Source organism: Pollicipes pollicipes, unplaced genomic scaffold (genome assembly GCF_011947565.3).
Source record: "Pollicipes pollicipes isolate AB1234 unplaced genomic scaffold, Ppol_2.1 Scaffold_7261;HRSCAF=8764_pilon_pilon_pilon, whole genome shotgun sequence".
NCBI classification, from domain to species: Eukaryota; Metazoa; Arthropoda; class Thecostraca; order Pollicipedomorpha; family Pollicipedidae; genus Pollicipes; species Pollicipes pollicipes.
This window is the reverse complement of record NW_023597054.1, coordinates 59,275,839-59,408,204: the sequence shown is the minus strand read 5'-3', so window position 1 is coordinate 59,408,204 and position 132,366 is coordinate 59,275,839. Positions and strand designations below refer to the sequence as shown.

Genomic DNA, 132,366 nt, shown 5'->3' with positions numbered 1-132,366 from the left:
CTCTATATATATATATATATATATATATATATATCTATATATATATAGATATATATAGATATATATATATATATAGATAGATAGATAGATAGATCGATATATATATATATATATATATATATATATATATATATATATATATATATATATATATCTCTCTCTCTCTCTCTCTCTCTCTCTCTCTCTCTCTCTATATATATATATATATATATTATATATATATATATATATATATATATATATATATATATATATATATATACATGCACTGGCACTGCGGACACTCCTCCCAAAACCATTTCTTGAACCGCGCCAACTAACAGCCACAACAAGTGCATTATTCTTCCGGCAAATGTTAAATTATTTGGCCGCGTTTTTTTACCCCATTGTTTCCGTGATGTTTCAGCTGGCGAATGTGGTATATGGATGCACAACAAACTTTCTGATCTATCCACCGTACATGAAGCACAATTCCCATCGCAGTCTGAAGTTAGAACTTCTTGAAGCGTGCACGAAACGTGATGACGAAAACAAAGATCCCAAGTGGCGATATTTTGAACTTGATGTCTTGTTTCCTTACAGCCTAAAACTTTGCTGCAATCTGCTCACCAGGGACTACATGCATGGACATGACATGCTCACCAGGGGCCACATGTAGGGACATGCCATGCGCGACAACACATGCATGCTCATGCTATGCATACGCATTGCATGCACACAAGTGCCATACATACGCACATCAAATTTACGGAGAAAGGAGCGAGGAAAATAAATGAAGAGGGAAAAGAGGGATGTGAGATCTGCTAAGCAGCGCTACGACCCGCTGGCGTCGTCTCCCGATGGAGCGTCTCGACGCTGAGCAGTGCGTGTGAGTGTAGCCCCAGGAGAGCCGACAGTCATCAGTCGCCGCGTGGGGCGGCCGACGGCGCGGCGGTAGACCGGTCGCGGCACAAAAAGAGGCCCTCGCCGGCCTTTCCAACAGACAGTCAAACGGGTGTAACCAGTTCTTGTATTCGGCCCGGGGCCCTAACCGTCGGTAAATTATGTGATAGTAGGCACCATTGGGCGCAGAAACGGCAACGGATCACAATCGGGAATGTTGAACGCGATGCATTTGGTAACGATCCTTCATTTTTTTTTTTGCCCCCAGTGTTCCCGATGGCCATGTTCAAATCCTGTTCGTGTAGGTCGGCTGTTTTCTTGAAAGAGGCTGTAGCAAATGATTTGCCCTCATCCCTCACTTTGGCACTTGCACGTAAATTTTACGCATGATGCAGGTCGGATTGCAGATGAATTCAGGCACCAGGTTGTTTTCAGCATCATGCCAGGTGCTTACCTTCCTTTCCATTGGGTGGGGGTAGGGGTGAGGTTTGCTCCAGCACCAGGCCCCCAACGGAAGAAAGTGGGTAAAATCCGGGGAGAAACCCGCTGGTGTATTTGGGGTAGGTTTAATTGTTTTTTATTGCCCAGTCTCCCAACAAATTTTGCGAAACTGCCCGTCACACACGACACCATGACTATACGTGATACCGTAACTCTTAAGGTCCATCGAGACCCTGAAAGAAAATTTGGGTCACGGATACCTGGAAAACATTCAAAGGCTTCCGCCCACCAAGCGTCCAAACTTCACGTTCAGTGGAACGAGCGGAAATTTCTACTCCAAAAACCAGCTGTTCAACCGGAAAAGTACCGAAGAACAGAGGTATTCCCGCCTTTGCTCAGTGTGCTCATTGGACTGAAGCAATGCCACGGTAAAATTCATTAGCACTCCGTATACCGGCTAATTTTACGTTTCATATTCAGTTTCATGCTGAGGTTAACACTTCCCAGCATTGCTACAGCGAAAAGGGAAGATTTTCGACAAGGAAAAGATTCAAAACGAGCTAGGAGAGTATGCTGCAGGTTCTGACATATTCATCTTCAAGCAAGTTTTCGGTTTCTCTTAAGTCGGTTAGGCGCGAGGCTTATGTTGAAGACCTCGAGGCGAACGCAGCGAAAACAACCCTACCGTACACTTCTTCCCACTGGAGAGGCAGGAGGTTGAGAGGAACGTCAACTTTGCGAACGCGCTGTATTCTTTAACTTTAAACGCTGAATTCTTAATGAACGGAGCTCATCCTAGACCTAGAAAAGAGTGCTCCCCCCCCCCCCCGCACAGCGAACGCTCCGCGGGGCTGTTCCGCGTTGTTGTCGCGCCAGTCGGCGCAGGCCGCCGCGTGACCGGCGGTCGGGTGCGTCGTGGCCTCTGACCTCTGGGAACCGGCGCGGCGACTCGGCCCAGATCAATAGGGCGCTGATCGGCGGCCGACCGCCTCAGGGCCCCTGACGTCACGGGCTCCGCCTCTCCCGGCATTCCGCGCCGCGTCCCGCCCGCCGGCGCTTGAACTTGTCCCAAAAACACGCCACGCCGGCCGGCTGGCCAGTCACGCGGCCGGCGCGCTTCGCACCATGGCGACGGCGCGAACAAGGCGCTCGGCCGCGCACCGCTGACGTGGCGGCCGGCGAGACGCCGAGCGCGCCGCGCGCCTGGTAACGGGTCGGTAGGGGGGGGGGAGGGAGCGATTTCGCGCGTCGAGCACGTGGCGAGACGTGTTTCGGGCCTAGGGTGGAAGTATGGTGGTTGGGCAACGCGACGATGGATAGATATGGCCTTGCTGGCAATTTACGGGAGTGAAAATGTGCCTGGTCCCCTTTTAATTTTCCACGGCTCTTCAGTGTAAGCTTAATGCGTGTTCTGAGACTGGAGCGCAGCACCTAAAACGTGGCGGTGTACTTTGCCGACACGGTGGAGCAGTTCTTTTGTTCAACTGTGAGAATGAAGACCGGAAACGAGGAGTGAGATGCCCTGTCAAGACCTGGCAGCCCTGTGTGCACCGAGAACAAGATAATGACAAAAACCGGTCTTCACTATATGACATCTAACGAGACGATGTGACTTAATTGACAAAACATGAGGCAGAGATTTCACGTGTTCACAGAAGCTTGAATACTTTAATAAGGATAAGGGTGTTGTTTCCCAAAAGAAGTTGGAAGGAGCGCTGAGCAGGCAAAATGGCTAGCCCCATCCTGGACATACAGGGAAAACTTTTTTTGGACCTGACTCCCTTGTCCCAATGTCGAGTGGCTGGAACCCTTCCCTGCAACTGAAAATAAAACTACATCCCGGTTAAGCATGTTATTTCGTATCAAGACATTATCTTTTGAAAATCTATGTCGACCTAGCGAGCATCTGTTTGGCCCTGTGGCATGATTGAGTGGCCACGTTCCTAAATTTGGGAGAACAAATTAGCACCAAGGGCTAACTGGAATTTGGGGGCGACTCGACCTGAAAATGGCATGCTGAATGACAAACCAATATGGGGAAGCTTGGGAACATATTCCCTCGGCTTTCCAGCGGTTCCAGGCACGTCTTGTGGAGTAAGATGGTTACGATATCCATGGGTTTAATGATTGATGGATGAAACGCTTCAGGGTGGCTTCAATGCTCAGGGCCTGAGTTCTCCTACCTAATATGGTTTTTACCCCACTGTTTCGAAATAACCGTAATGCGGCTGAAGTCGGGCCTTAGCGTTTCTAAGTTTGTATTTGTGACTGCAGAAACCGAACAATACCGCTGCCTTAAAGGCTCATCCAAAACACTGCGTTTTAGTTAATTTTTACCAAGATGCAGCACCTCAAGATTTGATTCATATCGTGCCTGTCTTTTTGTCAGTGTCCGCTCTTTACGCTACAATGTTTCCGCACAGTTTTGGCTGAAACATGACCCCGCACGTAGGGGCCTAAAAACCTGTTGGCACGCTGGTGACGTTTTATGTCGTGGCCACGGATCAAGGTTTCCATCGCTTGAGGACCTTGCCCGCCCTGAGGGCATGTCAGACTGAGGGCATATAGTTCCATGAAAAGACAACGATGTGTTAAGTGCTTTATTTGCTGATTGTGTAAGCTGACTAAAAAAATATGCGTTGCTTTTTTGCAGACAGGTGTATGGTTTAGCTTTAGTGGAAGCGACCCCGACTCCGACTCAAATCGCTTTGAGTTGATTCCGACTCTGACTTCAAGCAGCCCAGCGCAACCTCGAGTCAACCCAAATTACAGCTGTAGTTGGGAGATGTGGCTCCAGAAACGATTTCGATAAAGTCCATTCCGATAACAGAAATTTAGGAGATTACTCATTTTGCAGTGTTCGCTAAGGCCAGAACTGGACATATATGCTGGCAAAAATGCAATGATGGATGACTGCACACATTTTCGTGCACATGTAAGCTGAAAACTGAGTGCACCCTGCCACTTACGTTTCCTTTTGAATGTGGATACTGCTTGAATAGTTAACACAACTCAGCTCTGACTTACAAGAAATTGCAAACTTACGAACTTACAAATTTCACCCTGACTCAGTGAGAGACAATTTCAGTCCATAAATGATCTCACCCAATCCGCTGTCTTGACTGAGACTTCCACTCAACATTGCCTTCGGGACGGGCTCCACATTGACATAGTGCGGACTTGGCTCATCCGTCGAGTCAATACGACTCCACCGAAGATTTCCGCCCTCGTCAGAAAAGCTCATACACGCAAACAAAAAATCAAATGCTAGCAAGCGGTCCCCGCCAGAGCCTGTAATGCTAGTACGAACGAGCGCTGTCAAGAGGCGTTACGCTGCAGTAAAGAGTGACAGTACTATGACCATAGGTCGGGGTTTTTACCCAATAAAAGACGGGCTTCAATTCAGATTTGCTTTGTTTTCAGTGTCACTTATCCCGCGGGAAGACCCCGCGTGGCACATGCTCTGCATGCCTCTCTGCCGTGCTGTCACGCTGCACCTCCTAGAGCAGGAGTGTGAACAGGAGATTTCACTGCAGTCGCTCCTCACCCGATTCAAATCGGTTACATCTATTCAGACGGACCTTGCGGTCACTTGGCTGCTGGGTCACGTGCATCAAACCTCAGTCCACCGCTCGTTTTTTCCGCATGCCTGCGATTGCTCACGAACTGAGTGCCCAGGCTGCAGTTTCCGGACTTAGTCAACGTTTCGCGTGTGTGGAAACAGTGAGCAGCCGCTCCTAGAAAACGGAGGGTGCGGATGAACACCGTCAGCTGCCCTGGCTCCGGCCTGGGCGGCAGCCTCTGGCGGGGCAGCTCAGGAGATGGGGGGGGGGGGGGGGAGGTGAGCATTGGGCCCGGTCAGGGCGTGGCCCGACGAGCCCCGCTAGCAGCAACCTCTCGATGAGGGGCGGGGACTAGGTGACCACGACAGTTCCCCTGGGAAAGCATGCGGGACGGGTTCGAAAGCGGGCCGAGGCGGCGCTTGACGGAATCGTCCTGCGCTCTCAGCACTGGAGAAATCGCTACGAACGTGTCACGACGAGGCCTTGGTCAGTTTTGGGAGGGCAGGGCGTCGACAGGTCCGCGTGTCCAGCTTTAAACGCAACAGATACGAATCTGTTACAGCGAGCCACGGGACGTACTGTTTTGAACAGGTTTTGTGTTTCCGATTTTCAGAGGACGCCTTTATGGATAAATGACATTCACAGGCAGCCTAGCTGCGGTTCTGGTCAACGACAGGGAGCCGCACACCTTCTGACACAACTTATAACTTGTCTGCCAAGACAAAAACGGCGTGCCCACAAAACACACTAACACTCACCGACATATGGTAGGAGCGCTTCTCCTTTTGATGAGAAGGCCATGACAGGGCGTGGTTTATTAGACGATGCTTCCTACATCCGGCTTTCGTGGTTCTTTCCCCCTTCCTCGCTACAAAAATGTAGACGGTGGAGCCCAGAGATCAGTGGGTGATCCACTTGATTGGCGGGCCGGTGTCGCGAAATATCGGCATTAGCGTACAGTTTAGGCGCGTGGAAACATGCGACTGTCATGGAGGTTCTTGTGCGCAATGCGGTTTCTATTCGTAGAAAATTAGTTCATGGTAAGAAGTGGCAGTATAAAGAGCCATCCGGTGACACATTTTGGAGACACATGCGTCACGTGGCGCATCTTTCTTGCCCTTGAGAGTCAATCCTTCTTTTCGCATTCTATCAGTATTCTGTATTTAACCCTGTCTAATCCGTATTCCCTATACGCCATTCCACGTCTTTTCCCTGCAGTCCCTTTCTCCTGCACCTCCACACTATCACAACAGATGTCAAAAAATGGTCACCGAAATGTGCGAGTTCACTAGAGGGTCAACGCAATACAACTAATCGTTTTGAATGCCTGTTGTGTTTTGAATTTATGTGCGCACAGCGGCATTACAGGTGTTCATATCATTGTTTTATTTTTAAACCTGTTAGAACTTGAGGCGAGCCTTCCAATTTCTGAAATATATTAGGTCATTGCTACAGTTGCATACCTTCCGGCAACTCTTCGTCGGCAGTCAGCCAAAATGTGCATGTGACGAAAACATTTACAGAAACCGATTATTTGCTCTACATAGTGCATAATATCCATGCCATTATCGGGGATGACTGGTAATTTTTGCTTCTGCCATTGATCGCTTTAGCTAAAGGGATTGTCGGTTATCCAAAATCCTTTTCGAACTGAATGCGTGAGTTGCGCTTATGCTTTCCTGATTCACTTGAATGTTCTCCTAAGTTAAGAAGCCACAAAAACGCTGCACTGATTTTGCATGATTTGGGTTTAGATTTAACGCTACGAGAGACAGAAGTGTAGTGGCATTTCCGTATACATTAACATTCATATATATATATATATATATATATATATATATATATATATATATATATATATATATAATATATATATATATTATCTCTCTCTCTCTCTCTCTCTCTCTTCTCTCTCTCTCTCTCTCTCTCTCTCCTCTCTCTCCTCCTCTCTCTCTTCTCTCTCTCTCTCTCTCTCTCTCTCTCTCTCTCTCTCTCTCTCTCCTCTCTTGAGTGTATCTTACTTATGGTATTACCCTGAAATATGGTCGAACTTAAGCGATGACGTTACGGATAGCGGTACCGTATTAACACCAATGCCATTCGTTCCCATGATCGTTGACATCTGGTATGCAAGTCTACAGCCCCAGTGTTCCGCTTTTATCAATCGCATACTTATTCCCAGGCACTGTAAGCGTATCAATTCACTTCACCATGACAGAAATTGGACTTTCTCAGGTTTAGATTTCAGAATCCACAGGCCGCGTTGCATGCCTACTGGAGCGATATCAGGCAAGTTCATCTTAAGGAAAGCCTTACGCCCTTAGCTCCAGTGCCTCCCTTGTAGCTGCGCGGTATTGAATGCCTTTAGAGTCACTTAAGTCTTCTTTTAAGTTCGTCGGCGGGAGGCGGGGGCTTAGGACTGTATCGGAGACCCTTTAATCTTTTCGAGCGGAAGCCCATATACGGCATGAGATTTAGGATTTTTCTGGCTCCTGACCGACTCGGTCTGTCAGCGCTCTGGCGAGCTGTAGGAGTGCTACTGTCCTGAGGGCGCCAGCTGTGTTACGCCTGCTCGGTCGTTTCGAAGCGTCTGCTTGGATAAATTCCGCTTCCCGAGTTTCAGCTGTAACTACTGAAGTAACTGTGATATGGTTCGGAACTTGGGACCTTCTCACTGTCCGGAAATGCCTCAGGTTTGCATTTGATCCCATGGTTTCGTGTTGGATTTCATGACCTCTGCAAAACTTTTCAAAGCCGCCTCACAACCTTGGGAGCTGCGGTTTTCATGAAGAGTTGTGTGCTGCGACGCTTGCCGTGTGCATAACGTTCTGAAATGCTAAGTCGAAACACATTGTATTGCACAGAACGGCATCAAATGACTCAGCATGCAGTACCAACCCAATAATCCGTTGCATCAGACCAACTTGCTGGCAGCCACACAGCCCTAGACGAGGTGAGCTGCTTAACACACCCGCTGCAAGGGGCGGAGGGCAGGGACGAATCCGCCCGTCCACAGTTTCCTGAACACATGGGCTGGGCGGAAGAATGCGCAGATACGATGTTTTGCGTGCCCTGAAATGAACGCCAACGCCGCATCGTTCCTTCGAGCAAATGGAAAATCGGTTGAAATTTTGGAAGCTATTTTTTGCTGATGAAGTTTACCAACGACATGACTGTCGATCGTGAGAATGGAGGAAACTGAGCGCGGGTACGACCTGGGGTAAAACGCTTGTGCTCTCTGGTCGAATGGAAACCCTATCAGCTATGCTGCAGCCATCTGATTTCCTTACAGCCCATATCCAATGAGATCAATTCACGCATTGACTTGAAAACTGGCGAATGTTACCATGCTTTAGTGATTTAAACAAAATACAATTGACCTACAGCCATGAAATTGCACGAAAGATAGTGCTTGGTAGCCCGAGGCGCATCCTGAGAATGGGGTGCTTTGCTGGTACGGCTTTCGGGATCTTCTGGAGTGGCGACTTTCGCCCCAACCCTCTTCCTTTCCAGGGCTGTGGATTTTGGGGTCACTTGGACGCGCGTGTTCAGGGCGGCATTGCCATTGTGTCTTACATTGTGAAACATTTATCAAAAACGGTTCTCCAGCCGATCAGGAGGCCGACGAGCCTCCGTTTAGTGGCTGTGGAACGGTTAACGGCCTTCCGTAGCGTTCTGGACTGACAACATGTCAAAACAAAGGTGTTTGGAGGACGGTCGGAATTACAGCCACTGGAGCCAATCCCGTGAAGAAAGCCACAATTTCTTCACACTTTCTGACGACTCAAAGGCTTCCAGGGCTCCCGAAACGGCCAATGATTCTAACGGGGTCACGGCATTCCGGGAAAGTTGGCGTTCATGACGTCCAGATGGCTCAAAATTATCAAGCGTCAACCCGGAGACTGCTGTGAGCCGTTGGCGCGGTCAAATGACCTCGATCAGAAGGGCCGTGGGGCCCATGAACTGCCAAAGGTGAACTCTATCATGAACTTCATCATAACGAGACTCCTCGGACAGTACAAGAATCTGCACTGCCAAGTAGCGGTCCATTCTCAGCAGTCTTAGGATTTCGTTCTTCGCGCGCTCGCTCGCTCGCTGTTTTCGCTTTGCTTCGCTCGTATCAGCACATTATATAGTATCTATCTATTTATCTATCTTCTCTCTCTTTCTCTCTCACTTTCTCTCTCTCTCTCTCTCTCTCTCTCTCTCTCTCTCTCTCTCTCTCTCTCTCTCTCTCTCTCTCTCTCTCTCTCTCTCTCTCTCTCTCTCTCTCTCTCTCTCTCTCTCTCTCTCTCTCTCTCTCCCTCTCTCTCTCTCTATATATATTTATGGCTTGTAGGCTGACTTCTGAAGTCTGACCAGCTGATACCCAATTGAACCGTACCACTTGCAAATTGTAACACCGTTTCACCACCTTAAGGTGAGATCTGTTAACTAGACAAAACTTTTAATTGTAAGTGCATCTACGATATCCGCTCTTGTGCTCCACAAGTACAAGGAAAAAGCTCAATGCCAATATTTTATACCACAACTATCATCGCCAGCCCTTTAATTGATGTATCCAGGGCAGACAGCAAGCAAGTCATCATAAGGAACTCCTTATTCTTAAAGTTGATATGAGTTCTTTCATTATGAGCTCTTCGCTGGATTATCCTCCCTCGATATTCCACGAGGTACCGGTTAAACGACCTATATAACAATACAGCATTGATTGTATTGATAGTACTGTACATCTCAAGTTGTGTTCACGATCACTAGTGAGGACTCGTGACCATAAGCATACTTGAAACGTCGAGCACCATCACTTTAACCAATGTTTGCTTCCGTGTCGTTAAACCAGCACGAACTGGTATATTTGGGTCGGTAATTCAGCGTCCGAACTTCTAATGCTGAAAAGGCGCGCGTCTGTATGTCCGGCGCCTGTCTTTCTTACATGAAGTAAGGTCTCTGAACCTCGCATTACGCTGCTGTTTTGAGCGCGGGAGAGGATCTTTGCATATTGCCACCATGTGCATTTGGGATGCGTACGATGACGTTAGAAAAAAACACAATTGGACGTTCTTACTTCACCCTCGAAACGACAAGGCAAAAGTCAGATGTACAGATTTCTTGTGACTCGCCTAGGCGTATATGCATTTACAACGTAGCCTTTCGGCGCTTTTACCACAAAACAAATCGAGGCATCAGAGGTAAAGATCCTCTTGTGTGTTATTATCAACACTTAGCTTAGGACCGACTAGGTCAGAGCAGCAAGGTTTATGGACGCGACATAACTGCTTCTGAAAAGTACGGTGAAAAGGTAAGGAAAGTTCACTTAAAGGGACCCACCACTGAGGCCGAGCCCACCAGTAGCCAAGATCCCTGAGATCATCGACTGGCTGCGTCACCGCTCGACTGCAATCTTTTTACGATAGCTGTAGGGTGGACTGCAATTTTTCAAAGAATTTCGTCGGTGGAAATCACGAGTGTAAGTAAAATCCATTGGAATTGGCGAGCTTTGCCATCAGAGAAAGTGTGTTGACTTAAAACAAAGGACGAGCTTAGGTAAATCCTTGCAAGAACAGCATTTCGAGTAAATTTAGTTATTTTTTATTTGCAATGGTCATCCAACTCTGCAAACATGCCCGGCCAAGGTTGGACACCCGCACTCCATTTCTCAACCCAGATCGGCGGCTCAGCAAATTGCGCCTTGGCGCCGCTGGCCGCGTGTTCAATACAGTGCAGTGCCTTCCGCGGCAGAGCTGTGTAGCCGACCCACAGCGCTTTTGTAATGGCGGCCAGGAATATGCGGGGTCGTCTCGTCGGCCCTGCGCCGTTTCATCTGGGTTTACTTCGCAGCGAGCGGACGTGCCGGTGGAAGTGTGCGAGGGTTTCTTGAAATATTGCGGTGTTTTTCGGTGCAGTGATTAAGGAAGTGACATAGTATCAAAGGTAGTATTGCTGCCTACATGGGGCATGGAATTTTTCGTGTTTGGGTGATAGAAATGCCCCAATGACGACACATTTGCTCAGCTCGTCTTGGTATTGGCTGTTCTATTTGGAGTGCGGCGAGTTATCTTCCGTAAGTTTAAGTTCATTTGCTGAGTGATCATGAGTTATTGTTGTGTTTGACGTAGGCTGTTAATTTTTTGTCTCTTGTTCCTTGTCAAAACAATTGCTCTGCAATGTAAGCTTCTCGACCTACGCTATGTCGGGCATATCCTCACGCATAGTGCTGTTCAGCGTTGATTCATTCTGGAAGTGCCTGTTGCTGAATTTTTATTGATTGGGTATGTTAGACTAATTTTCACATCGGTCGGTACTTGGAGCATGGGTGAGACCAGCACGCTGACAGGGCTCAATAAGGGTTTTTGCTGTCTGCTCTAAGTTGAAGCCCGATGTAGTCTTTGTTGCTAGGTGGTAACGAGTGAACAGAATATGAGGTCGAAAATATTCTTGTGTTCGAATTTTTCAATGTGAACTCAACGCCTGTTTGCTCTTTTGGTGAAACATTTGCAAGGGACAGTATTGTGGTCATATCTACCAGCCACCCGGTAATTGTGCGGTCATTCAGAAGCGTTTTTGTGCACATGCATTGCAACAAGAGACCTGTGTCTGGAGTGTCAGGACTAAGAGCAATGAAATCAAACCGAACTACATTACGACGACTTGTGCCAGATGTGTCATAGCGCGGACTCCGGCCCCGAACAACACGTATGTATGTGCGAAATTCTGCTCCAGAATGATGTCTTGGCCACCAGATGGTCGCAGTGACAGGCGAAAAAAATCATGCCGATTTCACCGATGCAGCTCCACATTTGAAAACTGGAGCAATGGTTTCCTCCTTCGTGTGGGTCTGGGACGCATCCAATACATAACTTGTTTGCGGCCTTTCTCGTTCCATTCGGTTCTCAGAATGCATATTTGGTCCGTAAATCGGGCATTCATTTTGGAATTGGCTGTTATCGGAGGTCGACGACGTTCATAGAGTGGTGCAGTGCAGTGCAGTCAGGCAGCATCATTGGGCAGGGTAGAATCGGCAGCACAGCAAACCTTTTTACGGTTGGAAATAGACAACTTCAAATAGAACATCTGGATGTGACAGCGGAAGATCGTGCACGTGATGTGGGCCTCCGAATGAAGGTTGTTGTCGGCCTCCCTTTTGTAACTCCTCATACATCCTGGCGATGTGAACAAGGTTGACAATAATCTGGTTTCGGAAGTGTCGATGATAAGTCTGAGTTTAAAGTCACTCCCCGACGAACACGCATGCACTACCAATATGGCTAGCATCGCCTGCGAAGTATGCTATTGTCGCCAGACCAACACTTCTCTTGGCGTAGATCGCAAGGTGTACCGAAGGTCTGGGGTCAGCAATGTTCGCGTTTTCCCCATGTAAGCCGAAATACCTTATCGTACTTTCCGTGATGATTAATTACAGACGTCACTTACTGGTCTGCGGCCGCTGAATTGCATGATTAGGTTATGCAGACCAGAAGTCCTGAGAAGTGTAAGCGTGCTCCCGTTGGACACTGTGGTGCTTGTGTTTCCTCCGTTGTTTTGGTGATCTGGTGATGTGTGCAGCGCTCCAACGACTTGATCAGTGCAGGCATTTAATTCGGCTCATTGTGTTTCAGGTAAATTAATGCACTCCTGGTTGCTGACATGAGTGGTCCACCGTACTATCCCCATGTATACAGGTGGGTTTGTTTCAGAGTCTCCAGGCTGTTGTTACATCCCAAACAGAGGACGCCAAACAGCATTCATTGCACTTAGCAGGACGTATTTATATCATTAATATTTCCATTGGTTGGAACCGGTCACAGAACGTTTTCCTATCTAGGCGTACACATGACGCACTACAACTGCCCAGCAATGCTTGTGAGGGTCTAGCGCACAGTTTCCAAAACAGGAACACGAACTTACAGTCTTTTGATTCGCGTCGTGTAAATCAAACGAACAGCCACTCGGTCTTTTTCACTCGTCTTATTTATGAGTGAATTAAACATAGAAAAATTACGGAAAGTTTAATTATTTCCGCTTCGTGTACTCGTATGACGCAAAAAATGCAAGCTCATAGTTCGCGTCATGAAACAAGCCCCTGAAGCCGTTCGACCAGTGGTGACGCCTTTGGCACAAAGTGCCTAAGTGGTACCCGTAACTTGCCACCGTCTTTCTTCGAAGTCATCCGGGCTGTGCGAACCATTTCAACGTCTCAATTAGCAAGATTGTTTTGCGTGACGCATTTGCACATTACATAGTGTCTCAGCATATGCATTACAAATCCAAATATTTCTAAGGTCGGTCACGATGATTGCAAGATGATTGTGATGGTTGGCTTGAGGGAATGTGAAATGTGCTAAATGCGGCATAGTGTACATGGAGATATTTTTTAGCGTGCGCTGCATATTAAAGGACATCTGCAGCAATGAAATGCGCTTTTAAAAATTAGTTGGTCATCGTTGATTGTAGTGTTCGATTTTGTGGCGATGTGACCGCATAGTTGATGGGAGGATGACTGGTGCAGTATTTGCTCCGAGCTTAATAATCTACCCTCACGAATCAGTACTCGGCAGGTACGCTAGGGTGACAATGGCCACACCTCTTCCGTTTCGATGAATATGGTTTTAACATTTTTCCTCGTTAAAGGCGCTGGCTCAAGTGTCACATTAACTCAGTGTCCATTTTTTCGTGTCTCATCAGTGGGCACTTGAACTGATACTAGTTATTCGCACTTGCGCTAAGTGATACTCAGAAGGTGATCGTATGTGACCGCTGACCAATGACATGACTAGTTGGTGACAACACTTTGTGCCAGAAATATCGGCTCCCACTATTACCAGCGCTGGTAATGGCTCCACTCGGGGCTGCAGGCCGAGCGAGTCTAACGTCACCGAACTGGATTTTTTGCAGCCTCAGCGACCCGGTCAGTCACGCTTCTGACGGGATCATGTTTTGGGAATCACAAGCCTCCACGGTGCACATTTCAGCAGCAGTTAACAAGCATCTTTGGAAACTGCTGAAGTATTGCCGTGGGGTTTAAATGCAAGGTGTTTGATTAAGTTGCAATGCAAAACACTGGCCAAAACCGGCGGGGATCGAGTCGTGCAAACTGCGCGGACGTATAGTTCTGTGTATGGGGTTCAACATTTGACAAGGACATGCTGGTTTTCATAATACTTCGGTCGCAGGCGCAAAGCCTGCAAATCGCTGCTTAGGAATATGAGACCAACGGTGGAAGGTTGTCATGAACAGAGACGGCATCTCGAAGCCTTGCAATGGCGATCTAGCGTGTAGCAAGCTAAGCACGTCGTTCTAGTGACATGGAAAAAGAATCAATATTTACCTGGGCTCTTTTATCTGGGCTTAGATTATTATGCTCTGAGGCTGAAGTTGAGATTGATTAGAGTGTTTAATAGACAGACGATTTAGAGGAAAACTGAAATGAAAAGAAATGGGTAACAAAGAACAAACACATCGCTGCCTACATTCGTGCATTCGTACCCAGGAAAACCAATCAAAGCAAACAAAAGCAGAGTCGTTTCGTGGGTAAGAAAGCTTTTTAGTGAAGTTTTAAGAATGAGCACAGACGCTTATTGAACAAATTGGGTCGGTTGTCTTGACATTCTTTTAGAAAAGTTTTCCAAGGACATGAAGGGTTGAGAATGATCGCAAGGATTTAGAGCCAGGGTCTGTGAAAGTGATGTATTATCTACTTATTGGAACAACTACCCGTGCCAACACAACCAGGAGGAAAAAGCTTACCGAATCTGTCCGGCTCTCAGATTGTGTGTTCGACACTCGCAGTCTTCGAAAGTTACAAAAATGAAGACCCTTGAGAAACATGGCAAGGGCAAACGGCTTAACCAAGAACAGCCACTAACTGTCGACGAAGACGATAAGATTTGGATACATGACATATTTGGTGTGCACTCACAGAAGGTTGTACCCTCTTAATAGTGGTGGAGATTTACCGTGGGGTTTGTGCTGTGTATATGGCAGGAATCTGCACAAATACGATAGAGTTATATGAAAATTGAGACAAAATAACTATATCATTCATCGGGCACACGAAGAAAGTCAGATCCACGTCAGGGGAGATGGGAACGCCACCTACCAATGTTCCTGCGCGAATGCTGTACATGAGTGATGGTCGCGTATCGGTAACAGGCTTAAACAAGCTCTCTGATATCCTTGGTTTTTGTACTTCTTGAAAAACTGCTTCACACAGCTATCTCGAGGACAAAAGAAACATGTATTCCATCGAACGGCAAGTGACTCCATGGCGATTAGCGTGTCGATAACGCAGTGGTTTCACTGCGCGTCGGAGAAACCAGAAGTACGGGGCTGGGTTTCTCGCCGTGCTTACCCTCTTTGCAAGCGTGAGAGGCGGGCAACGTGATACAGCCTCTGTTGCGTGCGTCCTGAAGCCCCATGTCTGACCACGCGACCTGGTTCAGTGACCCTCGAGGTCACTGGGCTGCCCGTGGCCCTTCTACCGACCGTGAAGATATTTGTCCATGGTCAGCGGAAGTCAAAAACGGGCGCTCTGGAACACGCTCTCTCAGTTGCGTGATACAATGCACTTGTGCCATTTGCATGGCTCCCTAATACCTGCACGCACTTACGTTTTGGTATCCTTTACATGTGGAACAGCATCCCCCTTTGATCATCTCAGTCGTCCAGTGGCACATAATGTCCTAACTTACTTCACGTCACAACTTGCGCGCCTAAAAGTCAGCTAATTGAGCTAGGGTTTGGAGACAAACACGCGCGTGTTGCTTGTCGTGATAGGGAGCAAACTTTATCCGGCTTGATAACGATTTTAAAAAGGACTCCGGAATTATAATCTTAGCTGAGCGTAAGGCTGTGCAAGGCCCCCTCCCCTTTTTGCGCTTTCATTACACTCCATCAAACCTCCCCTCCCGCTCCTTCCGTAATGTACGATATGGACGGCCCCAAAGGTCGGAAACATTTCCAGTCGGGAGAAGTCGGAAACAAATCCAGACAAAATTTTGGCCGACCCCGTTCCTCGATCGGTTGGAGCGCTGTCTCCAACCTACCCGCGACGGGGTGGTTGGCTGCGAGTCGCTTCGGCGCTCGCTATTTTACCCTGACTAGGATGGCCTGTGGCCGGTGGTAGCAGACACTCAAGGTCAACTTAGGTCAGAGGTCGGGACGGGTGGTGCCCAGCATTGCGGCACGCGAAATTTCGCCACAAAATTTTGTCGTTGAACTTTTATTTCACAATCGGATGGTCGGGTTAGGTTTCACACAGCAAGCATTGCTCACTGTGAGTTTTGCACCCAGAAAGCCATCCAATGGAAATGGGTGGACTTAATTGAAGATTAGGATGTTAAATTGGAATACCTCGAAAAGTGGGGAGAGGTGAAACGACTAAAAGTCAGGATACACGAGTCAGCGGAGATGGTCAAAATGGATGAAAGCCCAAATACAAATAGTCCTCAGAGGTACAAGAAATGGAGGAAAAGGTCTGACTGGATAAGCGGCTAAAACATCAGATAGACAATCGGACCTGTTTCTCAAACTAGGCGCCGCAAAATGAAGCGTCGGTGAGGTCTTCCGCAGAGCAACGACCTGTCTGTGAAACCACCGGACATGCGTCTGAATTTATGTGTTCGGAATTTCAGGACATCATATTTCCAACGTGTTCGTTTGCAGGTCTCTTATCTCATTATCGACTATTTGCATTCGCATGTATTTGTAGAGTCATGCGTTGTGCCTGGTTACCTTTGGACTTGTTATTGTCGAATGGACTGCGAAGATCATTTCAAAGCCCTTTCGATTTCTATTTCTATTGTTTTTTATACTATTGCTGAGCTATCATTTTCTATTGCACATGAGCCTGCTAAGCTATCATTTTCCATTACGGATGAGCCCGTCCCAGACATCGTCGCTTGCTTACTGATAGATAATAGGTGTTCCTCTAGACTGTTGACCAGACGTCAAATCTGGGGAACGCGTGCGTAGCTGTTGCGGTTCTTGTCAGGGTTGTCAGCTGCCTAGGGCTTTTTCATTTGCCCCAAAACCCTAGGTTTTTGCTGGGGTCCCGTTTTTTTTTTTGCTGGTCTTTTGAGCTTACTGCTTTCTTTATGTCCAAAATGGTGGTGGATCCACCGAAGGTTCACCGATTAGCATATTAAGATCAAAAGAACTTGCAGGGGAATGAACTGTGATTGTCTGGCTAACTTGACAAAAGGCGTGTGACATTATCAACAGTATTCAGCACCAACTGATCCGTAGATCACCTTGGAGGTACAAAGCGAACGCCTGTTCGCAAATCGCATAGTAGATTATGAAGCGAGGACCCCTTCCGCAAAGTGTTATAGCAAGGCGAGCACCTTTTCGCAACCTACACTGAACATCACTGAGGCAAATTTTTTGCAAGGAGTTGAGCCCACTCCCATCGCATAGGCCGAAGCGCCCCCGGTTTTTTAATTTCGTTTTCACCGAGTATCAGGATTTTCAGTTATTTGAAGTCATCAAGTGTAACATGGTTACTCAGGTTTGGTAATATAGACATTACACCAATATCATTTTATTGAGCAGTGAATGAAATTGGTTAGAGCCATAGTTACACCAAACAATTTAGACGAGGTATTCATATCACGGATGGAATACTTTTCGGAATATCTTCCTCGTCTGGTGTGTTAGTTTGTGTATAGCGTTTCAGCCAGTTACCTCTTCAGCCGTCGTCTCATGTCATTTGTGTTCTCAGCAGTGCTGTGAAGGGTGCCTAGTTTGCCTAGTTTCCCTTTTTCTGAGAAATCAGTCACTGCTTGTTTAATTCATCGATAGTGACGGTCCACCAAAATTTACTCGGTGTGTCATTTATTATTTTTTTTGTAATGTTTGATCCGTGACTGTAGCCTCCCAATTCACCGCTTTATATAATACTACTTTTTCATCTTTTGCCAACCAATGACTCCGAAAAAGGTGGGCAAAAGGATTCATTCATCTGAAAAAAACAAAGATAAAACGAAAAAAATCCCAGATGAGGCCTGTTGCTCATAAATCTTCTAACGTGTAGATCTTTGTATGCCTGGTCAACGAGAAAGAAATATCCATGTATGGCTGATTTGGTGTTTTTAAATCAGAAATTTAGAAGTTGGCCAAAATCCGGCATCGGTTTTTTCTGTCAATACTCGCCTAAAACCCCACCTCCTCTTGGTTTGGGTTTTGCTGCAGACAACCCTGGCTTTTAGTTTATGCAAGAGATGAGACGAGCTATTGGTATCACAGATGTAATCACTTGTTTTGGGCTCGCCCTCGTCTGTCGTATTGCCACGTACATAAGTACACACTAGCGCACCACAGAGGATGATGGTCCGAACAATTGTCCCTGGTTCTTGTTTTCTGTTACGGGCTAGTTTATCTAAATTTGACACTACATGACACATCATTAGATTTTCTCATACCTGCACTACATCCGTTTCCACCCGTCTTGGGGTGGTCTGAAGGATCCTAAACCTCTTGTCGTCAAAACTAAGCCCACTGCCTGGAGAACAAACGGAGCCGAATGGGCAAAATCGTTCTCTAATCCAGCATTGTATCGGTGCTCGAGAGCTTCAGCAAACAGCTTCTGTCCTACTTGTGAGCTAAGGCAGTGCCCGGAATGCTTATGTTTAAATACATTTCGAACGTAGATTTGGCTGTGAGAAAATCTACGACCAATCCCTAATTTATCCAGTTTCGGCTGTTAGCACATAACTCGCGGTTAATTAAATGAAACCACTCTTGAGGTGCGTTTGAATGATGAGTGATCCATTCCTTTCACTTTATCCATTTTTCCACTTTTGTGTCATTGATAACCCATTTGCTGTTCAAGCAAATTGGGGAAATGCATAGGCAGATACATAGATCAAGGGAGCGGGGGGGGGGGGGGGGGGGCGGTGGGAAGGGGAGAGTTGCCAGTTACCCGCTCCGCCAGCTTTGGGTAAAATTTGACAGTAACTTAACGAAAGAAGCACTTTAAAACCCGTATTTGCCATTTCCAACTTAAAAGAAGTTCAACGGCTGCAGCGTGTAATGTAGAAAGGACCAAGCCCTTTGGAGGACTGACGCCTCGTTCGCAAGTGTAAGCCAGATTTGTAAGTGTAAGATGACAGATAGTGTGGCCTCGGGCCTCCTGCGCCACTAACTTTCCCAGGTTATATGTTTTGGATGTACCAACAGGTTTTTAGCTTTATGAGTCCTAAAACGAGCAGAAAATCCGAGTCCAGCAAGCAACTTTTCAATCGCAACAGAATGCGAACACCTAGCATGTGTCACCTTGCTGAACACTATGGACTCAAACGCCGCCATGATAGAAGCAGTGGAGGTGATACCGACATGTCACTGTGCGACAGTGTTGGAAATTTCAAAGAAAATCCTGATAGCAGAGTTCAAATTCTCCAAAGTGGAGTACATTTTTATCAGTGGCAGGTTATAGTATAATAGGCGGTTTTGAACAGAGGCCACGTTCCAAATCCAGCAGCTATGTTGAAACACTCAAAACGAAAGAAAACCTTAGTATTAAACATGGCACAATGACATAGGTCTCAAGCTCTACAATATGAAACACCTATATATATATCGCTGACTGTGACAATAGAAGGCAACAGAAGCTGCGCTGTGGCATCACTTGGCTTAAAAGCGGCAAAACCCTCGTGACCCCTCCATGTTCCAACTCCAGGGCACCACACGGGGCCCTGCAGGTCCCGGCCGAGCAAAAGAGATGGGCAGCACTCTCAACCGATTTACCGAGATAGTGCAGTTCAATTCCGGACGGACCCGTGCAAGGTGGTTTAAAGGGATCGGTGTCAGTTACTACGCCGACTCCGGCGGATAATGCAAGATATTCATGGATTTCTGTGCGCTTTAACCGACCTCACTGCGAAATGTGAATTTTTTGTTTCAACTCATTGGTGTTTTTGTCCCAATAAATGCCTTTCATTAATATCACAGGCCAAATTAATGGAGTCGTGTTTCTCAGGTCTCGTGGCGTTTTTGCCGAAGTGAGGTGGATATCTCCGAACAGTTTTGGCCATTTATTGCAGCGTTTTTCGACTTAAAAGGATTTATTGTAAGGCTTAGATTACCAGCTTTTAATTTCATGCCCTTAAATAGCAAACTGAACATCATTTAATAGCCCAGCTGCCGTAACATCGTTGCACTCCGGATACCAACTAATGGCCATAAATCCAACCATAGGCGCCTCTGGACAAGTACAAATGAGTCCTCATTCTTCATACTCGTGGTGCCCATCCCTGTACAGCTTCCTTTGTAAAGTTTCCAGGTCTGTTCAAAACATGAGCGCAAACAGAAAATTTACGTTCTTGGCAAATACGTCAAGAGGAGGCAAACCTTTTAACCCAATTGTAGAGTTTTGTGATGTCCAGCCCCCAACCTGAACGGGGAGGTAGACACATTTCACTGAATAGTTAACACGTTTCGGACGCTGAATTGTGAGCGATTCTCCCATTTTCATTGTCATGAGGCCGTGCTAAAGTGTAAATAAAAGGCCGTCTATAGTTGATGTGTGGCTGGTGGTGCAGGCTGGTGCGACTTTGCTTGTCGTTTCTCATATCCCGGCATTGTTAAAAGACGATTCCAGTAAAGCATTCATACGCTTCATGTTACACATTTCTATACATGATTTGTCGTATAGCTAGGTTGTAACATAAGGTGCTTGCTATTGGGCATCCAAGACTGGTGGGTGCGGGATTTGTGCTCTTGCAGACACATGGCTCATGATGGAAGCAGCTAGTCCCAAGCTGTTGTACCTTTTATTTTTATTTGGCCATGAAACGGGGGTAAAACGAGTTCCTCCAAAAGCTATTTTCGTTTTGTCATGGTGGCGTCGTACTCATTATCTCATTTAACCCAGCCACAGTTGTGGAGTACCAAATCCCCTGCCGTACATGGTACCCGCAATCAACGATTTTTCCATCACTGCTGTGCTGTGCTTGTTTTTCGCAATCATGTGCATGATCTTTTATCCGGGGTGGAATTTCGCCTGTTTTGGTCATTGAAAAATATTTTTGTTCAGATCATTCATATTTTCGTGTGATTTTCGACATCATGCTGGCTTGTGTTAAAAGATGGGCGTAGTTTCGCATAAGGTTTGGTTTCGTTGCTCGGAGTTGTTCTGTACTTAATGATCCTACAAAGTTTTGGTCCCAAGACGTGCCCAATCGGGCTAAGAGGCGAGCGCCGCTCAAAAATTTTCCTTTATGGCAGCGTATGGGTCCGCAGCGTCAAGGAATGGCGCGAAGGTGACAATATGCCAGGTGTTCGCGATTTTTTGGAATTGCAAAACCGCCTTTTTATCAGAAATTCTCGCGCGTTCGTGGGAGAAAGGAAAACTATTCTGGGACACCCAATGCCTGTCAGCAGTAGGCAGGTTATTGGTGGAAGTTGGGCTCAAATGACCAAAAGGTACAATATGTAAGTTTATTTGGCTTAAATATCTCATTCATGCATGCCGTACGTGAAAACCCCCGTTATCGTGATTGTAAATGGTATGTTTTTGTTTGCATGAAAAACACTCAAGCATGTATACACAAACTCGACACTGCTTTTGTGCAGCTTAGGCAGCTGTGGCGTAGTGATACACAAGTAACTGCGGACTGTGTTGACCAGTGAGCGGGACTACAGGAATGAAAGTAGCACGGTTTCCCAGTCATTCAGTAATCATTGATCCTGATTCTGAGGCATGGGTTGCGTATAAACAAGAAAATTTAAGTGCACTTCACCCTGCCAATAAAAGTCGAGCGCAGTGTATTGCTGTGTTCATATAAATGACCCACCTGACCACTGCTCAATGAAAGCAGGCCAGACGGTAGCCATTTGAGTTGCCAATCCTGACTTTTTGGTGAGATGTTGGCGTAGAATTGTTCAATTTGTGCGGCCTGGTGTACTGGTGTGATCTGTACAGAGATCATGCCATCATTGGGTTTTCTGTCATTGGGCCCCTTGCGATAAAATTTAAAAACCTCCGTAAGGGTATTATGAATAGCAAGACACGGATTTTTGGAAGGGTTTTTTGCTTATGTGCCAGTGAGAAATGTGTGATTTTGATTGTTAAAATTTTGGATCCGTTCAAACCCGCCAAGTCTGGCCTACAACCCGACCAAAAGTCTGCTGGTTCTTGTTGGACCAGATGTAGTGGGTTGGCGGGTTGAAAAGTTGCGTTCCTAGTTTACTCGTGGTCACCTATCCAAAGCGAGTACACTACACATACATGATCTTCTACTATACAGATATTATCGCACGTACGTATGCACACTCATGTAAAAATATGCCGTGTAAATTCAGCAATATCTGACCAGGCCACGCTGGAAACAACATCCACGAGGTTTGTTAATACATTTGGGAATTATAATGCCTTTTATGTATTATGTGCGCTGTGCCATAGTCTGTACGGTTATTTGTAGATATGTCCCTATCGACCTATGTTTTTTCGTCTCGTAAACGTTCGTTGTGGCGTAACTCGAGGGGCATATGGCCATCCAGAAAAGCGCTGTGTGACGGCATGTAATTGGCGCGGGGAACATTATGTTTGGGAAACGAAGCGTCCAGTCAGGCTGCGCTTCAACGAACATCTGCCATGTGCAACTAGCAAAAGGCCTGACACAGGTACGGGGAAACAGTTCTCAAACGAAACAGCCAGCTCATGGCGCGACACGCGCATAATAGAAGCCGCCATTATCCAGGAATGACTGACGAGGCAGGTCTTAAAATGGCGGAGTCCGTGCTTGTCATAGGAAGCACAGCCACACTCAATATGCAGCCAGTATCTTGGCCTGTTCCCTCCCCGTCTGAACACCGACAGCCCGCCATGTGGCTGTTCGTGGCCGCTGGGCCTGACGGAAACCTCCTGTATTTACGTATGCTTATCTTCGGTTGGTGTATGCATGCATGCATGGATCATATTTGGTTCATGTGGTATAACTTGCTTAGTATAGGAAGACGGCATCATGTCCGCTGGTCCCCGCCTGCGGCTCCCACGTCCTGAACTCGAATCCCGGGCTGTGTAATGCGCCCTGAGCGCTCGTATGACCGCGGTAGAAACCGGCGGTCGGACCTGGCATGCCGAGAAGTCGTTCTGATTCATTTTGTATCCTAACAATATGCATATTTGGCTTGCATCTCAGCGCACACTTTCATCTGTAAGCCTGCAGCCACGCGTGCTGACCGAATCTTCTCGTACTGGGCGGCCTAACCACCGCCCCCTTCTTTGCCCCGTCCCTCTTACTTCCCACCCGTTACCAGGCCCGGTAATAGCTTTGACAAGGTGGCGGGGACAGCGGTCATAGCCGGCGGCTGCCAAAGCCTGATGACACAGTGCGCACTGGACAGAATGGGCCAAATTTACACATCGCGTTACAAATTTAGGACGGCACATTTGAGTCTCATAGTACATGGCTATACAATGAGGGATAGAAGAATGGAAGTGGCATCCGGGAAAGAGAAGCATTCGCGCGCAGCCCATGTTGCAGCCTGTAAGTGGCGTCACGCGTCATTAGAGCGTGAAACAACCACCAGGAAATGTTTCACATGTAAAAACATTGAAGCAGGCATCAGATATGATGAAACAAGCTCACGTATAGCTATTGGTATACTTTGTAAGTGGATTAGACTGCTCTAGACAGCACAGTTCCCTGTTTAGTAAATATGCCTTTCAATGCGTCGTGGTTTGATTTCGTCATCGTACCTTGCACAACATTGTTTGAAAGGTGATTGACGGCCGTTATATCTGGAAGTCCTGCTCACGACGCTAGATATGAGCACATTGACAATTGTATTTTTCCTCTGTTTTGATCGCCGCATGGCTTATGGAGCGACGGGATTGGAGTGACGTTACGAATCATGAATGCCAAGTTGACTTTGAAGTACTCTCCCCGAAGAAACTCCCCATTCTGGCGGGCGTTAGGTCAGAAAGTGGAGGGGCTTAGGTCTTAAGAAGTGCATGATTGTGAACAGCACCAATAGGTCTTCCAAGAGGGCTATTTCAGTTCAATACCCCACATAAGTGTGGAACACTCACTTTAAGTGGATGCATTCTGGATTCTTCATTGGTCACCATTCATTACGTCGTAGCCACGATCCCCTCCGTTACAAATATCAGAACATCTTACAGCTTCCACCTACACACTCTGAATCCGCTGACCCGTTTTGCGCTTGCCGTGTAGAGGGTACACGGTGTCTCCTCCCACTATTGCTTCGGCCCGGCCTCTCCCACGCTGGGGTAGAGACAACATCAAAACCTGAACGGTTTAGTGAAACGGACCGTTTAATTGTGTGTTGGGATTTCGGAATAGCGAACGATGCATCATGCGCGTCTTTGTTAGCCCAGTGCACAGTTAGCTTCTTTTCTTCTCTCATCTCACTCAGCTCCCCAAATGTGAATAACAAAACCATAAACTGCAGTAGAGGCACAGCTGCCCGTCAGTGCCATTGCCATGCCTGAAGGGTGCCAAGGATTGGACTTATTCGTGTGAGAACACCGGACCGCCATGAGCGGCCGGGCGCGTTCCGAGCGCCCCACTGACAGTGCCCGTCTCTCTGGCGCCTGCAGACCATCGGCCCACGACTCGCCGTACCAGCCGCCGGCCAGCGCAGCGCTCTCGCCGCCCATGTCGCAGGCGCGCCTGCCCTACTCGGCGGCCGGCAGCGGCTACCACCCGGCGTCAGTGGTGGTGACGGCTGCCGCACCGGCCGCCGCCCACCACGACGTGCGCTGGCAGCAGGCGGCCGCCGCGGTGGCGGCCGCAGCGGCTGCTGGCGGCCCCTCGCCGTACGCCGTCCGGCCGGCCCCGGTGAGTGCGGCGCAGGCGACGACCCCCGAGGAGCCATGCTCTGGCCCGCGGCCAGGCCCGATCGGGGAGCGGCCGGCCTGGCTGATCCCGACCATTGTGGACAGCTGATACAGTCGTTGCGACGCTTCGGTTCGTGGAAGCGTGGCGTGGCGTCCAACGGTCGGCACCGCATCGTGCCCACAGGTTCAGGATGCCCGGCCGCATGTTGCAGACACGGTGTGCAGGCGTCGACAGGTACCGATCACACCGTCCAGTTGCGTCACGCTTAATGTTTACGTGATCGGGGTTGTGGGTCGCCAGGCTGTGTTTAGTTTGGATTTTCCCATGCCTCTCGTGTGGGTCAATATAAATCATATGAATGCTAGTGTTACCTCACCCGGCTGGCCCGGGTGTTTTCTCTGGTCTTCTCTGAGTCATCGCGACGGGAGCGGCTTTCAAGGTCGTGACCGCAGGTATTTCAGGCCCATTTCCGGCCCCAAGCCGGGTCATCACCCCACTGGCGCTCTGACCCCGCTGTGTTGGGCTTCACCGTGACGTCACCGTCTACGGGCGAGCCTCGGTGAACCACCTCCTACGCCAGCATAACACATGTCAAAATCACTGCTGGGCGCCCGGTCTGTGGTTTATGGGGCCAGCGCACTGTAATGATGACAAACTTGGAAACGTTTCGGGTGCGAGTGAGGGATGCGCGAATGTCACGGCGAAAACAAGGGGGAACATAGTGGTTGCGAGTGGGTGTTGGGAGAAAGTTTTACCGCGGGACCATCACCTGTGGTGTGTGTTACACCATGAACCGCACCACGTGCATTGATTAGCCTTTTGCATATAATTCTGTTTCAGCTGGTAACTTTCTCACTAGTTATGTCTTTCTCTGCCGCGCGTGCGGGACGTCTGAGACGTCTAGAGTTCTGCTCTCGCTGAGCCTCGTGTCAAACAGACCGGCAGATTCCTAAGCTTAATGGTGTTCATCTGACGGCCCGCCGTAAAGCACCAGCAATCAGCCGATTTAGACGTTCACACTCTCTGTGTATCGTTAAAGAATAGCGCCGCTGAATAAACAAGCCACTGGTCCATATTGTGATGTTCGCGGCAGCATGCCGCGCAGGATGGCATGTGATCGCTTACAAACACGAGTCTTGTACTCTCGCAGTCTGCCGTCCAGTCCGTGCAGTGCGAATCCAATGTGTTTGTGTCGATATGGCCAGTGCCGATCCTTGATGACCATACCATGTGGTGAAGGGTGTATCGTCAGCATGGTCGGGCAATGCTCGTCCCAAACACGAGGCCCCTCACGTCATTGCCGGTGATGTGTGCAGCAGGCGCGGAATGTCAGCCGCGTGCGTCATGACGCGTCACGGCGCTGCATGGCCGGCTTCCCTGCCGTGCTGGGATTTCCGTCGGCGGGCTTCGCCTGAGGAGACGGCCACGCCGCGCCACGCTCTCGCTTCCGTCACGTCTGCCGAGAACCGAGAGGCCCCACACACGGCCGCCAGACGTTTCGCAACGTGGTCGCGAAGGCCGGGCGCCGCCAGCGGCTCGGCTGCTAATGGCTGGCGCTGGGACCCGGCTCCGGCCGCGGCCGGGCCGCAGCATAACGCGTCCGACAGTGCCGTGCCGCGTCAGGGGCGTGGACCGGCCAGACGCGGCTCGGCGGTGCCGCTGGCGGCCGTGAGCTGCGCCCGGACGCAGCGATGCTCCTGCCCAGCCAGCTGTCGGTCGGCGGCGACCCACTCCGGCCGCCGCCCCTCTCGACAGGTCTCGCCGGGAGCGGCGCGCACTCGGCCATCGCCCCCCCCCCCCCCATCCCTCCCGCGGCGCCATCCGCGTGTCAGTCGCCCCCCGGCCTTGGGCGACGGCAAGGTCACGCGCTGCCGGGCTGGCCGGCGCGGCCCTCGTGAGCCAGCTCGGCGAGCGGTCCGCCTAGTCGGGTGGGGCGCGCCGGCGCTGCCCTGCCGCTGACGTGGGCACGGCCGCGCCTCGCCCGTCCTGCGCCCTGCCGGCGGGCCGCTAACAAAAAACCCGCTCGGTCGGGCGCGCGCCAACATATTGCCATGCCAACCTCACGCCCACATTCCAGCTGACGTTCGGGAAGGGCTGCGTGCTGTGTATTATCCATTCTGGGGCCTGATGGCTAGCGTGGGACGTAGTTAAAGCGCTGATTCATGTCTTTGGCGAGCGCTAACATAAGAGCCCACTATTATTCTCAGTGAAACGTGGGTACTCCACCAACATAAAGTACAATCAACTTTGAGTGCCTGGGAGCATTCTGTGTCCATTTGATGGTTGTGCGATGTTCGCAGTCCAGACGTGCATGTGCCAGGTCAAATCTGTGCAGAAGACGGTGCGATTTAATGTGGGCTGCATGGCCACGGACCTTGTTATTTCGTGCACACGTGTCCAGAACACAGAAGCTGTTCACTAGCTACCATCATATGATTGCGTATGGCTTGGTACAATGATGGATACTCCTTAAATGTTTGCATTGCACCGTTGTATTCATGGACGCAGATTCTTGATGCCATGTTCGTGATAATGAAGTACAGTGTAATTTCGGAGCTATGGAACAGGTCGCGAACAGACCAAATAATGTGTATTTCTATTTTGGCATGGGATTGGGAAAGATTTGCGTCTGCGCTTATTATGAATAGAACGCGAGGACACCGGAGACGGCGGGGGATAGGGCGTTGAGGCAGCAGAGGGTGGGAGGGGCCGATGGAGATGACGGATGGAGTCGGCTGGGGAGAGAGCCAGGGAGCGGCTGAGGGTGGGAGGGGCCGATGGAGATGACGGATGGAGTCGGCTGGGGGAGAGCCAGGGAATGGCAGAGGATGGGAGGGGCCGATCGAGATGACGGATGGAATCGGCGGGGGAAAGAGCAAGGGAACGGCAGAGGATAAGAGGGGCCGATGGCGTTGACGAATGGAGTCGGCAGGGGAGAGAGAGCAAGGGTGCGGCAGAGGGTGGGAGGGGCCGACCGAGATGACGGACGGAATCAGCGGGGGAGAGAGCGAGGGAGCGGCAGAGGGTGGGAGAGGCCGATCGAGATGACGGATGAAGTCGGCGGGGCAGAGAGCGAGGGAGCGGCGCGGGCACCGAGCCCAGTTGGCGGGCTGGCGGGCGCCGTCGGCTGCTGACTATTTCGGTGCACGGTCGGCCGGGCCGGGCAGGGCGGGGCGGCCGTTTTTATCGATCGGCGTGGCAGGGCTGCGGCCGGCCCGACCCGACTCGTACCGGCTTGCCGGCGCGGGTGCGTGTACACGTGCACCTTCGGTGGCCGCTAGGTGGCAGTAATGCACCGCCAAGATGGCAGACGGCTGTTTGTGTTCGCCGCCGCCGCCGACGTCACGGCCACCGCGGGCGCGGCCTTGTTTTTGTTGGGAAATGTGGAGAGCTACGGGCAAGTCGTCGTTGCCAGAAGCGAACATGAATGAAGAAATGCTGCTGGGTGCGATTCCGTTTGGTGCAAGCACTTCTTTTATGCGATCGCTCTGCCGTCGATTGTGTGGAGGGCGACAATTTCCAGCTATTGCATCATTTGCCCTTGGGCCTGCGCAGAAATAAAGAAACCAAGGACATCGAAGACGCATTTCCCGTTCCATCCCCGCGAGTTGCGAACATACCGCATCAGGCTGGCAGCAGAGGACATGGTGATTGTTCTGCCGAGTGCCAGTGAGCGGCCGACCGGGGCTTACTGCTAAACGTGAAGTGCGTCATGAAATCGTCATCGGCCATCACGTTCAGATTTGGTTTGCTGTGTTGACGGCAGGGCCGTCGACACCCGAGGCTGGCTCAGCGACTCCCGTGAACAGCTCATCCTATGATGCATCAACATGTGCTGACGTTTAGCCGTGCGGTCGCCGCGGCTGCGGTGGCGTTCGGAGTCGGGTGGGCTCAGACGGCGCCGGCGTGCGCGCACGCCTCTCACCCAGCCCTACCCCACCGTGGTGCCCTGCACGCTCGGCTGCCGGCCAGCTGCCGCCCGGTCGGGGTCGTCCCGGCCACACCTGGCCACCCCTGCCCCGACCCCGCCCGCCAGCCTCCCCCCCCCCCCCCCTCCGCACTGGCGCGGCTGGCGGACGGCCGCCGCTCTCGGTCTGCAGAGGGCCGCGAGTGTAGTGCGGCCTCGCCTCCGCGGCGAACATCAGCCCAGCAGCGTGCTGCGGGTGACGCGTCCGGCCGGCAGTGTCTGAACGCTGCCAGCCGTCGCGCCGCCGTCTCCGACATCCCAAGCGTAGCCGGGCGGCGAGAGTGCCACGTGGCCGCCGCTGCCGCCCGGCTGACGGCGCCGCTGGGGCCGGCCTCCCCCGTCACGTGTCCTGTCAGCGGCCGCGCCGGCGTATCTGGGATATTGCCGGCCGCACCCGACAACGGTTCATGCTCCAAGGTCACGCGGATCGTTCGAGTCAGGCCGATGACGAAGCATGAGAGCCTCGCCGAACAGCCTGGCAACAACTGCCTCAGTACCGTCGTGGGAGCCACCAGCTGCACATGGAAGCGGTCACAGCTTGTTGGCGGGGAGTTTAGGGCGCCCAACGGCCATGGCCGTTTTCACAATGCCCGAAGTTCATATGTCTCCTGCTGAAGTTCGACAACACGGAGAGGAAGAGGTCGGGTCCGAGTTTTGTGGGACGGTCGACAGTGGTCAAAGGATCGGGATTGGGATGGGTTTCACGAGGCGATCAAATTAGCTGCAAACCAGGGGTCTGGGTATCGGCTTATAAGGTGGGACTCCGCTGACCGTGCTCAGGTAAAGCCGTCGATGGATAGGTAAACGGCTACCATGGCCAGCATTTACTCCGCTGTCAACACCTTTCACGAGGAAAGACGTATTTCGAAGCTGTTCAGTGGATAGGGATGGCAATAGGTTGAGAGTTTCGTTGCGATGTCATGTTGCGTCGAGTTGTAACGTGTTTTTTGTACAGCATGTCTCAATTTCGTTTTCCTTTTGCTAGTTGCGGGCGTCATGCAGCCTTCGCGGTTATAAGCCCAAAGCCCCAATCGTCCTGATCATGATCGCTTCTCTCCCACCGCCATCTGCAATATGGCGCTGCGAATAGGCCCTAGATGTGTGGACAGTGTGCTCGGTCGCTTTCTGCACTATGGTGATATGAGAATGTAGGTGACGGTTTTGGACGCGGCCTGACAGACCCGCGCGGAAAGTGTTGCGTGTACACCTACTTTGCCTGCCCTCAAAGCCGTGTCACCAGTGGCGGCGCCGGCCGTGGCGTGCCGTCGTGTGCGGCATGGGCGCCGGTGTGACCGGCCGAGCGTGTCGGTGCGTGCCTCCTGGCGTGACGGGACCCGCCGCGCCTCCCCAGCAGATGCTGGTGCGGATGGATGGCGAGCGTGAGCGTGTCGACCGGATGGCCGTGCCGCGCATGCACCTGCACGACCCGCATGCGGCCGCCGCCGCCGAGCTCTACGCCCTCGACCAGCGCCGCTTCAAGCAGCTGGTGAGTGTCCCCGCCCCCACCCGACCCTGCCGGCGCGTGTGCTGCGCTCTCGTCAGCGGGAGGCCGCGGCAGCCGGAGCGTGAACGGCTCAGTGGGTCGGGTCTGGCGGCGTCAGCGACGGCTGGTGAGGCCTCGCCGCCGCGTCCGCCGGCTGTTTATGGACGGGATCTCCGACGTGCCAGCACTGTCTGTTTGGATGTGTCATTAGTGTTGGCCGCGCCGCGTCTGAGGCCGGGAGGCCGCCAGCTGGGCACTCGTCGGCGCCGCTCCTGCCGCGTCGGCCTCCCGCGAGGTCGCGTGACGTGTAGGCTTCCGCCGTCACCCGGCGGCGGCGGGGCAGCCAACATTGATTTCCGATGGCTCGGCCGCCGGCGGCCTGCGTGACCGCCGAGCGCCACGTCAAATCCGGCTACCCGGCCCTCCCGACCGGCCGGCCGCGCGCTCGATAACAGGTGACTGCAGCTGGCGCGGCCGCGTGGTCCTTCTCTTGACCTATTCATTGGCCGAAGAGGCGCCACTGTCGGCGCGCGGTGATAGGTTCTGTTTGGTGCCGGCGCGCCGGCGCCAAAACAAAACCGCCAAAACGAACTGCGGCGGCCGTTCCTTATCATACGATCGGGCGTGGTGGCGAGGCTCTGTTTATCGAGCCGCGTGGTCAGATGTACTTTGGAGTTGGCTGACGCGCGGCTGGGCGCTGGTCATTGGCGGGGCCGCGATCGCTCCATGCTGACGCAAGTCGTCACTGGACACCCCCAACACCTGGGTGCATGGTCGCGACATGCACTGTTGCATCGACCAGAAATAGAATGACGTGAGGAAGCGTTCCGTTTCGCTGACGTAACCTGTGCTGTTTGCTCTAAAATGGGGTGAGTCGACAATACACGTCACTTTTTGCGTCTTGTATGGACTGTGTCCTGCTGGAGGTTCTTCCATACAAGGACTTGTTTTTGGGCGCCGACTAGTTCATGTGCGCTGTGGATGACGCCAGCAAAAATTGCGAATCGCTCAGCGTAAACGGCGCGCATTGTAAAAAAGCATCGAGTCACCAAAGCCTCGACGTTGTCAAATTCAGGGAACGGGTATGATAGCGACTTTGCAAGCTAATACTGGTCTGTGTGTTCTCAGCAGCAGCAGCAGCAACAGCAGCAACAACAGCAGCAGCAGCAGCAACAGCAACAGCAACAGCAACAACAGCAGCATCAGCAGCAGCAACAACAGCAGCAACAGCAACAACAACAGCAACAACAGCAGCAGCAACAGCAACAACAGCAGCAGCAGCAACAGCAGCAGCAAAAGCAGCAGCAGCAACAACACCAACAACAGCTTCAGCAGCAGCAGCAGCAGCTCCAGCAGCAGCAGCAACAGCGGCAGCCTGAGCCGCGGCGGGCGCGGCGCCCCACTCTGTTGCCGGCGGCGCACCCGCACGGCCAGGAGTACCCTTCACACGCCGCCGTGGCGGCCGCCTCGCTCGGTCACCAGCACCGGCCCGACGACCGGCCACCGCTGCGGCACCCGGCCTATAGGTACGGCTCCTCCCACGCCCGGGTCGCGGCGGCGGCGCGCCCGCTCGCCCGCTGGCGGAGTAATCACATCACGTCGGCGGCGGCGGCGGCGATGTAACAGGTGGTCTGTGGCGGCATAGGTCGCCGGCCGTGGTGTCGCGGACCGGCTGTGCGGTTCGTCGCGCCGGCATCACCGCCAGCCGGGGCCCACGTGCGGGGCGGCCGTCTGCGCCCCGTGCCGCGACACCGCGTCATTGTCGAGTGGCGAGCGGGACGGGCCGTCGGCGGCGTGATGACATGTCTGACGGCCGGCCGTGCGCCGCAGGGGCTACGGCGAGCGCGATGGGCTGCTGCACCTGGCGCCGTCGGTGTCGGCCTCGGGCGGCCACCACCCGGCCGCCAAGCTGCGCCTGCTGGACGGCAAGCCGCCAGCCGGTGCCGGCGGCCGGCTCTGACGTCCGGCTGCCGCTGCACATCGTCACCAACAGCGACGGCGGGCACATGGCCACCGCGCAGCGGGTGAGATTCGCTGGCCAGGTGTCGTCATAAGCTGCTCATTGACTGCTCATTGAACACGTGCCGCCCAGTCTGACCCGGAACGGCACGGCGGCACGACCGCCAGCCACTGTTGCGGTATCGACCGAGGCGTATCGTGCCATCGCCTGGGCTATCCACATGACCGTTCGGATCGCCTGGGATGATCGTTGCATGCGGTCCGTTTCCTGTTCGCTGTAGCGTTACCGCCCGTCGGCTCGCGTGGTGGTATTGGCCGGCATCTCGGTGATCGGGCAGCGGCCTCGGAGGACGCCCAACGTGTTTCGGGGCCCCGCGATGGACGGCGCGCCGCCCGCCCGCTCGTCCGCCCGTCCGCTCGTCCGCTCGTCCGACGGCCGGCCGGCCGGCCGGCGGGGCGGTTGCGCCATCGCGCTGACCGGCCGACTGTCGAGGATGCTGTTTGACGGGCGGCGAGCTGAGTCACGGTGCGGTTCGCTGAACGGCTGGCCGTGACGGGCCGGGGGCAGCGGGGCGGCCGCCGTCCGGTCACGGGACGTCGCGGCGCGGCGCGGCGCGGCGCGGCGCTGGTGTCCGCTCCGGCCGGCGGCGGGCGCGCCGTAGCCCCGCGCCGCGCTGAGCCCGGTCGATGGGCGGACAGCCGGCGGAGGCTGCGCTCGGCTGGCTCGCCGCCGTCTCCTGCGACCGTCTCCGTCGTTGGAGCGACCGAGCGCCGCGCGTAAGACGTAGGCGATAGCGGGGAAGTCGGTCCCGTTATCGCCCCGCTCCCCCACCATCCAGCGGGGCTAGTACGGGCCATGCTAGGGCTATTGTCACGTACCGGTGACCGCCTGGACACGTCAAAAGGAAAAATGGCTGACGCTGGGCAGACAGCTGGTGGCGCAAAAAGGTCACAAGAAGTCAATGGGGCTGTCCCTGGGACCATGCAAAAACTCCAGCAAAAAGTAGTTTATTCCCAATGTCAGCGTTGTGTGTAGTGGGGTCGCGCCCGGGCCCGCCGCCAAAGCGGCGTGTGTAGGCGTACGTGCGCCGGTGCCGGCCATGCTTGTCTAGCTGACTGTGTTTGCGAGCGGGCCGGCTCGTCCATTGTGGCGCGGCCGGTCCCGGAATAGCCGACTCGGCGGGCCTGGCCGGCGGCGCGACGCTGCCTGGGCGGCACACAAGGCCGCGGCCGGCGGGGCGGGGTCACACGCCCTCGAGCGGCCGGCCTGGCGCCGGCGGCCGCTCTTCCCGGCCGGTCACCTTGGCTGACCGCGGGCGCGCCAAGTGGCTTGAGGGATCGTGCGGCCGACCCTTAAATAGACGTGATCTCCCAAATATCCACGGCCCATACCGGCGCGACTCAGTCCCGACTGGACGGGCGACCTTGGGTGACCTTGACTGAGGTGGCTTACTCCTTGGCGGTCACTCCTCGGGCCAGTGAGTGGGGCGGGGGTGGGGGGGGGGGGGGGGGGCAGGGCAAAACGCAGCACGCGTCGCCGCCTCCCCTGACCTGCCGTCGCGTGCCATTGACTGACACACTGGGCGGCCCGGCCCGCAGGAGTCGTACAACCCGCAGACGGAGGCCATCTCGCCGACGCTGCCGGCCGACGGTCTGGACGAGTCGCCGCTGCGCTCCACTAAGGACGAGCTGCTGCGCCAGATCGGCACCATCGACCGCGAGATCATGAAAGCCGAGTCGCAGATCGCCAAGCTGAAGCGCAAGCAGGTGCGGAGTGGCGCTGTTGGAGGACGCGCCGGGTTTGGGCGCGGGTCTGAGACGGGCTGCGGGATGGAGGTGGTGTCGCGGCATGGGCTTGTCGCGTCAGGATCGCAGCGCTCGGAACAGGGTGTTTACAGAATGTGTGTGCATGTTCCGAACTCCTACACCGAACTTCATGTTTGCACTCATTCAACTCAACGCTTCGTGAGCATTGCGTTCTTCGTGAGATGCGGAACCAGCGCCATGTAGGGCGGTGTCCGGTGGCTGGCCGTTATCAGCTGGGTGTGTGGGGCCATGCGACGTAGTGACTGGCGCGAGGAGGCCCGGCGGCCGGCTGACCGTGCCGTTTGCCGGTGTCGGCAGAGCGAGCTGGAGGACCAGGCCAACAGGCCGGACGGCTCCGGACAGGAGGAGGACGAGAAAGAGTCGAAAAACCGCAGCCTCGCGCAGATAATCTACGCCGAAAATCGGGTACGCGAAGTCTCACTCCGTCAGGCTTGCTAAGCTTCTTGGGTTCATCCAGTTCGTATGCCGTTCGTATCCGCGCGAGATGTGGTCGTCGCGTTGTGAGTTCTCAGGACCTTCGTTCCTGCAATTTGACGGGCTGGCCGAGCTAGTAGCGCGAACCCATCGCTTGTGTTTGCGTTGTCAGCTGCCCGTGTGGGTAAACCGCGACGGGAGTCGGGTATGGCTGGCGCCCGCTGCAGCAGACCACTGACCACGTGGGTCAGGATTGCGGCGCTGAAATGTCTGACACACCGGTCCAGAAGTATGCGACTAATCCGTGCGATGGCGATTTCAGAAAAAGGCGCGGGTGGCCAAGGTCGATCTGGATAAGCTCGGACCTCAGGTGAGTGGGAGCCGCACGTGCTCCGAGCGGCTGCGCTGGAGGGAGGGGGCAGGCGAGAGCGACTGGGGTCCGTGTCTGGCCAACACCTCGCTATCCGTGTGGACCGCGTCCGTGGTTATCGCCATCCGTCAGCCGCCGGTCGCCGGTCGCCGGTCGCCGCCGGACGGCCGGGCCCGTGCGTCTCCTGGCTTTCCGACGTCTCGCCGACCGTGGCGAGCGATGTTGGCGCGGCCGGGTGTGCACTGCTCACTGACCCACTCTCGGCGGCCGCCAGGCGCCGGCCGACGACACGGGCTTCTCCCGACTGTTCGCCGCCAACCAGCCGCTCTACAACCAACCGTCCGACTCGCCCGTCTACCAGAGCAACCGGCAGACGTACCAGCGGCTGAAGCGGCCGCTGGTCTCGTACGTGCGCCGCCGCCGCCAGCAGCAAGAGAGCCGCGTCCGCACCACGGTCGAGGCCTACACTGAGAAGATGGCCTCCTGGATCCGGCAGATCGAGAGGCTCGAGAGTCAGCCGGTGAGCGTCCGGCGCCCGGCGCGGCGTCACCGCTGCCGCCGGCCACGCTGCGCTGATGACAGTCACCCGTCTGAAGGGACCCGAGAGGGACTCCCGTACAGTTTCCGTGTCAGATATGCGTATTCGTACCCTGATGTATTCGCCGGGCGGCGCGCCGTCGGTGTGGTGTTCCGTTTGCTGATCCCGCGACCTGGTGTGTCGCGCAGAAAAACCGGCAGAAGGCGGCGAAGAACCGCGACTTCTACGAGAAGGTGTTCCCCGAGATCAAGAAGGCGCGGGAGGAGCGGGAGCGTTTCAACCGTGTCGGTCGCATGATCAAGTCGGACGCCGAGATGGAGGAGGTGATGGATGGCATTCAGGAGCAGGAGGTACGCGCCGCTCGCGTGGCTCCGGCCGGTTGTCGTCTGCTCTTGTGACTACGGTACAGCCAACTCACGAACGCAATGACCTGGTTGTGTGACTTGTAATGGCGTCCTGCACTAGCTTGCAGACGACAGATGGAACGGTAGACCCGTGCTCGGCTCGGTGTGAGCGGGGGCGCCCGTGCGTCCCGGCTGGCGCACCTGATGCAGCGCTGTGTTTCAGAACGAGAAGCAGAAGATGAAGTCGCTGGCTGTGATACCGCCGCCGCTGCTGGACGCCAGCCGGCGCACCTACGTGTTCCACAGCACCGACGGCCTCATAGCGGACCCGATGATCGTGCACAACGAGCTGCCCAACCACAACGTGTGGACCGAGGCGCAGCGCGAAGCGTTCCGCGAACGCTACATGCAACACCCCAAACAGTTCCACATGATCAGTGCCGCGCTCGACGGCAAGACCACCAGCGAGTGCGTCAACTACTACTACATGAGCAAGAAGCAGGAGAAGTACAAGGAGCGGCTGAAGAAGGCGCGCACGCGCGGCCGGAACCGCGGCCTGGCCAAGCCGGCGCCGCCTGTGTCGGCCGTGGAGGTGATCGGCGCCAATGTGACGGGCGTGACGACGCGCGGCTCGATGGCGGCGCTGCAGCAGCGCGAGAAGGCGGGTGGCGCGCCGGCCGGTGCCGCCGTCAACAGCATTGCCTCGGACGCGGTGGCCGACGAGGCCGGTGCCGACGAGAAGCCGGCCGCGTGCAGCCCGCCGGCGGCGGCGGCGCCACCGGCGCCGCCGCTGTCCGCTGCCGACACCGTCGCCAGGTGAGCGCCCGGCCGCCCGCTGCCGGCAGCGGCAGCTCGGCTCCGCCAGCAGCCGTCCCGACGGGCGGCTGGAAGGAGTTATTCAAACGCGATGACGGGGACGTCCACAGAAGTTTATAAAGTATAGATGCCGATATGCCCGGAGTGGCCTTAGCAGCTGCCGCTCGCCCCCACATAAAAAGTTTGTTTCTTTTGAGCACAGGGAACGGTGGTTCACCGAGCGATGTTTGATATTTTCGTGGCATGCTATCATTGGATAAAACACGTAATCATTTGTGTTACTGGCGTTTCGTATGGATGGCATGTTTGCACTGGGCAGATCGCCATTCCTGTCTTCTCTATCAAAACATCGCCTTTGCTTGTCGAAATACCGGAAGTGATTAAGACGGAGGCCGTCTCCGGTCGTGTCGGGTTTCGGCTTAAGAACCGATGGTTGGCTCACTCCTCGCCGCGCATATTTTTGTTTGCTGCGGCTGCTAGCGAAAGTTCGTCCCGAGTTCCAAACGCAATAAGCTGCGACACTAACAGCCCCGTAGCAGTCACGTGCGCGCATGAGGGATCTGACGGGGTCCGCTAATTAATTAAAGTCTCGCCCTTCCATACGGTCTGTCGCGTCATGGTCCATGAAATATTCACGATGTTATGATCAGATTACACTCGTTCGAGCTCGTCGCATGCTAGGCCATTATGGGCTGGTCTGGTAAGCTGATCAGAAAGGGTGTCGGAACCACCGGCGTCGTGCAGACTTTATCTTTGGTGTGATCCCAGAAGCTGGCAGTACTGGCTTTATTTGAGATGAAAGAAATGAAAAAGCCAGGGACCTTGCAGTTCTGTAGGCCGTTGCTGGCCGAGAAACAAAGCAAACGGGTTATGGTCAAACAGCCGCTATTGACGCCAATCTCGGTTAGCTGCCACGCGAGACCTACTCATCGTTCGGCCCTCCGAAAGGTTAAGTTGAGCGTTGATCCGGTCTGGCCGTTGACGGCGAAGTAAGCCCGCTCCAGACGCGACGGGTGCCACGATATGTGGGCCACTTATTGCGTTCGATGTTAGTTATGTGCCGACAGCTGTATGCATTTAAAGTGACGGTCACGCCTTCTCGTTCCCAGTATGGTTTTAGGTCACCGTTCGTCGTCTGATTGGTTTTGGTACATTATGCGTCTAGTGGCTTGATTAGGGTCTCTCAAGTTACGCTGACTGTGTGACTACACCCTACCCGTTGATTGATTCCTTATCACGTCCTGTTAGATCCAGCTGCGGTGGCTTGCATTCCTTTCTGACAACCCAGAGACTTCTGATAAAACGCACTGGAGGGTGCCAGTACAACAGAGCGTATTCTACATCAGCTGTGCCGATCGTGTCTTGTCGCGCGGTTTATCCTGACATGATGATTCATAACGCAGAACGAGATGCCATGAGTGTCTGTATTCGTACACTGAAGCAAACGAACCGGACAGGGAGCGGGCCGTCCGCTGACCTGGTCTCATTCCTGTCATCCCCGTTTCAGCGAGACGAAGGCGGGCAAGAAGCGAGAGCGACGAAAGGGCGAGGAGGAGCGGCGCAAAGCGGTGGTCAGCAGCGACGAGGAGAACGAGAACACGGGTGAGCGACGCTGGGCGACGGACGAGGCTCCTCCGCTGATGCCCGAGGGCACGCCGTCTCGTCCCCCCCCCCCCCCCGCCCCCAACACACAAACCAGCCGCTGCGATCTTCTATGTTGCGGGCGAACGCGACTGTGGGCGCTCACTCACGCAACGGTGTGCGTGTTATTTGGTCAAACGTGTCACAAAGCTGAATTTACAAGTCACACATCACGCGTGGGCCGGTCTTACATCACGTTGCGGCGCCGGGAGCGTCGTGGGTCTCGCAGCACGTGCGAACCCCTACCTCCCGTCTCCGCCCGGTGCCGAGAGGTGGGGCGGCGACAACCGAGTCCGGCGTCATCCGCGCGCAGGCCGCCTAGCGTTTTGCCGTCTCGCTTTTCACGTGGTAACGTTTGCGATGTTTGTGGACGAAGTAGTAGCTGGGGAACTTGGCGCCGCAGCGTCTGCATGTGTAGGCGGGCTGCGTGCCAGCACTGGGCCGGAGCTGGCTCCTGTGCCGGCCGGGAGCGTCCGGCTCGGCCGGCTGCCGGAACTGGTGGTTCAGTACCCGCTGGAAGCGGACCGGGCCGTCACAGCTGGCCACGTGTAGTGCGCTTGGCGCCGGCGGCGGCGGCGACTGGAGGCTGACTGGGCGTGGCGGCGGCGGCAGCGGTAGTGGTGGCGCGACGGGCCGGGTCAGGTCGAGCGCGCCGGTCTCCGGGGGCGACGGCGACGGCGGCGGTGGCCGGGCTCGCCGCGTCGCCGCCGCCTGCAGCAGGAACTCGGTGCAACGCAGCACGACGGCCGGCGCCTGCAGCAGCTGGCCGGCCAGCAGCACATCGGCCACCGTGTCGGGCCGGAGCGGCAGCACGCCCGTGTACAGAAACACGAGCACGGCGGCCAGCGTGTCGGCGCGCACGGCCGGCAGGTTGAGACGCGGCGCGCCGCCACCGGCCGCCAGCGCGGCGCGCACCAGCCCGCTAGGAGGCGGCCAGCACTGCCCGGTGCGCCGGGAACAGCTGGCCGGCCGCCGAGAGCACCAGGTCGCCGTGCGGCTCCATGGCGCGGCGTGCGGCGCGCAGCGAGCGTGGCTGGTGACTGGCGCGTCCGCCCGTCCGCCGCGGCTGGTACCCCGCGGGACGTCTCCCCGCTGCCGCCGCCGCCGTCCGCTCGCCTCGTTTTCGAAGGCAAACAACTGGATCGAACTGCCTGCCCTGTTCTGTTCCCTCGGGTGCGCTTCGCTTTCCATTAAAAAGGGCCAGGACTAGCCACTTGAGTCTGTTTTTCGTCAAGCTCCGTTGTGTTGACGGTGCAGTCTTTTCAACTTGCCGACGGCAATTTGATCATTGTTGGTCCGAACCTGACTCATTGGCTGATGTCCACCTTCTAGGGTAGCCTATAGCGAAATGGTCTCCATTACGCGCATATGCATAATCGGTGTGGGATCGTTTTTCCACGGTTACCAGAAGCGAGGGACCTCTTTTCGCTTGGTCTTTGGTAAGCTGCACGACCGATCATGCCGGCTTTGCTCGACAGACGCACGCCCGCAGCGTGCCCTCGAAGAGGTCACCAGCAATTAGCCTCAGCTACTCCCCAGTCGGGCCATATAGCCGCCGGTGCTGACGCCTGCGCGCGCTCGCGGGGCTGTGTTCGACGGCGTTAGGGAGTCAGCCGCCTGCCCGTTTGTGTCGGTACAGCTGCCGCGGGGGTGAACATCTCCGGTTGGGCTGTTAAAGCGTTCTCACATGTAGTGTTACAGTTGCACCAGGTACCCTCCGCCCCCCCCCCCCCCCCCCACATTCACCTGACATGCGGACGTTTGTTTGTTTCCTCGCCAGCACAGCAGTGTAATTGCTCTTCGTTGCTCGAGGCGTGTCTATCGAGGCGAACATCAGCCGTTTCTGTGGATGAAGTATTGTTTTCAGTCTGTTGGTTCACCATTTCGGAGAATTGCTGCTGTAAAATATTTATGTCCTAAGAGGGGGATAGGAAGCAGCGTCAACAGAAATATTACAAATGGTTTCTGAGTGTTTAGTGTGTTTGATGCTCGGTTTGAATTCCCAAGGCTTTAATCGCGAGGACTCCTGGTCGTGAACATGTTAGGTCGTTAGACTGCTGGCATCATTCCTTGACCGGCCTCCCGGGTCGGGGCGTAATTTTCACGAGTGTCCAGGAAGTACGGCGCGCTTGTTTTTTTAGGACTGGCGGGTCACTCCCCCCACCAATGATTCCGTGTGTATCTATTTGTGCCGTATTTAATTGTTTGTTGATGGTCACGTCGGATAAGGCGAGCGTGCCAGGGCACTTAGTATGTTTGCATTGGACATTACCGGTGGTGCTCACAAAGACTTTCCGTTTTTACTTGCTGTTGACTGAACGCTGCCACGTATACCCGCCCGTTCTGTATATAATGCGTTGATTATCGGATTGACATAGGACGTTCGGCCGGGGGACAGCCATCGGTCACCGGCGGCCGGTGAAGTGTCGTCTGCCGGTTAGCCGACTCACTGGGCGGTTGTGGACGGCGCGCGTGGGTGGGCGTCGCCGGCCGCGGCTGTGTTCGAGCGGGCCGTGTGTCCAGCTGGGCGGCGCGGCGCAGCTGGCAGCGGGCGCCGCTGTTGCCGCGCCGGCTGCTGGCACGCGGCCGCTGCCCGCGGCCGGCTCTGTCGCTGAGGCCGCGCGCTCTCTGTGCCCGCCCGCAGGCAAGGGCGGTCCGCACCCGTGCGCCGTGTGCCAGGCCCAGCTGGAGCACTTCGGCCAGTCCCGTCCGCTGCCGGCCTCGCACGCCGCCATCTACGGCCTGGCCGAGCACGGGGTGGCAGAGGAGGCGCGCGTCTGTACCTCCTGCCGCTGTCGCTCCGTCAAGCGACGCTACTCGCAGTGAGTACTGAGTGACGCGGTCCGCCTGTCTGCCCACCGCGGGTGCCGGTGAGCAGTGCGGCAACGGGCTCAAACGACTGCCGGCTTGGTCCTACGGATTCTTTTGTCCTGCCGCGAGGTAATACCCAAATGAGCGCTGTCGTGCCGAATCGCCTCGTCTTCCGCAATCTCCGGACGAATGAACAATGAACAGCCGTACCATGACTCATTTGTATGAAGTTAAGAGAGCATCCACCTCTAAGCATTTAATTATGCGTAAGCTTTGAAGCGCGATGCGATGTCGCGTGCTATCAGAGGGGCCTGCGGCGGTGGCCGTGTGCCGCCGGCTGAGCCCGTCTGACGGCGCCGCGCCCGTCCGTGTTGCAGCATCAAGTGTCCCATCCCCACCTGCCCGACGCCCAAGTTCCGCGTGAAGCGGCTGCGCCCGCTGCCGGCGCGCTGGGCCGAGATCGCGCCCGAGACGCGACAGGCCATCGCCCAGGAGCTGCGTAAGTGCGCTGTCGCCACCGCCGCCGCCGCCACGCGGCCCGGTGACATGCTGGCCGCTGACTTGTGGGATGAGCGAGCGCAGCACGGCCGCCGTGCCGGTTTTCCCTGCGGGTGGCCGACGATGTGCGGTGTGGTTGCATGTATTTCCGGATCCGGGTGTCGCCGCTTGTTTGGCGAGCGTCCAGCGTGCGGCATAATTAGCGGCGGTGATTCAGCGCCGCCGGCGCCTGCCTGTCCACGTCACCGATTGCGTATCGTGCAGCGGCGCCGCCGGCTGGCGTCCCCCGGCGCCGTGAGCGCGAGGCAGCCCGGCTGACGCGCCGCCCGCCGCCCGCAGAGATCACGCCCGAGGTGGTCAAGTGCTGCTCGGCCTGCCACAACCGGATCGCGCGCAAGCTGGCGCCGGGCGAGGCGCCCGAGGAGCCGGCGGCGTGGTCGGACGCCGAGATCGAGCGGTTGCGCGGCGGCCTGCGCGCGCACGGCGCCGACTGGCCGCGCCTGGCCGACGCCGTCGGCGGCCGCAGCGCCTCCCAGTGCAAGCGGTTCTACATCGACCACAAGCTACGTCATAAGCTGGACGAGGTCATGGCCGAGTACAAGCGGGTGAGTGCCGCCAGGGGCCTGTAGCCCGGCGAGCCGCGCCGCGTTGGCGCGCCCGACACGATCTGTTCGTGGTCTGCCCTCCGGCGCTGTTGTACGAACTGGTCACGCTTTACGCGGCGTACATTGCTGAGCTAGCTTTACTGGTAGGCTGTGGGTGTATTGCATGGTGCCGTGCGATTGACTTCCGTAGTGAAACATTCACACAGTGCAATGTAACAATGCATGCGCAGGTCCATACCCACCTTTGCAGCGTTCGGAGATGCCGCTATGGTATCGCTTCAGCACCGAGCCGTGTGCGGGTGTCTATGGCGTAATGAGTGGACGTTGCGTGTGGAAACGCTGCTGCGGCAGCCGTCGCCCGGTGTGGGTGTGGCCGGCGGCCGACGCCGTCCGTGGGACGGCCGGTCTGACTGCCTGCTGTGCCGTCCGCCGCAGCTGACCGGCGACAAGGAAGGCAACCTGGTGGTCACCGACGAGGAGGAGTCGGGCAGCTCCACCTCCAGCGCCGACGACCCGGAGGCGCGCGCGGCCGCGGCGGCGTCGGCGGCCGCCGCGGCCCGCAACGACAGCGAGTCCACGGCGTCGGCACCGTCGCCGCCCGCCACCGCCGCCACCGCCAACGGCACGCAGAACGGCGAGGTGTTGAGCGTGCCGGAGCGGGACCCGGCGCCGCCCGCTCCGTCGCCGCCCCCGCCGCCGCTGGCGTCCGCGGCGTCAGCACCAGCAGTGGCGCACGGCGCCGGCGAGCGACAGAACGATGGCGGCGACAGCTCGGAAACGGTGAGGGGCTGTTGCCGGCGGGCGCTCCCTCCGATGCTCCGCTGTGCTGCCGGCCACTCGGTGCGTTTGTGACGCTGGCGCAGGCTCAACATTAACGTGGGACTCGATAGCCCACGCTGCGAAAATATGTGGGCTTAATGCCAGGTTCACAGATCACTGCGTGCTGTGAAAATGTCCAGGCTTATGTTGAGCTGCACACTGTGTGTTCATAAGGTCATAACGTCTGCTCTTTCAGGTGTCGGCGGATGAGGCAACGAACGACACTGAGGATAAAGTGGAGCCCAAGTATTTATCGGCGGCGCGCGTGCCCACGCCCGCCTCAACTATCTCGCCGCGGCCCGGACTGCCCACGTGCACCAACGTGGTGATGGGCCACCTCATCGACGCCACAATTAACAAGTCGTTCCCCAGCGTGATGGCCAAGGACCGCGAGGCGATGCAGGCGGCGGGCGGCGCGCCCAGCCTGACCATCAAGAGCCTGCTGGCGACGCCGGAGCAGTATCAGCCGGCGCCGCTGCCCGCCCGCCCGGCGCCGATGCTCTCGCGTGCTGACAGCAACGAGGTGCAGGACCTGAGTGTGCGCAAGCCTGCGGCGCCGGTGGCGGTGCCGGCCGGCGCGCCGCTCAGCCTGACGCGCAAGCCGGTGGAGCCGCGCCCGGCGGCGCCCGAGCCGCGGCCGCCGCCGGCGCACCGCGGCCTGCCGGCGCCGCGCGACGCCTACTACGCCGACATGCGCATTCGCTCGCCCTCCCAGCCGGTGTTTATGACGGACCCGCGCGCCGGCCTGGCGCCGCCGCCGCCGCACGCGCTGCACCAGCCGCGGCCCGTGTCGCCGGCGCCGCCGCCGCGCGTGCTGCCGCCCAAGATGGGTCTGAAGCCGGCGCCGCCGCCGCTGACCAGCTCGCGCCCTGCGCCGCCGCCGGCGCACATGCCCGGCCGGCCCGACCCCAAGACGGCGCCCATCTCGGTGCGCACCGGCTCCGGCTCCATCACGCAGGGCACGCCGCTCGCCAACATCCCGCACGCGGCGCCTTACGAGGGCCTGCTGCGACCGATGACCCCGCAGCAGCAACAACAGCAGCAGCAGCAGCAGCAACAGCAGCACCAGCACCAGCAGCACCAGCAGCACCAGCACCAGCATCACCACCAGCACCAGCACCAGCACCAGCAGCAGCAGCTGCCGCCGCCGCCACCGCCCAAGGACGGCGGCAGCATCACGCAGGGGACGCCCATCCACGCCGACCCGAAGCGTGGCGCGCCACCGCAGCTTAAAGAACACCCGACCACCGGCTACGACTCGCGCGGCGTGCTGGTGGTGGTTCAGGACGGCATGCGGCCCGGCGGCAGCTATGACGGCCGGCTGGCGCCCGAGCACTACAAAGGCGCGCGCATGTCCCCCGGCCGGCCGGCCTACCCGTACCCACCGGGCGTGCCGGCCTCGTACCACCACCACGCGGCTCAGCAGCAGCCGCACGCGCAGCGGCGGCCGCCGCCCCCGCCACCCGACCACCTGTCGTCGCGGCATGTGCTCCTTACCGACTACATCACGTCGCAGCAGATGCACGGTCGCCGCGACAGCCGCGGCGGTCCGGCCGACAAGGAGCTGCGCAGCACGCCCGGCCTGGAGCCGCAGCCCATGTACTTCTCAGCGGCCGGGCCCGGTTACCAGGGCGTCTCCGGCTATATGCGACACCCGGCGGCCGCGCGTGACACTCCGCCGCCGCACCACCAGCAGCACCAGCATCAGCAACAGCAGCAACACCAGCAGCAGCAGCAGCAACAGCAGCAGCAACAGCAGCAACAGCAGCAGCAGCAACAACACCACCACCAACAGCATCAGCAGCATCAACAACAACAACAGCAACAACACCACCAGCAACAGCAGCAACAGCAGCAACAGCAGCAGCAGCAGCACCAGCACCAGCAGCAGCGGCAGGGCGTTATCCAGCGGCCGACGGCCAGCCGGGTTCAGGCCAAGCCTGGCCCGTCCATCCCGGCGCCGCATGATAGCTACCACAAGCCGCCGGCCTCGCAGCACGGTCAGGACAACTTCAGTACGCTGGTGGACGTGGCTGTGGCGCAGAGCAGCCTGATGGTACCCAGTCGGGAGGAGCAGCTGCGCGAGATCGCGCGCTACGGCCGGTCGCTGTTGCAGGAGCCGCCGGCGCAGGCGCAAGAGATGCGCGGCGGCCGCCCGCCCAACGACAAGTCTGGCATTACCACCATGAGCTTGATCGAGACGATCATTAGCCGCTCCATCAACCAGGAGAACTGTAGCCAGCCCGTGACGTCGGCGCCAGGCCACGGCGAGCTGAGCGGCAGCGACCTGCGCGCTCCATCCTACAAGCAGGCGCGCAGCCCGGCCGCCAAGGACATGATGGTGCTCGAGTCGTCCAACGACAAGCGCCCCGGCTCGCGCCCGATTCACATGGACGGGGCGGCGCCGGCGCACGAGGATGGCCGGCCGGCGCGCTCGACGCCGCTGTCGGCGGCGGCGCGGCCCGGTCCTCTGTACGCCGGCGGCCGACCGCAGCCGTACCATCAGCCGTTGGAGCCGCACCCCCGGCTGACTATGATGATCCCGCGCGCCAGCGTCAGCGCCGTCAGTCCGATGGCGTTCCAGGGTCGGCCGATGGCGCCGCCCGGCCACCGGCAACACCTGTCGCCCGGCGGCGGCGGCGGCGGCGGCGGTGGTGGTGGTGGCGGTGGCGGTGGCGGTGGCGGCGGTGGCGGCGGCGGCGGCCCGTCCTCCAGCCCGCAGCTGGCCGGACAGGACGCCTATCCCTACCGCTACCGCAAGGCGCCGTCGGCGCGCCAGTCGGAGCCGCCGCCGCCGCCGCCGCCGTCCGAGGCTGAGCGCGGCCGCTACGGTCGCAACGAGGAACGGCACATCATCCGCGTGGCGCAGAGCGGCTCACCGGACCGCGCCAACCACCGGCCGCCAGCCAGCCAGTCGTACCCGCCGCCACCGCCGCCGCGCGTCGAGGCTGTCACGCCGCCGAGCGCGCTGGTGGAGCGCGCCGACGCCGCCGAACAGGGAAAGATGTCGGCCGCGCAGCAGCTGTGGATGCAGCAGCGGCGGCCGTACCTGGAGCCAGCCGGCCGCGCCAGCATCGCCTCGCCGCTCGACTACGTCAAGTACCGGATCGCCGAGGCGATGCGCACGCCGGACACGGCCGGCGAGGCAGGCACCGAACACCGGGAACGGCCGGCGTCGCGCGGCACCGTGCGGCCACACAGCCCGCGCGCCACCTACGAGCCCGTGAAGCGGGCGCGCGTGGAGGCGCCGCCGCCTGGCGACGGCGGCCCGCCGGGCGCGCCGGCCGCCGACGGCGGCAAGCCGGCCGAGCACAAGGGTGCCGAGACGGCGGCCGAGCGGGCCGAGGCGGACAAGAGCGCCGAGCAGCTGAAGCTGGCCATGGCGGCCGGCTACTATCCATACCGGCCGGCGAACGGCGGCCTGACGCCGACCCCGGCCGCCGGCGAGCCGCCTGCCAGCCAGAAGCACGTGGCCGCCTACCAGGACATCTCGGACGACGAGTGACGGGGGCCACCGCACACCTCGGCCCGCCAGGCACGCTTACTTATTTTACATAGAGCTGACAATATATCGCTGTTGATGTATTACTGTGCGACCCAGCTGTTCAACTCTGGTCAGTCTCCGCCTGCTTTCATGTGATGTGATTGAGCAAACTGGCTACAGTCGCCAGCAATCAGTGTAGGCTGTTGTAACGCTTTGTCGGTTGCATGTCCATGACTTTTGCTCACCGTGGCTATCTTCTTCATAGTCACAATTACCTTTTATATTAAGTCCATGTACAAAAGTGTCAAGCGTTGTAACCCGGATTATGTTGGTCATGTTGTTTCAAGTGATCCAGATGGTGATGTTAGTTTTAGCGACGTGCAGAGATGTTAGCAATGTACGATGGTTGGAACTTAAACCTACCGTGGGCCGCAAGGCATCCGTGATCTCTTGTTATTACTGTTGAATAAATTGTATGATAACGCTGGCTACTTCGGTGTACCGAGCGTTAGCGGCGATGGTGATGGATGGGAGACGGATCGACCCGTGCCAGATGTGGGTCGACACATCTCGACCGAGCCTGATCCGGTGAGGGTTTGGCCGTCCGCGCGCACACCACGAAGGCGCAGCAGACCGGGCGGAGTGAGGCGGATGACGGTACCTCGCACGCTCTTCACTATCCAGCCCCTTGGCGACGCGCGGCTTCAAACTATTATTTGGAGCCCTACCAGAATCGTAAAGGTGACACTATCTTTCTCGCGTTTGCGGTGAAGCGGATTTCGCAGTGCCAGAGCGCGTCGCAAATCTTTACCGATGGATCCAAGGCCCGACAGGACCTGGATGCGCATTTGTTTGCGGGGATCACAATCGAGGCCTTTTCTTAATCAGGTGTCAGCTGTCGGGAATTTTATGTCATTTAAGCTTGCTGTAAGGGGGAAAGGCATTCATTCGGCTTCCGTTTTTTGGTATTGTGAGATAAAGGTTTTCACGCAGAGTTACGACTTCTTTCAGGAGCCGTCGTAATGATCTGTGATCATTGCGAATATTAATGATGGCTAAACAGTGATCATATTGACGGTACGGTAAGTTTGTTGTGTGCGAGGAGAGACCGTTATTAGTCAATACACCCGCTCGAAATCCCAACCCAGCCATATTTTACGCGCGCGACACGTCCATCCATATGTTGCGACGCGACAATTACATCCTCTGCGCGACACGTGGCAGGGAATGTTTTAGCGGCATCTTCATTCATTCGGGGGATTTAGCCCGAGCTTGGTAACTGGGAGTGCTCCCACCGCAAAAGCCGCTTCCAGTAAGTCGCGCTCTGTCTGTCTCGGTTGGGCCATACGAATGAAATGCACTCGTTTTTCACGACGCACCAGGGTGTGCTACTGTGTACGAGGCGTGGGCGCCGACTGTCTGTAGAACATGTCCTCGTGTCGTATCGACGCGGTGGAGCGGAAAGGTGGCAGTCTTATTTGCCAGCGGCCCTTCGACGGCTGGCTGGTCGTGAACCCCCGTTGCGAAATCGCAGATATGCTCGCATTTTGGGCACACATTGACTTCGCCATTATCTATACTCAACCCACAGTGTGAGAGATCAGGTGGAGCCGTTCAGTGATAGCTGACAACACATTAATAACATGACACTAAGCGCACATTATGATTATATGAATATTTTTATATGAAATATGATTGTTTTTGAGTCGTCGCAAAATGACCCTGACACCTGGCTCGACGCCCTGACGTCCTGCTGACGTGCCCCGTTGGCGTGCCTGGCTGGCGTGCCCGGCTGGCGTACTCAGCTGGTGTGCCCGGCTGGCGTGCCTGGCTGGCGTACTCAGCTGGTGTGCCCGGCTGGGGTGCCCGGCTGGCGTGACCGGCTGGGTACCCGGCTGACGCGCCCAGCCAGCGTGCTCGGGTGGTGGGGTGGCGGGCAGCGGTGGAGCGTCAGTAGAGCATGGCGCAGTGGTCGGCGGTATGCGGCCGGCGCACGCGGCCCGTTACAGGCACACCGCCCGCCGTGTATGTGGCTGGCCGCCGGCGCCGCCAGGGGACGCCCGCCGGTCAGGTGCTACACGCACCGCCCCGCGCCGTCACTGGCCTTGCTGGGGACCATAGACCCTCACTGGGGGCCATAGATCCTCGCTGGAGGCTACAAACCCTCACCGGTGACCATAAATCCTCACTGGGGACCATGTAGACCCTCACTGGGGACCATAGACCCTCACTGGGGACCATAGACCCTCACCGGTGACCATAGACCCTCACTGGGGACAATAGACCCTCACTGGGGACCATGTAGACCCTCACTAAGGAGCTGTTGATCAGATCTCGTGACCGGCAACGCTGGTTGAAAGGGGAATAACACCGCCCGTGGGATTTGTGACGGCCTTAAAAGATCGGTGCTCAACCCGCTTTACTGGATTAAACCGGCCAAGGCTCTGTCGCTGACGCTGCTCTTTTGCGCAGCTACGTAGTCAGCAAGCTTGTGGAATCTTTGTCGTAAGCATTCACATCAAAGAAACAATATGAGGCAAGCATACTGCAGCTAAAGGCCACACGAATACATCTGCCCGCTGTTTTACCGTACCTGGCAGTCACCGGCCCGCCCTGACATCGATTAATTTGACGTAATATATGACGACACCCGAGTTTTTCTGTACGTGACTAGGCAGAATCATCCGTGCCCACCTGCCCGGGGCAGCCGTGGTGCCGTAGCGCCAACATCTGGCGGAACACTTAGCGTCCATTAGCAGCGGCGCTGGTCTCCCGGTCCAGCGGCGCCGGGCGGAACGAGCGCCGACAGCGCGAGCTGACCGGCGGACGGGTGAGCGCGGGTCTGCGAGCACCTGACACCATGGCCGGCGCAAGGAGCGCGCGGCGACGGGACACACCCGCGCATCACACGCGCGAGTCACGGCTGTTGGACGGGCGGGCGCGGGGAGCGCGGGTCGCGCCGGACGCCCGAACTGGCGGGAATCCTGCGCGCTGTCGACCCGGAGCAGCAGGCCCCGAGGAGATTAGGGCTCAGGTCAGGGATGCGCCGACCTGCGGGCGAATGCCGGGAGCCTGCAGGGCACGGCACGCACAGGGGTCGGAGCCTGCCGTGTCACCCTGGACGCACGGGGCAAACGGTGGCATGGTGCAGGACTTGATGAGTACTGCTGCGGTCCATTTCTGACCGAAGCGAGACCCGAGCTTTTCAGCCACCTCGTCCAGCAGAGATCGGTATCAGCCCGGACAGCTGGCCACGTCGGTGGCAGATCATAACGGCAACTGGCAATGCTTGGGAACGTTACAGGGGCTTTCATAACGAAGTACACGGCCCAGACTGTTTTGCAGCCAGATTCCGCAGCATAATCTACTCGCATGATACCGTCTGGGTCAGGTGGTCCCGTTCCCCTAGCTGTATTCCGTCCTAAGCTGGTGCACGATGCAGTCAGAGCGGCTGGCCCGTCCTGGTCAGGAGGTGCCCGCCGCGATGCCGTGGCGCTGAGCCGACGGGCCGGCCCGGCCGGACTGGCGCGGATCGCCGCCTCAGCAACAGGGACGGCCCCGCCAGCTCGGGGCCCCGTCAGCTCCGGACCGGCGGCCCGGTAGAGTTCTGCGGCCTTGGGTTTGATCTAGATGAAGGACGACCCGACGTGCACGACGTGCACAAGACTGAAGCAGCATCCCTCGCTGACCACTTCGTGCGTTGTATCGGCTGCCGCTGCGGCGTGCTGGGCGCTGCGGCGTCCGCAGTGGCCAGCGGTCGCGTCTGCAGAAGAACAGGCTATACTTCTAGCGCAGCACGGCCGTCGGGCTCGTTCAGTTTGGGAGCGTCCATATGCAGCAGATGGAGCGCCGTCCAAGCGTGGCGAGGGTGACGCCGGCATGCGGGCTTCGGCTCGGTTATACGGCCGTTCAGCTCGGTGTGGGCGTTTAACGGGATGCGGCGGTGACCAAGTAAAACGTTACGAGCCGCCGCAGTCGAACAGCGGAGAAACCGTAACAGTGTGGACACCAGATCAACTGGCCGGCACGACGGCCCACGCTTCAGGGCTTGTCCCGGGTCCGGAGATCGTTAGCTGGCCGCCGCAACAGCGCAGGGCAAGCACAGGCTGCTGGTGGTCAGCTGGCCTCTGGCGGCGCGGCGCTGGTCCACGTCCTGCAGCCAATTGCGTGCGTGGTGCTGACCGGCACGCCGGTGTGAGACCAGCGGCTCGTCCCGATCGGCCGAGCCGGCCGTGCTGTGTACAGACGCCACGGCCGCGGGTCTCAGTCTGCACACGTCCGCAGGAGCGCACAGAGTCGCCGGGCCGGTGCGGCACCAGCAGCGAAAGTTCGTCGGCCCGCCGACAAGGTCGTTGTCTCCGGCCGCATGGCGAATCTCGGGGTGGGCGACAGATGGCGCCGGAGCCGGCTGCCGCTCGAGACGTCCGGTCGGCGGAGCGCGGCCGTCGCCTTGCCAAAGGCCGTGTACCGTCCTAAAGTAGCGGCCTATCCGAATTTGGGATAGGGGGGGGGGGGCAAAGACTTAACGAATGGTCACCCAAACTGATGGGCTCCCCTATTTCAGTACAGTCGCGCAGCCAGAGCCTTGGCGGGGGAGGGGCACAGGGTTGACAAAGAGCCCCGGATAGCAAAAGGCCACCCAAACAAAAAAAAAAAAACACCGATTATGGCCCATATGCCGATGAGGGCATGCTTTTTACATTCTTATTTTTGCGTTCTATAACTGGGATACAAACCAGAAACCAGCCCGGGGACCAATTTTCCCTCAATATCATAGTTAATCAACTGAAGGAATCATGCGTGCTACGACTGCCTGAAATAAATCACCGGTGCTCTTCGTTTTACAATGGTCCAGTGGCTTTTTATGAAGCGATAGAGCTTCAAAGCATTACCAAAATCTTATCTGGACTGTACGGATATGCTGGGGATCCCGCAAATGGAGATCGAAATGAGCCAACAATTTGTATTAACATGGCCAAGCCATGTTTGTCTGAAAATTTTCAATAATAACTCAGAATTGATTAGTGGTACAAGCTATGCAACGTAGTTTTAAGGATACGCGCTCGCAACTTTTAGCAACAAAAACCTCGATGCCATTCATTGCAGTCTCCGTAGGCCGCACAGCGCCGGTCCCGCAGCGAACACGAAGCCGTGGTTAACGGGCGGATGAAAATGACGCATTTTACAGAAGTACATTTGAACGCTTTAAGACAAAAACGGCGTATTTAGAAGGCAGCCGGGCGTATCGTTCACCTGTGCGATTTTTAGATTGATGAATTGGACGGATTGTCCTTGACTGCGCCACGAAATGGTACTGGGATCTGGTGGTAAAACTGGAGTATTAAGGTACCATCTCGATTTTCCGTGTTGCTGTAGCTGTTGATCTGTCCAGAGGACAACCTCAAAGTTGTAAAAAGATATGGCCAGCGTAATGTTGGAACCGTACGAATGAATTCTTCAAGACATTCTGAAGTATGATTTCACGACAGTCGCTCTCGCGCGCACAGCACCCGCCGCCTGGTGTTGCATGTAATGGCTAACTCCGTTCGGTGTTACGAAAACTGCATCCCCGTCTATCGCTGTCATTACCTCCGAGATTGCGGGCGCGCAGGCCCAAAGCTTTTAATAATATGCTTTACTAGTCGATTCTGCAAAAGCATAAACGTTCCCAGGCAAACGTGGCATGATTTTGTTCCCTTTGAACTCATTTCGACCCACTCCTTTCCATACTAATGAGACGTCTTATTTCTTTCCGAGCAAGGGGTCTCCTTGAGTAGAACACTACGGAGCACATTATTGTTCCTGGTCAAAGGCTGAAGGGCCGTTCTGTCCCACCGCGGTGTGTTTTCCGGCCGTCATTCTGGCGACACGGGGCGGGATCCCCTGACCGATCCAGAGGCCCTTAGAAGAGTACATAATGTCACATTGGTCCGCTCCCTGGAGCGGGGACCTCCTGATTTGCGCATTTCACCCCTGATCGACGTAGAACCATCATTGACGCAACAACATTCCTGATCTATGCAGGCAGTCCAATAATTGGCACATAGACCCTAGTCTGGTTTAACGGGACCATGCTGGGGTTGAGTCGGAGGGCCTGCTGTTCGGTACTGGGGATCCTGACTGACGCAGGTACCTTCCATTGCCTAAGTGCGAACAACCGTCATAAACCGTAATGCTTCCTTTCACTGTCAGAGGGTCCCAACCAAAGCAATAAGCCTATGTCATTCGGGGTCCCGTCTCGTACCTGTTGAGCACATCTTTCTCTGGCCAACTCGAGGTCCCTTGTTAACACAGAATACCTTCTTCAGCACTGTGGACCCCTGAACGATACAGGAGCCTGCCATTGCTGCGGGGACCCCGACCAATATAAATCGCGGGCTCGGCCGTGTCCCTGCTTGGGAAATGGGTCTAGGGACTCAGACGGACATGGAGCCAAATATTTGGCTCCGTGTTTGGACCTTATATATGATAGGGATAGAGAACCTTAGTAAGATAGGGATAGAGAGCCTTAATAAGAAGGACCTAACAGAAGCCCTCTGACTGAAATTTCAGGCCATGGCACTAAACGTAGGGGCCGGGTCCGAGTCTGATGCGGCCCTTGCCCTTTGGTCCCGAGGGGCCCTCCGGCCCTCTTCAAACCTCCGTTAACAGTCCGTGACCGACTTGGGGTCAGTAGCCAGGACATGACCCCCTGTCATGCCTTATGGGCCCCTGACCGACAAATGGGCCCCAACCAATGTTTCAGGGGCCCAGGCCAATGTAAATCGTGGTCCCCATTCTTGCTCCTGCTTGCAAAATAAGTCCCCATGGTTCAGACTGACAGACTGTTCGGTGTTAGTGGTCTATAGCTAAGTTAGACACCCGCATTGTCTCAGGGGTCCTCAAGCGGTACAAGGGGACCTCTGACTGTTATTTCAGGTCACGACCCTACGGGCTGCGGTTGTTTGTGACATACAGTTATTCCTTTGGATCCTTACGCCCTCCAACCGGGCCTTTGATACTCCGCGCAGTTGGATCACCCGGGTCCCCCGTCGGGCCTCACCAAACATTGCCCTTGGTCGCCTCAGGGCCCCTTGCAAGAGCAGAACCCTCTGCTAGGCGCTGTTGGCCCCTGCCACATACAAGGGCACCGACCAGCAAAAGTCACTGGCCTGGCTTCGCAGCTGATTGGAAAGTGGGCCCTCAGACTCTTGCCGATGCGACGCGGGCTGTACGGCACTGGTGTTGCCTGACCGACATGTAGACCCATATCGACTCAGGGTGTCCCTGATCAGTGCAAAGGGCCCTCTGGCTGTCATTTCAGGGTCCGCCCCGCAGTCCGGGACGCTTGAATAAGACTCCGACCAGCCCTCCGTGCTCTTAGACACCTAATCGAGCCCTTGATCGTCGGGCCCGGTGGTCCTCCAGGCTCTTCGGGCCTCCTCAAACACTGCCTCTGCCCGACTTAGGGCCCTTTGCCAGCACAGGGCCCCGTTAGGCGCTCTGGGCCACGACAAACGTAAATCACTGGCTCCGGCTTTTTCTCTGCTTGTGAAATGGGCCTTCAGGCCCATGCCGCCACGGAGCCTACTGTGCGTTACTGATGGTGTCTGACCGACATATAGGCGCTTATCGACTCAAGGACTCTATATGATCTCTCATGGCCCTTTGGCAGGCATCGGAGTGCCCGGCCCAGCTGGCCGAGCCCTTGAATACGACCTCCAGTCGGCCTTTCGGGCCCCTTATTGTAGGTCCCAAGCGGCCCACAGAGCCGCACACAGCTCAAGGGGATGGAGCTGGGGAGTGGGTGGGGGCGCGTGCCCCCTGCGCCCCCTCAGGCTGTGTTACTGTTTCAAAAGCAGAAGCAAAAGCCGGTTCTGGAGCTCCCAAAAGCTACCAAATCATCAAAATTTGGTGACAGGAAAACTTCGGCCGATGCTACCGATGTGTTCTGCGGGTGGATGTACCAACATAGATCCTCTCCCAATTAGTAAAAGCTTATTCTGGGCCTGAAGTGGGGCCCATCCCCATCCCCACTCTGAGCCTAAGATGGGATTATTCCCTCCCAGGTCGTTGCAGGCCTGGGAGGGAATGTTCTTAAGTCTAAGAGCAAAAAACGGTCCCTTGCGGACTTGACATGTGCCTTTTCTGAGCATAAAAAACTACACTTCCCAGACCCAACGTGGGCCATTTCTGAGTTTAACCAGACGTGGACCATCCCGGGCCTTAAAGATTAGAGGTGGCTCTTCGCCACGTAACATACTTACTTTATCAGCCTAAAATGTAGGGTCCCCTGATTAATAACGGCCATTTTGGGTCCACTACGGCCCTTTCCACACCTGAGATGACACTTTCTAAACCTATCATGGGCCTACCATGACCGAAACGGGTTCTTTCTGGGTCTATATTGGGCCTTTCTTGATTGGAGATAGGTCATTTCCAGGCCTGAGCCTACATGGCCGTTTCTAATCTGGAAATGGGTCCTTTTCACACACCTATGGCCAGCCTATCAAAATTTGAAAGCGGAACGCGGGACCGGAGGGGGGAGGGGAGGGGCGGCACGTGTCTCTCCTTGGTCCAGACGAGCCCTTAGGGCTCCTCGGGACCGCTAATCAAGAGCTCGATTAGGGGTCCCGACCCGAAAATGTCCATCAATGAGACTCTTGCGCCGATTGGGGACCCCGGAGGACAATGAGAGCCCGCCAGTCAAGTCGCGACCACGAATTTCGAAGAGTCTGTCCCATGGCGACCTAGGGCCCATTTCCAAAGCCGGGAACATCCTTGCGCCCGCGATTGTCAGTCAGAGGACCTTTTGCATTGGTCGGGGTCCCTGAGGCAGTGAGAGACCGCTGTTTTAGTCAGGGAGCCACAGTACGTCTAACAGGGGATCCTACGTCGGTAAAGGTCCAGAGGGGGTCTCTTAAGTTGACCGGACCCACTGATGATGAAAGGAGATAGAATAAATAACGATGAAAGGGTTCATAGTGATGCAGTGAAAGAGCCCTACCCCAGGCATGGGTCCAAGAACTAACGTGACCCCGGACCTCCACCTCATTTCGGTCAGAGGCCCGATAAATCGAACTGGAGTCATCTGCCACCCCTCTGCGTCGATCCGGAGTCAACTGCTCCGGTCTGGGGGCCTTCCGCGTAAGGGAGGAGGCCGATGCATGATGTATCCCTCCGTGGGCTTCATGATCGACCAACAAGGGGCCCGGACCCCATGTCTCCAGAATAGTAGCCGGTAAATACCCGGGTGACGGGTTGGGATGGAAATCCCCTCCATCCCCTGACCGCGAAAGGCAATGAGCTCCCTTGTGTCCTACTTACGGGACTCCCTATCCGCGAAAGGTAATGGGTCTCCTTAGTGTTCAATCCACTAGGTCCCTCAACGAACGCATTCGTTGGCATGATGATGACAAATGAAGAAAGCTGGGGCATATCGAAATAAAATGGGCCAAATTTGGTGATTTTTCGGGGTGCGTTTTACCGGGCGTCCTTTATCAAGCTGTGCACCGCCCCAACCTATCCTCACCAAATATTTGGGCTCTCCCCTGGTATAAGATGGAGCTTGTGGGATCTGAGATAAGCTCTTCTCGGGCTTAAAGGCTTAGATCGGCGCTTTCCGGACCTGAGATGCCCACTGGCTCAGTCGAAAATGTGGCATTGCATGATATAACAAAGATCCATTTGAGCCTACGATCGGCCCTTTCCAGACATGAGAGGGCCTTTTTGTGCACTTTTTGTTCACACGAAGGGCCCTGTCCAGACCTGAGGCGGACCCCTTCTGCGTTTGCGATAGGTCTGTCCTGATCAGAGACGGGCCCTTTTGAGTCTACAATGAGCCCCAGACCGGAAAAGACCCTTCCCTTGACTGAAATTGTCATGGGGAATTTCCTGCATTGAGCTTGATTCTTTCCGGACCTGAGATGGTTTCTCTGCGCTTTCTCGGGTGGCTCGCGAACGGATCCCTTCCACAAATCTGCCAGGAGCCCATTTGGGCCATCCGACATATGGGGAAAAACCGTTTTGGCCCTTATCTCACGCATGGGGACAACTTGCCCTGCCGATACACCGCCACTGACTTTCTGATCCTACGATGAGCCCACCCCAGACCAGAGGCGGGCCCTTCCCAGGCCCAAAAAGTGAGAAAGGCCTTTTCCGTGCCAAAAATTCTCCGTTTCTCAGCCTGCTGGGTCCCTAACTGACTTGAGACAAGCCTATTCTTAACTTATGATGGACCCTTTCCACACTTAAAAGGACCATCTGTGGGCCTACGACGGCCCTATTCCTGACCTGAAACGGGCCCTTTTTGAGTTTACGACGAGCCCTTTTCCTGACCAGAGAGGGGCCCCAGTCGTGCCCGGAGGTTACAAGTGTTTTTTCACCTTGAAGTAGACTATCTCCAGCCTAAGATGGGCCCTTTGTGGGCAAAAAAACAACAACAAAAACGACCCCTTTCTGAGCCTAAAATGAACTCTTTCCGGACCAGACATGGGCCCTATAGGCTTGCTTTGATAACACAGTAAGCAAGTACTACCACATACCCAAGGACCCCTTCCAAGCCATCTGAAGTTATGAGGCGGTGGACAAAAAGATACTTTTGAGCCACCTTTCAGATGGGGCAGTTTGCCCCCGCTGCCCCCCCCCCCCCCCTCGATACGCCACCACTGCCATCCTGACCAATCACGCCATGAACAATCAAGGACACCACTCTGGAGGGGGTAGGCAGACGGGAAGACAGGAAGGTGGCAGAGGTCAAGCTTGATCCAAACTAGAAATATGCATCGTTCGCCAGCTTCCGTACAGCGTTCTGAACAAGCATTACATGTGCTTAGCTCGTAGTTTTGTTCACCATTTGTTATGAGGAGCGCTATACCGTTGAGTAAGTCGACGAGTCCCGTGCAGAGTTCACAAATCAATCATGATATCGACCATGAAAGCAATTATTTGGCACCTGGGTCTAGTGAACCCCCGGTATTTGGCACCTGGGTCTAGTGAACCCCCGGAATTGGACACCTGGGTCTATTAAACCCCCGGTATTTGTCACCTGGATCTAGTGAACCCCTGGTATTTGGCACCTGGGTCTAGTGAACCCCCGGTATTTGGCACCTGGGTCTAGTGAACCCCCGGTATTTGGCACCTGGGTCTTGTGAACCCCCGGTATTTGGTACCTGGGTCTAGTGTACCCCTGGTCTAGTGTACCCCCTGGTAAAAAGGTAATCATTTCCGGAGGAAAACATTTCTCAAATTGAAAGCCGAACGGAGAGGGCGTGAGGGCGCAGGGTGTTAGCGTCAATTTTTTATCGGCAACTACCTGATGAAATCGCTATTCCAGTGACCGTCACTCACTTCCAGGATATCGAGCGGAGGCTATCACTTGTCCAGCTTACCCATTTTGCAAGCGCTTTCGCATCACTCCTACCGTAAATCCACTACTAAATCCGAACGTTGCTCGTAAGTACGGCCGCCTTTATCTCCCGTACACCGAACTGGAAGAGTGGCTCAGGCGGCTGACCCGGGAGGCGGGTCCGGTCTGTGGCCCAGACGGGTCCGGTCTGTGGGCCGCTCGACATGGCGTGGCGGGCGGTCGGGCCGGCGGTGACGTGCGCCGACCGGCGGTGACGAGGCCGGCGCCGCGTCCGGCCCGACCGCTGACCCGTGACGCACCTCTGTCTCGGAGCGGACGCCCGGCGCGCGGCGCTGGCCTGGTCCCGGCCCGGGAGCCGCGCTCCTGGCACGGGCCGGGCGTCCGGCGTGGGGCGGAGCCTAGTGCCGGTTGGCGAGCAGCCTCGACCCCATCCGGCCCGCCCGCAGGATGCAGGTCAGCATGCTGATGAACTGCCGATGGATGGTGCTCAGGGAGCCGTGCTGGCGCTGGGCCTGGTCACGTTTGGCGACTGACATTGTAATGCGGGGCACGTACGGCTGGAGCCGCCGGCGAGAATCGTCAGACCGCGCGGTCCCGCGGGGGTCCCCGGGACGCACACATTGGCGCGAGGCGACTCCTGGAACATAGCAGTTAGCACTCTGCTGTTCCGCGTCAGATGATGCCTACTCGCGCATGCCTTCCAGCGTGTTAACTGCGGGATGAAACAGCTATGAATAGATAGCACGAAAATATGCGAGACGTCACAAGCCCAGCAAGGACAATATGAAGCAATTATGAAGCCATCATGAATGGAGGACACGAGAAGATGCGAGACACCTGTCCAACAGGTAGATCGACAGTTTGTGCAAGTGTAAATACGTACAGTTGGGAAACGCTGAAGGGTATCGTGAAAAGAACGAATGCAAAGTACTCGGTCCTGTCGATTTGTTACACCGACTTGTACGTCGGTGGGCAAGTCAACCACCTTGTTCATCCTGCGGATAGTGGGCAGTTCCCAACATGGCTAGCTACAAAAGGTGCTTGTAGGGACTGGCACGACACCGCCAGGTCCATGCTGACCTAAGCTTCACGACACGTGGTGTCCTCTGGTGGGTTTTATCTCATGACGGTCAGCTGGACACTGGACGGCCTCCGGCGTCACAGCTCAGCCCGTTGACCTGCTCTGCCACGTGCGACCCGCACAGGTCAGCTGGCCACCGGACGGCCTCCGGCGTCACAGCTCAGCCCGCTGACCTGCTCTACCACGTGCGACCCGCACAAGTCAGCTGGCCACCGGACGGCCTCCGGCGTCACAGATCAGCCCGCTGACCTGCTCTACCACGTGCGACCTGCGCTGGTCGGCGATGACCTGGACGAGTCAGCGCACTCAAGGGTGACCCGCAGCTGACCCCAGGAGTGTCGGCCGGGTCAGGGTGACATCCGACGCCGACTGGTGGTGCCGGCGGCCGCTGCTGACCTCCGGGGGCCCTACTGACCGGCCGCCGGGCCAGGACGGCTCCAGCGACGGCAGCTGCCAGCCCAGCCGGGACCGTTAGCGCTGGGCAGCGGCAGGCGCCGCTCAGTCGCAGAAGCAGGCGGTGACCAGCAGGACGCACGGCGCGCCGGCGACGCTCCCCTAGCGCGTGCAGAATCACGTGCCGGCCATGACCCGCCCAGGTGAGGACCGCCGCCCGCCCAGCCGCCACACAACGGTGATCGGCATTCACCCCCGATCCGGCACCTCACAGAGGTTTTGGACGTGCGCTGGTGGGTGGCGTTTTTTATGAACGTGTTCAGTGGCCTCGAAAAGGCGTGATCATGAGTGAAGGCGCTTGCCGAATCAGTCTTACTCAAACAGCGTTTTTTGTTGTTGCATTGAACGTCACAGCCCGGCCTTCACACTTTCCATAATCATCTGCAGCTATTGAGTGCAGGATCATGCATCTTCTAGGAACGAGAGCCGTAATTCTCAAATATCGAGCTTGACAAGTTTGAGAACATTTATGCATGAGCTGTTCAATCAGGCGTAATTGTCTGCATTATTGCACTGCAAAACGACTACCGTCTTCTCTCAGTTAACATGGGAAGCATAAAATTTGCTGGTTGCAAGAAAGCTGCACACGAGTTGGAACCGAGCCCAGATCTCGATGAGCCCGCGCCGTAGCGACATGAAACCAACAACGGCTAACTGAAAAGAGGACAAATAACCACAATGCCAGGAGCATGGGCCGACGTGTGTAGCTGGTCATGCGCGCTGGAGCGCAAGGCACTGGCGCCGTCCGTATGAAGCGCGTGTTGGGAAAGATGTCAGATCTCGTCACACGGAACGGAGAAAGGCTTAAAACCAATGCACGGTGTAGGCAAATGTCTAGAAGTCACTGAGCAATCTCGACGCTGTATGATCCAAGGGTGCGCCAGCAGTCGACAAAGATCAGTACGACCAATGCCACCTTTTTTGGAGCTGACGCCGAGGACACTACGTTGTAGCCTGCACCGAAGAAGACTAGGCAGTGGAAACTTCATGGGCCTATAGTCTAGCTCGCTGTGAAAAATCCCCCTGTTCAGCGTGTTTAATGCTAAAAATACACCCAAAATTTTTGCGTTACCACAACGTTATGGCAATAGCCAACAAAACTGTACACGAACTTAATTCAACAATTGCTTGATCACATTTTCTCGCCCGGTCAGAGAAGAGCTGAGCTGAGATGAGCTGAGCTGATTGTTTTTCCGACTCTAAATTCACCATGATGGCTTTTGATCAACGCTTTGTCGAGTAAACATATTACAAACATTGAGGTTACAAACCCACTGATCAATTTCTGTGTTTTAGTCATCAGAGGGCAACGAAAACACCGCTTAAGTGGCTGAATGCCCTTAGTCCAGCCGGAAACTATATTATATGTTATGTGTAGAACATTTTTAGCCTCAGACAATCAGAGATCGAGTACATCGGAGCGTGCGAACAGTGTTGGACACGGGACGAGGCATTTCAATCGATTGCGACTGCCGGTGGATGGGAGCGAGGCAGGATGTCTGCGGCGGAGTGAGATAGCACAATGAGATCGGCGAAGCGTTCAACGGCCAAGTCATTGCCAACGCGGCTGTCAGAAAACACCTGGTGTGCGGCAGACCACGCAGACCTCCGAGCGTACTTGTCTGTTATTTTAACGTGTTCTTATAAAAGTGTGTACTTGTACTTGCAAGTCATTTTCTCATGCTCTTACTTGAGTTTTTCATATTTTTGTACATCCCGTCCTTTTCAAAGGGCGTGCTTGTTCATATACACTTTGAAAAAAGAACACACTAGAATAACAAGTGCCACGCTCGTAAGCCGTGCACCAGATGTTTTCTGACAGCCGCAATGCTAGATTATTTGGCGCTGAACGCTTCGCCGATCTCATTGTGCTGTCTCACTCCGCTGCAGAAAGCCTGCCCCAGTCCCATCCACCGGCAGTCGCAATCAATTGGCATGCCTCGTCCGGTGCTCAACACTGTTTGTGCGCTTCGATGTATTGGATCTCTGATGATCTGAGGCTAACTATGTACCCCACACAACATATAATTTAGTACCCGGCCGGACTAGGGGCATTCAGACACTTAAGAGGCTTTTTTATTGCTCTCTGACGACCAGGACACAGATATTGACCGCTTTCTGGACGTTTCGGTTCAGTAACTGAACTATGCATAGCCATGCAGTGCCTCAGGCTAGACAAGACAAGAGCTGTCACGGTCGATATGGGGGGGGGGGGGATGATGGGAAACATGCCCTGTATAGTGAGGCGCCAGAGGCTCCCCGATACTCTTAGACGCAGCGTGCTCGACAAAGTCATGGGACAGCAGTCATTTATCGATGATCGTACCCAGTTTTCCATTGACCTTGATGCATTGGTGCTGGAGCCAGCGTGCCTCACATTTACTGCGGACTGTACCTAGCACAATCGACCGGCTCATAGACCCCTTGACCTTCATATTACTGATACAGGATCACGTGTACCTGGTTGACGGCGATGTCTCCAGTCGAGATATCATATCCGACAATTTTTCCCCTCGAGTATTTTTCTTCCTCGAGTAGCTGCGTAACCAGACTCATAGTAAGCCAATTTTTAAGCGATGCCATTTATAACCTTGCCCCGATGGCCACGTTAACGCACCTCTGCCTGTGAAGCTGCCATGGAAGGCAGACTCCCAGTGCAGCCACAGGTTCATTGGTGTTGTTTCCCGAACGTGTCCGGCTCCATCAACGTGAGTATATATTACGACTGACAGCTTTCGGAAGCCGCATCTCCTTGTGCGCGCCGCGTCGCACAAATTGGTGCTACGTGCGTGGTTTTTGTGAAGTGTTTTTGCATATAGTTTATCCGTACCATGATTAAACTGATGTATACGAAGCAGATGCAGATGTTTGTGTGTAGGAATCGGCCTAAGACCGACATGGGTGGTTCTTTGGAGCTTTTTATTTTGCTTCGCGGTCAGATTATGCGCAAGATATTAAATGTCATTGGTCAAATGGCTGCATTTCAAACAACTGATGCTATCAAGGATGAAGGTATCGCACCATTCATTCCGAGGAGGCTCCTCCATAATATTCATCCAGAATGCTAGTCAGCGGTGCAGCACAATTCACCGTTTTGTGGATTGACGGCCAGCTAGCCCATATTTCCACCATTCCACGGCACAGTGCAGTGGTCAGCCCTGCTCGATCGTCTGGAGCCCACCGTCCCGCCGACCCTCGCCAGCCCGAGCGAGGCAGACCCGGCAGGCGGCTGGCCGGTCCGCCGGGCGCGGGGCTCGCGGGCCGGCCGCCGTTCCGCGCCGGTGACCGATCGGAGCCAATCCACACCACTTCGCTCGGCCCGGCGCCGGAGATCTGGCCGTGTCGTTCCGCTCCGGAGGCCGGCTGGGGTCGTTAGCAGCTCGTGGTCACGCCACGCCGCCGCCGACACCTCCTCCGCGGCGGCGCAGGGTCGTGTCGGCCTCGCCAGGCGTGCTCGCGCCGCTGTCAGTACCGCTGCTCCTGGCATGGGTTTGTGGCACAACGTTCGTCAGTTGACCTCCTTACACGGCTTAATACTTACACTGCACCTCTCTGTGACATCGCCGTGCATTTTGAGTATCGCGTTCAAGTGCATTTCGAGGCATCGCGAGGCGTCAGTTGCATCGAGCACGCCAGCTCAGTTACGTCCCTTCCAGCTCGAACGGACGAGCATCCACGAGACCTGCAGCACCAGCTGGCTGTGCCATCCCGCGCCCCCGTTAGGTCGGGGCTGGAGCGGGGCTCCCGGCTATCGCATCCGCCACACGAGAGCTGTGGTGCCCATGCTCGACGCTGAGCGGTCTGACGCAGCGCTCTCGTCGATTCCAGTGGCTCCTTCCCAGCCCAGAAGCCGTAACTGACATCGGATGGTGTTTGGATTCCGGTAGATGGCGCGTGGCCATCGGGAACTGCAACGCCAGATGTCAGTCGGGCGGATTCTATGGCCTTTATTTTAAGTACCATCGGATTCGGCCGGAATATGATTTGCTGCCGCTTGAAGGCTGTCGGGATGGTTTGGGACATGCACAGAGGTGATTGGAGACGAGGGTCGTCTTCCTGCAATGGACATTGCATGAACAACCCCTGAACAATGTTCTGATGTTCATCAAACTTTGACCTGCAAGAGCACGTGACCCCGGCATCGAGTTTGAAACCGATCGTCAATTCAGTTTTCGAGAAGTGAGTGTATATTGCCAGTTGCGGGCTCCGATCACTGGTGGAGATAATCACACGCAGGCGGCGCACACGCTGTCCCCACACGAGACTCGCACAATAGGATATCAGACATGAACATTGGACACGTACCCCACGAGTCTCGCACAATCACATCTGACAATCGGACACCAGACGTGGACATCGGACACGTACCCCCACGAGGCTCACGCAATCGGACATCAGACGTGGACATCGGATAGGCTGCCTCACACGAGACTCGCACAATCGGACATCAGACGTGGACATCGAACACATACCCTCACGAGACTCGCACAATCGCATATGGCAATCGGACATCAGACGTGGACATTGGACACGCTGCCTCAAACGAGACTCGCAGGCCGAGCGCGAAGCCCCAGACGGCGTCGGCCTCCGCGCGCGGTGACCTTATCATTATGCCGTTCATCTGGGTGACGGCACGCTGAGTAAGGAGCGTGTGTGTCACGGCGTAAGTGTGGTGGGGGTTATTCTCACCATACACAGGATGTGAACGCAGGTGTCCCGGCCGAGGTCGCAGCGCATCTCAGTTTGCGTGCTGTACATACCTTCTGAAGCGTGATTCCACTTATGACTAACTTCGCATGTGTAAAAGGGACTGGTGGCGGCGTTTTCCTTTCCGAGCCACGCGCTCAGGCTGAGTGGGCATATCTTGCAGAGTCGTCCACGCACTCCATCCCCCCGACACCTCGTGCACAATGGAAGGGGGGGGGGGCAGTCACAGCAGCGTTCCTCGGTTCAGTTAAGGCCAAATCATCTCACAACAAGCTACACACGAATGTTTGGATGAATTACATAACGCTGCGGCCTCACTCGTAAAATCGCTGACCGAGTCACTCAGTTTGTGTCGAGGTAAGCTGTTGACCTGGCAGAGTGAGAACAAACTGTGTATTTTTGAACAACGTTTCTCACATTATTGAGATCATTCATGCTGAGCCATTGCACGTATTGTAGTTGAGCAAGGTAAGAAACCGCACGCATTAAGCCAACTTTGTATCCGGTCATGACAGCGGGATTTCATAGATCGTGCAGCACAGACTAATGTTATCTCGCTCAGGAGAACCTCCTGATTGTGGCGAACCGTGGCCGATTTAAGGGAGAGCCCCACTGTTATATTGCAGTGGTGTCAGGTTCACAAAATCATGGCGCATTACTAGGCGGCCTTTTGTTATTCCCTGGTGTGGCGCGGCCAGGTCGGGTCAGAAACGTACGCTCGGCGGTCATTTGACTTGGCACCGAGGCACAGACGGGTCCCAACGCACAGTGAACATAAATAGCACGATAGTCAGGCCATATAACTGATGATTTTCCTTTCCTTCTCTGCCTCATTTTACTTCATATCTTTTCAACTGTTTGTCCATTCATCTATAGCTGCCTTTGCTCCCATTGGTCAGACCACTGGCTCTAAAACTGCATGGATGCATCCGCAGGCCAGCGGCTACGTCGTAATGCACTTGGGTGTCCACGAAATGACAACGCGCAGGCTGAGATGGAATAGGGATAAAATAAGAATTGACTACGGGAAGTAGGGATGTACAGGAAGGGCTTGGAGCAGGTGTGGGGTAAGGATATACCACGAGGGAGCTCGTCAGGCGCTCAGGCGTCAGGCCAGACCGTTTAAGTGATTAAGATTTAGGGAAAAGGCAGACAGTGGTCGGTGATAATACAGCAGGGACAACACAACGCTAGTGGTAGCGAATCATGTCTCGTTTGATTGCAGCTCGGTTCCCGCGTCTTCACTTTACGGCACTCAGCGGCCTCATCTTCCTTCCATTTGGATTTCATAGTGTTCCCACGTAGGTGCAGCGACGCGTGTCCAGTAAGGCTCGCAGGACCTGTTGGTGCCATTCATGTAGAGGTCACGTGCAGAGAACATTTTTTGAATACATTGCATCAGTACATGCTTTGGACTCACGGAGTTCAGGGGATTATCTTAGCAGTCTTGAGAACGCGACTTAACATCAGAGGAAGATACATTTTCCGCTTCGAGCACACAGGCTTCAAAACGCACTTCAGGTAAAACGTCAATGTTTCAGGAAGCGTCCATCCCCCATTACCTTAACTCTGCGCGGAAACTTGCGTTATCGATCGGAGATATTACAGAGCACTGGAACACACATCTTCTCATCGACGCGTATGAGGATGAAGCAGGCGTCTGCTGCGGTATTCTTGCATCCCACCTCCGGTGTTAGTCTCAGCACGAGCATCGTACACTGACCCCGCGCATTGCGTTCTGATTTCGAACACCTGGTACGGCCACAATTTGACCCATCATATATGGCGCCGGTGGGAACCCCGCCGTTCATGGCACTCCTGTGCAACGCTCGGATACTCATCGTGACTTAGTGCGTGCGACTTTGAGGCGATGTGCAGTTCCAACGCATATAATGACCAAGCGTCAGGCTCTTAGTGAGGCGCTGGCCAGAGTCGGTGGACAAATTATCATTTGGTAGGTATGAACAACACGTGTTATAGCTGCATCTTCAACATCATGGGAAGTCTTAACACGTCACGCGCGATATTCACTTAACTTTTCAATGAACAAGTTTGGGAGAAGAGTAAATATGGAAGCGCACGTATCTCCCAACGGCCAAGGCACGGTTATACCACATGCAGGAGCAGTCAGCACCCAGACACAGGCTTGAAACTGTCCACAAAACCCCCATATACATTTTTAAATTTTTCGCATTTTTAACCATTTTTATTTACATACAGATATTTTTGCGCTCCGCATTTTATCTGGCACTTTTCGATGGTGCATTGGTGTGTGTATTCTAACACAATCCAGCAGGACGCATTTGAAACCATCACGCGCTATCACAGATGGAAGCTGGATGAAGCATGTCATTATCCGCTGGGCAGCCGCAGCTGTTTTGCCGCAGCCGCTGTTTTGCTGCACTGTTCCGCACTGTAGCTGTCCGGTATACTGTCGCCACCGCGTGTGTGTCCAGAGCACTGGTGTCGCTGTAGCTGCCCAAACCAATGCTGCCATTGAGAATATCCAAACCAGCGCCATCACTTTAGCTGTCCAAACCATGCTGTTCATGTGGCCGAGCTGCACCGTCACTGCGACCGCCAAAGCCGCTGTCGTGACTGGCTGTCCGGACCACTGCCGTCACTGTCCAAAACACCGTCGTCAATGTGACAGGCCAAGCCGTGCTGTCACTGCGGCTGTGACAGGGTGCTGCCAGTCACTGTACCAAGCCGTGCTGTCACTGCGGCTGTGACAGGGTGCTACCAGTCACTGTACCAAGCCGTGCTGTCACTGCGACTGTGACAGGGTGCTACCAGTCACTGTACCAAGCCGTGCTGTCACTGCGGGTGCCAGTCACTGTACACCGTTCACTGCGCCAGGTGCTCAGTCACTGTACGTCGTGCTGTCACTGCGGTGTGCCAGGGTAGGGTGCTGAAGGGTGCCAGTCACTGTACCAAGCCGTGCTGTCACTGCGGCTGTGACAGGGTGCTACCAGTCACTGTTACTTTTCGAACCCCTGCCGCCACTGCGGCTGTCCGAACCATCACCGTCGCAGTCACTATCCAAACTTCTGCTGACATTGCGGCTGTCGGAGCCAGTGACAGCGGTGGTAGGATCACTGTCGTTGTCCTTACCACGGCTGTCGCTGTCACCATCCCAACCACCGCTGCCACTGCGACTGTCCAAAAACCACTGCCGTCGCCACCACTACCCAAGCCACTGCTGTCACTGTCGATGGCTGCTTTGAACCGCTGCTGTAACCGTCGCTGCCCGGACCAGTTATGTCACTGCGACTGTCCAAAAACCACTGTCACCATCCCAACCACCGCTGCCACTGCGACTGTCCAAAAACCACTGCCGTCGCCACCACTACCCAAGCCACTGCTGTCACTGTCGATGGCTGCTTTGAACCGCTGCTGTAACCGTCGCTGCCCGAACCAGTTATGTCACTGCGACTGTCCAAAAACCACTGCCGTCGCCATCACTACCCAAGCCACTGCTGTCACTGTCGATGGCTGCTTTGAACCGCTGCTGTAACCGTCGCTGCCCGAACCAGTTATGTCACTGCGACTGTTCCGACCACCGCCGTTACTGTAAATGAAAGAACCACTACTGTCACTGCCACTACTCGTGCTACTGTTGTCACTGCAACTGTCTGAACACTTCTGTTATTTTGGATTTGTCTAGGCCCCCGCCACCTCGGTCTCCCCGAGCTCCTGGTCGTCTTCTTCCTGATGTCATCTTCAGCGTCTGAAACCCTGCTGGATATCACATTTACATGCTGAGCCTTCGCACACTCATGATTCCTCCAGTCGCTGTTGGTTCGTCGCAAACCGCAAGTTGGTGGCCTACGTCTGCCTTCATCGCTGCTAATTCGTTCTTTCCCTGCCAGCCAAATGGAAATGATTGGAAACAAACCCCATCGCTCTGCTCACGCGTACCGTTGGGGGAACGTACACTCCTTTTACTGCGCGTGCGATGACGAGGCACTGCGGGTGTGGTGTCTTTGACCCTCATGTAACTGTGAACTCATGCAAGATTAATGCTGCTCTTAGCCCCAGCAAATCGTTCCCCGTTAACAGCGCGCCAGCTGTTACGCGGCTGCCACGAGCTGCCACGAGCCAAGAGGCGAGCATCGCCGGCTGGCCTGGTCGTCCTCCGGGTGACGTCAGCGCAGCGGGGATGACGTCGACGCCACCATCAGCCATCTGGGCTGGCTGATGACGGCTCTCGGCCGCCGCCCGGTGCCGGGAGGCCGGCCGGCCGGTCACCCGGCGCCGGGCCGGCGCCGCCGAGCGACGCCACCCGAGCCGAACAGCCGGCCGCGCGGCCTCCCGACGGCGCAACAGCTGACCGAGCTCGCCGTGGGGCCGCTGCTGGCGGTCCGACATGTGGATGGACGCGCTCCCCAATCTGTCGAGAACTCCATGTGTAGTCGGCTTTCATATGCGACAGTGGAACATAACTAAGTGGGAACGACATACTCCGGAATGGGAGACAGTTGCCTGATTGAGAGGGACGGTCCACGATAGTTGAATATTTATATATGCATACGGCTTATATTTAGGTGAAATTGGAGCCTAATGGGGAGGAGACAGTCACATTTGGCATCCAGCGGAAACATTTTTTGAAAAATGTGTTGACATTGATGTTGTCATGACATGACAATATCCGTCTTTTGTGGGTTGAGCGGTCAAAGGGATAAATCACTTCTGTACATGCCCCCACGCAAAGGACAAAGCTTGAAAAAGGCTGGTTGTTGGGCCTGGCCGAGCCTGGCGATCTCTATTAACAAACTAAAATGATTTGGAATGACGTACGTTTTCTGTGACTAAAGCATGAAGAACAAAACGCAAATCTACTTGGGCGAATGTAGACCAACATGGGCTGTGGTGAATGTCTGTTACTTCCTCGAACTCTCTTTTAGGCTCCCGTGTTTGACGCCCGGTGGATGGCGACCTAAAAAGGAGACTTAAACGATACCTGGTCAAAAATGGGCACTGCTGCCGGTCGCACGGACAGCGATTGAGCTCTCCTGAATAGTTGCAGACTGCGCATCCGCCGGCCCATGCAGTTGGTTTTCTTTTTCTAGTTCCCGAAATCTGACGTCAGCCCTAATAACGCCCCGGAGCCGGCGGCTGACTTAGGTACACTCTAGCACGCGCAACCGGCTGAGCACGTTGACACACACTTTTATCGGTGTAACTGTGCAGCTACCTGATCAAAATTAAACCACGGCTGTGAAGGACCTGCACCACTTATCGCTGAAGCTGCATGCCAGCGCGGTCAGTGGCCGCAAAGATGAACTTCCGTGAGAAGGGCAACTGACCGGACCGGGACGGGTTCCCTCTGCAGCAATTCTGGTTGGTTGACGTCAGGACCAGTTCAACTTGCGACCCCACTCATAAACAATGCGTCCTCAGCTGTCGTGTGCCTTACATCACCAGAAGTCGCGCATGCTTATTTGCCGACCTTGATTCGGGTCGCAGGTCAGCCGGAGCACGCGCGCGACGCTCGTGACCCTGTGACCTCCCGGCGCACGCCTCCACCGTCGTGACTGCAGACCAGCCGGGCCCGGCTGTCCGCCACACGGCCGGCCGGCAAACAAAACGACGTCCGTGGCTGGCTTGGCTCACGCCTGCGCCACACCACCATGTTTTACGAGGAAACGGCGAGTCGTGAAGACGGCCAGTCACGACGCGTTCGGGCCCTCCTGACTCCCCGGCTAGGCCGGCCGGCGTACTGTGGCATCGCTGAAGAGAGCAGCGGCGATGCTCTGTCTGACGCCGCTCCGGCCCCGTGACCCGGTGATTAGCTTACGGCGACTGACACCCGCCCGCCGGGATCAGTGACCTGCGGCTTGCACGACCGCCACTGGACGTAACGGATCGAAGATCAATTCGCGTAGCACATTGATTGCTGTATATTTGTGTACTTCTGTTCAGTGTAGTTATGATACAGTGACGCAAATAAGATGCCACTCCTCAGGAGGCTTAAACCACGAATATCTGCAGGTGGCGCGGGCCGAATTGGCATGAATGCGATACTTGTCTCGCTGACCTCTGCACAGAAATATGGCGTCGCCGAGCCAGACCATCACCGATATAGTATCAGCGGAAGTCGACCCCTGCTGACAGCGCTGCCGTGTTTCAGCCGTGCTGCTGCTGCTGCTGCCGTTGCTGAGCGGTCGGCAGGTCCGGTCCGCCGTCCACCGGCCGCGGAGCCTCACGCTGGCCGACAGGTGAGGCGACAGCATGCACTACGGTCACGAGCCTGCTCAGACCGCCCCGACCCGACACGCTGCTTATCGGTCATCCGCCTCACGCCCTTTTATGGAGCTTGCTGAAAAACTTGTTTCTCACTTGGAAGACTCCGGTGCGCAAAGGTATCGGGGAGCGGGCGGGTGCTCGGACTCCTTTCGGGAGTAGGTTCTGGTCCAGGTCGCTGCCATCCTCTCAGGAGTGGATGTTCAGGTCCTCACCGTCCTCTCGGTCGCATGTGTTCGGGTCCTGTTGACCTCTCAGGAACATCTGCTCCTACTTCGATCCCCACCGTGCCCTCACGGGAGCGGTCGTCACGATCCCCATCCAATATCGTCTCCAGAGCAACAGTCCTAACCTCTGCATGTTCCCGAGGACGGCTGTTACGGTCCCCGTCATGCTTTCAGCAGCAGACGTCCCCGTCCCAGGCATCCTCTCGGCAGCAGACGTCCATGTCCCCGTCATCCTCTCGGTAGCAGACGTTCCTGTCCCCGTCATGCTCTCGGTAACAGCGTCCCCCTCGCTTTCCTCTTAATAACAGTCGTCCTTGCCCCCGCCATCCTCTTGGTAGTAGTCGTCCCTGCCCCGCCATCCTCTCGGCGGCAGTTGTCACATCACACTGCCCGCTCCGCGGCAACCGTCCCGGTCCTCGCCATCCCCTGCGCAGCAGTCGTCCCGGGCCGTCGGCCTGCCGGTAGTGACGCGCGTTTTTGTCGACAATAGCGGCGCGTGATCGGCGGGCGGCCACTGTGGCGCTTTTGGCGTCACGGAAGCGTCGCGTCACGTGCCGGCGTGGTCGCGGCCGGCCGTGGGATCGGGCCCATAGCTCGCGCCGCCGGCGCCGCACCATTACGCTCCCGCAGGCTGGCGATGCTGGCGCTCGGCGGACCGAGGGACCGAGGGACAGGACGCAGGAGGCGGGGCCGCCCGCTCAGCGATGCTTTCTCCCCGTCCTCTCTCCGAGGAGGAGGCCAGGTCCTGATCACCTCTGTCATGAACGGTGTGTTTTGCTTCTCGCGCCGTGACATTCTTCACGGCAGTGGTGGTCAGCGGCCGCGTGCACGGTTCTCACCGACTTTGACCACGGACGTGGTCCCGCCTCGACACGCCTCAGAGCCGCTATGCTTACATAAAGCGGAACGCATTCACGTCTAAACAGTACAACATCGTCACCACGGAGGCGATTAGCGGCAGTGACTGGTCGGCGCCTGTCTCCCACGGCGCCGAGATCCTCTGTCCCAGCTTTATCGCTGACATGTCCATTTCATGGCCATTATGTGGTTGACGGAGACAGAGCTCTGTCGTTTTGAGAGCCCTTAGATGGCTTGCCATGCACACTGGAAGGCACATCGTTCGATCCTAGGACCGTTACATTCTGTTCACGGTCCTTCGAGACGCTCATCTCGCAAGCACTTCGCAGAGGGCAGGACATCTTTTCTGGTGTCGATCGGACAAGTAACATAAAGAACGCGCCTGTGACGCAATTCAACACATGCTATGTAAGAACCATACTTTACTAACAGAGCATAGCAGCACTGTGACCGACAGGTAGATGATGTGCTGTGATCCTCCTTGATTCAGTCCCCCACGAGGCGTCCCCACTCCACCTGCGGTGCACCGCTGCTCTGCTCCTCATGCTGAAGTATGCTACACCTGATTTCTTTACAGCAAAGGCGAAACACCATCATGCGTTCTCTGCATGTACTCACTCAAAATTAATCCTGACGAATTTTGGTATCAGGTGATTTTATACCTCTTGGACATACCATTTTTTTAAAAAAAGATCAAAACGCCGCCGTAGTATCTTTCGGAATCGATCGATCGGAATCGAACTAGCAGCAACGTTATGCCCAATACACCATGAACAGCAGCAGCGCATTTCCAAGCTGACCTCGGCGCGCGCAGTGTGGTTCGCCAGACCTGCCTGCACAACACCCGACCCCGGCCGTGCCGTGTTTCAGGCTGCGCCGCCAGGAGGCGGTGGCAGAGCCGCAACCGCCGCCGCCACTGTTCCGCTACTACGTGCTCGGCCGCGAGGGTACGGTGGAGAGGACCTTCCTCTCGCCGCACGACTTCGACTCGCTGGCGCCGGGCCGGCGAGACGCGCTGCTGGGCGGCGCCCCGCCGGCCGCCGACGCTGCGCCACAGCTCGACAGCGTCGTCGCCACGGTCGGCACCATCGTCAACGCCGAGGTGGCTTCGCTGGGCGAGCAGGGCCAGAGCACTGTATCGCCGGAGGTGATCCGCTACCCCGACCCGTTGCCGTCCGCCCCCGAGATCAGGCCGGCGGCCGAGCAGGAGGAGCCCTCGCTGCCGGCCGTGCCGGAGCCGACGCAGGCAGTGCCGCCACCCGGGCCGGACTCGGGGCCTGGGGTGCTGCCCCCTGTCCTGGAGCCGGAGGAGCTGGCGCTTCTGTCCAGGCTGAACGTGATGCTGCTCTCGGACCCGGAGGTGGCTATGGCGACCGAGGTGCCGCTGGAGGAGGTGGCGTACATGCAGACGGAGCGCGCGCCGCCCGCTCGGGTGCAGTACTTCGTGCCGGCGCAGGCGTCGCCAGCCTCAGACGCCAGTGTTCCGCCAGCCGCCAGCCTCCCACGCGGCCCCGACCGTGCGCCACCGACCGCGGAGGATGCGTATGCGCCAGCCGCCAGCCTCCCGCGCGGCCCGGACCGTGCACCACCGACCGCGGAGGACGCGTATTCGACAGCCGCTAACCTCCCGCGCGGCCCCGACCGTGCGCCACCGACCGCGGAGGATGCATACGCGGCATCGGGACCAAGCCTGGCAGCCCGAAGGTCCGAGGAGCAGAGTCCGCCGACGGCGGCGGAGGCGAGCGCCGGCGGCCGGCGGCCCCCTGGCGGCGGCTCAGTAGCTGGGTTCCGCAGACCGGTGCTGAGCTTCATCACCGACGGGGGGCTGCGACCCTTTTCGGAACAGGAGATGGCCCAGCTGATGGCCGCGGACCAGGGCGCGGTCGAGTCGGTGCCGCTGGCGCCGACCGCGGGCGGCCTGTACTCGCCGTACCGGCACCACTCGGTTTTGTCACGTCTCGTCAATGAGCACACCGGCGAGGCGGCTGGTGTCCGGGCGCCGGAGACCCGCCCGCCACAGCAGGCGGAGAACATACCCGAGGCAGGACAAAAGCAGAACTCTCAGACAAATGAGCAGTCGTCGTCGGCTAGTGTGATCAACAGGGAGGCCATGAGCCCTGATCAAGTGCAGACAATGGAAAACCTTATCCAGTTTCTCATGCTACAAAACAGCTCAGAGCTTATGGACCTGGGCTCTGTGGACGGCTTGATGGGAACTGGTGACACAGCGCCCGTCACTGAGCAGGAGGAAGCGGAGGTTCTCGACAACGCCACTTTCAACACAATCGATGCAGCCATCCCCCACCAGCCAACCGATCACGACAGCCTTGACTCGGACGACGACTTCTTCCCGACAGGCGAGGGGTCGGGTCCCTCCGCGCCGGCGGCTCCCGCCGACCTCGCGGCCGACGAACAAGCGTCGCACGACCCCGACGACCTTATCCCCGTGCTGGAGTACTCAGCCCCGGCCGGCGGCAGCGGCCTGGAGCCCGCCGACGGATCGGAGCTCGAGCCCACGGACGAAGCCGTGGACGATCCGACGGAAGCGTCCGTCGAGGCGTCGGCCGACGAGCGAGGGGACGAACCGGCGGACGCGTCCGTCGAGGCGTCGGCCGACGAGCAAGGAGACAAGCCGGCGGACGCGTCCGTCGAGGCGTCGGCCGACGAGCGAGGGGACGAACCGGCGGGCGCGTCCGTCGAGGCGTCGGCCGACGAGCGAGGGGACAAGCCGGCGGACGCGTCCGTCGAGGCGTCGGCCGACGAGCGAGGGAACGAGCCGGCGGACGCGTCCGTCGAGACGTCGGCCGACGAGCGAGGGGACAAGCCGGCGGACGCGTCCGTCGAGGCGTCAGCCGACGAGCGAGGGGGCGAGCTGACGGGCGCGTCCGTCAAGGAGTCGGCGGACAAGCGTGTGGACGAGCTGGCCGAAGGCAGCGGCGCGGCGCCGGAGCCGGCTCGGCCGACCTTCACGCTCTCCAGCCTGTTCCGTCCAGGCGTGCAGGCGGACGGGGGCCACATCCTCTCCTTCTCGGTGGATGGCGGCTCGGGCCAGGCTCCGATCGACGCCGGGGTCGCCTTCGACGGCCTGTTCCTGACGCTGGACGACAACGACAGCGGCCTGGAGCGGCTGGCGGCGGCCGCGCTCGACGACGTCGGGGCGGATCGGCTGGAGGCTGCAGGTACCCAGGGCAGTCAGGAGCTGGCCCACGACACACCGCACCGGGGTGGAGGTGACGGCACCGATGGCGCGGGGCTTGGTGCCAGCACCGCGCCTGGAGAGGTGGCTCCGACACATCATGATAGCGCACTTCCCGGCGAGAGTCACGATGCGCACTTCGATTACGACGAAGATGGCGACGGCGGTGATGTCCGTGACAGTCACGGTCCGCACGGAGATGCTCAGGGTGATGACCACGGAACCCACAGAGAGCACCCTGAGGGGGCTCACGAGCACGTCGGTGCCAGCGCCGGGGAGCACCACCACGACGGAGAACAGCACGGAGCTCACGATGAGGGTCACCATGGAGACCACAGCGCCAGTACACACGGATCACATTCCAGTGACGGCCACGAAGCTCATCATGATGCAGGCCACCATGGAGGTTCCAACCATGGAGAGCATCATGGTGCCCATCACGAGGGAGACCATCACGCGGCTCACAATGGCGCGGGCCATGAAGGTGGAGCCCATCATGGCGCTCATCATGAGGAAGACCACCATGGAAGTCACCATGCCGGTCACCATGGAGATCATGGTGTGGGTGGGCCTGACGAGAGCAGCCCTAGTCTGCAGCAGCCACCAGAAGGAAGCCTGGGCCTGGAGGACAGCCTCTTCGCAGTGGACCAGAGAACCAGATCCTTCGTCGATAACAACAATCGTCTCGCACTGTCCATGTACCGCAACCTGGCGCCCGGCTATCGCAAGCAGAACATGGTCATGTCGCCGCTAGGTGTCACCAGCAGCATGGCGATGCTGTTCCTGGGCTCCCGTGGCGACACGGCGGATGAGCTGGACGCCCTCCTGAACCTGGACTCGATGATCGACTTCAACCCACATGTCGGGTTCTTCAAATTCCTGCGGTATATGAACCAGAAGGGACGACACAAGACTGCGGTTTGCAATATCCTCTTCAAGCAGGCGGTAGGTCACATTTAAGTGTCTCCGTCACGTTGTGATTTTGAGATTCATGAATACTAATTTTGGACATATTCAAAGCATTCGTTCTCGACCATCTATGGATGAATGAAACTGCAGAAATAGGGGACTAACATACACAAATGAAACCATCGCAAGTCTAATCGTACTATTTTATGGACATGCTTCCAAAAATGTGGTCGATAAAAACTTGTAGATATCAGACTACTTTTCCCATCAACGACATGCAAGTGACCAAGGTTCTTGTGTTTCAGGACAAAGGCGAAATGTTCAGCGGGTACCACTCTTTAATACACCGGTTCTACCGTCCTACAATCAAATCACACGTGAGCGATTGGTTCATTCCATTTCGTGGGCAGTTTTAAAATGCTTCTGAGGAGACCAAAGGTGTCTAACATTTTGCAAGGTAATGTGCTTTCAGCATGTTATGCTCTAGGTAATCACAGGTAATTCCAGTTGATGTGCGATGTCCCATCATTGCTACTTCCTATTTGGTCGTTCTTAACCTTATAAGTTTGACCACGGCTCAGCACTGGAAGTCCGGCAAAACGCGATGCGGACGAAAGGTGACTGGCGTTATAACGTCTTTCCACACGCCCAGGCGGACCTGACGGCACCGAACACCATCCAAGAGAGCATCAACGGCTGCATGGCCGAGGCGAGCGACGGCGACCTCGGCAGTTTCATCGGTGACTCGGAGACGGTGCCGGCCGTCGACCCGTCGCTGGTCACCGCCTCCGCCACTTTCTTCAACGTGAGTGGCCCGTCGCGGGGTTACTCATGTTTTGAGGAGGTCGCGGTAGAGCACCGGGCACCGGGTAACGTTTTAGGGTGTGCTGGTAGTGTCCCCATTTTCGATGTGGTGTTTACGCAACTTGGAGCGCCGGGCTCTTGAGGCGTCATCTGGCGAGTGATTGAATCGCCTGTAACCTGTGCTTCAGTCGGCTGAAATCAACACCTGCCAGACATGCACCACATATTGAGCGCGCACAGAGAGACGCGACCACCACATAACCACACACTCGCAGCGTCCCGACGCCCAAGTAACCAACGAGGCAGCCAACCAGCGTGCGTCGGCGACGGACGCGGCTGCCGCTGACGCGCGTCCTCTCCGCCAGGGCACGCTGTCGCCGGCGCTGGACGTGCAGCCGGTCGACGTGTCGTTCCTGCGCTTCCCGTCCGCGCTGCGGCGCGTGCTGCACACAGCCGGCCTGCGCGTGCGCGGCGTTCTGCCGGCCGGCTACAGCGCCGAGCACGACGTGACGGTGGCCGCGCTGCCGTATGCTGGCGGGGAGCTGCAGCTGCTGCTGCTGCTGCCCGGCGGCCGGCGCCGCTTCGACGCCAACGGACTGGCCGAGCTGGAGGCGCGGCTGACACCGGCCGTGTGGCGCCAGGTGGCGCGCGCCGCCAGCCCGCAGCCGGTGGAGGTGACCGTGCCGGTGGTGGCGCACCGGACCGACGCCGACCTCCGACCCACGTTGCGGCGCATGGGGGTGCGCACCGCCGCCGGACCGGACGCAGACTTCTCAGGCGTCAACGGCATCCGGGACCTGACGCTGGGCGGCCTGCTGCAGCTGACCGAGTTCCACCTGGGCGATGGTAGTGTCCTGCACCAGGCAGGACACGAAGACCACGGGGACCACGGAGCCCACGGGCACCACGGAGACCACGCAGCCCACGGGGACCACGGAGACCATGCAGCCCACGGGGACCACGAAGACCATGCAGCCCACGGGGACCACGGAGACCATGCAGCCCATGGGGACCACGCAGCCCACGGGAACCACACACCCCATGGGAACCACGCAGCCCACGGAGACCATGCAGCCCACGGGAACCATGAAGCCCACGGGAACCACGGAGACCATGGAGCCCACGGGGATCATACAGCCCACGGGGATCGCGCAGCCCACGGGGACCATGCAGCCCACGGGGACCATGAAGCCCACGGGGACCACGCAGTCCATGGAGATCATTCTAACGATGGGGAGCACACCCCACACGGACACCAAGCTGCAGACGACGGTGCCGGTGCCAGGGAGGCGGGGGCGACGGCCAGGCGCAGTCAGCGCTCGCTGTGGGTGGCGGGCGCGGCCCGGCTGCCCTGGGAACGGCCCGCCGAGCCGGACCAGCCGCGGCCCGAGCCGCCGGCGCTCGAGCCGCGCGCGCCGCTGGTGCGGCTCCAGTACGAGCGGGCCTTCCTGTACGCGGTGCGGCACGACCCGACCGGCGCTATCCTGTTGATGGGTCGCTACCTGGACCCGCACAGCTTCGTATGAACTGCCGGCCACCGAGTGACGGAGAGCGGCGCGCCTGCCATCTGGTGAACGGCGGTGGAACTGTAGAGCAGCCCTGGTCACGCCGTGGAAGAGTGGGAAGACAAGGTACGGAAGATACGTGGGTGTGTCACGAATGTGCTGCAAGTTTGCTATCCAGAAGCAAGCGGCGCGCCACATGAGCTGGCAGACGGCCAAGTTTAGACAGCAACTCGACACCGAATAGCGGACCAGGCGGCCGCCGCCTTACAGCACGCCAAGCATGGGTATCGCGAAGATGCACATGACATGAATACGCATCGCTCCACGAGTCTGCAAGGAGCGGTGCCTGGATGCTTGCTACATTTGTCGCATATTTATTTCTGCTCTCTTCAGGAGCTAGTTGTTACGTTGTTATTCGTCAGTTCTGCTCTTCATGGCAGTAGATCGTATTCATGAACGCTAGGTTTTATTGTGGCAAGTTTTCTACCGTCTGTTGTGAATATTTGTTACGACAGTTCTGTTGCATTTGTAGGCTCTATATTGGGCACAAATTAAGCCAATGTGTTGTCAGACCATTGCTGCTTGCTCGTTCGGGACTTGATGCAATGAGCCTCTGGGGGCATTGGACACCACAGCACTAGTGACCAGGAATATGTGTTGAACTACCCGGCCCGTTCCAAAATGGCTGGATTGAGGAATGGAAAGCGGAGAACCAGGCCTTTTTGTACAACACATTAGTGCCTGCGTCCTAGAGTCGTCGTTTGTCGTGTCTGCGTGTAACTGGCAGTATAATGTACGAAAAATATAATGCAGTATATGCAGAGCACACAACACCGTGAGAGCAGAAACTAATGCTGGCGATGTCGGCTGTAACGCCAACGCACTTGAACGCCCACATCAGACCAGCGCCAAGTTTCAGGAAGAACGAGTCCGTTAGATCTATCGCCGGAGCACCGGGCCCAGGACTCCAGGCTACGCGAGAATCTACCAGCGTCCGTCTTCAGGCATCACGCGGCGGCATGCGAGCCCGCGCGGGCATGCTCATCGGCGCCCCAGAGGCACGCGTCCGGCGCCCCAGGAGCTTGGCTCCGGCGCCCCAGGGGCTTGGCTCCGGCGCCCCAGGGGCATGGCTCCGGCGCCCCAGGGGCTTGGCTCCGGCGCCCCAGGGGCTTGGCTCCGGCGCCCCAGGGGCTTGGCTCCGACGCCCCAGGGGCTTGGCTCCGGCGCCCCAGGGGCTTGGCTCCGGCGCCCCAGGGGCTTGGCTCTGACGCCCCAGGGGCTTGGCTCCGGCGCCCAGGGGCTTGGCTCCGGCGCCCCAGGGGCTTGGCTCCGACGCCCCAGGGGCTTGGCTCCGGCGCCCAGGGGCTTGACTCCGGCGCCCCAGGGGCTTGCTCCAGCGCCCCAGGGGCTTGGCTCAGGCGCCTCAGGGGCACGGCTCTGATGCCGGGAGCGGGCGACGCTACAGCGCCTCTGCACTGCGACCCCGTCAGGCACACCGCAAGGAGTCGGCGGAACGCTACCACCCGCTGGGCATTATTTGATTGCCTCGTTAACATGGCACACGGAACAGACGTTCTCGTACGTCACAGGGGCATGACAGTTTACAGACCCAATGTCATCGCCGCCACCAGCGCGATCTGAGCATGATAGCGTCGACGCGCGTTTCAAAGCAGTAGGCTATGTGATCGCGCTCACGAACCAGTGGCGCAAGGCTTCATCGCTCGCTTCCAGACTAAACGACAAACTGGTGGCTCACTTCGTGTATTCGAAGGTACTATGCTCGACGGACGCACCAAACGTGTCGCCAAGGGGGCAACAATGGGAGCGAGCATTGCATAACGCATACCAAGAGAACCCCAGAGCAATGACGTGTTGTTTGCTTCAACAACGGTAAACAGTTTGAACGTAGTAAAAATACTTGACTTTATTGCAGCATTTGGTTTGACTCGCGCACATTTAGAACCGCGCTTCCTCCTGTACACCACCAAGCGATACTGATCGCTTGACATTCAAGCAAATTTCAGGTCACGTTCCGAGATCATGCCATTAAGGAGCCGTTTCTGTTCCATCCTGCCTGCCAGCTACACGTCCCCAAAGGCCGCACTGAAACGACGCATAAACTTGGCTGGGACCGGCCGTCCTACCGCAATACAAGCAGGGCCTTATCACCGACCCAGCACCACCAGAAGTACCACCGCTGTATCCCGAGCTCGCGCCGGAGCGCTGCCCACGGGGACACGCCCCTTTCCGACCAGACAGACCCTTCCTTCCAACGAGCGACGCCCTTGGTAAACGACCCACCGTTTCCGGGGTTCACCCTCCCCAACAAAATGTTTTGTACTTCTCGAGCCGAACGCAAAACTGAAATGAACCTGCTGACCGGGCTTGCCCTGTGGCACAGCTTCAAAGGTTAAGACGGCGCGCATGGCACCTTCGCACGCCGTGACCCAGGCAGGTGGCGTCAGACCACCGAGCCGGCGGTCCGGCGCCGCCCGCCGCACTCATCCACCTCGCACCCTCCACTTTATGGCTTCGTCGCAGCTGAGCCGCTCAAAATACCCCATACAAAAATAAACCGAACGCCGGCCACGGGGTAGCGGCGGGGACAGCACCGCCGCCGGCTCCACGCTCAAGGGAGCAGGAGGAGGCACCGCCGCCGGCTCCCCCGCTCAATAGAGCAGGAGGAGGCACCGCCGCCGCCTCCCCCGCTCAGGGGAGCAGGAGGAGGCACCGCCGCCGGCTCCACGCTCAGGGGAGCAGGAGGAGGCACCGCCGCCGCCTCCCTCGCTCAAGGGAGCAGGAGGAGGCACTGCCGCCGCCTCCCCCGCTCAAGGGAGCAGGAGGAGGCACCGCCGCCGCCTCCCCCGCTCAGGGGAGCAGGAGGAGGCACCGCCGCCGGCTCCCCCGCTCAGGGGAGCAGGGAAGGAGGAGGCGGTGGAGCCGTTTCGCCACCCGTATCAGACAGTGCGGGGCTCGGTGGACGAGCCCCGTGCGCGATGCCGCTCAGTACGCCAGCGGGAAAACGTCGCCGCGCTCCTTAATGCGGCCGCCGTCTCCCTCCGACACGAACCGCTTCCGACCCCTGCGACAGAGCGGCGCCGTCACCACGCGCTGGGGACGGGAGTCGGCCACGACGAGCGGGGGAAGGGGGCATGTGGCAAACAGCGGCACGAGACAATCAATGCAACCAAATTGATGGCTTAAACAACAGCAGATTATGCGTAACGAGCTTAGCGCCAGCCGATGTTGCGCAAGATGCCTCAACCAACGTGACGAGAACACGACAGGCCAAGACCACAGCAGCATCCCATCACGCATCACAAGTCAGTGTCGCGCATACACCGAGCGAAAGCTGACCGGCTGACCTGCACGGGCAGCCTCTATCGCTCACGGCACTGGCCTGGCGTCCTCCCAGACGCTGAGCAGCACGAGGGCGCAGTCCGCCAGCGGGTACCCACCTGGCCGGCATCTTCCTCTTGGTGTCGGACGAGATGATGTCGCCCTGGAAGGCCAGCGTCACGATTTTCTCCATGAGCGCGTGGCCGTTCGGCACGTCCAGCTGGATGTCTGGGATGTTCTCGTAGACGCGGGCGAATCCCTGGCGGCAGGGTCCGCCGTCAGAACGCTGTGGGGGGGGGGGGGGGGGCGGGGCCTGGTGTGTGTCGCGCTCTGTCAGTCGGACGCCCTACAGCGGAGGGATGGGAGCTCGCGGCAGACAGGAGACCACCAGCGGTCCAATCCCAAACAGAAGCCTTAGATGTATGGGTCGTCAGAGGCCGGTCAGCTGTGGTTAGCCGTGGTTAGCGGTGATCAGCTGTGGTTAGCGGTAATCAGCTGTGGTTAGCGGTGATCAGCTGTGGTTAGCGGTAATCAGCTGTGGTTAGAGGTGGTTAGCGGTGATCAGCTGTGGTTAGCGGTAATCGGCTGTGGTTGGCCGTGGTTAGCGGTGATCAGCTGTGGTTAGCGGTAATCAGCTGTGGTTAGCGGTGGTTAGCGGTGATCAGCTGTGGTTAGCAGTAATCAGCTGTGGTTAGCGGTGGTTAGCGGTGATCAGCTGTGGTTAGCTGTGGTTAGTGCTGATCAGCTGTGGTTAGCTGTGGTCAGCTGTGGTTAGCGTTGGTCAGCTGTGGTTAGCGGTGGTCAGCTGTGGTCAGCGGCTGGTCAGCTGTGGCCAGTGGCCGGTCAGCTGTGGTTAGCCGTGGTCAGCTGTGGTCAGCGGTGGTCAGCTGCGGTTGGCGGTGGTCAGCTGTAGTTAGCCATGGTCAGCTGTGGCTAGCGGTGGTCGGCTGTGGTCAGTGGTTGGTCAGCTGTGGTCAGTGGTGGGTCAGCTGTGGTCAGTGGTTGGTCAGCTGTGGTCAGTGGAAGGTCAGCTGTGATCAGTGGCGGGTCAACTGTGGTCAGCTGTGGTCAACTGTGGTCAGTGGCTGGTCAGCTGTGGTGAGTGGCGGGTCAGCTGTGGTCAGTGGTGGGTCAGCTGTGGTCAGTGGCCAGCCAGCTGTGATCAGTGGCGGGTCAGCTGTGGTCAGCTGTGGTCAGCTGTGGTCAGTGGTTGGTCAGCTGTGGTCAGTGGTGGGTCAGCTGTGGTCAGTGGCTGGTCAGCTGTGGTCAGTGGAGGGTCAGCTGTGATCAGTGGCAGGTCAGCTGTGGTCAGCTGTGGTCAGTGGCTGGTCAGCTGTGGTCAGTGGCGGGTCAGCTGTGGTGAGTGGTGGGTCAGCTGTGGTCAGTGGCTGGTCAGCTGTGGTCAGTGGCTGGTCAGCTGTGGTGAGTGGCGGGTCAGCTGTGGTGAGTGGTGGGTCAGCTGTGGTCAGTGGCCAGCCAGCTGTGGTCAGTGGCGGGTCAGCTGTGGTCAACTGTGGTCAGTGGCTGGTCAGCTGTGGTCAGTGGCTGGTCAGCTGTGGTCAGCTGTGGTCAGTGACCGGCCAGTGATCAGCAGGTGGACCACCCATGCGTCTCGGCCGGAGCACCAAGAGCGGGCGCAGCTGCCGCCGGGCGCCACGCACCCACCTCGTCCATCTGGTTGGGGCTGAGCACGCAGGCGTCAGACATGGCCTTCAGCAGGCGCACCATCTCCGCGATGGACTTGTCGTCAGAGCGCTCGATAGCCATGGTGACAGCCTCGTACACCAGCTCGTGGTGAAAGTGCGGCACCTCCAGGTCCTTCAGACATCTGCCGGGGGCGGCGGATGATGGCACATGACGGCGACAGTGACGTGCACCGAGGAGCGCCGCAGAACCCTGCGCGGCGAAATAAGACAACACAAGGAGGAGAGGCGCGCTCCACTGAAACGCGTCCTTCACATAGATAACCTCGTTACAAGACCACGAGCTCAGATGTACACCGAACGGCTTTCCCAGACCGGCCGCCGCTCGGCCAGCACCGGGGGCGACCCCGACAAACGCTGCCGGCGCCCTGCTCGTCACAGCGCGCGCGCACCTGATGGCCTCCTCAGTGTCGCCGGACGTGAGGAACTCCTCCAGCAGCAGCGTCATCTGCTTGACCAGCGAGCGGACGGGCCGGCGGGCGCCGCCCACGCCCCACACGCTGTCCAGCCGCACCATGCCCTGCCGCATGTTGACCAGCACGTCCGCCCGGTCCAGCGCCTGCCTGCGGCGGTCGGCCAGCGAGGGCGGCGGTCAGAGCGGAGCGGTCGCGGCCGGTGTACCGGCGCCGGCGCCATCGCAGCATCGTCCGGCTAAGAGCGGACGCTGCGCACCACATATAGCTTCGGGGAGCCGGCGCGCGACGACGCCGACACCTGCGTTTAAAGCGACGACAGGATTTTATGTAACGACAGTACTGATCTGGAGGCCGTTGGAGACCGGCACGGAAGGCGGCTATAATACGTCTCCGTGTGCACCAGGCACGTAGGCACGGGCTCAACATGCATGTAGTTGATGCACGCTAGATACTACACACCGCCGAAAGGCCGGCAGGCCCGACTTGACGCCGTTCCGGCGGACACCACTGCCCGCTGACCTGACTGACGCCCCCCCCCCCCCCCGCCTGCAGACCAGCGGGCGTCTGACGCGGCCGGCCCGCGGTCGGCCCGAGTCCTGACTCACACGGCCAGACGACACTCGACCTTGCCCTTGTGGCTGGTCAGGTACTTGGGCGGCAGGCAGTCGTCGGCCACGGCGCGCGCCAGGAAGTTGCCGAGGACGGTGGGCGCCTCGGGACAGTCCAGCACCAAGTCGGACAACGAGCCCAGCAGAGCCTCGAACCCTAGCGCCGCGGAAGATACGGTCAGCTGGCGCTGCGGCGCCGCACAAGTCTGGCCGCTGACAGACCGAGGCAGGCCGGGGAGCGAGCGCCGGCCGGCCGGAAGGGTTCGCCAGCCGCCCATGGACCGATGCACAGAACGCCCCCACGGATCAAACGATCCAGCAACAGGATCTGGCCGATGGAGCATCGGTCCTGACGCCGGTTCGCGCGGTTATGTAACCCATCGGGGCTCTGTCCCTGGCCAAGCCCGAGCAGAGGGCCGCTGGGGACAGAGCTCGGCTGCTCCGCACTGACGGGGGAGGGAGGGCTGGGCAGGACATACGAGCCGCGAACGGGGCGCCGGCCGAGTTCTGGCTGGTAGTCAGGGCCCGCCCGGGGGCAGGAGCCATCTGCCTGACAAACCTCGAAGCGGAGCTTTTCATTGCCTAATGCGGGGACTGCATCTGGCGAAGGCAAGCCAAGTAGCGCCCGAGTCTGGCAGGGAACAGGCGGCGCACAGTTCAGCGACGGACAAGACAACGAATCCGTGCTGGCAAACAGCATCCGACACAGAACCGAAACGTGGCCGGCCAGGATATGCAGTGTGGTGGCTCGCCGCATGGTACGAAACGCGCGCGAGATAGATGCGGCGCCAAGATGCGGCATTTCAAGCGTCCTTTTAGCCGGAGCCGACTCTAAAGGTCAGGCCTCTTTGTCAAAATGTGGTTTTAACGGACTGTCGCTGTCGCATGGCCATACCATGTTTTGAAATCACTCCATGTATATTTGCAGTAGCCACCGTGCCATACAAAACCGTGTTTTTAGCACCACTAAGGATGCAACTAGAAGGATTCAGACCAGGCACCAAATTGCTTGGCAACCTCGGGATTCGGGCCAACCATCAAGAGAAACTTGCTTTTTCATGGGAGCACAGAACCAGGCCTGAGATCCACAGACTTGGTAAGGCATACCCTCAGTAAGGATGAACCACATATCAGGCCAATTAAAAGCTGAACACAAAGGGTAAGACATGAATTGGGATGTATCTCTACACTCTCACTTCGCACTCTGGGCTTATCCCTGCGCTGAGGATACTCGTAACAACGCAATGAATTGCACTTAAAGACGGTTTGCTATGTACATGTTTACGTGGGCGTGACTTACGCTTATGTTTGCTTTTGCTGACATAAAATCATGGACATGAATCAACGTCTAATTCGTGTCGGCACCCTCGACATGCGTTCAAGACAGTCTTCACTTAGTTCGCAGGCACATTTCAATCCACATCTAATTCATGAAAGCAATTCGGCAGGACCCAGCCTGAATTCAAGTGACATGAGGTAAGATTCTTGGAACTACAAATACAGACGGGGGTGAGCTTCTTAGTAATTACTCCAGCTGCAGCAGAGCAATTTAAAGTAGTAAATAACTACTCACAACATTAACTACTCCAGCTTTTTCACCTGAACAATCCAGAACAGACTTGAAGCCAATAAACGTCGGCTATAAAAGAGCACAACCAGTCGACACCATCGGCACATTTTGGCTGAGGCCTGACGTGATGCCCGCCGGCGAGCGGGCGCGCAGAGGCGCCGGTGACGCCGGCCCGCAGCGGACGCACCTCTGGAGATGTCCGTCTGCGTCAGACACTCCTGGTACAGGTCAGAGAGCAGGACCGAAGTCAGCTCGCGGTGGGACGCCTTGTGGTCCATGGCCACCTCGATCATAGTCACTACGATCTGAAACACGCATGCAAACAGAGGCTCACTTCCTGCACACACGCTCTCCGGTCCATTGGCTGCTCTACTCATTTAATAAACAAGATATTATATATACATAATCTAACTATTCCACTACTTTGCTTTAAGCTCATTCTAACACATTCGTGCTCCATTTTACTACAGTGTCGAGACTGTACGGAGTTCGGAGGCCGTACCGTGTTCCGCGACACGCGGCCGGAGTCTGCGGATGAGCTCGGCGGCGCAGCGTGCTGCAGGGGAACACTGCCATGTTAAGCCAATGGATGCAAACAGCTCAAAGCAAAACAAAAAAGCTCAACAGTTTGCTGCTGGGGTCATGAGCATCGCTTTCTGGGGTAACTGAAGGTCGTCTCGACTCCCACAGCTCGTGTTTGCCGTGCCTTCGGTCGATGAACCGTAAGCCATGTGATGGGCGCGCGCAGTTCCTCGCATGACGCGTACTACCGTACCATTACTCGTTCCCGCCGATCCCAGTAGCGGGTGAACGGCCGCCTCATCAGCACCGCAACATTAGCGTGGAGGCGCCGCGCCGCGCCCTGTCAGTCCACATCAGGGCCGCTTGGCGAGGCCGCCCGCGTCACACGGCTGTCGTAAATGCCGCGACGGCAGGCTGCGGTCGTGGGCCGGCCAGCGCTAGCCTTTCCTGGCCTGGGCCGGAGCTGGCCGCGGCCGCGCCTGCGCTGACAGCGGAGCGGCCGCGGCCGCGTCTGCGCTGACAGCGGACCGGCCGCGTCACGCACTGTGGCGGCACGTGACGCGGTCGCCGCGTCCGTCGGCCCGCTCCGGCGCAGACGGCACGGCCCGTCACGTTTCGATGCGTGCAGCTGCTTTGGTCTTTGCTGCGGTCGGCTATCTGGCCAAGAGCAGGGAGGAGACCTCGCCACCGGCAGGCGGCGCGTCACAAGCCTGCCGCCCCTGAGCCACAGGAGCCGCCGCTGAGCCGCGGCATCCGCCGACATACGGCACCACACGGACCGCTGAGTGACATCCGCGGCGCCAGCGACGCACCCGCGGGCGTCGCCTGCAGGGGCGTGTGCACCCGCCGCGTCGCTGCCGTCGTCGGCTGGCTGCCGTCACGGGTCACAGCGTGCGACGAGCGGCGCTGGCACGGCACGCCAGCGCGGCGCCACGGTCCGTGTGTCGGAGTGACCGCGGGGCCTGGCGCACCGCGCCGCCCACAGTCGCCCCGGCTAGCAGGCATGATCGGGGCTCGTGCAACGCACCACTCGACGCGACGATAACGCGCCCAGAGCGGTGTGATACTCGCAGCCGTTGGGCCCACCTGTCACCGTCACTTGTCATTACAAGGCGAACGCCACATTTACATCTAAGCACGCAATAGCAAGTAGGCAATCTATACTTTGGGAACATTTTTGGGGCCTAACAATACACAGCTGCCTGCAAAAATTGCTGAGATGTACTTATTTGTGCGGGTGCAGGGAAAGTGGCGACTTCGCCTGTTTTGCTGACATTGCGTTCCGCAGCACTCTAGCACCGAAAACAACTGCTGCTTTTGGTGGGTCGGAACGTCGCACCCACCAGCTCAGCACCATTCAGTCCTTTTTCATCAGTCCGGCATTTTTTTCCAAGCGGCCAATGCGGCGTTCTGCCTTCTGGGGTTGACTGTGAGAGCTTTGGCGCACACCGGCTGCTCGGTCACAGCGTCCCCGGCGGCACGCTGTACAGACGCTTACCGGGGGAGCCGGCCAGGCTGTCCGAATGCCTACCAGGTAGCGAAGGTGCATGTTGATGCTGTCCCAGTTGTCGGTCAGCGCACCATCCACCTCACCAGTGTCGCCGTGGTCGAAGTACTCGAGCACCAGGCCCTCGGCCAGCTTCTGCGGAGAGCGCGCCCGGACGAGCCGGTCAGCCGCGCACGGCGCTGAGCAGTGATCTGGCCAGGCCGTCAGTCTGAGACGGGCCGGACCAGGTCATGGGGATCCTCTCAGCTAAAGGAGTCCTCGTGTTCGCTTAGGGGCCCTCCCCGTCGCTTAGGGGCCCCTTTCGTCGCTTAGGGAGGCCTCCTCGCCACTTGTGTGTTGTCTTCATCGCTTGTGATGATGATGATGATGATTTGGGCTTTGGGGCGCACGGACTACGTTGGTCATATGACGCCCATCTTCAAGACCTAGGAGGCCTTCTTCGTCGCTTAGAGAGGCCCTCTTCGCCGCTATAGGGTCCTTTTCGTCCCCAGGGGCCCTCTTTGTTGCTTAGGGGCCTTTCTGAACTCAGGGGGATCTTTGTACTTTGGATGCTATCTGGATGTTTCGGACACCGTTTTTATGTTTCAGAAGTCCTACACGCATCTTTAGCTGCCAAAAGTCCCGGACCTTCGGGCTCCGGTTGGAACCCCAAAACATACAAGGGGAGCGGGCATGACCCCAAAAGCTCACTTTGGCAATGTCAGCGGGGGCGGGGACGTGGATGCATCGGTGGCGTACCTACTGGCACACGGAGTGGGCCTCGAGAAGACGCACCAAGACCAGTCCGTTTTCGCGTCACAATTGACAAAATACCAAGGGCACTGGCCCGCCACATGCTTATTGATTACAAGCATACTACAACAGCATCGCCAGGCACGGGTGGGTTGAGACCTGCTCCAGCGGACGACACCGCGTGCCAAAGAGCCAGCCCTCCCGTCATCACGTGCCCGAGAGTCACAACAGCCCCTCCCGACATCATCACGACCATCCAGTCCTCCACAGAACGCCAACCGGGGAGACAACGTGTCACACGCAGCTGGCGCGACCGCCTCGACCGGGCACAAGGGCGTCTTTTCGGCGGGGATGGGGCGGGGGGCGGGGGTGGGAGGCGCACCTTAATCTCGTCCGCGCTCAGCTCGACCGGGACCGGCTCCAGCTGCACGTGGTCGTCCATTGAGTCCGAGTCATAGTTGGGGTCGCGCGAGTCGACGGCCGAGCCGGGGTCCTCCAGCTCGGAGCCCGGTTTGCCCCAGACGCCCTTGCCACCGGCGCCACCTGCCGGCCGGGTGCACCTCAGCGTGGCGAGGAGGCGAGGCCTGCCGACCCGCGGGCGGTGGGCGCCCTCAGGACGGACAAAGCGGACACTCGACACGTCTCATGGTCAATGTGCTCAAAACAGAACACTGCTGGAGTACTCACTTCTTAGCCTAAAAAACGGTTTTAAAGGATGAAGAGTGAGTCAGCTGTATGAACGCACGATCGCGTAAGGATTGCATCGAGGCATTCAGTTAGTTTTTTCTACCTATGGTCGGAATGACCACACAGCTTCACCATATGGGGTTGGAGGACAAATATTCCAAGCCAAATCTGACAGGAGCTGTAGCCCGTTCAAAACTTACCTTTCTTCGGAAGTCCCCTCCCCAGACCACCTCGTGATCTTCTGCTGTTCTTGGACAACTTAGGCTGAGACCTTGTGGGCTGAGGCTCAGAGATTGACACAGATCTGACCCTTTTGGATTTGGCCTTTGCTTGGGCAAGCTTCTCCTGTGTAGAACTGCTCCTGCCAATTTTGGGATCTTCTGAAGAAGTATTGGCATTGGCCAAATCTCCACTTGCTTCCATCTCTGTTTTCAGTAGCACCCTAACAGAGGTTCAGAATCTGGGAAATAACACATTCCATATTACACATGCATGCTGAACATTGTAAATATGGCAAAAACATAACTACATGGAAGCAAGTATGCCAATTTGAAATGCAACTGCAAGTTGCATGCCAGGAAGTGTGTATGCAGGTTTCTGCTTCATATTTGTAGGTGCACATGGAACCTGATTTCCCTTATTATTATGATCATATGAGCCTGATGTCAAAAGTGTTCCCTAATGGTTCAAACATTTCAGATTCACATTCTAAAGTCAAAATGAACCTGGTATGATTTCCCCACTGTTTCAAACATTTAAAATTCACATCCCAAAGTAAAAATCAAACTTCCTAAACACTTACTTGGTATATTCCAAATTGCTCTGCTGCATAAAAATGCCTTACCAGTTCAATTCATCATACACTACATTTCAGTGAGAAGTGTAGAATGGGGTACACTTCACAGGAAAGCATCCTAGTATATTAACCTGCAGTGACCAACAAAATGGTGCTTATCATTCAATGAACATAGCCTGAAGTGCACACAGGATGGCTCTATGCAGAGCTGGTGGTGTGCTATGGAAGGGAAGCTATGGAATCATGTTCACAACCAGGATGTGCCTATACATGAAAGTGAAGCTGAGATTGCACAATATTCTCAACAGACTCAAGAAACATATCAACATATGGGTGAATGGAAAACCCAACAAAAGAAGGTAAAGGCTGCAGACTGGATGGAGCACCAAAGTGGCCAGCTGAGTATGACTAAACTAGCTCTCTGATAGGCATTTGGATACATCCAAAAAATGCCTTAAGCACTTGATGTTCCAGCATTATGAGTTCAAAGTTCTCATGTTGAAAATAATTGACCTTCAATATGCCAGGAGGTATGGTAAAAAACACTATTGAGAAAACACTGCTGCACTGAAACATGAGTCTTCAAAGCTTGGCCTATAGTCAGGTTCCTTTGTTAAAAATTGTGCAATACTGCCCCAATATCTATTTTGCTCTGAAACACCCCCAAAAATATGTCAATTCTATTCCTCAATACCTTTTTTGAGGCACACCCAGGTGGAAGACATCACAGAACTAAGTGCACTCGAGTCTGTCCAAAAACATCAGTCGGTTAGAGCACATGCCTTCTGATTCATCCACCCATGGCATGGAGTGTTAAGTCCCTTAAGGCATCTACTAGTTATCCCTGACTAAGATAGCATGACAATCAGGTGACAACAGGGGGCAGGATAGGCTGCGCTGAGCACCTAGGCCAGACTGCAAAGAATAGTTTAGGCCAAACATGTCCAGCATAGCAGCAACATTGCTGCAACAAGATAGTCATTTTGGTTCACTGCACACTGCAAATCTAAGCACCCCATTTGTTTGGTGCAGTCAGTACCAGATTCATTAACACAATTAAATTCATTGTATGGGAGCCAATGTTTCAAAGTAATTATGATGTTACAATGGTAGAAGCAAAGACACATACTTTAAAACATTCCCAAAAGCATGCATAACTTTAAAAATTTGGCTTTATTTGGCCTGGTCTGAGCTCAGTACAACTATGCACCAGGTTTAGTACACATAATGGTCAGGGTGTACTTTCCTACCTAACGTTAGAAAAAATCATTGTACACCATTCGTTGTGTTTAAGGCATGACATATCGTAAATAATCTCAAAACAGGTAGAATCATGCTCCTACCTTCAAATTTCAATAACTTCGATGGCGGACCCCCGCGCGCCGCGCGCACCGCACAGCCTGGACTCCCCAGCGCCGTTTCCGCGTTGCCGTTGCGTAAATACAATATTTCTGCATACCAAGAACTGTACGAAATGTACGGGACCAAAGTAAACCATTCGTCATGTTTAAGGCAGGACAACCATAACCTAACTGCAAACCAAAAAAAATATTTACTAAACATAAACCATATTTACCATAACCATATTCACCATATAAACCACATTAACTGCGAACCATACTATAAACCATAACTATAACTTTAAACTATACTATATAAACCATACTATAACTATAAACCACATTTACTGCGAACCATAAAAATGTACCGGGACAAGGTAGCAAGAATCCATGAAATTTGATCCTCGACGCCACACTATATGGCACCTATATATGGCATGGAACATGGATGCCAATGAGATGCTGGGTTGAAGGGGATATAGGGTGGGGAGGTTAGGTTAGGTTAGGTTAGGTTAGGTTAGGTTAGGTTAGGTTAGGTTAGGATATGTTCTGGACTATTCTGGCCTGTGTGTTTCATAAGTGTACCTAAACTCGATAAGAAACGATTTTGGTTGCTTTATTATTGTTACCTTGGTCCCGTACATGTTTTATGGTTCTTGATAAGCAGAAATATTGTGCTTTCGCAACAACGCAGAAACGGCGCTTGGAAGCCGAGGCAGTGCGGTGCGGGGCATGCGGCGCTCGGGAGCTCGCTATCGTATTTATTAAAATTCGAGGGTAGGAGCATGATTCTATCTGTTTTGAAATTATTTACGATATGTTCCGCCTTAAACACAACGAATGGTTTACCTTGGTCCCGTACATTTTGTAGAGTTCTTGGTAAGCAGAAATATGGTATTTACGCGACGGCAACGCAGAAACGGCGCTGGGGAGTCCAGGCGGTGCGGTGCGCACGGCGCTCAGGAGCTCGCCATCGAAGTTATTGAAATTCGAAGGTAGGAGCATGATTCTACCTGTTTTGAGATGATGCCTTGAACATGACGAATGGTGTGCAATGATTTTTTCTAGTGTTAGGTAGGAAAGTACACCTACACCAAGTTTATGTCAAATCAGATTGAGGCCAGACTGCAACAGATCTCTCCACTGTGCTGGACACCCCATATAACATCCATGCTCTGAACTAAATGCTCACATGCACTAAGCTCAGGCCAGGCCAAGTTGTGCTCAATTTCCAGGTGATAATAGTAAGCAAACATTTTCTGAGTATTCATACTCTTCCTGCCATTAGTTTCACATCACTATTTCCAGAAACATTGTCTCTATGCATTCAAATCAGTGGCAGCTGTGCAACACACTCTGAGCACTTGAGTGCATGCAATGATGTAATTGCAATGTCAATGCTGTGATGGGCATGTTTAACACAGGACGTATAACTATTAACTGAGATACAAACACCGCTTTCATACACAATAGGCCTCATAACCAACCGATGCCAAACACACAGTCCCCAAAAACTTCATACGACGTAAGTGCGCACCCCCACCCCCGTACCCCACTCACAAACAGAATGTTACTATCGCAATGTGGTCATGGAAATGCTGTTGGCACAGTTCGGCCATGTGTGCCTAAGGTACCACCAGCTGAATATCCTTCCCAGCTGATCAAGCAATATCAGCTGATATATCACAAGTTCTGTTAGCAGCGCTGGTGCCCTAAATGTGATTCCAAGTTGCAGCGCAGTTGCTTATCCTGAACAGCTTTCTTCCTTAAGAAAAATATTTGCCATTCATAATTAGAGAAGGTCGGTAGCTGGAACACATGTGAATACAAAGCATGATGACAGGAATATAAATGTGTCAGATTAGAAAACAAGCTAATACTCACGTTCAATAAAAGGTTGTTCTGATATAAGTGCATGAAGCAAAATTGGTGCGAAAATTTGGTGCCTAAACACGTGATTTTTCTAATTACCTTCTAACTTTTATCCACGTCTTTGTGACGTACCAAGAAAAAATATCGGCCTTGAAAGTAAACAGGTGACAAAGATTTCACACAGAGACCATGCATCAAAACACCAACAAACAGCTAACAATGTTTGCGTCATATTTGTATTTGCTCTGTTCCTGGAGACCGTAGCGAGCGGAGCAAGCGGTCTGTTACGGGACGCAGGCGGGCGAGGGCGCATTGGGTGGCGCTGTCGGGCCAGCGGCGGTGTTTTTGTCGTGGTGTTGTGAGATATCTTGCATCTTGACGTCGAAGGGAGCGCAATGTGATATGTAGAAAGAAACTTTTGCCAAAATTTTGCTTCGAGTCGCGTGGAATATAGGTTTATTAAGCTGGCCAGTTGTTCGTCACGTTTTTCCGCCTTGAAGCTGGACAACCAAGATACTTTTTGTGCCTTGTTTGATGCTGGATACATTGCTTTCACTTGTTGTTTAAACCTACCATGGGTTCGTATATGTGAGGTAGTAAGATCCAGCACTGCACACTAGGTGAAAGAAGACATGGGAGAAACTGGTGAGTACAATTGTCTGCCATTTTAGCTACTTGCTCTTCTAGAGGGTGCTATTGCACTGTTGCCTGTAAATTCCCAAGTGACATGGGTGTGCAGAATTTGGTGTGGGTTGACATTTAGCTTAGCTTGAGTCTTCAACCCATGACAAACATGTCAACAAGATGTTAGAGGCAGACAGGATGCTACCACAAATAGGATAGCTAATTGCTCTTTTTGGGGTAGATTTGGTAATGTTATGTGCCTCAAAGATATGCTTTACCATCAGATGTGGTGATTTCCTTTGATCTCATCAATTTTGGATATTGCATGACATATTATGATTCCCTCAATAGTTCTGTTCAATGATTTGTGTCCAATATTTTGATAAGCTGCCCACAATCAAACATCTTAATAGGAGCAGGCAAAATGAGCTACAGTTTCTATTAGTCTTAGAGTGATGCTTTGTATTCCACGATAACTTTCTAGTCAAATTGATAGGGATTGTTTTTAAGTTACTGTGACCAGAGCCTGCCAGACCTGCAGTATAGTGTTTAAGATGGTATAGTGCTTGTGCAATTCAAGCTCTGGTAAGTTTTCAAAGGGAGTTAAGATGACTTCCTTGCAGTGATTATATACATGGTTTTTATTTGGTAAGTCATATTTATGATCAGTTTTGCATGTGGAATCTTTACCACAGCAACAGAGGTCAAGAGCAGTCAGGCAGAAGCATAATACATCTGTGGTGCCAATTCTGTAAAATAGCTGGTTGAAGATGGTTTAATAAAACCTTTTGAGGGTTGAACCAGTTCTGTGTGGGCAGGGGTTTGATGCTGTTAAATTTATTAGTGGGAGCCTGAGCTGATAAGGTTGACCAAACATACTCCAAACTTGATTTCTTCTTGTATTTTGGCAACTTTAATTTGCATGCCTTAGACATCAGAATGTTTTAACAACACATGTTGTCAGTTCCATTCTGTTTTGCCAACTGTGCAAGGCTGTAGTTCACAGACAGAAAACATCTTTGTTTTTTGAGTCCTTGTGATTAACAACAATAGCTATTGTTCATCATGCATCAAAAACAGCTAGGGGGGGGGGGGATAATGAAGGCACTTTGATTGAAAATGGTTTGGCTTGACCTGAGATATTGTTTTGTGCAAAGTAGACATGATTTTTGTGCAATATCTAAGAACTTAAACAAAATTGAAGCAAAAAATTAAGGTACTTTATCCATTTCCTTAGCCCAATTTCTCTTTTTCTCAAATGCATTGAGGAGCCCAGAAGAGCACCAAGGGGGGAGGTACAACACTGTGGAGAGGGGCTCAGGGTCGAGCACTTAAGTATATAAAGTGGCACCCCCTGTGTGAATGCTTGACAAGAGTTGTCTCCAGTGTTTTGATTTCTGACATCATGCCATTTGATGGCTCAACCAGAGCTGTGTTGTGGTTGTAGTACCGTGTTGTGGCAGTTGACCAGTGTGTATGTGTGTGTGTGTTTTTGTGTATGTGTGTGCATGCAATATCTGGACCAGTGTTGTGATGGCTCCACCAGCATTGTGTGATGGCTCAAGCAGTGCCATGGGACATCATAACCGGACCAGCAAGTTTGGGTTCAAAATGACTTTTGGGGAAGCTCAAGGTAAAACTGATAAAAGAGTGGCCTTCTTTGTTTTAAAGACCATATGCACCCCATCATTTCGATGTGCGATTGGATCGATAGGCGCCTTGGTTTTGAATGAGCCCCTGTCGACCGCGCCGGGCGTCGCAGCTTCTTCGGATCCGCGCAGCGTACGCCGGCAGCGGCTGGCCGCTGACACCAGGCGGTGCGCCTCGTCGGAGGTCGGTCAGGCGGCGGGCGGCGGGCAGTGGGTGGCGGGTGGCGGATGGCGGGTGGCTGTCAGCGGTTGGCGGTTGGCGGTTAGCGGTTCTTCCGAGTGCAGCCTAGACGAATGAGTTAGCTTCCATATGTCGACTGCAGAGAAAAGGTCCATTGTGTTTTTCTTCCAGCAATTTAAGAAAACGAGCGAATCCGTAGCATCCATACAATGTATTCGCGTGAATAATGGAGCGGATGGAATAAGGCGCGGTGGCGTGAAGGACATAAACAAGTGCCCGCTACCAGGGGAGTGCATCTGCTGCGGTCACAGCGCGGGATGATCGCATAGTCACACTCAAACAACTAGTGCATTTATCAATGCTCGCATAACATTATAAGCAAACCATTAATGACAAACAGTAGCAGGTCACAGTCGCCGACATTCAGGTCCTCTTACTGGCCGCGGAGTGCGCTCAGTGGAGGCGGGGAGCAGAGCGAGGCAAACGTGGGTGGCGTGCGACATCCCCGAAGGATAAAGTCGGCCTTGGCATTAGCTTTCTGGCAGGTCTTCCCGCCTGTCGCGAGGTGACGCGGACCGCTTGTGATCTGACGCCGATCACGACAGCTCAGTCACGAGCTCCACCCACATGGCAACATGTTGCGATTGACGCGGTAAGCTGCCCTATTGCAGCGGCCGGTCTGACGAGTTTGAGCCGGACACGTCACGTGTCACGGACGTGCCATGGCTGGGCCCCAGCTGATCATGTCAGGTAGGCGTCGGGCGTCGTCCGCTGGGTTCAGCCGAGGAACCCTGGACAGCCGCAGCGGGCGACGGCGTCGCCGTTTGGCTCCTGATGGGGAGCCATCTTGACCCAAGCGCCTGCCACACGGAAGTGACCACACTAACCAGAGTGGGGTTGGGCGTGGGAGGTGGCTGTCGCGAGCAGAGCCGGGACCTGCGAGTCTCGGGCAGGGCTTGTCCAGGCCATCAAGGTGTTGGCGTTGAACACGCGCACCATCACGATTGCGGGTAACTTTATCTGGCGCGCCGCCTGGTGTTACGGTCAAACTCCGGCAGACGGCACACCTCCCACCGCCGGAGAGACTGCAACGCCGGGAGCGGCCGACGGGGGCTCGTTCAAGCTCGGGGCGCACGTCGACACCGGCTTCAGATCGGGAACATAAAAAAGAGCAGTGCCGTGAATTCGCTCAACCAGACTTGTGTGAAGACCCGACCGCCGCTTGGCTGCGCTGGTGCCCTGTGATGCCGCGCTGTTTGGAGTGGCATGCCCCGTGCCGCGGGTGGTGTTTGTGATGTGCATGTGTGCCGTGCATGTGATGACCATCAGTGGCCAGTGCCGACTGGCAGCGATGTGGGCCGGGTATACACGGTTGCACAGACAGGACGGGGCCGGCGGTGGCGCGCGCCGCCGGCCCTCCTTCGCCGGTGCGCGGCTGTCCGGCTGCGGCGCCGTTCCGGACGCACGCTGACCGTGTGCGCTCGCTCCCCAGCGCCGACCCACCGCTACCATCATCTGCTCCGCCAGCTCCGCGTGGACGGCCGCACCTACCGCTACTATGACGTCACTGCGCTCGACGACCCCAGATACGGTGGGTGCCGCCGCTGCCATTACGGCAGTGGCGGACACTTGGACGGTGGCTCAGGTCGTGGACCACGCGCAGTTTGCCCAAGTTTTTTGTCGAAACGAATCTGTTCTGTTCAAGTTTTTGCTCCGTTAAAAGCGTTCTTCAGGGATCGTTACATGTGCTCGCAAAAACGTGCCTGGCAGGCGCCGTTGTGAGAGAAAGATTTCGGGCTGGAGCTTTCCAGAGCGTTGAGTTGGAGACGTTTCCGAGCGTTTATTCGGAAACTGTCTTTTGGTTCGTCATGAAGTGGTGAGGCCAGCATTGGTACAGGCCGGTCTGTTATGAGTGCAGGTGAGCTTTATTGGCGTCGGAAAGCGCGCTGAGCGCGGGTCCGTCAGTCAGAACGGCGACAGTCCGTGACGTGACGGGACGGAGCGGGACTGGCCCTCTTCGCACCGGGTCACACGGAAGCCGTCCCTGGAGCGGCGCTGCGACCAGCGTTCGAACGCTGCACTGGCCGATAGCCCACTGGTCTCCCCACCCAACGAACTACGCCGCTGGTCAGGCCATTCCAGACCGTTGTCGCGTACGCCTGATCTCTGAGCCAGCGGCCCGGCCGTTGTGGTCGTGTCGTACCTGGCCGATGCTCACGAACGCGGTGTCGGTCAGCTGCTGCCGACCGTGACCGCTGTCCTGCGAGGCCTCCGACCGAGAGGGGCAGCGACCGTGCTTGGTGTTCTGGTCAGCGTCATACGGTAGTTCAGATGTCGTTCAAATGCCACGTGACAATCAAGCAGTACACATCAACAGCCGCTGGTTGAAGTGGGCAAACACATGCTCTGTACTCACGCCGGTGTGTCGGGCCAGGCCATACAGGATACAAAGCGTAGGTTTGAAATACATACGAATTAATCTCCTCCGTTTCATGCTGGACCATTGTCAGACATTTCTGTACCCGTTCGACCTCCTCCAGAATGCGTGTAGCAAAAATTGTTCGTACATTTTGCTTAGTACGACGTGGTCACTTTAAATGTGTTGCGCAGTGTTGCAGCCAATGGGTCGCATGGTTTGCATTCTGCGGCGCGGTAAAATGCATTACCTTGGCACGATAGTATGGACAGTGAACTGTGCATTCTTTGCTTAGCGTGTGGTGTGCAATTCCAACTCATCAGTAAACTTTTTGTCGGCCTTCTATCGCTTAGAACTGTCCTCGGGGTACGTTTTTCAATTCCGTCAATTACCTGTAATATGTAATTAATGCTTCGACGGCTTGGAACACTGCTTAGACCAAACAGAGGGATCATGAACCCTTTACCCTCGGAATTCAACGAAACGTTATACTGTGGTTTTGATTTCTCCCCTAGGGCATTTACCGCAGTGGCTCTTTACAAGGTGCACTTTGTCTTCGGGAATGGAGCATCACAAGACCCCTGTGACGCACTGTTTAAGCCGTTTCGGCCTTGAAGCTGTTTAAGCTGCACTCAAGGTACTTCTCCGTAACAGGTCCTGTCCGCTCAGCCAATCACAAACGCTTTTTCTAAAGGTGCACACGATCGTTGTCATGACGACGGTGCTCGCGACCGCAGAGAAGAAGCGCAGAAAAGAGCGTCGATAGCGCACTTTGGGCTGGAACGTATTTTAAATTGATATCCTTATTATGTCTTGACGGTGCTGCAGTGGCACTACCCAGTATTTTTAGACGTAACTGGTCCTGAGGTTTTACCAGAGTATGCTTTTGGATTATGGCCGAAGGTGGGACACTCCCTTAAACCACTGCACTATCGGCATTGTAACCAACTTTGGAACCCAGTAAGGCTTTTGCGCCGCATGCAGTTGTAATCTGTGAGCGGGACCGGCGGCGTACTGTTGGCTTGTGTGGCACTTGCTGTCGCCGCAGATCCCGTGGCCGGGAGAAAGCGCGCTGGGTTAGGTTCCGGAGATGCTGAGATCGAATCTCGCAGTGGATGAACGTTTTGTCCGGCTCACAGTAAAAGGCCTGCTGGCATAAGGTCTGCTGCACCGGATCAGTGTACTGCAATGTTTTCTGGGTGACCGTGTCGAGGTGTTGTACGACACAAAACCACCGCTGTCATGTCTGGCGGAGAGGTCGTAGGCAGAATCATTGATTTGGCTGTATCGCCTTATCCCTGGTGGTGGCCTCCGAGAATGCGTTATGAGCCTCGTTTATCTAGTTCTGTTATCGTAAAGTTCACCCATGCAAAGTGTTTGAGCTGATGTCTGTAAAAGTCTGGGAGGGATGCAGCAGCAGCAGCAGCAGCAGCAGATGCATGCAGGGATGACCCCCGAGGAAGCGAGGAAACAGCGGGACCGCTGGAAACAGTGCGACAAAGTTTTGTGTTTTGATAAAGAACAAGTTTTAATGCGACGTTGTAGCTGGAGTTCGGGTGCACTGGTTCTACGTATCTTCTCGTTGTTGTCGTCTTTGGGGGCGCTGTAGTGTGCACTTGTGCACATTTCAGAACCCCTCTCCATGCGAGTGTGGAACGCCTCGCTCCGGACGGAGGTCAAGCAGTCGCACTGCGGATGAAGCCTAGCGAACAGGCAGAACGGAGCTGTTTTGGGGATGTTTAGCTCTGGCCGCTTGTGCCGTGGCGACGTCGCTTGGAGAGTTGCCATGGAGACGGCGCTCATTACCGTGTCTGGGGGTGCCCATCGAACGAATGTCGAGCTGGAGCACCGCCAGTGCGTGTCATGGGCGATCAATGCCCCCCCCCCCTCCTCCGCTGTCACCTCGCGGAGAAACGAAGCCCCCGACAGATCTACACCGTCTGCGCTGGGATGCCTTTGCACAGCTCGTAACGACGTGAGGAGTTCCCGCGATAACAATGGGGGGGGGGGTCTTCACCTGCAGGATACGCGATACGCTGTGGTTTATGCTCTATGCCGTGCCCACCCACAAACTATCGACGGATGGCTGTCCACCTTTGTTAAGAAATACGATACCCAACCACCCCGTTTCGGTGATTGACAATTAGCCAAGTATTGTTTTGGCCAAGCGGCGTTCTGTCATCTGATAATGTCCTGGATCGGCTAGAACTTTCTTTCATTGAAGACTCGCTGGTCGTGCCTAAATATTCAACTCTATTTCACCCTTTGTCGTCGCAGGTTTCTGTCGGAATTGTCGCTTTGACCATTGCTCGGGCAACATCGACACCGTACTATGTGCGGGTGGCAGCTAGCATCGCTGGGCTAGCACGGGATTTGAACAGAGTTCACCGTTTCCTGGGCGGCGGCGTGTGCGCCTCAAATGCACATTGTAGATCCAACGACATTCCATGCGCATTAACAGCCACCATTAGCTCAGGCATTACGTGCATTGCTAACGACGGGAACACGTGGCCACGCTGAGGAGTAGCGTCAGATGGTGGCCGAGACGTGTGGAAGTACACCAGGTGTGAGCGTGGCGCGCGGAGCCGGGCGGCGGCCCAGTCTCGGTGTACCGGTGCACTGCTGATAGGGTCTGACGTCACAGCACGCTGGGACGCCGCCGCCAGCCGTGGCGAGCCGGAGGCGGCGGCGGCCGTTGGCGCCAGACTGATGGACGAGCTGGGCCGAGCGGCTGTTCCGCCGGGCAACACGGGACAGGCACGCCTGCGGTCCTGGGGAGGGGCCGAGCGGCGGCGCAGGTCGTGCCATCCCCTCTCCGGCCGCCCGCGCCCAGCTCCGCGCGGCCGCCGGCCGGCAGTGGAAGAACGCGTCGCTGACGGTCGGCGTTCGGGCGGCCCAGCCCGCCGGACTCCCGGCCGGCGCCGCCGCAGCCGTGTTGTGTAATGACCGGCGCCGCTGGAGCTGGCGCTCCGGTCGGCCTCCCAGCCCTCCTGGTGACCCCTGCAGCGGCGCAACCGGTCCCGGGGCCGCCGGCGGCGCTGCAAACCGGTCGCGAGCTGTTGATTGTTGTTGCCGGGACGATGCGAGTGCATGGTCACGAAGGGAGTCTGTAGCCGGCGGAGTCAGACGCTGGCGTGGGCGCTTCTCGGTGACGGGCCGGCCGCCTGACACTGGGTCACCTCCAGGGGCGGACCGGTACCCGACACCGTCTGACCCGGGAGTATCCTCAGTGACCGGTACCAGGCGCCTGTGCCCCGGTGGCGGTGCTCTCGCGCCTGCCCGGCCCCCGGACGTGACGGCCGCGGGACCAGGCGTGTCGAACCCTGCACGGCCCGCGGCCGGCCTGCGGAGCATGTGCACTCGTGGCCTGTTACGTAACGCTGCCCGGCCGGCAGGCCCGCCGCGCCACGAGAGGGCTTCTGGCGTGTGGTCGCCGCCGCGCCGGCCGGGCCGCGGTGGTGACGCGGCGCCGGCAGTCCTCTTGGTCTTGGGTGGCTCCAGTGGAGTGCAGACACGGTGCTGCGATACGATGCGATGCATGCGGCGTTGCTAGGCCCCCGTCCACGTTCTAGTCGTTAGTGTACCGGGTTGTTTCATTGCAATGCAGTGAGGCGTGGTCATGGGCGACTGGCTCGTTCGGGTTGTTTGTCGGTGCTTGGCCTGGCCCGTTAAACACAGATTAGGTGGCTGTTGTGCAGCCACCTTGTTGGCTCGGAGACTGCCGACGAGGATATTCGGTGATCCCGTCCGCCGCTTATGGAGGCTGACCTGCCAGAGCACCAGCCCTCTTTCGGACTGCGTGTCCAGGCTCCGCTCTCGCCTTGCTTCGCTGGTCCCCCGCTAGCCGTCGGCAGGCGCTCGGGACGGACCTCAGGTGCTACCGCACCCGGTCCGGCCGGACGCAGGGCGGGCTGGCAGCAGCTGATAGCGAGCGACGACACTGCGTTCGGTGGCAGCAGCGGGGGGACAGAAACGACGCGTTACGGTACGCCGCGTTCGGCTGATGTACGGAGCACGGGTGTGGGAGGTCAACAGGGAGCCGGCAGTGCGCGCGTTGACGTGCACGAAACAGCGCAGTGGGACAAATTACAGTGGCTGCTGGCGGTAGCGACGTACCGTTTTCCATCGGAGGCGGAGGAGACCGTCACAGCCTCCCGTTCCATCCGAAACACAGGCCATTCCGCAGCGCTGTCCACTCCCCGCTCTTGTGAGGAGCAGGGCATGGCACGGAAGGCCCCTTCCAATCCTCCAAGCCCCAACGGAGGTCGGAGGCCCCTCGGGTCTAGACAGACGAGGCCTCCCGGTGACCTCCCCCAGGGGCTGGGTAGGACACGCGGCGGCGGGACTTCCGCTACAGGTGCGGCGTCAGCTGCCTCGCGGGGCAGAGCGGGGCCCCGCCGGCGCCGCCCCGCCGACCCGGCGACCCGGCGACCCTGTCCGGCCGCGGAGGCGGGCTCCAGCCGGGCTCGTGACCCGCGGGCCCCGGGGCGTGCTCCCTGCGCTCTCCGTCCCGCCGCTCGACGCCGTCACTCAGCCGCTGGTGGTCGACGCCGCGATCGTTGCGGACTGGCAGCGGCGAGGCGGCGATGTCGCGACCGACGCTGGCAGGTCCTGACGGAGGCGTGCTGGCTGGCTGGCTGGCTGGCTGGCTGGCTGGCTGGCTGGCTGGCTGGCTGGCTGGCTGGCTGGCTGGCTGGCTGGCTGGCTGGCTGGCTGGCTGGCTGGCTGGCTGGCTGGCTGGCTGGCTGGCTGGCTGGTTGGTTGGTTGGTTGGTTGGTTGGTTGGTTGGTTGGTTGGTTGGTTGGTTGGTTGGTTGGCTGGCTGGCTGGCTGGCTGGCTGGCTGGCTGGCTGGCTGGGGTCTCCGATGGCAGCGGCAGGGAGAGCTAACCCCCGCAGTGGGCCGTCGGCGGCCGTTAGCCGTGTGCGAGCGGCCGCACCGTAGGCCGGCACCCGGCGGCGGACGTGACGGCTCGACCTGACGGCTGCCGGCACCGTCGGATGTGGCGCCACAGTCCCCATCTCGTATATCTCCCCGTAGGCCGGAACTCTCCTGTGATGCCTCACACAAGGTGTCAAAGAAGGACGAGGATTAACCTGCTTGCTTGTTCGTCGCTCTTGCCTGTAACAGGTGTGCACACACCCGGCGTGGTAGGGGGCGGGGTGGCCGGCAGGCGCTGTGATGCACTCGACTTACCACGCCCACCGTCTCTTGCTCCTGTCACATTATGTGCCGTTTGTGCCACATTATCTGTTGTTTGGCCTTGCCGAGGAGGCAACGTGATCCAGTATGCGGCACAAAAACACGGCGACGTCCAGCCGATGCCAAATACGCATACTAATGCGAAGTTTACGCAAGCGCGGCGAGGGCTGTGCCGGGCGCCATCTGAGTTCTACTGCATGCTTACCGCGCTCAAGCAAGACGAGTAGCGCTCCCGACGGCGGGTGGCTCGTTAGTTGGATGACTACGCGATCGATAATACTTGTTGGTCCACAAATCAATAACTTGTTATCCGCTCATTGAACAACGCTAAGTGCTGTGACATTCATTGTCCGCTGGTATGCATAAAGCTTTCGATCGTTTTCCAGATTGCAGTGCTCTCGAGACCAATAAGTATGAGGAGAACGCAAGCGAAACGATTTTGCTACAATCGCGTCCCGTGCATTGTTGATGTTAAAGGGGATGTTTCGCAGTTGCGGATATTGAAGTAGGCATCAGATATGATGAAAAAGCTCACTTATGATTATTGGCATATTTTTGAAGTGGAAAAGACTGCTCTATACAGCATAATTCTCCGTTTAGTAAAGATTCTTCTCAGTCCGTCATGGTTTGATAACGTCATCGTACCTTGCACAACAGTGATTGAGAGCCAATTGGCGGCCGTTAGATCTGGGAATCGCGCTCACGAACGCCAGATATGAACGCCTCCGACAATTATATTGTTATTAGCCCTGATCGCCGCATGACCAATGTAATGGCAGCATTTAAATGACGCTATTATGACGTCATGGCTGCTTGGGTGAAAATGCACCAAATGATCTTTCGGATGGCTATTTTAGTTCAAGACTCCATATAAAGGCGGGACACTCCCGCTAGCACGCGCCTAGGTAGCTGGTAGAATGTTGTCAATTTAACCCCCGGAGAACTAAAAAAAGGACTGAACTCCAACCCACTGAGAACTCAAAAAAGAGAGATAGAGAAACAAGTTCGCGGGGTCGGTTGGTTTTTATGTAAACTCACTTGTGTCAAAATTTTAGGTTTCTAGGTTGTGAGCTTTTGTCAAGTAAGGTCAAACAAGGTCAAACCTCAGATTGGTGTCTAAAGTGCCCGCAAACCTCATGCAGGCGCTGTGAAGCTAGATACCTGCTCTAAGTAAAAGGCCACTGGTGTTCATTTCAGGTCAACGACCTTGTTTGAGAGTAATAGGGTCATCGTTTCCAAAAACTCACGAGGTTGTTTCGATTTTTGCATTTGAATAAGTGTTGGGGATTACGCTTGGCGGTATGTTCCTGAAAACAAGATGTTGACTTGGGTCACCTAGGGTCATTGACCTACTCTGACCTTTAAGATGTCCACGGGAGATGTCTGTTGCGGTCCCTGTTATTGATATATTTGAAATGAGCAGCGGAAACTACCTCACCCAGTAAGCTCTCAAGTAAAAAAGCAGGTTGGTTTTGGCCTCAGTCTGCCTTCATACCTTACCTTAAATCAATAGAACTTGTTGAAGTCCTAAATTCAGTTGCTTTTTTGCCAAGAAACTACCTCAGATATGTATGGCTTTGTCCAAGACTCTCTCCTAAGAAACTATCTCAGAGATGTACGTCGCATCATATTGGAAAATTCCCTAGAAATTGCTTTCGCTGACAGCCACGGCCTGACTTTGATTTGCTATAGGTCAGTGACCTTATAAGGTACATTTAATTTTGGGATCAAAAGATCCACTATTCAATTGTTTAAAGCTGTGCAACATTTAGCAGGGCTACGCCGAGCCATTTTGAAATTATTCTGGCAAAACCTTCGACAGGGGGCACAAATTGCTCCCCCATTCGAGCGCGTGTCACGGAAGAATGAAAGCATGTGGGTGTTCTGCTCAGATGGTGTCTTTCTTTCAATACTTAAAACGAAGTTAACAATGGTTTATAACTTTCGGTTTTGGTCAACACGTCATTCAGCATGCAGCGAAGTCGTGGGTCCGAGTTCGGCTCAACATGTGAAGTCTTGTTCTCAGGATAGCCATCATTCACCAGAGAGCTGCGTAATACCTTGCATTGTCATCGTTAATATTGTCTCGGTCTACATTGCTGGTGTTTCACCTCCAAAGCACACATCCCTCGGCTGTATGCACCCCCATCAAGCGTCTGAACTCTTGGCCGCGAGCGAGCAGCCCGGCCTGCCGGCGTGCCGAGCCGCGGGCCGTCTCTCCCCGGTCGCGCCCCCCCCCCCCCCCCCCCCCCCCCCGCCTCGGCTGTATGCACCGCCATCAAGCGTCTGAACTCTTGGTCGCGGGCGAGCAGTCCGGCCTGCCGGCGTGCCGAGCCGCGGACCGTCTCTCCCCGGCCACGCCCCCCCCCCCCTGTCCCCCCGGCCGCCCTTTGGCCCCCCCCCCGGCCGTGCTCGGAGATCCGCGTCACGCTCTCCCGGCCGGCGGTGCGGTCTCGACGCGCTCCCTCCCGGCCCCGGACTGCCATCCGCCAGCCGCCCGGCGACGCCTTGTCCTGTCCTGTGATACACCGCCCTGTTCGGTGGATCCAGTCCAACGGGGTGTGCGGACCAGCGGGGTCGAGTCGGCCGCCCGGACGTCTGTCCAGAGTCTGACTGGGCCTCTGTCCAGCCAGTGAGCACCGGACAGTCACACTGCGGTCCTCGGCGCCCGACCCGAGCCGACCCCGGAGGCGCGTCGGCGTCGGCGCCGTGACCGAGGCGGCGGCAGGTGCGTCGCTCAGTCCGTGCCAGCCCGCACTTGTGTCGGCCCGATGACTGCCGGCTGCCGCTGACGATGGACGGCGGCTGACGGATGTCCGGCCAGCTGTGGCGGCTCGACAAACTGAGCAGCGACAACACGTGTCATCCGCTCCTACGACAGGACCGGCTCATATGTGTCAAGTGGCCGGGTGGCAAGCTGTGGGCTGGTGATGTGTTTTTGCTGAGGTGGTAAATGAAATGACATTGGGACGCCACCTGTCGTCATTAGAGAACCGGTGATAAGTGTGTTACATCGCGTCAATTTCAGTTGGGCAGCTGGCGAATCGCGATGTTTGCGGGGACGGAAGAATGAGTTTCTTTGATAAGTAGCACAAAGATCTCCGATGGGAGTAAATGAATGACAATAGAACGTGTAGTGGAAGCCCGGGAGACGTGCTTCAGACATGGCACGGTGTTTGAGCTTTCGCGTGGCACCTTTAAGGAAAAACAGACAGCTGTGTATCTCGTGGGACAAATCGGTGCTGGTTCTAAATAACGCGATGAATAAATAACGTGACACGCGCTGGCGCCGGTCCACTGCGCGCCGGGGCGGCTTCGTTACCGATCTTCGCCCGGTCGTTTCGCCGCACCTCTCCGTCGCCGGTGGAAATCGGTGTCAGTCGCTGCCGTGGCACGTGGCGACGAGACGGGCCCGGTGGCCGGGCGTCGGTGCGCCGGCCGCGCCCGAGCCGCGCCCCTCTGCTCTCGGGCGGTCCAGCGCCGGCACCAGGGCCATGTGATGTCAGTCGATCGATGGCAGCCCGGCTGCAGGCGGTGTCGTCAGCCGTCTGGCCCCCCATCTCGCCTCGGCCGGGGTCGCCACCTCGCTGTTGCGTCAGCCACATGCGCGGTATTTCGAGCATGGCGCGGGGTGCGCGCCGCGGCCGCCGGCAGCGCTGACGCCGCGCGCCGCAGCGCCCCACCACCCCCACCCCACCCCCACCCCACCCGAACAGTTTACGCTGCCACGTGCGGTCAACGTCCGCCCGGATTTCAGAAGCGCCATTTGGTCGCACGTGCTGGCCCCACTGGCTGGCGCCTACGCCCGATCTGTACACTCTCGGTCAGTTGGTCGGTCGGTCGGGGACCGGGTGGCGGAAAAGGTGGAGGTGGCGGCACGGCGGGACGGCAGACCGCCGCGTATGGTCAGAGGGCGGAGGAGCCGCCCTGCTAACGACCTGGGAGACGGCGCTCTCCCCTCCTGTCGTGCTGGAATGGTCAGCGGTCACATCGGTAGCTGGTCTTGACGTCATTAGATCCGGCGCTCTTCGGGCTGGGGCCTAGAACGGCGGGGCCCGGGCTGGGGCCCGGAGCGGCGGGGTTGACGTCATCAGATCCGGCGCTCTGCGGGCTGGGGCCTAGAACGGCGGGGCCCCAGCTGGGGCCCGGAGCGGCGGGTCTGCGGCGCTGAGCCGCCGCCGCAGTGACGAAGCGCCGTGACGTGACTCACAGAGCGGCGCCGCCACTGGGCCGGCGGCGTGGCAGCTGGCTTCCGTCGCAGTTTGGGAGGCCGAGGCGGGTCGCGCGGTCTGGTGGGCCGTGACCAGCTGCTGGCGCTACCGCTCCGGCCGCTGCAGGACCGCAGCGTCACGTTACGTCAGCGGGAGAGCGGCCGGCTGTCGACCCCGGTGACATTCGGCACGGACCGTTAGCGGAGAACGGCCGGTCGACGACAAACTGTGATCTGTGCTCTGTTGAAGGGATACGAATCCAGAGCGGGCTTTAATGCTGACAGCCTCGGAGGGAGAGGGAGGGGGTGTAAGGGATATTTCGGACGGCCCAAGCATATGATGTTAAACAAAAGGTTCTTGCCGTCTGTGAACCAGCGACGAATGCTGATGCAAAGATGGAACAACGATAGCTGCAGATCACATCCTCCCGGGAATCCACAGATGTATCATTCCAGACCTGTTTAGTTCTTAGCCACGTTTGCTGCACGCGGGCAGCGGAAGCACGCGAGACAAACACTGCAGCACGGCCGTGAGACGAAAGGGCTGTAATGCTGTCTTGACGAAGGGGTTGGGCGCACTGCCGCAGCGAAGTAAGGCAACGTGCTCTAGCGGTCTGCTAAGACGTGGCAAGAGAGAAACGGACCGATGGCCTGAGTGTCTGCTGCTGTATTTGATGATGAGCGCACCGCTGACGGCGCAGTGCTGCTGGCGTCGCTCGGTACCACCGCCGCCCGACTCCCGCCCGACCCCCGCCCGACAGCCGCCGCCCTGACCTGCCTGGTGTGGCGGCCGTTGCAGCCGAGTTGCCGTTCTCGATCCGCGTGCTGCTGGAGGCGGCGGTGCGCTGCTGGGACGGCGCTCAGGTGCGCGAGGCCGACGTGGAGGCGCTGCTCGACTGGCGCCGCCGCTCGGCCGCCGCCGACGACGTCCAGGTGGCCTTCCGGCCGGGCCGCGTCATCCTGCAGGTGAGCAGACCGGCGCCGGCTCGCGCCGCGACGAGCGCGCGGCGGCGCGCGGCGGCGCGCGGAGACGCGCGGAGGCGACCCGCGTAGACGACCCGGACAGACGCGCCCCTCCCTCGCCGCCCGGTCGCCACGCACGCGGTATCACGCAGCTGCCGCTGGCGTGCCAGCGGTCCGTAAGTGTACGCGGTGGGAGGCGGCTTGGCGCAGTCGCATGCTCACGACCATGCGTGCGAACTGGTGCGTGTGAACCGGCTACCGGCCTGGCGTTTAGTCGTTCACTGCGATGATGGACGTCGTAGGTTGTGACCATACGCTCAGATAGTGACCCGTGTTCTCCGTTATTTGTTGCAGCGCTTGTGGTGTGACAGTTAGTGCTTTGCAAGTGTTTGGAAAAGAAACGATGGCGATTGTAAACACTCTTGACATCACCGTGTTGCAGTGGGATGTACCACTTGCCAGTTGTAGAACTACATCGCTGATCGCGGTCACCGCCGCTACACCACGTGACATGTGCGGTGACGGTCACCTGAGCCGTGCACCGCCGCACCGCCGCGCCGCCGCACCGCCGCGCCGCCGCACCCGCCGCGCCGCCGCGCCGCCGCACCGCCGCGCCGCCGCGCCGCCGGGCTGTCGGCGGGCCGCTCGGGCGTGGCTCAGCCCCGTTTCTGCACGCTTCGGCAGGACTTCACTGGCGTGCCCGCCGTGGTAGATCTGGCGGCGATGCGGGAGGCGGTGGAGCAGCTGGGCGGCGAGCCGGGCCGCGTCAACCCCGTCTGTCCGGCCGACCTCGTCATCGACCACTCGGTCCAGGTCGACTTCTCACGGGCGTACGTACCTCTGACACGGACCATCCAAGGTTGACCCCTCACGCGTGTTCGTACCCCTGACACTGACTCCAGGGCTGAGCCCCCACGGGCGGTATACCCCCTCCCCCCGACACTGGCCATCCTGGCGTGGCAAGCCATGTACGGACCTAGTTCCAATTGACTCCCCAGAACTATGACGAACGTAGAACAGCGGTTGTCGCCAGCTTAGAAACCCTGCGCGTGGGGTTGGGTGGATTGCGTCTTTCCTGAACATGGGCACCTCCGGGAAGGTGACGCGATTGGTTATTGGTGCGTTCGTTGCGTGGGGCTTGCTTATTGTTTGGAGGCGTGGCGTTGCTGCCAGAGTAGCTGGCTCGGACTTTGACCCACAGACTAGGACTGTGGTCTGGGCCGATGGGTTATTGCCGGAGCACTGCCGGTCATGTAATCGCGTGTGACAAATTTGCAAGGGAGTATAACACGCCTAGTTTGTGCCTGTTGTTTGCTATGATCACATTACGATGTGAATCACGAAAAGCGGTCGGGGACATCTGTCGACCAGGTAGTGGCAGCGCCCAAAGGCCCGAATAATCCAATGTCAAACCAAAGAGTTAGCTGAGCCCGGCATACTGAAGCACCGCTGACGGTGCGCTCTTGCTGCAGTGTGAGCCAGCAGACTCAGGCGCGGCCGGCCGGCGGCGGTGTCGCCACGCCGGCCGCCGGGTCCACCGGCGACATCGAGGGCGGCGCCGGCTCGGCCCGCTCGGCTGTGGCCCGGCGCTTGCAGGCGCGGGTCCGCAAGCCGGTGCGCTCGACGGCCTCTGCCGCCGCCCCGCCTGCCTCCACCCCTAGCCCAGCTGGCGACGCCCCTGCCGCCGCCCATGCCACCCCTCCTGCCGCCGCCCCTACCACCGCTCCTATCCCAGCTGGCGAGGCCTTCGCCGCCGTCCCCGACGCCGTCGCTGCCGCCGCCCCTGCCGCGCCGGCGGCGCTCCGGCCACAGCCGTACCGGCCACCCCAGCGGCGCTCCTCAGGGGCGTCTCCGGCGCCCACCGGCCCGGCCTCAGTCACCGCCCCTGCCACTGCTCCTGCGGCCGCCTCTGCCGCCGTCACTGCCGCCGCACCTGCCGCCGCCCCTGCCACTTCGGCAGCGCTCCGGCCACAGCCGTACCGGCCGCCCCAGCGGCGCTCCTCAGGAGTGTCTCCGTCGCCCACCGGCCCGGCCTCAACCACCGCCCCTGCCTCCGCCCCTGGCCCAGCTGGCGACGCCTCTGCCATGGCTCCTGCCACTGCTCCTGCCACTTCTCCTGCCACTGCTCCTGCCGCCGCCCCTGCCGCGCCGGCGGCGCCCCGGCCGGCGCCGTACCGGCCACCCCAGCGGCGCGCCTCCTGGACAGTCTCCGGCGCCGGCCGCTACCGCAGCGGCGGCGCAGAAGGAGTGCGGTAGCAAGAAGGACGGCCGGTGTGCCTGCAAGGGCGCCAGTCTCGAGCAGGTGCCAGCGTGCGACGTGCCGGCCACGCCCATCAAGGACGAGATCTGCCCCTTCCACGAGGAGGAGTCGGCCTTGTGAGTACGGCGGCCGGGATGGAGCGGGTGTGGGTGGCTGGACGGGGCGGGCGCCCGGTGTGTCGGCGACGGGGCCTGGTTTGAAGCCCAGGCCAGTGCTTCAGCGTGCTGGACTGGCGATGGTCCGCCTCGCGAGGTGCAAGCAAGGCGGGCATGCAGGGCGACAGGAAGAAGTTAAGATGTCCAGGCTTCGACCATTTGCTGTTCGGTTGCCGGAGAAAGGGATCGCGAGATGGTGAATAGACGAAATGCTAGCGCGGGCGGTGTCAAAGTGCGCGTCACCGCCCGTGGCGTATCCACAAATGGATCAAGGGGTGTCCATGTTGGTTTAACTTTTAAATGCCTCGGCTGAGCCCTCAGCAGGGCTGTAATTGGATTCGCTAGCATAATTGGTTGTGTTTTCAGCTCCGATGCCCTGAGGAAGAATCAGGAGCTGGAATTTGACAGAAACAGTGAACGCTTCCAGTTTCTGAAGGTCAGTGGGGCAGTCAGCTGTGGGATCACCACGTCTCTCCGCGGTCCTCGCGTGACTTGACCCGGTCCCTCCGCGGTCCTCGCGTGACTTGACCCGGTCTGTCTGCCCCGCCCCAGGCTAGTGTGGGACGACGGCGGGGCCCATACATCAGTATCATGTGTACGGCACGGACAGCAAGGTCGGCCGCTGTGTGGACCGACAAGCTGTGTTCGGCATGCACTGTGGACCTTTCTGCATGCCGTGCCTCACCGTGTGCTTGCTGTACCGTGGACCGACACTCGGCGGTGTCGCGAGTGTGCCGCCGCCGGTCGGAATGTGTCGCCACAGCGCCGCCGGTGCACACCCGCCCGGTCCTGCGCTGTTGTGTGGCTCCGGCCAGCCGCGCCCTACCCCCGTCCGCTGTCGCTGGACGCGGTACGGTGGCATAGTCTGGCCACGGATCCACAGCTCGCAGCGGGGCTCCCCTTGTCCGTCGTCGCCACCGGGCTGAAGCGTCAGCGTGCGACGGTGTCCGACCGCGCCGCCGCCTGACCTGACCCCCGCTCCGCTCCGGCAGTGGGGCTCGGCGGCGTTCGCCAACATGCGCGTGCTGCCGCCGGGCTCGGGGATCGTACACCAGGTGAACCTGGAGTACCTGGCGCGCGTCGTGTTCGACACGGACGACCTACTGCGGCCCGACTCGCTGGTCGGCACCGACTCGCACACCACCATGATCAACGGGCTGGGCGTGCTGGGCTGGGGCGTGGGCGGCCTGGAGGCCGAGGCGGCCATGCTGGGCCGGACGGTGGGCCTGACGCTGCCCCAGGTGGTCGGTTACAAGATCACTGGCCGCTGCAGTCCGCTGGCCACCGCCACAGACATCGTGCTCACCGTCACCAAGGTGAGGGGCGCGCCGCCGACCGGCCGGAGGGGCCAGCCGGCGCCCACGGGAGGTGCGCACAGTCAGCCGGGACTCTAGCTAGTCCGCGGGACGGTCGCGGCCCAGACGTCCTCAGCGTCGTACCGTTATCTCGGCTGTGAACACTGCTCCGGGCTTTCGGCATTGGCGGGCGTGAGCCGATCTGTGGTGATGTGGCGATCCTGGTCATGGTGTGGCGGCCGCACGAGTGCGCCGCACCCGAGCGGCCCGGACGGCAGCCCGCTGCGAGCCTGACCCCGCGTCTCGACCCCGCCGCGCAGCACCTGCGCCAGGTGGGCGTGGTCGGCAAGTTCGTCGAGTTTTTCGGGCCCGGCGTCAGCCAGCTGTCGATCGCCGACCGGGCCACCATCAGCAACATGTGCCCCGAGTACGGCGCCACCGTCGGCTTCTTCCCCGTCGACGGCCGCAGCCTCGACTACCTGCTGCAGACGGGTGGGTGGGAGCCGGACGCCGGCGCGGCGCCGGCCGGCCGCGCGACAGGCCCGACGCCCCGTGTGGCGCGCGAGGGAGGCAGTTGTGCGGACCGACCCCTGGACGCGCTGCTCACGTGCGTGTATCGCCGCGTTATACGGCGAATGCTTCTCGTGTCCGTTTCGGCATCACGCCGGCCACAGGCCGCTCCGATGGTCTCCGCCCCGTGCCGCGCACGTGTCCCCCGTGTCGCGCCTCGACTGCGCTCGGTACGCGCCGCGCGCGCGTGTGCGCCAGCTGAGGGCGCGCGCGCCCCTGTCCAGGCCGGCAGGCGGACCGGGTGGCTGTGATGCGCGCCTACCTGGCGGCGGCCGGCCTGCTGCGAGACTACGCGGCGCCCGCGCAGGACCCGGCCTTCTCGCAGGTGGTGGAGCTCGATCTGGCCACGGTCGTGCCCTCCGTGAGCGGGCCCAAGCGGCCGCACGACCGCGTGGCCGCCAGCCAGCTGCGCGACGACTTCCTGCGCTGCCTGTCTGCCGAGGTACGGCACCCGTGCCGTGACCCCACGGCCGTCCATCTCACGGGTCGCCGCCCTCTGCTGGCGGGGCTGGTTAGTCTGGGTCCCCTGTGTTATCTGGTGCTGCCGGTTTGGGTCCCCTGCGTCATCGGGTGTTGCTGATCTGGGTCCCCTGCGTTATCGGGCGCTGTTGGTCTGGGTCCCCTGCGTTATCGGATGCTGTTGGCCTGGGTCCCCTGCGTTATCGGGCGCTGCTGGTCTGGGTCCCCTGCGTTATCAGGTGCTGCTGGTCTGGATCCGCTGCGTTATCGGGCTCTGCTGGTCTGGGTCCCCTGCGTTATCGGGCGCTGCTGGTCTGGGTCCCCTGTATTATCTGGTGCTGCCGGTTTGGGTCCCCTGCGTCATCGGGTGCTGCTGGTCTGGGTCCCCTGCGTTATCGGACGCTGCTGGTCTGGGTCCCCTGCGTTATCGGGTGCTGTTGGTCTGGATCCCCTGCGTTATCGGGTGCTGGTTGATCTCGGCTCACTTTGTAATCGGGTGCTGGTTGGTCTGGGTTCCCTGCTCCTGTTGCGGACTGGCATTGGTTCCCCAACCCGTGCCACCCGCACCCACTTGCTTTTCTGTTGAGGTTGACGGCGGTCCTATCTTGGCTCACTTATTGGTACAGACGCGTCAGTCCAACGCTGTGGTGATGCGCAGACGCCGTACAATGCCGCAGTGCCGAAGTCATTGAAACGCTGACCGATAGTTTGCCCCGGAGCTGATGGCTCTGTGATCGGGAGGATCCGTCTGATGGTGCTGTGATCGGAAGGGTCCGTCGGATGGTGCTGCGATCGGGAGGATCCGTCTGATGGCTCTGTGATCGGGAGGATCCGTCTGATGGTACTGTGATCGGGAGGATCCGTCTGATGGTACTGTGATCGGGAGGATCCGTCTGATGATACTGTGATCGGGAGGATCTGTCTGATGGTACTGTGATCGAGAGGAGCTGTCGCTTCCTCTCCATCTCTCATTCTCATGATTATTCTTGTCACTGTTGATACTATTAATATTCTGGTGTACCGACCAGGTGGGCTTCAAGGGCTTTGGCGTACGGCCGGAGCGGCTGCAGGAGCGGCGTCAGATCCGGCTGGGAGGCCGCACGTACAGCCTCGGCCATGGCTCGGTGGTGATCGCCGCCATCACCTCCTGCACCAACACCAGCAACCCGTCCGTCATGCTGGGCGCAGGTCAGCCGTCAGGCGGCACCGGCGGCGGAGCGGCCGCGGTCCCGGCGCCGGCCGCGTGCTCGGGCGGACGTCACGGCAGGCGATGGGCTATAGAAGAACGAGGCGCCGCTCAGAGCTGTTTGGATTATGAAACTGGCCTGCAAGCGTTATGGTGCTGTGATATTTCCGCAAACTTATAGCCATTGTTTTTGGTGACTGGATTGTTATGTAATTTTGGGATACGACGCCGCGTGGGTTGCTGTGCACGAACGAGAGATAGGCGCCTTGCCGAGGGTCACGCTGGAGGCGAGTCGTGATATGTTTCACTTCCGCTCCTGCCCCGATCTCATTCTGGATCGGAGTGCCCGCCCCGGCGGCCGGACGCGACGCGCTCGCCGGGGCACCGCGCCTCGCAATCTGCACTCTGCACCCCGCACGCCGCACCCCACACCCCACACCCCGCATCCCGCATCCCGCATCCCGCATCCCGCATCCCGCATCCCACACCCCGTACCCCGTACCCCGCATCCCGCATCCCGCATCCCACATCCTGCATCCTACATCCTGCATCCTGCATCCCGCACCCCGCATTTCGCATTCCGCATCCCGCATCCCACATCCCACACCCCGTACCCCGCATCCCGCATCCCGCATCCCGCATCCCGCACCCCGCACCCCGCACCCCGCACCCCGCACCCCGTACCCCGTACCCCGTACCTCGCAACCCGCACCCCACACCACATCCCGCGCCCTGCACCCTACACCCCGCACCCCGCACCCGTACCCCGCTGACAGTGCGGCCGACCGCCGGCAGGCATCCTGGCCCGGAAGGCGGTGGAACGCGGCCTGTCGGTGCCGCCCTGGATCAAGACATCGCTCTCGCCCGGCTCCGGCGTGGTCACGCACTACCTGCAGGACAGCGGCGTGCTGCCGGCGCTGCGCCAGCTCGGATTCGGCATCGTCGGCTACGGCTGCATGACCTGCATCGGCAACAGTGGTCCGCTGCCGCGGCCCGTCGTCGAGGCCGTGCAGGAGGTGCGCGCCGACCGCGGCTAGAGAGAGAGAGGAGGGCCAGGCGCGGCAGGAGGGGTGGGGCCCGGCGCGGCGGTGGTCGGGAGAGGGGGGGGGGGGGGGTGGACGGCAGGCCGGTGGTGACAGCTGGGGAGTGCAGCTGGCCGGGGAAGGGTATTAGGCTTTTGTTGGTAGTGATGGAAGGGAAGTCAGCTGTGGCAGACCTGGGTTCTCGGATATCCTTTATTGTGACTTCGTGGACACAAATTTCGATTTAAAGACGTCCATTACTGCTGTTAACTGTCTTGAATGTCTACATATTTGGGCAAGTGCTATGTTACACGCCTGCACGCCACCGGCTGCCGCGCTAAATGGGAGTCATTTTCCGCGAGGAGCTGTCCGGCGCGTGTCGTCATACCGCTGTGTGTGCCGCTCCCCCCGCCTTCTGGGCGTCAGCGATCTGACCGGCGCGGATCGACAGGCGGACCTGGTGTGCTGCGGTGTACTCTCCGGCAACCGGAACTTCGAGGGGCGCGTGCATCCGCACGTGCGCGCTAACTACCTGGCGTCGCCGCCGCTGGTGATCGCGTACGCGCTGGCCGGCCGGGTCGACATCGACTTCGAGACCACCCCGCTGGGTGAGGACACGGGCGGGGCTGTGTCTCACGGGCGGGGAGCGTCCGAGGCTATCCCACTGGGCGAAGACACGGGCGGGGCTGTGTCTCACGGGCGGGGAGCGCCCGAGGCTATCCCACTGGGCGAAGACACGGGCGGGGCTGTGTCTCACGGGCGGGGAGCGTCCGAGGCTATCACACTGGGCGAAGACACGGGCGGGGCTGTGTCTCACGGGCGGGGAGCGTCCGAGGCTATCACACTGGGCGAAGACACGGGCGGAGCTGTGTCTCACGGGCGGGGAGCGTCCGAGGCTATCACACTGGGTGAGGACACGGGCGGGGCTGTGTCTCACGGGCGGGGAGCGTCCGAGGCTCTCACACTGGGCGAAGACACGGGCGGAGCTGTGTCTCACGGGCGGGGAGCGTCCGAGGCTATCACACTGGGTGAGGACACGGGCGGGCGGAGCTGTGTCTCACGGGCGGGGAGCGTCCGAGGCTATCACACTGGGCGAAGGACACGACGGCGGAGATGTGTCTCACGGGCGGGGAGCGTCCGAGGCTATCACACTGGGCGAAGACACGGGCGGAGCTGTGTCTCAACGGGCGGGGAGCGTCCGAGGCTATCACACTGGGCGAAGACACGGGCGGGAGCTGTGTCTCACGGGCGGGAGCGTCCGAGGCTATCACACTGGGCGAAGACACGGGCGGAGCTGTGTCTCACGGGCGGGGAGCGTCCGAGGCTATCACACTGGGCGAAGACACGGCGGAGCTGTGTCTCACGGGCGGGGAGCGTCCGAGGCTATCACACTGGGCGAAGACACGGGCGGAGCTGTGTCTCACGGGCGGGGAGCGTCCGAGGCTATCACACTGGGCGAAGACACGGGCGGGGCTGTGTCTCACGGGCGGGAAGCGTCCGAGGCTATCACACTGGGCGAAGACACGGACGGGGCTGTGTCTCACGGGCGGGGAGCGCCCGAGGCTATCCCACTGGGCGAAGACACGGGCGGAGCTGTGTCTCACGGGCGGGGAGCGCCCGAGGCTATCACACTGGGCGAAGACACGGGTGGAGCTGTGTCTCACGGGCGGGGAGCGTCCGAGGCTATCACACTGGGCGAAGACACGGGCGGGGCTGTGTCTCACGGGCGGGGAGCGCCCGAGGCTATCACACTGGGCGAAGACACGGGCGGAGCTGTGTTTCACGGGCGGGGAGCGCCCGAGGCTATCACACTGGGCGAAGACACGGGCGAAGCTATGTCGCACGGGCGGGGAGCGTTCGAGACCACCCCGCTGGGCGAAAACATGGGCGGAGCTGTGATGCACGGGCGGGGAGCGTCCGAGACCACCCCACGTCGGTGCCTGACGCCCGGTCGGCCGTTCGATCGTAAACGTGCCCGCCAGCGGTGCACCGTCTCTCAATGCGGGGGTCGCGGCGCGTGGGCTAGCAGGGCACCAGACCAGCGGGACAGCGTGCGGCTGGAGTGGGAGGCAGACGATAACTGGTCCATGCCCCTTGCCATGTTACGCGCTCTGTGGGGAACGCTGCTGACGCCACAACGGAGTGAGACGTGTATAAGTTACGTAACGGTTTAAAGAGATGGAGGCGGCTGGTACGCCACAACACGTGACACAGGAGATTTGCAGGAGGTGTGAGACAAAGGTCGTAAGCTAGACATGTTGACTAGCGTTTCGTAACGGTTTGGTTATGTGAAAGTGGTGATAGGTAGAGACCAAGGAAAAACAAACACGACAATGCAGAGCTGGTAAACAGGACAAAGGAGAAACAATCACACGACAATGTAGAGCTAGTCTGGCCAGTGGCATTGCGTAGTTGCTCAGGAGCCTGGTATTTGCGTATAAATTCAAATCGCTCGGCGGCAGCATGCCAATTCCTAAGCAGCTATGGGGATTTTTTTTGGTTTAACACAATAGCGTAAAATACCACGCATTCTATTCATCAACGTGAAATATCACGCATTCCATTCAACAACGTGATATACCACGCATTCCACTAAACAACGGGATTTTCTCGTCACCGCGCAGTTGCTTCACAAGAAAGCAGACTTAAACAGTGTGACATTCATGCATCACCAGCGCGTAACAAAAAGTCTTACGTAAATTATGAAAATTAAAGAGACAGTGAAATTAAGAAGCCTGTTCCAAGACTTTCCATTCTTTTTAGGAACAGTCAAGGGGATCGTGGACATTTTTCAGTGTGAGGGTTAAGAAAGGTGTCGTCTGAGATAGATTTGCTCCACGGCATTCGTGGCATAAGTAAAATGTCAAAAATGTTGTCACCCCGGTGCCGCCGGCCGTGGACGCCGTCGTTTGCTTGATCGGGGGGGGGGGGGGGGGGGAGGGGTGCGCTACCTTACTTATAGTGTGCCCAGCGTCGGGTCGTTCACGTCGGTGCATCGTTAAGCCACAAGTCATCAACACCTGATTGTAACTAAGCGGAGGGCGGGCTAAGAATTCCTTTAAGTACCCGGCTTGATTGGTGGACGGTCCTGACCAGACGGCGTCTGTTTTGTAGGCACCTCTGAGAACGGCGACGTGTACCTGCGCGACATCTGGCCGAGCCGGCAGGAGATCCACGAGCTCGAGTCCAAGTCGGTCATCCCGGCCATATTCGCCGACGTCTACTCCAAGATCACCAAAGGTGGGGGCGACGCTGCCGCTGAGTCACGCCGTCGCCGCTCGGCGACGTGGCGGTGGCGGCCTCCGGGTGTCCGCAGGCGGAGCGCGGGGAGGACAGAGGGCGCCACCGCCCGCGACAGCGTCACGTGGGTGCCATGCTCCCTGTTAAGGCCACACACAGCCGTGTGGTCGGACAGTCTGGCGGGCGGTGCTCGCTCCGGTGTCGGCTGCGGACCGGGCGCTGTTCCACGGGGGCACCTCTGGCGGGCGGTGCTCGCTCCGGTGTCGGCTGCGGACCGAGCGCTGTTCCACGGGGGCACCTCTGGCGGGCGGTGCTCGTTCTAGTGTCGGCTGCGGACTGGGCGCTGTTCCACGGGGCACCTCTGGCGGTTGCGCTCGCTGCAGTGTCGGCTGCGGACCGGGCGCTGTTCCACGGGGGCACCTCTGGTGGGCGGTGCTCGCTCCAGTGTCGGCTGTGGGCCGGGCGCTGTTCCACGGGAGCACCTCTGGTGGGCGGTGCTCGCTCCAGTGTCGGCTATGGACCGGGCGCTGTTCCACGGGAGCACCTCTGGTGGGCGGTGCTCGCTCCAGTGTCGGCTGTGGACCGGGCGCTGTTCCACGGGAGCACCTCTGGTGGGCGGTGCTCGCTTCAGTGCCGGCTGCGGACCGGCCGCTGTTCCACGGGAGCACCTCTGGTGGGCGGTGCTCGCTCCAGTGTCGGCTGTGGACCGGGCGCTGTTCCACGGGGGTACCTGTGGCGGGCGGTGCTCGCTTCAGTATGGGCTGCGGACCGGGCGCTGTTCCACGGGAGCGGCTCTGTCTGACGCGACGCCACGTCACTGGCAGGGAACGCCAGCTGGAGCTCGCTGCAGGTGCCCGACTCGGACGTGTACCGCTGGCAGGCTGCGTCCACTTACATCCAGCCGCCCACCCTCCTGCAGGGCATGACACGGGTGAGACGCCGGCGCCGGACACAGGCCGGCGGGCGAGCACGTGGTCTCACGGACAACTCGTCTTTGTAACCGTTCAAACACGGGTTGATGATCACCCGGAGGTCGCGCACTCAGGGGGCCAGCAATGAGTCACAAGCGAGGCTTGAAGTCGTATGAGATGGCTTGGGTCACTGAAGATGTGCCGACGACAGCTCATGGTGTCAGTTTCCCGTTCCACATGCGTGGCGTTGCCCGGAGCCTTCTGCCCTGGACGGCTCGCAGTGGACAGATCTCGCATATTAAGACAGCCTGACTCCGCTTCTGGCTCCCGCCCCACGCAGCACCGTCACTATCGCGTGAATGCGCCGCGCCCCACCGCCGCCGACGCCTCCGTCTGTGTGCGCGCCGCAGGAGCCGCCGCCGCTGCAGGACATCGAGGCGGCGCACGCGCTGCTCGTGCTGGGTGACAGCGTCACCACCGACCACATCTCGCCGGCCGGCAGCATCGCCCGCAGCAGCCCGGCCGCCCGCTACCTCACCGCCATGGGGTACGCGCCGAGTTGTCGGCGCCGCCGGCAGGACAGCCGGCAACGGGGCGGCAGTCTGCTGCCGCCGCGAAACTCGCGGCTTCTGGGCGTGCCGGCCATGCGCTTGTGTCGGTTGCGCGTGTCTCGGGGCGTGTCTTTGTAGCTGTTGATCGACCTCGCCACTCCTTCGTCCGAAGGCGTTAACAAGCAGGCCAGTTCGGGATTCTGAGCGCCGACAGCCCGGTGTCCGTGGGTGGCGCCCCTCGCCCAGCCGTACCCCCGATCGTGCCTCGTCCAGCCACGTGCCGTCTGCCGCCCCCGCCGCGCCGCTGACCTCTCCGTCCTGCCGCGCCGCAGCCTGACGCCGCGCCAGTTCAACTCGTACGGCTCGCGACGCGGCTGCGAGGCGGTGATGGTGCGCGGCACGTTCGCCAACACGCGGCTGGCCAATCGGCTGCTGCGGCCGGCCGGGCCGCGCACCGTGCACCTGCCGTCCGGCCTGACCATGGACGTGTTCGACGCGGCCGAACGGTACCGGGCCGAGCAGCGCCCGCTGCTGGTGCTGGCCGGCCGCGACTACGGCTGCGGCTCGTCACGGGACTGGGCCGCCAAGGGGCCCGCCCTGCTGGTACGTGCTGGCCGGGTCCGCCGCTGGTCTCCCCTCGCCCCTCCCCGAGAGATCGGGCAGGCAGAATGACTGGCTTTTCGTGGTTATGGTTGTGTTGTTTGCTCAGGAGCGGAGTGCCCCCATTTGGTTGCCACGAGGAGTTGCAGGTTATGGTCGTGATAGATCGTGGGTGAGAGTGAAGAGGACCGGCGCGCCAGTGTATGGTTGTGGTCGCGAAGTTGTGGGGGCGGTGCATTGGGGAGGGAAAGGAGCGGACCGTATGGCCAGGGCAGCTGATGCGCCCCTAAAGCCCACATCATGATCATCATCACAGCGAGAGCGCCTGCCACCCAACTTTGGGAGATGACATGAACCGTATGACTTCACGTGTAGAGATGTCTCGAAAACCGCCCTTCCTCTCAACCCCAATGGTGTTCCGCCGCCACTGCAAAGAAGTGGCTGCGTCTGGTATTATCCTGAAGAGTTATGAAGTGCTTATCTGAATGGTTTCTAGCGTTATCTGTTTGAATTGCAATCGATGGACCCTGCATGACTGACACTCGAGGACGTCTCACCGATGTCCCCTCCGTCTGGGTGGGACGAGTGGAACGCTCCGGCCCCACCCTGTAAGCACGGGGGACCTCGCCGCGCGTACCTGCGTCTGAGCGGCGCAGACGACCGCCCCCGCGTTCAGTCGGCTGCGGAGCTGGCGCACGTGACTGGCCGGCTCCGTCGGGCGTCCGCGCCAGCGGCGGGACGCTGCGCCGGGGCGGCGTCGTGCCGCGGCCGTGTGCGGGCCCGCTGTCCCGCCGTCTCGCGGGGGACGGCGTGGCAGGCGGCCGCTCGCCCTCACCACCCCGGCCGCTGACCCGCTCCGGCCGTCCGCAGGGCGTGCGCGCCGTGCTGGCCGAGTCGTTCGACCGCGTGCACCGCAGCAACCTGGTGGGCGTGGGCGTGCTGCCGCTGCAGTACCGGTGCGGCGAGTCGGCGGCGGCGCTGGCGCTGAGCGGCCGCGAGGCGCTGACCGTCCGGCTGCCGCGGCCGCTAACGCCGCGCGCCGCCGTCGACGTTCAGGTGAGCGGGCCGGCACCGGCCGGGCAGCGGCGCCGGCGCCGCGGGGCGGTGATCACGGCGCCCGCCTCGCCCCGCCGCCCGCGCTGTGCCGCCGGCGGTGTGCGGTGACGCGCACCATCCAGCGAGCCATCGCAGTGAGAGCGGGGATGTCCGGTACCCGCGGTGTGTCAGGCTCGTCAGTGGGCGGGCCGGGATGGAGTTATCTTGTTTTTAGAGGAGCGACACGGGAGTCCGCGGGCCGTTGTTCTTGTGTCTCGAACTTATGGCTTCTCCGGCTTCACCGGCGTGAGCAAAGTGCCCGCGTCCACATCGTTGGCGACGACTCGTCTGGCTTTGATAACTTCCCGACGGCTGCTGCGCCGGCTCCGCCGCACAGGGGCCGGGTGTGCCAGCGCAACGGCCTGGCCCACGGCGCTGTGTGTCGGGGGGCCGTGCGGCTGGCCGGCCGGGCCCGGCTGATGACGGCCGACCGTGTTGCAGACGGACGACGGCCGGAGCTTCCAGGTGACGGCGCGGCTCGATTCGGAGGCGGAGGTGACGCTGCTGCAGCACGGCGGCCTGCTGCGCTACATGGTCCGCCAGATGCTGTAGACGTGCCGCCCAGGTCTGACCTGACCTAACCTGATCTGATCCGACCCGATCTGACCTGACCTGACCTGACCTGACCTGACCTGACGTCGGGGACGCGGAACTTTTTGACCGGGCGGTGAGCCCGGTCAGACGGAGCTTGATCCGAACCCGGTCGCTGGGCGGCGGCCCACCCGCCGCCAGATCCAAACCGATGCGACCTGGCCTGAATTGACCTGAACAGACCTAGTCTGCTCTGACCAGGCCCGCTGTGACTTGATAGGACCTACCTTGGACCTACCTTGACGTTTTCAGACTGCGCCATACCTGACCTGACACGACCTGCTCTGGACAGACCAGACCTGATATCACCAGACCAGTCCCGACCAGACCTGACCAGACCAGACCAGACCAGACCAGACCAGACCAGACCAGACCAGACCAGACCAGTTTTGGGTTAGCCTTTAGCGGCAGGTGACGACCGTCTGCTGTTTTGCCCTGCACTCATGTGTTAAATAGTACTTATTGATTTTCTTGGTGCCTTTCAGTAGACAATCTTCGTTCAGTAGCTTACTGGACGCGTGCAACGCGACAGTGTGCGATTGATTCCGTGGCTAACCTTAATCGGCGGGGTGTTTGATGCGTTTTGGCGCCAATATGTGGGGACCACCCGCCGACTGCGTCAATGGTGTGGACTGTGCGCTCGCCGGCAGGCGCTGCTGCGTATGCAACTGGTTAATCCGCGTGGTAGAATATACGGTGACTGTATCAGGCTGTAGCTGTGTGATGAACGGTGCTGCAGGTGACCGCCCCCCCCCCCCCGCTGCGGCGGGGACGGAGGGGGATCAAAAGGGGTTTTGCCGTGCTGCGTGGTCGGACACCTGGGAGGCTCCAGCGACGCAGGTGGACGGCTTCGCTGACATTCACGCTGACTGACGTTCTGCGGAGCGGTGACTTCAGGGTTATGGCTCGATAGGCTGCGGGGGCTGGCCAAGGCAAACAAATCGGCCCCGGCCGGTGTGATACGCTATCGTGGTGGCAGACACAGCCGCCCTGTTCCGGTCACGCGGGCTTCACGGGCAGCGCCGACCAGCCGGCCGGCTTGAACGCCACCGGGGCGCGCTGCCGCGGGGTCGGCCGCGGAGGCCGCTGGCGGAGGCCACGGCTGCCGTTGCAGCCTCGCTGGGCGTTATCACTGACGGCGGGGAATCCTGGCGGTCCGCCGCTTGAGCCGCGCCACGAGCGCCGTAGCACGTGTACACCCCTGTACTGGGCTGAGTGGCCAACACTGGAGCGGCGGTAGGAACGGTGTGGCCGGAGGGGTTGTGACCTCTCGCGCTGCTGCCAGGTCGGTACAGCGCGCTTGCGGAAACAATGGAGTGTCGTGAGACATGATCTGGGAATGGAATGGAAATGATCTGAGAATGGGTCTGGGGATGCTGTTTGTCACCAGTTGTTTGTCTGGGGCTGGTTTGCTGTTTCCTCCACCTTGATCGCACGTTGTGTCCAAACCGAACGAGCAGTGGCATCTCCGTTTATTTCGAAGCCCATTTGACATTGATCAACAGCTGTAACAACACGTACTCTACGCGAAAAGCGTCGTGGAGGCATCCAAAACGTGTGCTGGCCAGGACGTATCGGGTACAGCCTATGTGACTTGACATGGTGTGTGCGCATCTAACGGTTTCCGATTGAAGTCTAATGTTTTCTATTGATTTTTCATTACCTACAGGGTGGGACCTGTAAAATTACGCTCTCTTTCGTGGGGTGAACGAGAATTTCAGATTGTAAATGGCGTCTCGTGAGACCCAGCAAATCGCAGCGATGCATTTTGTCACTTGCGCGTTGTTTGTCTTGTGCTGCAGCGCTATGGATTAATGCGACGCCGCGATGAAAGCACCCCGAGAGAAAGTCTCGCGCTGGAGACCAGTTTTTGCGGTACTGCTCTCCCACAGAGCACGCCATAGCCAAAACGGCCGAATTATCGCAGTACAAAGAGAAAACTCGACAAAAAGCAGCGAATCACCAAGGGAGTCAGGCAAGGGGGAGGGGGAGAGCCGCATCTTTCTGCACTTTCAAGTGGAGGACGGATTGTCGGTGGTCCCGCTCCTTTTTAGGTCTGTCGGTCGTGATTGCACAGACGGGATTGGTACCTTACTGTGAGATCACCACGGCTCATCGCTAGTTCAGAATATGGCGACAGATGGAAGCTGTTGGCTGTTGAGGCCCTTGTTTCTGTACTAAGGTAGCTATAGCGTTGTAATATTGGTTGAATCAGCATACACAAATACAAGCCGGCGCTAATTACGATTCGCGTTACGCTGTTGAACTACTCGCTGAATCATGCCTATCTGCACTATCATGCGCGCCTTTCTGCCAGCAACCGTGATCTCCGCTCCTCTTCCCTCCAAGAAGCACGCCAGTAAAACCCATCCTTCGTAACACACATTGTCGACTTCACAAAATCGGCGCGACCACCGCCGGCCGATAGCAGGATGGCGTTGTCTACAACCTGGTGACCGCCGTTCTCGGTGCTGCTGGCGGCCCGACCGCGTCAGTGAATACGTCATCAAGCTCCGGCTCCTGCTCGCCGCCGTCTGGCTCCGGCTCCTGCTCGCCGCCGTCTGGCTCCGGCTCCCGCCCGCCGCCGTCTGGCTCCTGCTCCCGCCCACCACCGTCTGGTTCCGGCTTCTGTCCGCCACCAGCCGGCATCCTGGCGCCGGCGCCGACCGCCGTCGTGGCGTGTGGCGACCCCCGCTGCTCGACCCCGGGCGGTGAGCCGGTCCCCCCAGCCGGCGGCTCGGCGTCGCCGCCGCGCGACGCCACCGGGGGCGATCCAGCCGCCAGCGCGGAAACCCCTGCGGTGTTCGTCTGTGACCCGCGGCCATCAGCGGGGGCTGATCTGGCACAGGGAGAGGGGAGCCCGGGGGCGTGTGCTTTTGTCCCGCGTGCGACGTCGGGGCTGCGGCTGACCTGCGGCGAGGGAGGCCGCACCGTCCCCAGCGGCGGCGCTGGAGGACCGAGGCCGGTCGGGCTCAGCTGCACCGTCAGCTGGCTAGTGACGCCGCCGGTGTCGCCTCCCTGGCGGGTGAAGGGCGAGTAGCGCTGGTGGTGCGGCGTGACTACCGGCGGCGGCGCCGCCTCGGGCAGCTGACCCTGCAGCCGCGCCACTCGCTCCCGGATACTGCCGACGCGCACCAGAACCGGCGGCGGTGGTGCGGCGCGCGGACTCGCCGGCGCCGGCTCCAGGTGGTTCCGCAACACGAGCACCTTCTTGCTGAGCGAGGAGCGGCGGGGCGGGCCCGGGGCCGAGCTGACGTCCCCCGCCGGCACCGCGGCTCGTCCGCTGCCCGGCGGTGGCGGGCCCTGCGGGTCGGTCTTGGCATGCTGGCCGTCCAGCCCGTTCGCCTGCTGCAGTTTGTTTTTCATTTCGTAGTACTCGGCGTCCATCGAGAGAGGTCGCGGCTGGCGTTTGTCGATTAGCTTGCCATTTGTCGCTGCTGTGACGGGGGGTGTAGGTGTGGCAGGAATGGCCGCCTGCGAGAGCTTGCGTTTCATCTCGCGGTACTCCTTGTCCATCGATAGCTTCCGGGAGCGTCGCTTCTCCTGGCTCTTACGGCCGGCTTGAGACCTGTCGTCACTCGTGTTGTGCCGCGTGATCACGGCATTTTCCTTTCCCGTCTCTCCGTTGATCGACGCGTTCGGGTGGGCAGATGTGTCGGGAAGCGCCGTCTGCAGCAGTTTGTACTTCATCTCGTTGTATTCGTCGTCCATCGAGAGCTTCCTAGATCGCCGTTTCGCCTGGCTCTGATGGCTTCCGCGAGGCTCGTCGCCTGCCCTGTGCCGGAGGTTCACGGGCCGCTCCGCCCCTTTTGTCTCTTCACTGGTCGGCTTCCGTGGCGTTTGGACCAATCGCCGCTGGCTGTCCGAGCCGGCGGCGTCTCCACCTCCGCCGCCCGCCGAGGCGTTCGTCGCAGCACCACTCCGGTCCGTAGCCTGCTCTGGCCTCAGTTCGACCAGCGGGAACTTCCACAGCATCTGCCGGGGCGGCGACTCGTGTTTGGCCGTCTCGAGCGGGATCACCACGGACGACGTGAACTTGGCAGCTGAGGCCTCCCGCCCCCTCTGCCCCGGCGCGCCGCTGACGGCAGCCTCCTCCTCCTCCTCAGGCGGCGCGCCGCCGACCTCGGACCGGCCCCCGCCCACATGCTCCTCCTGCGAGCCGCCGGCGGGCTCGGCTCTGCTCAGCGCGCCGCCGGCGGCCGGCCGGCAGCGCTGGGCGCCGGGCGGCGAGACGAGCGGCCGGTCAGCGGCCCGTGCCATGAGCCGGGCTCGCCGGCTGCTCAGCTCGCCCTCGCTCTCGGCGTCCTCAGACAGCGGCTGAGCCGGGCACAGGTCTTCGACGGGCGACCGGCTGTGCGCAGCGGCGGCCGCGCTCAGCACGGCCCTAGCAGCTGGCGGCAGCGCTAACACCAGCGGAGCCTCTCCACGCGCGCCGGCCGGCGTCTTCCGCTCTTGTGGACGGGGTGGCTCTGGACTCCGGAGTTCATCAGCCAGCCTCGGAGCGGGCTTTTCTGTGTCCGCCGCCGGTGACCGCCTCGGCACCACCTCGGCGTCCGCGTGGGTCATACTTCCAGTCAGGCCGGCCCTCTCCCCGGCCCGCTGACCTTCGCTTTCTTCCGGACCGGCTCGTGCCGCGGTGCGCTGTTCCTCCGCGTTCCGTCGGACGGCCTGCGTCGGCGGCGTCCCCTCCTCCGGCCGCGCGGGCTCCGGGAGTGGCACGCGGATGGCCGGCGGCTGCACGCGGATGGCCGGCTCGGAGATGACGTCGATGACGATGCGGTGCGGAGCGACGATGGTCTGCGCGCTGCGGTCCGGCGAGACGATGGTCACGCCGGAGGAGTAGGAGGCGGGGTTCGCTGGGGTCTCCTCGCCCTCCGGACAGGACGCGTCCGTCCTCACGGTCACCAGCTGCTTGCCGGTCGACGGCGACCTGAACTGCTTCGCGTCTGTGAAGAGCTGGTCGCTGGGGATGAACTTTGGCGCCGGTGTCTCGACGTCGGGGAACTTTGGCGACTCGAGCTTGCCGAACTCCTGTGCGTTTTCGTCGAACAGCCACTGACTGCGCGGTATGGGGACGGGCGTGTCGGCCTCGGCAGCCCTCGGCGCCAGTGTCTGACCCGTCTTCTCGCCGTCGGCGCGCTCCGCGGCCGACACCTCGTTCGCCTTCAACGCCTGAAGCTCGTCTACGAGCCGCTGGTCCAGCCAGTCGACCAGCTCCTCCCGCATCACCTCCTGCAGACACTTGTCCCAGACCCAGAACGGTGCGCGGCCGGCCAGGCCCAGCTCGGCGATCGTCTGCGGCTCGTCCGCCGGCGCGCCGCTGGCTTCGTCCTCCAGTGAGCGTAGCAGCCGGCTGTCGGCCGAGCCGGAGGCCCCGAAGAACGCCCGGCGCCGTTCGGCAGCGGTCTTGGCGCCGGTCGCCGCCGGCAGGTGCTTGGGCTGAATCCAACCGGGCCTGGACTGCGGCGTGGCTTGCCCCGGCAGCGTCGGCGCCAGCTCGGTGCGCGCCCAGCGCCCGCCGCTGTCCGCCTCCACCGGGCGGCGTTCGAAGTCGAGCTGGCGCGTCGTGTCCTCGCGCAGCCAGTCGGCGATGTTGCGGCGTTCGCGGCGCTGCATCAGTCGGTCGATGTCGCGTGGTGAGGAGAAGGCGGCCGGCGGCGGCGACGCCGCGCCGTCAGAGCGCCCACTCGTCTCGTCCCGGACGTCGGTGGTCTCCTGACCTGTCTGTCCGCGCGCGGCCGGGGAGGGTGGCTCTGACAGTCTCAACTCGTTGCGTCGGGGGAGCGGTGGTGCCTCGAGGTCCCGCCCGGCCAGTGGCCGAGTGCGGCCGACTGCGCCCGCTCTGCTGAGCAGCACCCGCGGCGGAGCGCTGCGGGGAAGCGTGGCGTACGCGCTGGACGTCCGGTCGAAGCGCGTCGTCGCAGGGAAGACGAAGGACTGCGCCAGGCGACGCCGACCCTCCGGTGTCTGGAGCGCCGGGTAGTAACTGGCCGGCGGGGGGCTGGCATAGGTCGGGGTGGAGAGCCGAGCCGAGGACGAGGCGGCGATGGAGGTGCCGGCCGCCGGCTGGGCCCTCAGCGTGCCGTAGAGGCTGTCCGCGCGGGGGGTTCTGAGGCTCGCGGGGGAACCGCCATACGCCGGCGATCTGGCGTTGACGGGCAGCGGGCTGACTTTGAGAGGACCGAACGGACGGTGGACGATCGGAGCGCCACTCGAGGGTGTCCAGCTCGTCCGACTCCGGGACCGCGCGGGGGACTGGCGGGGTGTTGCGACTTGCGCGGAGGCTGCCAGTCCGTCTGAACGGCTCCGGTTCGGTTGGTGACCGATAGCCACCGATCTCAACCGTGCGCCATCGCCTCTGCCGCAGTACCGGCAGTTTTTGGGCGCCGTCGTCGCCGCCGTCCAGCGCGTCCGGAGTCAGCCGCAAATGCGTGGGCCGCGGCGCCGGCACCGTGTCATACAGCGGCTCGTCGCCGGTCGGTCGGAGGTCCAGGCCGCCGGTGCGCCGCCGCTGGCCGCCGCCGGCTGCTAGTGACGCGGTGCGACCCAGCGCAGCCGCCGGCGACCGCGGCGGCGCGCGCAGACTCTGTGTGCGGCCCGGGGGTCGCTCTGACGCCACGAGCCAGGCCGGATTCTCGTACAGCGGGCTGGGGGGCGGCTCGCGCGCCGCCGGCAGGTGGCGGCGCGTCGACGCGGACCGCGTGCGCCAGAGCGGTGCGTCGGCGCGCCCGCGGCTCTCCGAGCCTGCGCGGCGGCGCACGTTGCCGTACAGCGGCTCGCCGACGCGCATGGGCAGCGGCGCGGCGGGCGGGCTCCGCAGCAGTCGCTCGTAGCGGCCGGGCCCGCGGTGCGGCGCCGGCCGCGGCGTGTCGGTGCGCGCCTCATCCGCCGCCGGCTGCTCCAGCGTCTCTCGGGGGCGGCCCTCGGCCAGGCGGCGGCGCACGCCGTCCGGGTCGCGCCTCCACTCGAGGAATCGCAGCGTCGTGTCGCCGCTGGAGACGGGCCGCTTGTGGGCGCGGAAGCGGTGCGGCACGGCCTCGTGCAGCTGACGGCTGAAGTCGGTCAGCAACAGCGTGCCGAACGTGGCCACCTGCAGCACGGTCGGCAGCTGCAGCCGCGCATCCAGCACGTCCTTGTCGCGCGCGCGAGCCGTGTACGCCAGCCGCGCCGCCTGCAGGTACGCCAGCAGCCTGAAGCGCTCCGTGTCCATCTGCCGGTCCCAGGCGAGCGTGCCGCCGCCGCGCAGTGCCGACAGCGTGGTGCCGGAGGCTGGCGACAGCGCCGCCCAGCGCTGGTGGCCCGAGACGATGAGCGCGTGCGGCCCCGTCGCCAGCAGCACCTCGCACATTTCCAGCACGGCGAACAGGCCGAGCCTGTCGGCCGCGTTGGCCGTGAATATGCGCTCAAAGCGTAGCTCGGCCAGCTGCTCGTCCAGCTCGTCCAGCGTGCCGAACTGGACGAGGCGCACGCTGAGCTGACCGGCGGCGGTGCGCTCCTCGGCCGCCACCGCGCAGTCCTCTGCCAGCCGCCGGCAGCCGTCCACCACGTCGCAGTCGGGACCGAGCGCGCGCGTCACCTCCGCCCAGTCCCAGTCAGCGAGCAGTCCGGCCGGCGCCGACGGCCGGCGCGTACAGCGTGGCCGCGCCGCCGGCGGCCTCCAGCCAGCCAGGAGGCTCCGCACCCAGCTGCAGGTCACCGAACGCGGCGCAGTGCTCGGGCACGCGCGGATTGAGGACCAGCATCGTGACGTTGGCGCTGGCCGACATGAGCGCGCGCCGCCGGCCGGCCAGCAGCGTGCCGTGTCGCAGCAGCAGCTCGCGCACCGGGCGCAGCTGACGGTCGGGCAGCGACGCCTAGGTAGCGCTGCAGCTGGCCGGCGGCTGGCTCGGCGGCCAGAGCGGCGTCTCGACAGCGCTCCATCCTCGCCAGGCAGTCCGGGTCCTGCATGGCCTGCAGCCAGGCGCGCCATACCTCCTGCCAGTGCGAGAGCGCCGCGCGCCCGAACTGCACCCAGGGCACCAGCTGCAGCAGCTGGCTATAGGTGCTGGTCACCAGCTGCTCGAGCGCCGCCTGCAGCAGCTGCTGCGTGCTGCGGCTCCAGGCGCAGCGAGTACATGACCTGAACGAGCGCGGGCGGGCCGGCGCCGCGCGCCAGCAAGTAGAGCAGCAGGTAGGCGCGCGCCAGCTGGTGCGGGCTGTCCGAGGCGAGCGTGGCCAGCAGCGGCCGCTGGCTGTGCGCCACGCCCGCTGCCGTGCGCAGCAGGTGCGGCAACGTGGCCGACAGCTGCAGCAGTCGGAACGGCTCCTCGCCAGCCTGGTCAGCGCCCCTGCCAGCCGGACGTGGCCCACGTCAGCGGCAGCGCGCGCGCGAGTGGGCGACTTCAGAGTCGTGAGCGTCGCACGTGTGGCGCAGCTGGGGGTGTGATACTACTGTCGATAGCGTGAGCACGGAAAGTCTGGCATTGTTTAGAGCTTGACGTGAGTGACGTGATGTTCCCGGTAGCGTACGGTTTGCGCCCATACTGGACCAGATGTTCAACCAGTAGCATAGCCAAGGGTTTGGGGGAGGGGGGGGGGGGGTGATACTCCCGCCCTTAAACGTGTCGGGTGCCCCAATACTCCTTGTTTGTTTAGTGCGTCCGTGAAGCTTCTGCAATCTGATTTCTCCTGAGACATCACAATAGTAAAACGAGCCTAAAAGGGTTCTCCGAGTGTAGAAACAGGTCCCTTATAGCGACAAAGGGAGGGCTCTTGACTGTCAGGGTCCCAATGACCCAATCTGGCCCCCTCCTAGGCGAAATCCTGGCCACGCCCGAGCGTTTAACTGGGGGCAATAGCCAGTTTTCTATTGACTTTGGAGCATGCACCATTTAAGGAGGCATAGGCCATAACAAGTTCCTGTTGCCACGCCAGTCCACATCCGGCTGAACTTCCCACTCCCCTGTCACTTCCCACGTCCCTGCCTGGCCGCCGCCGACGTGGCGGACATCTTGCCGGGCTCGCCGACAGCACGCACCTGAGCAGATTGAGCGCGTGCGCGCCGTCGCCGAAGTAGACGGGCAGCCGGAGCTGGGGCGCGCCGTGCGTCAGCCGGTTCGCCACGCGCAGCACCGCGTCCCGCCCGGCCAGGCAGGCGACGAGGTGAAGCCGGGAGTCCAGCTCGCGGCAGGAAGGGCTGCAGTAGGCCGCCAGGTGGCAGCTGGGACAGCGCGCCAGGTGGCGCGACAGGCGGCCGCAGTAGGAGCAGGGTAGCTCGGCCTGCGCCGCCTCAGTGCACTCAACCTGGCGACCAGACGGGGCGTCACACGCTCAAGGATCGGACGGGGGCTGGCCGGGACGGGCCGCGCAGGGCCGGGCTTCTGCGCCGGCGCGGCCCGTCACACCGCCTTGTCTCCACTTATGAGTTAGCAACGTTCGTGTACAGAGCCGTGCTGGATCGCGCCTAACCAGCTCCGATTTATGCGCTGATCAGCACACTTGAGACGGGGCACGGCGCGTTAAATGCCTGCGAGCACTCACATCGTAGAGACACGACGTTCGCGCAACTCTCACCTCGTGCGACTCGCAGTCATCCTAGCAGCTCTCACCTCATGTGACTCATAGTCATCCTGACAGCTCTCACCTCATGTGACGCATAGTCATCCTCCTGACAGCTCTCACCTCGTGTGACTCGTAGTCATCCTTCTGACAGCTCTCACCTTGTATGACTTGTAGTCATCCTCCTGACAGCTCTCACCTCGTGCGACTCGTAGGCATCCTTCTGACAGCTCTCACCTTGTGTGACTCGTAGTCATCCTCCTGACAGCTCTCATCTCGTGTGACTCGTAGTCATCCTTCTGACAGCTCTCACCTCGTGTGACTCGTAGTCATCCTCCTGGCAGCGTGGCGAGCAGTACTCGGCAAACAGGCACGCGGGGCAGATGTGCTGCGACGGCTGGCCGCAGCGCCAGCAGCAGCCGGGCTCGGAGTCCATGACGGCGACCGCGCCCGCCTCCGCCGCGTCCGCTCTGGCCGGCCGTCGCCGCCGCCCGCTCTGATTAGCCTCAACCTCGATAGCCGCTATCAAACAGCACAGTTCAAAAAGCCCAGCTATCGGGCGCCGGGCTCGATATGCTGGGACTGCGGGGGCTGTCAGCACGCTGCTCCACTCTGGAGCTCTCGGGAGCCACGTCACGGGTAACGGACGGAGGAAATGGCACTTCAGGCTGGGTAGGTACACCTTACAGAAACAGTCGGATTCGGGTCCCGTATGCTCGGTTCAATTTGGGCCCGGCATATCTGTAGAACTCGGGACTAAGGTGATGTGTCGGAGCTGTCGGGCCTGTCGGCGGTGTGCCTCGCCGGGGCTGCCAGACGGGGGCTGTCAGCCACCACCAAAGCTTCGACTCCGGACAATGTGCACAATGTGCCGCACGAAAGACATCAACACCAGATCCAACATGCCGTACGGATCTGTCGGCCTCGGGCTCAACGTGCTGAACCAAACTGGCGGACATCC

General features: G+C 58.3%; 4 protein-coding genes and 2 long non-coding RNA genes across 9 annotated transcripts; 5 read left to right on the top strand and 1 right to left on the bottom strand.

Annotated features, from left to right (window-relative positions):
• Window positions 1–10,687: 10,687 nt before the first annotated feature.
• LOC119111783 (uncharacterized) lies at window positions 10,688–24,608 on the top strand. The gene is made up of 3 exons (XR_005095614.1): window positions 10,688–10,947; window positions 12,503–12,565; window positions 24,448–24,608. It is a non-coding gene; the product is annotated as an uncharacterized LOC119111783 (long non-coding RNA).
• Window positions 24,609–24,659: 51 nt separating this feature from the next.
• On the top strand, window positions 24,660–31,306 carry LOC119111784 (uncharacterized). Its single transcript, XR_005095615.1, has 3 exons — window positions 24,660–24,688; window positions 30,007–30,141; window positions 31,267–31,306. It is a non-coding gene; the product is annotated as an uncharacterized LOC119111784 (long non-coding RNA).
• A 185-nt stretch (window positions 31,307–31,491) lies between these two features.
• Window positions 31,492–74,591, top strand: LOC119111680 (uncharacterized). Its single transcript, XM_037235486.1, has 21 exons — window positions 31,492–31,664; window positions 31,969–32,162; window positions 33,697–33,864; window positions 34,222–34,329; window positions 34,661–34,708; window positions 34,983–35,228; window positions 35,435–35,596; window positions 35,814–36,406; window positions 37,914–38,008; window positions 40,692–40,869; window positions 41,236–41,357; window positions 41,696–41,961; window positions 42,397–42,741; window positions 42,977–45,402; window positions 45,853–46,024; window positions 46,082–46,185; window positions 72,054–72,188; window positions 72,249–72,374; window positions 72,513–72,657; window positions 73,030–74,362; window positions 74,587–74,591. The coding sequence occupies exons 2-21, from the start codon at window positions 31,986–31,988 to the stop codon at window positions 74,589–74,591; spliced, it is 6,954 nt and encodes a 2,317-aa protein (XP_037091381.1). The 5' UTR covers window positions 31,492–31,664; window positions 31,969–31,985.
• A 142-nt stretch (window positions 74,592–74,733) lies between these two features.
• On the top strand, window positions 74,734–77,618 carry LOC119111679 (serpin B6). Its single transcript, XM_037235485.1, has 6 exons — window positions 74,734–75,324; window positions 75,594–75,665; window positions 75,941–76,093; window positions 76,458–76,530; window positions 76,861–76,955; window positions 77,526–77,618. The coding sequence occupies exons 1-6, from the start codon at window positions 75,076–75,078 to the stop codon at window positions 77,616–77,618; spliced, it is 735 nt and encodes a 244-aa protein (XP_037091380.1). The 5' UTR covers window positions 74,734–75,075.
• A 2,846-nt stretch (window positions 77,619–80,464) lies between these two features.
• On the bottom strand, window positions 80,465–92,778 carry LOC119112098 (programmed cell death protein 4). Of its 3 annotated transcripts, none has more exons than XM_037236109.1 (10): window positions 92,702–92,778; window positions 88,882–89,141; window positions 88,377–88,537; window positions 87,287–87,397; window positions 85,421–85,538; window positions 83,661–83,820; window positions 83,032–83,202; window positions 82,602–82,764; window positions 81,056–81,195; window positions 80,465–80,679 (listed from the first exon to the last, which is right to left on the bottom strand). In XM_037236109.1, the coding sequence occupies exons 2-10, from the start codon at window positions 89,102–89,104 to the stop codon at window positions 80,601–80,603; spliced, it is 1,326 nt and encodes a 441-aa protein (XP_037092004.1). In that variant the 5' UTR covers window positions 89,105–89,141; window positions 92,702–92,778; the 3' UTR covers window positions 80,465–80,600. The 3 variants fall into 3 exon arrangements, with proteins under 3 accessions (XP_037092004.1, XP_037092002.1, XP_037092003.1); XM_037236107.1 differs by lacking the exon at window positions 92,702–92,778 and adding an exon at window positions 92,378–92,460; XM_037236108.1 differs by lacking the exon at window positions 92,702–92,778 and adding an exon at window positions 92,305–92,371.
• Window positions 92,779–92,982: 204 nt separating this feature from the next.
• LOC119111913 (cytoplasmic aconitate hydratase) lies at window positions 92,983–122,577 on the top strand. Of its 2 annotated transcripts, XM_037235788.1 has the most exons (17): window positions 92,983–93,334; window positions 96,636–96,734; window positions 107,770–107,936; window positions 108,618–108,763; window positions 110,715–110,784; window positions 111,341–111,664; window positions 111,964–112,135; window positions 112,438–112,655; window positions 113,701–113,860; window positions 114,654–114,874; window positions 115,332–115,488; window positions 117,995–118,120; window positions 118,945–119,051; window positions 119,442–119,578; window positions 119,915–120,185; window positions 121,053–121,238; window positions 121,719–122,577. In XM_037235788.1, the coding sequence occupies exons 1-17, from the start codon at window positions 93,322–93,324 to the stop codon at window positions 121,827–121,829; spliced, it is 2,685 nt and encodes an 894-aa protein (XP_037091683.1). In that variant the 5' UTR covers window positions 92,983–93,321; the 3' UTR covers window positions 121,830–122,577. The 2 variants fall into 2 exon arrangements, with proteins under 2 accessions (XP_037091683.1, XP_037091682.1); XM_037235787.1 differs by lacking the exons at window positions 92,983–93,334; window positions 96,636–96,734; window positions 107,770–107,936; window positions 108,618–108,763 and adding an exon at window positions 109,514–110,309.
• Window positions 122,578–132,366: the final 9,789 nt, after the last annotated feature.

Bases quoted from the DNA above. Each gene is read 5' to 3' on its own strand.
- LOC119111680 (XM_037235486.1), top strand. From the start codon at position 31,986: ATGGGCTGCTGCACCTGGCGCCGTCGGTGTCGGCCTCGGGCGGCCACC. The intron at 36,407-37,913 runs GTGAGCGCCCGG...TCCCCGTTTCAG, and splicing joins GCTGCCGACACCGTCGCCAG to CGAGACGAAGGCGGGCAAGA. The intron at 72,658-73,029 runs GCCAGTGTTCCG...TTTTCGGAACAG, and splicing joins AGGCGTCGCCAGCCTCAGAC to GAGATGGCCCAGCTGATGGC.
- LOC119111679 (XM_037235485.1), top strand. From the start codon at position 75,076: ATGTACCGCAACCTGGCGCCCGGCTATCGCAAGCAGAACATGGTCATG. The intron at 75,325-75,593 runs GTAGGTCACATT...CTTGTGTTTCAG, and splicing joins ATATCCTCTTCAAGCAGGCG to GACAAAGGCGAAATGTTCAG. The intron at 75,666-75,940 runs GTGAGCGATTGG...CCACACGCCCAG, and splicing joins GTCCTACAATCAAATCACAC to GCGGACCTGACGGCACCGAA.
- LOC119112098 (XM_037236109.1), bottom strand. From the start codon at position 89,104: ATGGAAGCAAGTGGAGATTTGGCCAATGCCAATACTTCTTCAGAAGAT. The intron at 83,821-85,420 runs GTGCGTCCGCTG...CCGCGGCGCTAG, and splicing joins GCAGACGGACATCTCCAGAG to GGTTCGAGGCTCTGCTGGGC. The intron at 81,196-82,601 runs GTGGGTGCGTGG...CCCTGCCGCCAG, and splicing joins GCCCCAACCAGATGGACGAG to GGATTCGCCCGCGTCTACGA.
- LOC119111913 (XM_037235787.1), top strand. From the start codon at position 109,624: ATGCCACCCCTCCTGCCGCCGCCCCTACCACCGCTCCTATCCCAGCTG. The intron at 119,052-119,441 runs GTGAGACGCCGG...TGCGCGCCGCAG, and splicing joins TCCTGCAGGGCATGACACGG to GAGCCGCCGCCGCTGCAGGA. The intron at 120,186-121,052 runs GTACGTGCTGGC...GGCCGTCCGCAG, and splicing joins CCAAGGGGCCCGCCCTGCTG to GGCGTGCGCGCCGTGCTGGC.